Raw genomic sequence first — 144,179 nt, forward strand, 5'->3', positions numbered from 1 at the left:
AAATTTAATAAACAAGAATAAGGTCATGATATATATATATATATATATATATATATATATATATATATAGAGAGAGAGAGAGAGAGAGAGAGAGAAGTTAAATAGGATATAAAGATGAGTTAGAAGAAACACTTTTATGCTTTTACAGAATTTTATAATTCAAAATTGATATGTTAAAACAATAGAAAGAAATAAAAAAGTGAAACATGCATGTAGCAATGAAGTTGGGAATAAAAATTATATAATAAATGCTGATATGGAAATTGATTTTGAATGAAAATACCTGTATTTATTAAAACAGAAAACACTGAGGTGCACAATGGTATAACATGATATTATGATAAAAGTCAATTTAAGTTTAAATACAATAAACTATTGACATTTCATTTTTAACAATAGAAAAGTTGTTTGATATAAATTCACTTTGAATCCATCACAAATCTGCAAATGTAATTAGAAAACTAGCAATAATGTTTTCTGGAACCATCCATTTTGCTATTTTGTTATTAAACATGATTACCCAGCAATAACTGAATAACATGAATTACTAAAAGATAAAGAAAACTTTAAAGCTTATAATAAAAAAGTGAAACCTCATAATGCATTTTATTATAATGCCAAAAACTAAAAATCAAATGCAAAAATTATTTGACGTTAATTAATGGTTTTTATACTTAACTAATTAATATTCATGTAAACATTTTAAAACCTTATTCAAAATTATCAGAAATTTCATCAAATGTGAATAAAGTGAATTAGAAATGCTCTTACGATTTTGTTTGATTGTTTTTGTTGGCAAATCATTTACCAATTTCTTTTTTTCGAAGAATTTTTCTGAAAAATTACTGAAACATTTTGCGATTACTGGAATTCCATTTACGATTTAATAAATGAACACACATTGAATGAATTTTTCAAAATGATCGAAGCATATCACCGACTTCGAAGGCTTGAAAAAATCTATACCAAAGGTACCAACCCTAGGCAGGATTGTTGAAAGGAAAATAAGAAAACATTTTATCATGACAGTCACTCTTGTGTTTGGCTTTAAAGCATCCATCACCACACCAATATTTCCTCTTTTAACACATAATAAGAGGAAAGAAAATGACTAAAAAATTATAACTTCAAATGTAAACAAAAAAATCCGCTTTTTACTCGGCGGAGAACGTTAATGGCAGACTAATCGATGAAAGCGGTGCGGATGAAACTTAAATGCCCTGCGCGGATAGCTTATGACATGTGACTTTTACGTCACATGAATTGACCCCATTAAAACTAGAGAACAAGAATTTGTTAAGGGAAAGTCCTTTACACACTGACGCAGAGCATAGACCCCCCGGTCTGGTCCTTTTCAGGACCATAGCGGAAAGGGGGATCAGAGCTCTTCCCCTGATGACGAAAATATGTAAGTTTGCCAAGCCAACAGAAAAATTCAAGATCAAGGTGCAAGCAAAGATCAGAGGCCGACATCTCCATCGTCGGTCCAGATTATTGAAGAATACATTGCCGAGCACAGCCTAGAGATTATGCTAGCTATTTCTCTCAAGGAAAACCTGGGGAACTGGGCACAGGCCCTAGCAACAGCCAAGACTGAGTAGAATCACACTCAAGTCAAAAAGGAGATTGCGCAGGTGAGCGGCTGTCTCAATAATCTATTGTTAAAATTACGGATCCTCCTTTAAATTTAGGGATTTAAGTTACCTGAGAATGTCAGGAAATTAAATCAAATTTGTGAAAGGGTTAGGCTTAAAAATGCCCCTAGCGCAACCTCAAATGTAGGCAAAAATAACGAAAAAACAAACGTTAAAACCACTCCTAAAAGGAAAATCGATCTTAGTGGAAATGTCAACAAAAATGTAAATTCGCCGAAAGGCAGTGAACACACACGCACTAAATTTATGTCGATTGCTATCACATTATTAAAAAATCACCATACAAGAATAATTTTGGACTCTTTTTCCTTTTATTCTGGCCATCATTGCTTAGCAGCACGCTGCCTTGCTGCCGCACACATTACTCGCTCACGATACACTGAAGTGTTTTCCTTTTGCCGCAAGAGGGCAGCACAAGTGACAGGTCGGAACATACCGCCCGCCTTGACATAATGTTGTCAACACACACACACAAGGAAAAACTATGAAATATCACAAGTCAATGCACAATGGTGAATAAAAACACACAAATTCAGATTTTAAACACTACACATTACAAGGTAATAACATTAATCACACAATAAAGAACACTAATAAGATTACACATCAATAGGAAAAACACAAATTGCATTAATTCACTATACAATATTACACTGATTAAATTCTATTATCCATAGATAATTTACACAATTTGGAAATAGCTCTTTTGAAAACACCCTTCTGTGTTTTCACATCACAAACTCTTACGTTACCATCCTTACCGAGGTAAATATTCAAAATACGACTAATGGCCCATTTGGTACTTGGTAAATTTTCCTCTTTCAACAGTACCAAATCACCTATCTTGACATTGGTTTTAATTAATTGTCATTTCGTGCGATTTTGTAAATGGCTTAAATATGTAATATGCCAACGTTTCCAAATAAGTTGGACAATTTTCATTACTCTTTACCACAATTTTAACCTATTAATGTCTATACTCGTAATATCTGGTTCAATCATTGCATTGATAGGCCTGCCTATTAAAAAATGTGCCGGGGTCAAGACCTTTAAGTCATCTATATCTGAGGACAATGGTGATAATGGTCTGGAATTTAGAATTTCTTCAATTTGATTTGTAACTGTCAAAAATTCCTCATAAGTTAACCTAGCGTTACCTACTACACGTTTCAGATGGTACTAAAGGACTTCACTCCAGCCTCCCAAAGGCCTCCAAAATTGGGTGAACGGGGTGGAATAAATTTCCATTCAACTCCCTCTGAGAGTAAATACTCAGCAAAAATTTTATCTTGATCAATTACAATCTCAAGTAATCTCTTAACTTTCCTATTCGCTCCAATAAAAGTTTGAGCATTATCCGAATAAATTTTTGATGATTTGCCTCTCCTTGCAAAAAATCTTTTTAGTGTAGCAATAAAAGCTTCACCCGTTAAGTCACTCACAATCTCTAGATGAATTGCTTTGGTTGCAAAGCATATAAAAATACACACATAGACTTTGTTTAAAATACCTTTCCTCTGATTGCGATATTTTATGAAGAATGGTCCACAAAAATCAACTCTACTCACATTGAATGGATAGTTAGGTGTTACTCGATCTCTCGGCAAATCTCCCATTATCTGGTCTAAAGTAACAGGTTTAGCCTTAAAACACACAATACATGAATGAACTATTTTTTTACACAAATCACGACAACTTATAATCCAATATTTTTGACGTATGAGATATAATAATAATTGTGGTGAAGCATGCAAATTTTTTAGATGAAAATGTTCTACAATTAAATAAGACAATCTATGATTTTTAGATAAAAGAATTGGAAATTTACTATCAAAATCTAAATCACTGTGGGTAAGTCTTTCACCAATTCTCAAAATGCCATTTTCATCCAAAAAGGGAAATAAATTTTTTACCTGACTGTCAGTATTGACAAAACCTGATACCTTGAGAGACTTGATTTCTTTGTGAAAGTCTTCCTCTTGAACAATTTTAAGGAGCTTCATTTCAGATTCCTTTAATTCAATAGCTTTTAAGATTCCAAAATTCTTAGGAAAATTAGCTCTACAATTATTCAAGAACATGTAAATATAACTTAATACATGCACTACAATAACTATTACTACAATTAAGAATATCAGTAACAAATGAATTGTTCAATGTAGTAACTAAAAACCTTTCACAGTCAACTTTTTTGAGTTCACAGTCTACATCGTCCTTTATCACAGAGTCAGATATTTCTCTGCACGGATACTCACTGTTTTTTAGAAAGGCAGAGCCTTCCCACCACAAGTGACTCTCCAGCATTTTGGACGGATTTATAGAAAATGGAAGTTTCTGATGAAATAGAAACAATGAATTTGGAATCCATGCGATAATCAAGAATAATTACAGACACATTCCTAGAAAATCCCTAATAATCAACTTAAAATAAACAAACCATTGCAGTTAACTCTTCAGTAAATTCCCTGAAGTAGAAACAGAATGCAAAGAAACATTATAATCATCCAGCCCACTACTGAAAAACAAAGATTAGAAATTAGTCAATTCTCGGACGACAAGAACGAAGAATACATCTTTTCAGACAGCACAGCTGACAGACCATTAAAAACAGTAACCAAGATATTCCCAGGAACTATTGAAAAAGAAGAAATCATTCACGAAATTGCAGTAATCAGAATTTCTCAGTTAATAAACCATAGAGGAAAAAAACCCTTCAACCATATTCTTCCTAGAATTGAAGAAAATGACAAATGTTTTCAACCCCTACAGTGAAAAAGAATTACTGCATTTCAGGAAAAAATGGAAACATTTAGAAAGAAATTAACTAAGATCTTTTTTCACAGGCTTCGAGAAACTGCAAGATCCAGGGAAATGTATTATGTGTAGAGATGCATAATCCACGATTTTTTCAATAACAAATAATATTGCTATTGTTATTTTTAAATATGCGTTCCAAATATCTGTTATTTCAATCATATTATTAATTAAAAATTATTACTTAATATTAAATATAAAATTTATTAATTGTAATTAATACTTAATTTACTAATTTAATTAACGTGTGATTGAATTAATTTATCTGTTTCAGCTTACTTCTTGAATTTTATTTTTTTCTCAAAACTATTTATTTAATTTATTTATTAGAGTGAACCATTTTCTGGAAAAGATGAGTTAAAAATACATGTCATTTCTTTAAAATGTTTACTTTAGTCCTATATTCTACCAATAGATGGCGCCAGCAGTAAACAAAGTACATGTAATCAAAGTCAATCATGTCACGAGCAATAAAAAATGATCTGTATGGAATAGTGCATCATCAAATACGAATATCGGTCACTCCCGTAAAGTGGAGCGGTGACTTCGCACTTTCCAGTGAAGCCTCGCACTTTCCGGTGAAATCACCGCTGCGATAAATTTCAGTGATATGCAATTCAATGATACGATACGATAATTCCAATAACCGGTCCGTTCACTTTTCAATCCAATCACAGATTTCTTTCGAGAGCTTCCATTGGACAAATCGTATCGTCACCGCTCCGGCAAATTTCAGTGATATCATACCGATTGTTAGTTTCCATCGTGATCCAAAACTTGTAATCGAAATATCATCAGTAAGATCGTATGAAGGATTTGAATCACACCTCTCTTTGAAAAGTATTGATCACTTGTATTTGTGACTTTTTGATATTGGTTACGTAATAACCGCTCTGAAAATATTCGTCATCCCTAATGGGGTCAATTCACGGTCACGTGTCAGGTACCAAACAAACCGCTTCTGTTCAATTTTCAACCGTCCTGCGCATGTCGTGATGTCTGCCGATAACGTTGACACTGTTGTTGACATTGTTAAGTAAATATTAAGCTAGCCGATCAATTATTAAAATTTCTTATTTTTTTTAAAGATATTATTTTGAATTATTTTTTCCAAGTTTTTTTAGTTATATAATTTTATTTCTTATATTAAAATTTTAATTAGTATTTTCAATGGAATTATTGTTTTTGCATAATTAATTAACATCGCTTTTTAATTCGTTTGGTGCCGATTTATTCTTTCCTTTCCCGTATCCTTTCCCCCCCTTTTTTTTATCCGAAGGATACATTTTGACAAATTACTATGGCAGTGTTTTTGAAAAATTACATATGTTCTTTTTTACATATTATTTAAATAGTATTGAATGTTGAATTTTATGAATATAGTTCCCCCAGTTAGTTCTTTTTAAAAATAATTATTACTCTTAAGTTAATATTTTAATGCTTGCTAATAAAATTATTATAGTTTTTTTCTTATGTAATTATTTTTATAAATATTGAGACTTTGATGTTTTCAGTTTGCTTAGAGGAAAGAACATGAAACTGAAATTAGTATATATTGAATAAATTATGTTTACAATTTCAAATTATGAAATATAAAAGGTATGGATACTTTTTAAAATCTATGCAACTTATGAATAAATAATTTCATTTTAAGTTGTAGAAATCATTAAAAGGAAACAACCAAAATCACGCTTTCATAATTGTTATTTACACATTACAAATATAAATATATATATATATATATATATATATATATATATATATATATATATATATATATATATATATATATATATATATATATAGAGAGAGAGAGAGAGAGAGAGAGAGATAAAATATATGTGATAATTATTTGAAAAAATATGATCAAATATATGTTTCAATGTACTCACTAATACAAAAAACTAAAAAAAAATATTTACTATTTATCAACATTTATTTTTCTAGACACTTAGAAATAATATAAACACAGTATGACAAGAATGTCAATGTAAATGATGTAATCAATTTTATTCAACAGAAAATTCCTAGATACTAAAGAACAGTTTTTTTTTTATCACTAATAAAAACATAATGTTGAACAATATACTTTTAAAACAGAACATTTATGAAATTTTTTAAATGCTAAAGTTACATTGATAAAAATTATATTGAATGAATAAACAAGAATAAGGTCATGATATATATATATATATATATATATATATATATATATATATATACTAGCCGCCTTTGGCGACCAGCCGGTTCGCCAATCTTAGTGTTCGTTAAAATTTTAATAATTAAATATTTTATGCAATTCCAACTTCTTCAGCAAAATATTTTATTCTTCAGCAAAATATTTTAAAACTTCAAATTTTGATAGTCATATAATTCACTCATAATATTATAAAGGCTTTCAGTCATAACGTGATATGTATCTCTCTAATTTTCTGTTACCCCTCGTAGAATTTATGCTTTAAATTAAAGTGTAAAGGATTAATCTGCAATTAATATAACAATATTTTTTACTGAAACAAAGCATTTTTTTAATAATATGATTACTGATAATAGAGTCACTGAGCGTTTAAACTTTATGGGCACTAAAGAATATCTTTCATAATTTATGTAATATCTCAAGCATTTGTCAACAAAATTTTCTCAGATTCATCATGAATGGATCGATTCATTAACAATGTTTCATTTTAAATGCATCAAACACTCAGAAAATAAAATGAATCGTTTAAAATAATCTGTCGAAAACAGGTTTAAAAAAACTACTTAAAAAACGATGTACTTAAAACTATAAGCATATATAAAAAATATATATAACTAACATAAATACAATTTAATTACAAAAGCATGCAACTAACCTAAAAATAATTTAAATCATTGAAAACAGGTTAAAAAAAAACTACTTAAAAAACGACGTACTTAAAACTATAAGCATATATAAAAAATATATATATAACTAACATAAATACAATTTAATTACAAAAGCATGCAACTAACCTAAAAATAATTTAAATCATTGTAAACAGGTTAAAAAAAACTACTTAAAAAACGATGTACTTAAAACTATAAGCATATACAAAAAATATATAACATAAATACAATTTACTTACAAAAGCATACAACTAACCTAAAAGTAATTTAAATCGTCCGTTGATAATGGTTGCCATGCCAACGATCAGAACACAGTGCGCATGCGTGAATTTTCTTCGCCTTTTACGTAACGCAAATGCGTGAATTTTTCTACGCCAGTTGGGGTAACGCTATGAAGATTAGACATTTTTAATTTCCTTTATTCTGTGCTATTTTAATTCAAAAGTACTTCAGAATGAATCTGAAACATGGATTAATTAACAATGTTTAATTTTAAATGCATAAAACATTAAGAAAATAAACAGAATCGTTTGAAATAATCCGCCGAAAAATCTTAACCCTAGCCTCATTACTGTTGGGAGAAAAAAAGAACTAAAGCCTAAATCATTTGGCGTTGGGGAAAATGGAAGATTTTTTTGGCGGAAAAGTTGGCGGTGGGGAAAATGGAAGATTTTTTTGGCGGGAAAGTTAGTTTTTAATTAATAATTGACTACCCCTAACATTTAGGGGGATGAAAAATAGATGTTGGCCGATTCTCATAGATACCGGATAAGCACAAAAAATTTCATCAAAATCGGTCAAGCCGTTTCGGAGGAGTATGGCAACGAAAACTGTGACACGAGAATTTTATATATTAGATATATATATATATATATATATATATATATATATATATATATATATATATATATATATATATATATATATATATATATATATATATATATATATATATATATACAGAGAGAGAGAGAGTTAAGTTAAATAGGATATAAAGAGGAGTTGAAAGAAACACTTTTATGCTTTCACAGAATTTTATAATTCAAAATTGATATGTTACAGAAATAGGAAAAAAAAAAAAAAAAAAGTGAAACATGTATGTAGCAATGAAGTTGGGAATAAAAATTATATAATAAATGCTGATATGGAAATTGATTTTCAATGAAAAGTACTTTATTTATTATCACTGAGGTGCACAGTGTTATAACAGGATATGATAACAGTCAATTTCAGTTTAAATACAATAAAGTATTGACATTTCCTTTTTAACAATAGAAAAGTTGTTTGATATAAATTCACTTTGAATCCATCACAAATCTGCAAATGTAATTAGAAAACTAGTAATATTCACTTCCACCTAAGTTTAGCATTATAGCAGATGTTATTTTTGCAACAGGAGTTTGTTTATTTACATTAATTAAATTTAGATAAGATTTTGTAAAAAAATACAATGTAATACTCATGTAAACATTTTAAAACCTTCTAAGCATATTCAAAATTATCAGAAATTTCATCAAATGAGAATAAAGTAAATTAGAAATGCACTCACGATTTTGTTTGATTGTTTTTGGTGGCAAATCGCTTAAAGATTTCTTTTTCTTCGAAGAGTTTTTTAACAAATTACTGGAACAGCTATATTTAATAAATGGACACACACTGAATGAATTCTTCAAAATGATCGGAGCATATCACCGACTTCGAAAGCTTGAAAAAAATCTATACCAAAGCTATCAACCCAAGTCAGGATTGTTGAAAGGAAAATAAGAAAACGTTTTATCATGACAGTCACTCTTGTGTTTTGCATTAAAGCATGCATCCATCAGCACGCCAGTATTTCTTCTGTTAACACATAATAAGACGAAAGAAAATGATTCAAAAATTGTATCTTCAAATGTAAACAAAAAATCTGCTTCATACTTGGCGGAGAACGTTAATGGCAGACTGATCGACGAAAGCAGTGCGGATGAAACTTAAATGCCATGCGCAAGAAGTACATGACATGTGACTTTTACGTCACATGAATTGACCCCATTATGTGTGGTGGTGCGCGCAACACTGGGAATTGTGAAATTTAAGGAAAAGTAATAAAACCAATCTGTATTAACTGCAGTGAAAAGGAGCTAGCTCATTAGCTACTTATTGTACTTGCATTAAAATTTAAAAGATATCTACAAAATAAAAATTAAAACTATGTGCAGTATTTTTCACATCTACCTATCCTCGTTTTGCAATTACAGTGTTATCTTATATTCGAATAGCCGGAGCAACAGAATTCCTTGGGATACATTTTGCTCGAATCTACAAATTAATTGTAAGACTGTATTCCGAATTTTAATAATCTTTAATTTAATATCTTTAATTTATCTTGTTTACAGATAGACAAAATGCCAAAAAAGTGTGTTTTTCGAATTCACAATGATCTAAAACTTAAAATCTTCAAAATCTTGAATTGGTATTTTTGACGATTACAATACATTTTCGTATACAAGAATCTAAAACATTCCAATTTATAATGCCTTTCATTACAAAAATACAGCCATATTTATTCCTTTGGTACAGCCATGTTTTTCATATCGTTTGTTACATAAAAAAGTCAAATAAAAAAAAAATGAAAATTTCTTGGTTCAAAAACATAATCTTGTATACATAGAAATTTCAGAATAATTTGTTATATAATAGTTTATTAAAATAATTAAATTTCATTTATACGGTTACGTAATTTGGACGCTAAATTTGTTTTTCTTCCTTGCAAATTAACAAAATTCCTTCATGATATAAAATAGAACATGACTATTCAAGACAGGTTTTTCAAATCACCTTAATATTAAAAAGTCGGGAATACTATACCACTTCAAGCCACTATCTCCTCACACTTGAAATTGTAAAAAAGTAAAATTGTATAGACAATTAATTTTTTTCAAAAATAAAAAATCTAGTCAATATGAATATATTTATTCACAATTTAAACTAATATCTTCCATTTGGAGATATTTATTTAAAATTTAAAATACATATTTTTCAGTTTATATACAAAATTATCGAAGATTCTTCAGCTGTCTTCATGTACGGGCAAACAGTCAGAAGGATCGTTCATGGAAGTAACGCGTCGTGAGTGAAGGACACCACATTGAGTTCAGTTAAACATACCAATTGTCACTGTAGACACTTTGGCACTTTTCAATCGATGAAAGCCAAACAAAAAAGTATATAACTTCATATAAATTCGGGATGAAATAAAGTTCATACTATATATCTCATCTAAAGATGCATAACTTCGTTTCCAGATAATACGGTTGTTCCCGTTCAGAAGTGACATTTTGGTAGAGTAATTATGTGTAGAAATTCATAATAAACGTGTAAGTATTTCTTGATATTTATCACTTTCCTGAAAACTTCCTCGAGAGAGAAGTCACGATGTAACGCATTTATAGTTAAGTTTAATCTATGGAAACCGAAGCCGTTAATAGTTTTCAAGTGGATCGCTTCATAAATCGCAAATATTCAATAGTAACATACCAAAATTAAAACAAATCGAACAATTTGTATATTCATGACTGAAAAAATTGATTCAGTATTTCTGCTATTTTTGAAGAATTCTTGAAATAATGTTTCATTTATTTTAAGTGAACATAGTGCTACCTTCCAGTTTAATGTAAGCCGTACATGATGACCCCGGACGGCATCATAAGTAAGGAATCTATCCTCATAGTATTATCTGTACATGAGCAGATTTAATCTATGATCTTAAGAAATGGAGAGCAGATATCCTCGCTTTATTAGAACTCGTTTAACTTCTTAAACGAATCCTGGACTTGGTTGTAAATGACTGATGAAGGTAGACAGTTTCAATATGAAATTGACGTTCATTTGTTACTTTTTTTACTAACAATATTTTTTTCAGCTCAAAGAATTAATTCTGCAAACGAATCAAGAATCAGAATTTATTTCAATTTCATCGTCTTTGCATGATATGATATTGACATTTTGATCGTTTTATTCAATCACCTCCAGTTAGCATACTTCAGTTACGTTTAATTATCTTCCCTTAATCAATATCTTCATCAACGAAGCTAGAAAGCATCAGATGACGTTCTTCGATTTGATGGAAAGCAGACTTCTTTATTCTTTTGCCACAAACCTGAAATATATTCGTTTTGAGGCTTGCTCGCTGAATAGGTGCGTCTCAAAAATTGGTATCTGTATTACAACCAACAGATCAAGGCAATAACATTTGATTAGTGCTGGTTTCTTTCCTCTCGATCCAATGAAGTTCTTCGACTTGATGGAAAGCGTATTATTCTATTTCATTGTCGAAGAGATGAAACACATTTATCTTCAGGCTTGCTCGCTGAATAGGTGAGTCTCAGAAATTGGTATCCGGATTACAACCAACAGAACAGGGCAATAACATTTGATTAGTAATGTATTTCTTTCCTCTCGATCCAATGAAGTTCTTCGACTTGATGGAAAGCGTATTACTCTATTTCAATGTCGAAGAGATGAAACACATTCATCTTCAGGCTTGCTTGCTGAATAGGTGCGTCACAGAAATTGGTATATGGATTACAACCAACAGAGCAGTGCAAAAGAATTTGATTTTCACTGGCTTTCTATTCTCTCTATCCGATTTATGGCCTTTGCGATAGAAAGAAGATAACTCCATTCTATTGTCACTACGTTGAAACAGGTTTGTCTTGAGGCTTGCTCGCTGAAAATTTCCGTTTCAAAAGAGGATGTTTGCGTTACAACCAACAGATCAATGCTTTAAGCCCTGCGTTTCTAATTCTAGCATATAAATGTCCAGAGAAGGTCGGCAGGAAAAGTAATATTGCATAAAAATTGTCACTTGTAGTAGAAGTATTACATTATCTTCCAGCAATCAACATGATTTTCAATAGAGTTGACAAGAAACCGGTGATGTTCTTTGGTCTTTTTGGAAATATAGCGATTTTCTTGTAAATGCTCAGTCAGACTCGCTTGTTGTAACATTTTAAACAGCCATTTCTGCTCTAACATTTATGTTGGAGAAGATTTGCGGTATGGGCTATTTCAAGTGCTATTGTTTTCAAATGTGAGAGATATATTTGTTTTAAGATGAAGTTGAACTATTATCTTCGGGGCATGTAAAATATTCAGATGATGAGGTGGAATCTATTTCAAATGGTGTTGGTTGAAGTTCTAAGTTTGAGGGAGCTTTATACAAAGTTATTAATTCATACCATGGTTGAATGGGTGGCTGAGGAACTGGGAAATAATAAAGATCTTCCCCTACGTAAATGTTAGAGCAGAAATCGTCAGCCCTGGTGCAGCAGATATACCTGCGGAAAAACCTTCGCAGCCTTTTAAAAAACAATCTGCGAGTCATTTCAAAAAATATCAAAAGCTTTTTTCAGCAAAGGAGCACAAGAGATTAATCACTTAGATACGCCTTTAAAATAATGACATCTAATGTTTTTTGTTACCTATAACAGTGTTAATGCTGTGTTGTGTGAAATAGTGTTCACCTTAGACATTTTTTGAGGAAACAATGACCAACACAACATTTTTTTCTATTTAAATCAAAACAAAAATAACATTGTTATGAAAAGTGATAATTGTCATTCTCATTGTTTTATTTCTACCACAATCGCAATTAAGCATGCTGCTAGTATTTCCCAGTGAAAAAAAATTTCTTTATAAATTTTTTTGAGAATTCTACTAATTAGTTAAATGTCTTTATTTAGAATTTACTTTTGAAACTATAGACGTTTCTAATGATTTTAAAGCGTTTGGAAAATTTATTAAAATTATCAACATTTTTTGTAATTTTTCTTCCATCTATTTCCACCATTTTGTGTTCACATTCAATAAAATTGTCATCTTCAAAATATTGAAAGGCAGCTAGAAGAAACAAAAGATTCTTTTAAGATATTATACAGAAGTATTTTATTCCTCATAAATTTCGTAACGTTTATAATGTTTAAAGTCTTCTGAAAAAATACATAGATAAATTAATTTTCTAACTTTTGACCATTCTGAAAAAAAAAAGAAAAAAAAACACTATTTATTTATCTGCTAGTTTATCAAACAATGTAATTGACAAAAGTTTCAGTTGGGGTTTACATCCTTTTTTAAAACTGTCTATGCAAAAGCAATTGATGAGTTAAATATGTAAAATCAAACTTGTAAAGCATGTGCTGCATAAATAAATTGCAATATTCAGTTTTCTCTCTTACTAATGATCATTAGGAGTGGAAATAACAATCACTAATATCTTTTTTTTCTTCTAATAATTCATGACGATAAATTCAATAAATGAATAAGATCTTGCTTTGGTAGGAACCACGACAATTCCAAAATGATCAGTTAGTTTGATGTTTTCTTAGCGCAAGAGCCAGATTTGGCCATGCTGTGCCAATAGTATAGTAGAAGTTACTGGTCAATTGGTACGGTGAAATATATCAGTAAAAATCAAATGCAAATTTTAAAATACGAAAATTTCACTACAGTAAACAAGGTTAAAATTGTAAAAAGATTTAATATTTAAATAAGACGATAAAGACCTATTGTTTTCAGAAATGTAAAATTGTTACGATGGGGATTTTCCCCCACTAAGTTACTGATTCTCTGATATGATACATTAAAAAAGCGTATTCGGTGGTCATTAAAAACAGGGCATTCTGATTATATATGAATGGCAATGATCAGTTATTAATTGCGCTAAGCACAATTTTAATATAAGGAATATTTTAGGGAATGATAAAATAAGCTACAGTTTATGCAGCAACGAATATTTTAGGAGTGGATTAAATCAAGAAAATGAATTAAGATATTTTCTTCTTAGGACTGAGTTTGAAAAAAAGTTCGAAAATTTTAATTGCAAGAAAAGTTTTCTTTACTTTTGTCGATTATCTCCGTAGACATAGTAAAAATACCAAACTGTATAAGCAAATGGATTTAATGAAAAGATATCCAGATTTCAGTGAAGTTGGGATGAATACATTTTGCAGATATTTGCCAGTATAGTTTGAAAACTCTTGAAAACCAGCGTAAGAGGTAACCTGTACCTTATTTAGAAGTAATCACCGTTGTAAGCAATTATGAAAGAAATATGCCCTGTTGTATCCAGAATTAGTGACATTACCCTTGAATCGGTTTTAAAATACTCAAAAATAAAGGTGCTTCTTTTTAATTCGTAAAAAAATGCTTCGCAGGGGACATAAACACTTTTTTATTTTGATAGAATCATAATAAATTGTATTCTAAAACATTAACATTTAGTAATTAACATACTTGGAAGATTATAAATAACATTCACATCTATCGTTACTTCTTTTAAATAAATCGATATTATGACATTTGTATTGAAATCCGTTTTATGATGATTTATGTCATGAGTGCTATGATAATTTATGATATGATTGTTCAGAATAATCAAATAAATCTAAAGCTCACATTTAGTAAACAAATGCACTCAATATTAGAAGAAATAGCTTATTCATATACTCTAGTTCAGTAAGTATGAAGTAATCTTTTATTATAATTAAATTACCTCTTTGTGTGTTTTTCTTTCGTTGTGTGTATTCATTACCTCTAAAATTCATTAAATTTGATACTTACATAATATGCCCAATCTTAGAGCATCATGTCATAGTTTTATCAAAAGTTCATTTTAGTTTTTAATCACACAACGAGTTTATGATTAAATGCTAATCATAAACTGCTGCAGTTAAATAATTTACAATGTTTAACAAATGTTAATAATAAACTGGTGCAGTTAAATAATTCACAATGTTTAACAATATCAAAAATTCATAACAGAAAAAAAATCACAAACATTAACATTATGTAATAACATAAAATTTCATATTTAATAAATTAAAATTTCACGATACGTAAATAATTACAAATATTCACACTAAATAATCATTATAAAAATTTACACTAAATAATCATGATAAAAAAATCTCGGTATAAAATGAAGTCCTCATTGCGGTTGCGTTACCGTTATATTACACTAATTGTCCCAGAAGCAACACACATTATACTGATAAGAATGTGTCTTATTCTTGCATATATCTATTAATGAATATTGTAGACGTTAAACATTTTACTGTAGAACATTTAAGCTTAATTCAGCTTCTGTATCATGCAATTTTATCAAAGTATAGATATGTATTAATTTTTAATATAATCTATCAAAGGATTGATTATCCATGAGTCTGCCTGTTCGTGAGTATTTGAATAATAATTTGAAATCACAAAAAATAGATAAATGAAATTTGGTACATTGGTTTGACATCATTATTACAAATATGTATCGAATTTTTGCTCCAATCTAAAAGAACAGGAAGATATAAAAAATTCTTACCTGATTCTATTCAAATGTGCTAAGAAATAACGGGAGCGCTACATCGCGTAAGCATGCGCACAGGAGAAAGTAGAGAGGTTAATATCCCATTTATCTTTATCTTGATTTAAATTGTTATATTGCTTTTAATAATAATAAAAAAATGTTGATAAAAATTGTTTTCCAATTTGGGTCTCACAACTTTTTTGAATCCACTCCAGAAATCTACCGATTATTATCGGATGGATCCTAACACAGAAATTCGAATCACATGGAGCTTCTCAAAATTCAGGAAAAACTTTCCCGCCCTCCGAATTCTAATTCAAAGTTTTTTTTCTGTTCTTCCCTCCTCTGAGAATCCCATCCCCCAAAAATACAGTATTTTATTTCCATCAGATATCTGTCTCCAGTTTTCCCATTTGGAGAACTTGAGTTCCCAATCACCCAAAAGCTGCTTAGCAACACTTCCTCAATGGTCTCCACTCGATCGTGGAAGTGTCTGTTAAGGATCATTCTTTGTGACTGACCGCAACTAACACCGGCTGAAGTGCACTTGAGTTTGGCATTTAATGACAATGGTTTTTGGTGATAGATCGTTTCTTGGTGACTTGAGGAGTCCCTTCATAAGGGAAAAAAGTTTAGCATCCGGATGCTTTGACATTCCTTTTCCTTGAAAACATGATGGATCTATTTGGAACGACAGTGTACACATCTGTGTTCCCACACCTGGATAAAAACGATTGACCAGACACAATGACTCTCCCAGTGAAGGACCCACATTTGGAAGTTCGTATGTGTAATTCACTTAACTATGTGGGGAAACAAGTGTTGTTGCATCTGGTTTGAATGCTGATGGCCCTGTGAGGGAAATGTTACAACATAAACTTTCAAAATGTATGTATCAGAGCTTTTTTATTATTTATTTTTTTCAGGATGAGAAATAAAGCTCTTATAATAACACTATTCTCCAGATGAGAAGGATTACAAGCTAAACGATAATGATACTTTTCACATAAACTTTCAAACAACTGCAGAACTTTTTTCTTGGGGTGGGAATCTGATCTTCAAAGCAATGAGAATCATATGGATGAAAAAGGAATTTAATTTTAACGTTAAATATCCGGAAGGCCGTTAATTTAGAGCGCTGTGCTTCCACCTTAGTTTAGCAATTCCAGATTCGAATCTCGCATAATGTGTGTGTGTAATAATGTGTACAGACACGCTTGCGTGCGGCGTATCTGTGTGTGTTAAGAAAATTACTTTTCTGAATATCATTCTTCTTTTTATGTAATTCATGCATCAAATAAAGTGAGCGTTCTTAGACATATTTTTTAAGCTGAAAAAAACTCGTGTAATAAGATTAAACTATTTGATGAAATTAGTTTAATTTAACAACAATAAAAATTATTGACTCAGATATCAAAATAAATTTTAAAAAATCTTTTCATGATTTTAGAAAATTGCATGAGGATTTAATTGGTATATGTCAGTTTTTTTAAATTTTAAAATAGTGATAAAATAATTTTTGTGAAATACTTCTCTGAACACTTTTGGCAGAGAATGCAGAATTTTCCTTTTTTGAGAAGCAATTGCTAGAATGCCCAACAACGACTGAGGAGCCATAATCGATGATTTAGGGTCAGTTCACATTTTTTTTTCTTCCTCGTTGAGAAAACATTTCTCATCAGATGTTTCTCTAATCATTTGACTCGCCAGTGTATGGGAGTATAAATATTTACGGCTGTCAGTCATCACGAGGGCAGAAACATCTGAGGGTTTAGTTTAGTTTAGTTATATTAACGTCCAGTTTTAAAGCAACACTAGGGATAATTTGGGACGAACCACGTAATTTTGAAATGCGGTCAGATCACGAGGACGATACCTGAGCTGGAACCTCCATTCCAAACTTCCACACCATACCAGCGAGAAGGCGTTTGGTCGCGACGGATTTAGCGTGTACCAAACTCGTTTACACGGCGTTTCTTTGGTGGAATAGGGTCTCAAAGCTGAAACTCTCCGGTTCCGAAGCCTGAGAACTTACCACCAAGCCACCGCGGCGAGAAACATCTGAGGGATTTCTGCTGACCCAGAGCTGAGTCATTCGGCGTTTCTGTTGTCCGCGCTTGTCCGGTAGTAATGCTGGGAGACACAGACGCAGCTTATCTATCAATGGAAATACCTCGGTTTTTTCTTGTGCATTGATTACATGTTGTTGTTCATAATTTCTCCTTACTTGTGTCGGAGTTTCCTCTTATGATATCAGCGATGTTGGAAACCTCGTGATGCGATATCTGAATTTTCTCACTTCCTTCTCATTAAAGAGTTGGTTCCGGAAGCCGAGATCTTCCGCTTTCGAAACTGATTCTTCTAGTTGAATGGCGCTCAACTGAGAGTAAACTCGTAAAAATGATCATTCCGGCACAGGTGTTGCTGGTTATCGGATCGGTGATATTAATTTCACCTTCTAAACTTTCAGCTGCCAGAGCCAGGCAGAAGCGTAAGCATGTTGTTTTATACCTGGAGTTCTTTACTTTTCTTTTTATCATGTGTCTTTTGTTGTGTGCTGACTAAATTTGCTTAAATCAGTAATGAAGTAACGAGGCGTCTATTTAACAACTCTATCTTTTTGAAAAAAAAAAAAAAAATAAGCAGATATTTTTCACTGATAAGTTTATTTAAGAAACTCTTTAAAAGAAATGTTAAAATTTTAAAAATTACTTTATAAATGATTCACCCTTCAATTTTGTTTATTTTGTAAAAAATATTGTAAATTTGTGCTTTCGCAAATGACGATAATTTAATATCATTCATTTTCCTACTGTTGATTTTCGTTCTGTGTAGACTCGTGTTGACTTCAGTGTCGTTAATAAAATACCCAGGAGTCACAGATTGGCCGGTAAATCCCCGATATTTTATTGTTTGTTCCATTTGAAAAATATTTTGTTTAAAAAAAATTTAAAGCAACAAAAGTTAAAAATAAAAAACATAAACCTCTTGAACAATTTTACTTTACATAAAATGCTGACACCTTATTTTTGTGATTGAAATAATTTCTTGCTGCTTTCTTTCTTTCCCTGACAAAAATAATAAACATCTAATCGAGAATGCATTTTTCACTAAAACATGTAATATGTGTGGCGACATCAGCTACTGCAACTCTAATAAACGAAAATCTGGAGCGTGTCTTCTTTATCCGATGGAGAATTCGGACAGTTTGGATAAAAACATGGGCGGGTGAGTTTAGAATCAGTAAATAACCGGTAATACTAATTTTAAATGGCTTTATTACTAATATGTATTTAATTTTATATGCGGAATATGTGTCGTCCGGTGCTCGTAAAATGTTTGTGGTGGAGTAAATAAAAGGCAAAAGGACCGATTATTTAGAACATGCAACAACCGAAATGTGTATTTGACCCATTGTTCGTTGATTTTAAGAATGTTTAATTAAAAAATATGATAAAAACCATATCTTTATTATTGCATTGTAAAGGAGATTTTATTTTTTATTCTTCAATCTTTGATAAGTAATTAGTTATTACGAAATTTATGAAATCTTGAAATCATTTTCTTAAATTCACAATGGGACGCGGCAGTGGGATGGAATCAAAGTTGCATCAAAAGGAATCGATTAGCAAATAATTACTAAATTTATTAGCATATCATTAGAAAACACTGAAATAGTGTCTATTGCCCTTGAAAACACATAAGTGGACAAAGGTCAAAACTCTAATACGTCTGGAAGTGAATTCAAAACGGATAGTAAAAAAAAAGTGCATAACAATAAACGCTCTATGATAAATTTCAGATTACAGTGCATTATTTATTTGTTAAAATACCTGCTTGGAGAAAATTTGTTAAAAAAATAAAAGCACTAGTAAAATATATTGTTTATGTTTAATCTTTTCTTTTTGCAAACTCTTAATGGTTTATATCTGAATATGAAGTTTTATGCTCCTATCGCATTGCCTCAATTCCGAATTTAAGATTCCAAAAATTAGTTTTGGAATAATGTTAAACGTCAAAATAATGTTTAAACGTTTTTGTTTAAAATTAAATGTAATGCTGATAGATCCCCCCCCAGAAGGAAGAATGTAGATAGTTTTTTCCCCCAAAAGAAGTAATTTGATAAGGCATAAAAAAAATTCTTCATTATCTACAACAAGTTTGAAAATTCCGCCCAAACATTGAATGAAGTTCGTTAATTTCCTGTAATGACATAATGAAGTGCCGATTTTATATTACTTGACGAATTAAGAAAAGGCCATTTTCCCTCAATTTTAAATAAAACATTCCAAGCAGTCTCAATTTTCCCACTGATACAAAATTTATATTAAAAATGAGAAAATGATCACATTTATTGAATATTAAAACTTCGATTCAGAAAAATCCTTCCTCTTAACACTTGTCATTCTAAAAATGTTAATATATCTAGTGTAAAAGCCCCTATTATTGACATTTGTAATTTAAATTTGTTGGAACCAGTGTTAAGAATCCCCCAGAATTTCAAACGTGGAGCCATTGAATCTAGGAGTTAATTAGAACAGATTCACATCAATGCCAGGTTTCCATTAAATGATAATGTATGGTAAAGGTATATTTTTTAACATTTCACTTTTAGCGTCATTGCCTTATGAAATTCGCTAAGCGGATGAATCAAAGTTTGCTTATTTTATCTTTTCCTATTGTGTTTATGAGCTTCAAATTCTTTTTCATATATTTTGATACTAGCCTCTGATGAGCGTATGCCATTTTCAAACAGAATTTTTTAAAAAAAGCAACTATTAAGAGGTATCAATCCATACTGTGATCTTCAAAATGATGAGTTTTCCCATTTACTGATATATGTGCCAATAACTGGATATTTCATAAGGCTTTAGTTTATATGTTTATTACAGTCATTTTTATATTTATATCAGAATGATGCTTTTATTAAAAAAAATAACAGAACTAATAAATTGCTGACAGGATTGTCAATAACAGGTTCGTGTAAATGTCATAATTGGATTGGAGCACACCATGTATTGAGTTATCGACAACCCTCATAACGCCTATTACTTCATAGTCTGAACAGCACCAGGAACTGATAACAGTAGAAACCATGGTATACGTTCAACGCAAAATCACCAAGTCTTTTCAGAAGATTTCTTAAGTAGACTAAAAAGACTTTCAAGAAACACAGCAGAGAAATTTTGTCGAGCGTAGTCGTTTCAACTAAGTGTAAAAATTACCTGAGAAGAAAGACGAAAAATAAAGCAACTGAAGTAGAAAAGAGAAAGAGCGAGTAAAGAAGAAGCAGAAAAAGAGAAGACTGAATTACAAAATGTAGTAGAGAGGGAGAAGAAAAAGGCACCGATGTTGTCATAGGAAATATATATATGGTGCCAATAATTGATTTCTATTCCTGTCCTAATATATTGTCAGCAATTGGTTTTTTTTTGCCGATAATTTGTTCTTGTTTGTCAACAGTTGGTGATAAAGCTTACCATTGATTTTCGGCTCAAAAAATAAAAAAAAATTAATATTTTGATAAAATTTATAAGTGAGCTTAATAACACAAACATGTACGAATGTGAAAAATCTAAGGACAGTTTAATTAATAAAAATATTATAGGAAAAAATACTTCAAAAACTTCGTTAAAGTTTCAAAAATTGGTGCTTTTACCCTATTGCAATGAATCATTCCAAAGAAAAAGTCCTAATATTATTGTAAAGCATAATTTTTCTTCATTTGTTCTCTTTCAATATGCGATTCTTACAAAAGCTTATTAAATTATTTTTCATTTTTTTAAAAAAATATCTATTTCTTATTTCCCATTAACTATCATTCTTAATTAAAATTTTTGAAATATGGTATAAGCATAAAGTAACTCTCCTTTGTTTTTAAGTTCTGTGAAATACAAATGCATTTCATTGAATGTGAAATTTTCATAATCTGTCTTTGAGGCACAAGTTTTCAAAGCCACAGTGAAAGAATCCACGATCTTTATAATCTCTGAATTGATGTGCAGAATGCATCTTATAAAACATAAACACTCTCGTAAAGATTTTTTTTAAAATGCAGATGCTGTTTGTCCTCCTTTCCCATATATCACTCTGGATCACGGGAAAATAACCCCCATTGGAACTCAGAAGTACCTCTTCAAATGTGATCCTGGCTATTTTTTGGCGTCTCCTCCACAAGTTCGCTGCTGGAAAGGTAAATGGTCGTCGACCAAGGAACCCAAATGCTTCAAAGCCGGTGAGTTTCATTCATGAATTATCATCAGTACACGCTTTCATGTATTTCATTCGAATAACTTTCATGTTGATTCTTTAAGGATCATAGGCATTTATGTTAAATTATATCTGCGTCTAGTAAAAATGTAAAGAGGAATTTTACAAAATCGCAATTGCAATTTTTTTTTATTTTCTTGCTATTTTATTTACTTTCTTTCTTTCTTGTACATTTTTTTCTAAATATATTATAGTTCTCAGCATTTATTAAATGAGACAGTTAAATTCAACTTAGGTATATTCCCATTTGGAAATAATACGAGTGCTATTTCGAGATGGGTCTCATAGTTTTGAGATCCCCGCCAAATTAGGAGTCAGGATGACACCTGAACCGACCATTGGCCTTCTCAATTCCAAGCTTCAATCTCAAACCAGTGGAAGAAAATTTGACCTATGGCATCAGGTTTCGTGCGCAATATGCTCACATACATAATGAATTACTGATGTAATCGGATTCGAACTTACAAGTCTTCCATCCTCGAAGCCGAGATCTTATGATAGCCGACGGATCTTCTTGCCCTGTTACTATTGGGTGAAGCCACTTTTCTTGCAACTACGTTATGCAATGAAGGCTATAATCAACTGCACAGGCTGTTCTCACAAATATTTTATCGATTTAAAGCTTCCACAATTGCCTCTTTTACTATCAGTTTTTAAAAGTTATCTCGTATTTTGAATTTTTCCTATAAAAATTCGGAAGTACTAACCTGAAGAGAAACAAACAGAATTTTTATATCATCTTAAATAAAACAAAGCAAAACCCGATATTAGTGGGATTGATGTTTACACCCTTCATTTTTCCAATTTTTTTTTAATTGAACATACGACCGCTTGTGCACAAACAAATAATCTCATATTTTCTTTGAACATGCATTTAAATATAAACAATCATTAAAATATATATAATATTCTTCTGAACAGGCATAAGAATACGAAAGTAAATAAGTGCAATAATTATAGATGTATATAGTTTCAGTGAAGGCCAATGACAATTCCAGTGGTAAAATGTATCTTCGTAAATATGACAGTGTGTGCATGTGTGTAATGAACTTCATTATATGAAGCAAGAAATTGAACATGCATATGAGAAAATTATGACTTTCTGTATACATATGCATAGAGAACATGCCATATATCATTAACTTAAGTTGTTGAGAGTTTTGAATTATAGCGATCACATACATTTAGGAAGATCTAAGTGCAATGGAGGAGCCTCGTTTGGAATTCACAGGAACATTCAAAAGTAGTTTGACGAACTCAGATCTTTCTTAAATTTCTTGTACGAAGAGGTAAAAAAAATTACAAAATATCTTCATCTAAAATTTAGTTGCATTAAATTGCCATTTGTTTTACTTATAGAGGGCCATTGTGATGATCCCGATCCACTACCCGGGGGAGAGATCCTGGGGGACGAGCGGCACGAGGGATCGGCCATCCAATACATGTGCAAACCCGGATTTATCCTAATGGGGGTAGGAACGCGCACCTGCTTGAGGAGTGGACATTGGAGCGGCATTACACCCATTTGTATGGGTAAGCATATTCATTTCTTTATCTCTTCGTTGCTCTTTACCATTAGGAGAATGTAATCTAAAAGGAATCCTACTTCGATGCGTAAATTTATCATCGAATCATAATCGAACAAGTAAACCGTACCCAACTGAAACGAGACTTAAGATGTTAATTGAAAAAATTAAATTCAAAGGATCAGCAGACAATGGGGCATATAAGGCATTTCTAAGACTTTATTAACTGTTACACTGTCTTTTTAAAAGCAACAGCCGTCGCAGTGTTAAGCATCTTAAGCCGGGATTTCCTGGTTGAGAAGTGTAGGATTTCACTCTCTTGGGTTACAAGTTCGAATCTCGTCGGCCGAAGACTCTCCATGCACATGAAACTGGTGTACGTATAAATCTGTCATATCCACAAAGCCCTCCAAGTCGAAACAATATCACTGGGGATACTGGATCAAAGGTGATCGTTCTTTCATTTAGTTCTCAATTACGATCTGTGAATGAAATGTATAAATGAAGTCCACCCCGTAAAAAGGGCTGTGAAGTATGAGTAGCTAAGATGAATTCTCGGCCCTATATGGCGCTAAAACTAGGCTTAAAATCGCTGACTTCGGCAGCGAAGCTTATCTATGACTTGTGCTATAAGCCACAACAGTATCATTAAGCATAGTTTCGCATTACATTAATCCTTTCGGCACGGAACTTGTATCACTAAACTTTTAAATCCCATTTAAAAATGCTTTTCTGCGATAACCCATGTTGCAGGATTTATTTACCAAATAAGGAATGAAGTCTGATCGCTGGGACGTATATACCCATTAAGGCCTAGAGAGCTGAAGATTCTTTTGAAGATAACTGAGAACTTTTCAGGGAGACAGCTGGCGGCCATTCAGATACCTTCTCTCTGATCTTCTGCTCCACAACATGTTGGAAATTCCATCTGTTACAGATTTAAGATTGTTTATTCACGATCATTTCAAGTCAGCTCAGAAAATTGGTTTTTCAGGATCACTTGAAAATAAATCAGAATAAGCCAAGATAAAGAGTTAATTGAGCTTACGGAATCTGATAAAGAATAGAAAGAAAAAAAATTAACACTGCGCGTGATCATCTTCAAGAATTACCCCTTATTTTTTTTTTAAATTGACACGAACCTATAAAATGATAGATTAATAAAAGCTGACAGCAGAAACTTTTTGCTCATTTGAACATGCCACAAAACTATCAGAACCAAACCTTAGGGCCAAAGGTTATACAAGATTAAGATATCAGATATTGAGATATATATATTGACTTAAAGAAAATAAATTATTATTTATATCATTTTAGACCTTTTGAAAATAAAACTGAAGACTGAATTTTATGATGAATCAGAGAAATTTTTATTGAATAATCCTGTGAGATGTTACATAATTTATAAAAAAAATATTCTAAAGTAAACGTAAAAGCTGAATGATACTATTTTCTGCACTCAACTTTTAAAAATACATGTTTGGTTGCAGTAAAAACATTTTTGTATTAGTTGAAGTTCAATTACTTCAATTTCAAATTAAAGTGAGCTTATTCGAATTTTAAGAGAGCTACACTAGTGAACCAGTTGATTATCAAAGGTGACTACTAATTAATATTATTGTTCAATGATTTATACTAATTAATATTATTGTTCAATGATTTATACTAATTTTAATTTCTACTAATTAATATTATTGTTCAATGATTTATACTAATTTTAATTTCTACTAATTAATATTATTGTTCAATGATTTATACTAATTTTAAGTTTTATTAATGTGTATTTTACCTTTTATTAATAATGAAATTTTCAATTTTATATGGTAAGTGTGTTGAATAAATTTTAGAAAATAAGATTTTGAATTTTTTTTAAATGTGACTGAATACTTTTAATATCATATTTTTTTTATACAACCTTTAAAATATTGAAATCTTTATTTACTTAATGTGGAGTAGAAACTTTTTTTTTACAGATCTAATTCATTGATTCTTTAATACATTTAATAAATAATCAACAATTTTGAATTATATATTCTACTTGAAAATCGAGCGGTTTGCTGAAAAAAAAAAAAAAAAAAAAGGTAAGCTTGCAGAACCCCCCCCCCCCAAAAAAAAACACTTTTGAAAATTCCAAATTCTAAATTGTGTGAAGAGTTCCCTTTTGATCAATCTTTTCAATTGTTCTTACATTTTATGATAGTATTTTTACTCAAAAATATATTTTCCAGATGACGTGGCACATGTTGGAATGACCTCTTTCTTGCAACCAAATAGATAGTGTGTCTACCTCTATGAAAAACATTTCACAATAGAATTGCAATTTACTATAACATTATTTTATTTAAAATAAACTGACAAAATATAAACAAAATGTACATATAACTTGGCTTTAAAAATAAAAAATATATATTCCTATTAATCATCATATTCCCCCTCTGTAACATAGGGCTGTAGTCCATCATAGAACCACATAACATTTTGTGGGACATATTTGCGAGCTGGTTCCATTATATCTTTATATTTTACACTCTTAAGTGGAAGAATCTGCAGGAGAAAGTGGCGGTAGCTCTAGAAGTTACCTCTGTATTGCAACAAACTAATGAGACAGACAGCTCCACCTCTTGAATAACGCAAGAACTAGCGATTGGAGCTACATCTTTCTGACACCAAATAAACAATTTTTTTTTACCACATGATAGTGCATGTAACTCCAAATTCCCCTAATTTGGAGCTACATCCTTTTTACAGCAAATCCTACAACTTTTAAAATTGAAATTATATACGTTTAATTTTCATCAAAACTATTGAATATTAATTTAAGATTTAATATATTTTTCAAATTTTTTCAGATGAATCGGAACCTCTTCAGAATGTTGCCGAAAGATTTAAAGAAAAGTTTGTAACAGATGTAGGATCACACTCCTCTGACAGTAAGTATTCCGTTTTCTTGTTATTCATTATTAGAATATTTATGTTCGAAACTTTTCTAATATAAACACAAAAATGTCATTTCGCATATTTATTATGTATATGTACGTCATGCAATTTAACATAAAATTCAACTCAACACAATTTTTAAAAATAATTCGGAAAAAATTTAGTGAATTTCGAAATTTCATGTAATATTTGATAAGAATCAGAAGGTATGATAAGCAAGCGAGATTTCGAGGATCAATCAGGTACCGAATGATCGACAACCATTTGACAAATATTATTTAGATCTTTACAACGCTTAGTAACAAACAAAATTAAAAAAAAATCTTAAGTCTTTTATGACCAATATTAGGTTTATCTTACTCATTCCGCACCAGTTGCTGGCTAACACATTTTTCTGCCACTTTTACAGCAGAAATAAATAACAGTCTTTGCAAGCACAACGTACTATGTCAAATATGTTCGAGTTCGATGATAATAATGTCAGAGTACCCGCCCTTAGAGCAAAGGACTATATCCTTCATGAAGTGACTGTTAATGATATGTTTAACGGAGCGCCTAGCCCCTAAGGTTGGGGCTTAATCTCCGGTAAATGAAAAGACTTATCGTAAACTTTGCTTTCAATATTTGCCGTGATCATCTTCGAAAAAAGTCCAAGGAAGTCGCTTAAGTGAGTATTAGCAGGAGATGAAGTGGGAGGTGCTTGATGAAGCTCAAGTTTTTATTGGCTGTCAGAATGCGATAGGAGGTGCAACAAGGATTGGGAAAACGCGGCCAGGACAATTTTTGAAAGATATGAAAAAATTAAAGTTGAATAAATAAAACAGAAAAACAAAAAAGGGTGTTAAAGCAGAATATTACGGGGCCTTCTAATACGTAAATTAGGAGTGTATTTAGGAATAGCAAGAACTGCTTCATTATCGTGAGAATCAAGATTCTTAAAAAAATTTTGTGGCAAGTTTTTTAATAAATTTCTTAAGTGGTGGGTAATCAAGAGCTTTATACATGTTTGTGTTAAGCATATACCAGTGATAATTGCAGAATCTTCAAATAAGATTGTTTTGTTGAATTTCAATAATTCTTAAGTTTGACTTGGCAGCGTATCCCCAAAACTTACATGCGTACGTAAGAACTGGACGCAAATAAGCGGTGTAAATAAGTATTTTGTTGTCCCTATTCATTCTAGAGTTTCGAGAAATTGGGGGATAAAATTTACGAGTTAGGTCTCGAAACTTGTTTTTAACATAAATAAAGTGGGGTTTCCAAGTAAGTTTATGGCCTAAAATAACTCCTAAATATTTACATTCCTTAGACCACGGGATAATTTGATTTTTAATTTTAACTGGGTGGAAATCTTTGTTAACCTGATTGTTGGTGAACATAATTGCTTCAGTTTTACTCGGATTGATTTCAATTTTCCATTTAGTGATCCAGTCTTCAAGGGTTTTAAGATGTCTTGTAAGAGCTATTGAGATGAAATTCGGATTTTTATTTCTGGCTAGTATTGCAGTGCCGTCGGCATACATGCAAAACATAGTATTAAATTGCTTTGGAATATCGTTAATGTAGATTGAAAAAAGGATAGGAAAAATTTTGGAGCCTTGGGCAACACCTGCTTGTCATATGTTTGATGTCTGAAAGATTATTGTTAATGCGAACACAAAAGAACCTGTTGCTTAAATAGATAATAATTTTGATAATATAATGAGGGATATTATAAGTAATAAGCTTGTAAATAAGGCCTTCTTGCCAAACTCTGTCAAAGGCTTTCTGAAGATCAAGGAAAACAGCGGCAGACTTTTGATTATTAGCAAAACCCTCTTCGACATATTCGACTACCCTGACAAGCTGATGAGTCGTCGAGAGGTTATTCCTAAACCCAAATTGCTCCGGACAAAGGATGTTTTTGTCTTCGAGAAATTTGTTGAGCCTATTTAAAATGATATGTTCAGCAATTTTACTAATTGAAGGAAGTAGCGAAATGGGTCTATAACTGACCGGTTCTGTGGGATCTTTGTCCGATTTGAGAATGGGAGCAACAACAGCTGTTTTCCATTTTGTAGGGAAGTGACCAAAGGCCATGATTTCAAAAATGATAAGTTGAAGCAAAGAAATTAAATTTGGCGGGAGGTTACGTATAACTTTGTTACTAATTCCATCTAAGCCAGGGGTTTTGTTGATTTTAAGATTCTTAATATAGTCAGTAATTTCTGTGATAGATGGTGGAGTAACATCATGAAAGTAATTAGGAAGAGTATTCTGAAAGTCTTTGACTGTGTTATTTACAAGCGTCTCTATATCAACATGTTTAAGATTATTTAATTGAAACTGGGTCTCAAGGCTGTCAGTCAAGCAGTTTGCTTTATCAATGTCAGTATTAACAATACTAGCCTGGCCTTTAAGGGCGGAAATTTTTTGCGTTTTCTTTTTAAAGGATGAGACAAAATTCCAGAAGGTGCCATCATATGTGTTAGCATTAACAAGTTTATAAATAAATTCATTTTGCTCAGTTTTTTCGTTAAGTATTTGGATAGTTTTGTTGAGTTTATTCATGATTCTCTTGAAGACTGGGTTTCTAGTGTTTTGAAAGACCTTTCTGGTATAATTTCGTTCTTTTTGGAGATAACAATTTTTGGGTCTGTATAATTTTGATTAAATTTCAGTGGTTTCGAGGCAGCAAATTTGGCATCAATAATTATTTTTTCAAAATAGTCAACCATTTCATCAAGTTGCTCAGGAGTTTGTGGATTCAAATTCTGATCGAAATTAGCAGTGGACAGTATTTGTTTAAAATTGGTCCAATTAGTGGCAACTTTTCTATTGCTGTCTGGCAGTGAGTATTTAAGAAAAAAGCTAAGGAGAACTGGATTATGATCTGAACTGAGTTCAGGGATAGAAACTATTTTATATGGGAAAAGAAAGTCTTAACTATCGCAAGATCTATTGTACTGGCAGAATAAACACCATATCTAGTGGGGGAGCAAGGAGCTAAAATTTTTAAACCTGCATGCAGTGCAAAAGAATATAATAAGTTACCACGTGCATTATTATTTTGACAACCCCAAATGATATGATGGGCGTTAAAATCGCCACAAATAACTTGATTCGAACTGATTTGTAGTAAGTTTTCAAAGTCACAAGTAAAGAGAGCATTATCAGAACTAGGGGGGATGTAAATAGAAGTAAGAGTAATTGGATCATTTTTAATGTCCAGGGCAACCACCGTGGCTTCAACATAGTACAGCGTAGGAGGAGTGATCTCATGATGGGGTATACCATTTTTAATCAGAACTGCAGTACCACCACCAGTATTCTCAATCCTGTAAGTATAGTACGAGTGGTAGTTAGCCAGAAAAATCTTTCTTTGCGGTCTAAGATGAGGTTCTTGAATAAAAATTACACCGGGTTTATGTTTATTTACAAAGGAGCGAAAATCATTAATTTTGTTTGAAATGCCATTTGCATTCCAGAAAACGCAGGCTGTTACACTTGAATGTTATTTTTCATAGGGGTTGACCAGACTAGCAAAAATTTCAGAAAGAATTAAAACTTTGTCGACTGATGTTTTAGCATTTTTAAGTTTACGAATTTGAATTAAGAGGTTAGGAAATTCATTTAAAAGCTTTTTAATTTCCTGCATGCCCTCAACGAGTTCCTTAAAATCATTAGAATTCATGAAATTGAGGGTAAAAGTTTCATCCTTGGCAACATTTGACTTGTCTCGTGGCGCCATCTGCCGTGCTTTAGCAGATTTAAAAAGGCCAGTGAAAGATGTATTTTCACGAATAGTAGTTTGGTTATTATTAAAGATAGCTCTGCTCTGGTTAGTTACGTTGTTGCGATTTTGTTGGGGAGTATTCGTCTTGGGGAAAGCCTCGCAGCCTCTGTAAGAAGCAACATGCCCGCTTTTGCCAAAATTGATACATTTCTTGATTTCAATGCGCTCCTTAATATCGCAAGCATTGGTATCATGAGTATCACCGCATTTAAGACAACGTGGCTTGATGTTGCAGCAATCTGCACTGTGGTGAAAATAATTACATTTAAAACACTGCCTTGTCATATTGCGAGCACGATATAGCTCAATGGAAACGCGAAGATATTTGATGCTATTGACGTTGTAAATACTATTGGTTTCATCATTACGTTCCAGTTCGACTGAAAATAAAAACGGCAGCGCCCTCTTTGACCTTGTTTGTGTAAGTTGAACTATTTTGGTGACTGGAAACCCGAGTTCATTTTTAATGTATGCAAGAATATCTTCTGATTCATGATCAATAGGGAGACCTTTGATGACTACCTTGACTCGGTGTTTGCTCTTTGGTTTAATGATATAGTAATTATGACCCTGAGATGTATAAGATTGAATTTTTTGGTGTTGTTCAATAGAATTCGGGAAAATTTTAATGAATCCGTTATTAAATTTATTTTCTGTTGGGCCACAGACTTTTTGAATATCAGCTAACATAATTTGATATTTGTTAGCGTACCCAAGCATTATGGGTGGGACTTTAGTGCCAGTATTTTCGGTTTCGCGCTTTTTTATATTTTCGATCGGTGAAAATCTAATTTTAGTGGTAATTTCTTGGTTGGAATTTTAAGAAGGGTTATTCCTTGCCGTTTTACGTTTAATAGGGGATTGAGATTGTTCGTTGACTTGAGCTTTAAGGAAAGTTGGGAGATTTAGAGCTTTGTTACGTTTTGCATCCTGACAGTTATAAAGAGAAAGATTACCTTGAGCTTCCTCCAGTCCTGAGATGGCTTTAGCTCGTTTGGCGTCTATGTCCAGTAAGGTAGGATGATCTTGGGGCAGGTTCGGATTCTTTATCCAATTTTTCATCGCCTTGTTTAATCCATCAACTTCCATTTGAATGCCAAAAATGGCCATTTCTGTGAAACTTCTCTGTGCACATGTCTGGCAGGCAGGTGCATCCTGAGTAATTAAATCATTTTCCTGACTGTCTATTTGCATTCCAACTTGGGTATCGGCATCAAAGCGCTTGCTCCCAGCATCCTCCAAATCGCCACCGTTGATGACGGTAGCTAGCGAGAAAAATGGCTATATCCTTCATGTAGTGACTATTAAGGACTGTGGCTTTTAATAGAATGACATATTAGGTAGATAATGACGACGTGATGAGTGTTTCGGCGGAGCACCTGGACTCATAGGTCCTTAATCTCCGAACCTTATGACTTTTAAAAATTTTACCTGGTATTTATGATTTGAGCCTAAATATTTAAATGCCTGGTTAACTATTGATCTGTAAGGGAATTGGTTATTAAAAAAAAGTGGATAACATACATAAAAATATTAAATACAATATAAACTGATTAATTTTATTAGGCAATGGTAAGATTAGATTAGTTTCACTTGTTTAGATATGTGGGTGATATCTTTTACCTGCTGTTGGCACGCCTTCATCGTATCTGTCCGGTCCAGTAAGGTAGCTACAGGGTTAATGATCAAGACTTTCCTTATTAGCCCTAATAAGGGCATGTACGGTCAATGATCATTAAGTACTACTCATCAAGAAGTAGTGTCCTTGGTCTTCTCTTCTTCCTAGGGTTTCTTGGGTTGTATGTAGGTATATTTGCTATTGCTGGGTTGTTATGATTATCTATTGTATGGAAAAAGCTTGATGCTAGTTTTTAAAAGTATTTGGTTATTAATAGGTAGATGTTTGATGAAAAGTGAGTATAAACTTTGGTTTGGATTTGTGTGAAGCTAGGATTTTGGTTGGTTGAGAATAAGTGGGTAATTAAAAGGAGTGATACTATTGGTTGCTACTGGTGGTGTGGGTGAAGGGGTATACTGCCGAAAGCTAACTGGGACTTTGGGATTTTCTTGTGATGTGGGAAAGTTTACGATGATTTTTATAATACTAGATGGCGCCGTGAGTATTGTTTATTGACTTTTAATTGAACAGGTTAAGTAGAGGATTGCAGTGGTAGAACGGGTATGCCAAAAATGATGTGCCTGGAAGAATTAAATTAAAAAAAAAAATCAATATACCAAGTGGTCAAAATTAAAAAGAAACCCTACTACAGATACCAAAACATGCTCGAAAATCTTGTTGTATCCCAAATGCAACAGCGCCAATGTCTTGATTCAATAACTTTTATGCAAGATGAACCGCCCCCACACATTGGACTCACTCTCTGTACAACAGTTTCTTCGGCAACATTTTACTAATTATAGAGTAATTAGTATTGCGTTTCTGGCAACCCAATCACATCTTAATCCCTGAGATTTTTGGCTTTGGGCATACTTAAAAAAAAACAACTTGTTTATCGAGGATATGCATCTCACTCGACCAATTATGATCCACAGTAGAACAAGCTGTACACAGAATGCTGATATTACATTTGGAAAAAGGGAACACAAAAAGCACAAATTTTAGTTTTCTTTATATTTTACCTTATTACTTAAATATATTATATAATCTCGTAAATTATATGAGAATGAAGATGTTATGTCTTATTTGGCATAGAGTTAATCATAAAAAAATATGTCATCTCGTTGATTAACGACGAAAAACTTATATAAAAAAGAAATAGATCTATTAATACGTTAAAAAAAGATAAGCTGAATTTAATTATTATATCAATTACTATACTTGTAGAGCAATTTTGAAATATTTTTTTCCAGCCATTTCATTCAATTTTTAAAGAAACATTATCATTGAAAATGTCCACTAATTGATTATTATATACGACATTTCAACAAATATTTAAATTTCTTTCAATCCGATAAAAAATTGGATTTTGCTTACATAATGAATTGAATGTTCAGAATAAGTTTATATGCTAAACATATCGACTTTTCAAAGGTAAAAATATATAATTCTGGAATAAATAAAAAAGGCTTCTGGTAAGCTACACATTATTATTTTGTAGATGTGCAGTAAAGGTAGAAAAATTATGAATATTTACTTCTGAAAATTTATTAATGATTCTACATCTTTTTAAAATTCATACAATAAAATAAATTCTGCTCCTTTTTTTTTAAAAAAAAAATTACTCAATAAAAACAAATTTTGACATTTTTTCAATAGGAGCAATTTTAAAAATTCTTTTCCTTAATATGATAAGATTTACAGCTTGGCGCACTATTTGCTGATTGTTTCAGGCCACTTCTTCCTTGTACAAAATTGATGAAAAAAATAATTAAAAAGGCTCTTCGGGATAAACCGTTGGATCTAAACTTACAATATTTGGCATGCAGTTATATTTTGGGTAGTAGGTACTAAGAAAAAGTTTTATATAACTATAATTAGATATTTGTTCAATTAAAATTTAATAGATATGTCAATGTTTTCCCTCCATAAATTCGAATCTTTGATGGCACAAACCCATTTTTTTTTACCACTTTAAAATTTAAATTAGCTTTTCAGTTACACCAATTTTATTTCCGTGCGATTATTTCTCTTATTTTAATTAATTTTTCAGAAATGATCTTGAACAAATTTTCTAAAAAGTGGTCTTTGTCGTTATTATAAAATTCAAACCAATTTTGTTGTTTCATCAGATCTTTCAATCATATCATCGGTTTTTTCTTTTTGTGAGTACCAGTGCTATGATAAAAAAAAAAAAAAACTTTTTTAAATATTAACATTAAAATAGAGTTTTCACTATAGCTTTAACATTAATACCTTTTTAGTTGATTATCTTTCTTCATATCTCGTTATGTAAAAAATGTTTCGCACAGAATGCAACAGCTGAGACAGACAAGCCAGAAAAAGACAATACAAACAAACCAAGCCAAAAACTTTTCATAATCATCAACTGGATTAGAAGTTCAAATTTTAAAATCCTCCCACCCGGTCGGCAAATTAGAATGATTAGAATTAGTTACCTTAGAATGATATATATTTTTGCAGCAGTAAATGATCTTATCCTAAGTAGCTCGACTAAATAAAAGATAGTTAGATCTTTATCAATCACAAATAAAAACTTTAGATAAAAAAATTAGCATATTACATTAAATCAGAAGTAGGATCTTTTAACCTTTTAATAAATAATAGGTTAAATTATAAGCATTTGATCGATCGAACCGATTCAATACTGATCGCAAAAACCTTAATAGCTAAAAGGTTTCCCTACTTATTCCTCAATATTTCTAATGAAATTTTTTGAAGAAATCATTTTACGAGTCGTATTTCATTATCTTATTCTCCTCTCATGAGGCTCATTATAACAATCAGTAATGTAGTGGCAGTAATTGGAACTTTTCCATTGTGAATTACCATCAATGGTTTAACAAGTATCAATTCATCTGATGTTCGGTTTTTTTTCCTATTTTGCTCTTTTAAAAAGTGTCATAAAAGCATTTCTCCCTGACATTCTCTAAGATTGTCAGCCATGGCAACTTTAAATTCTCAATGCCTCATCGCTACGCCGTTGGCACAAGGTTCATTTTAGAAACAATAAGCTCCATCGGAGCAAATTGCTTTAATTCATTCAAATATTTTCTCTATTCATTTTGTCAATTTCATTTCTTATCACTAAAAATCTATCAATCCAATATTCCACCTCTTTGCCTGTTCGTTATAACTTCATGTGACTAAAAGCTATAAATGTTGTGATTTAAATGCCATAAACATTATGCATTTATTTTTGATAATGCTGCTCAAAATGCTCTCTGAAAACGTGTTGTTTAAAGGATATGGACTCGTTTTTATGTATAAAATATGTAAAACTTTTACTACTGTAAATGAATAAAAACAAAACAATTTCCAAAAACTTTGGATAGAAACAATGCAAAATCTTGTCATCAAAACAATATTAAGTGAAATTTACTGTTTCTTGATTATTTTAGGTTGGGAAAAAAAGAAATTCATTATTTTCGTGTGAACTTCAAGACTTTATTTCACATGTTTCGGATTACCAATTTTAATCAAATAAGCACCATTTTGTTCTATAATTTGTTGCTATTTTAAAGATAGCTTCATAATACCTCTTTCATAGAAATCTTAGTCCCTATTGGCAAAAACCTCTAGTAATCGAGTTTCACAATCTTCTCTTTATGCCAAATTCTTATCACTAAGGGAATTCTGCAATGCAAGAAAAACATGGTAATAGCTTGATGCCAGGTCCGGACTATATGATGGATGCATCAAAACTTTCCAAACAAGCTCCTTAAGTTTCTGGCGAGTCACTATAGACGTATGTGTCTTGATGGCGTTGCCCCGATGGAACACAACACCTCTCCTGTTTGCCAATTCTGGTCTTTTCTGATCAATTTCCAGCTTCAAAAGGTCCTTTGGATAGTAGAGATCCGAATTTTAATGTTTGGCCATATGAAATCAACTCATAATAAATTATTTCTTTCTAGTGCCACCAAATGCACAGCAGAACATTCCTGGCCATTAGTCCTGGTTTGGCGACCGTTTGAGCTGCTTCACTGCTCTTTGACCGTAATCATTTTCGTTCAGTGTTTTCATATATGACCCATTTCTCATCCCCAGTCACCATCCGTTTCAGAAATGGGCCGATTCAATTCCGTTGGGCTAAGCAGATGGAAATTCGATCCATCATGTTCATCATCGTCTTTAGCATCAAAAATACCTGAACGGAATCGATGAAACCAAAATTGCTGTTATAGTATCGGGACCATAAACACCATTCATAATTTCAGCCCCCTAGCTTGCATTTTCACCTTTATCTGAGATAAATTGTAAAATGTACCGAATTTTCTCTTTGTTGACTTCCATTTTTAACACCCTGCAACTCACAACTAAATGGAACAAAAAAAAAAAATTTTTTTTTAGTGTGAAATGTTATCTTTCCAACGAGCATAAATCTGAAATTGTTTGATCGATACTTTATGAGATATCGACACTACAGCCATCTATCTAAAAAATAATGGATTTATTTTTCCCTAACCTAATATCTTTCTGAAAAAAATTACCTCTTACTTGTTACATTCGCAACTTCATTTAAACTTTCAAAAATATTTTTTCTCAGTAACCTGGGATAGTAACGAAGTGACGAAAGCACCATGTTCATCTGCAATTGAAGAATCGGGATTCCCTTGCCAAACATCGTTGATTGCCAGTTCCTCTACTAACTATGACGATTCTTCAAAAGATGAAACAGAAACAGGAAACGATTATGATCTGTCACCAATCATTATAGATTTCCCTCCAAATGATCCACATTTCATTAGAAAACATAAAAGAAGATATAAAAACAAACGAGGAAAACTCACGTTCAAATCAAGTTTAGGCTCTATAACTGAAGACATAGAAGGGGAGGAAGCTGAAGAAATATTCCCTAGTGACGTGGGATCAGGGGATGAAAAGGTAAGGCTGATTGACAACTCGCCTTGTTACAAAACGCCATCTCTAAAACAAGTGAAAAATGACGAAGAATTGAAAAATTCTTCCAGAAATGGAGAAAAAATAATCAAGGAAATCAATCCTGCGAGTAATGTTCGAGGAAGAAAACATAACAGAAAATTGAATAATTATTATACGACGCGCCGAACATCTAGATATGGAGGCAGCACGCGTGGTAAAGAAGCAAGCAGAAGACGTAAAAATAATAAAAGACGCCGAATAATGGTGGCTGTAGAAAGAGAAGAAAATAAGGTCTAATATGCGTTGAATAGATGTTGCTGATAATTTTGCTAAATGGATTTGCTTCAATATTTTCTGATGCAAACATGTTGAAACTCTTGTCTTGTATTGCTTTTTTAACTTGCGGCTGCTGTATTGGAGTTAAATAGCTGAGATACCTTTCGGCAAAACTTTTGTCTTTTTTTTTGAATAATTAGTTAATCATTAGTTAGTAAAACATAAGAAGTTTTTTTACTTGATGTACATGAGTTTTTTTCAAAGAAACTGCAAATAAGAAATTACTAGTTATTAATTAACTTAAATTAAAAATCTAATTTCAAAATACGCATTTTTAATTATTTCCTTACATTTCTAAATCTTTTTTATTAAAATTTTCCTTACTGGTTATTGTATAGTAAAAGTATGATGAAGCTGTTAGATTAAAATAAATGCATTTATAAGTATAATGCTTTTCTGTCTCCTTACCTCCATAAAATTTTCTTGTATAATATTAGCAAATTATTTTTTTAATTTATCAATAATTAATAGATTTTTTAAAAACAATTTATATTAAAATTTTAAGCTCGCGAAAAAAATTTTCTGTCTCAGAAAATATTTTAAAATCTTGCGAATTTAAGGAAGGAGGCGTTGTAAAAGTAACAATGCCATTTCCCCATTGATACGTTTTCTGTTTCCTCTCTCCTGACAGAAGTACACTATTTTAGCTGATTTTTCCTGAATATTGGAAGATCTAAAAGGCATGCTATTAGATATCGCTTGCAAATTGAATTAAAATAGTGATTGTGTTCGTACACTGATAAAACTGACGATGCTGCAATTCCGCAATGCCAATGCACGAGTCTTTCCTTTCTTTGTTAAATAAAAAACTGATGACCTATTGCAATATGATCGTTACTAGCCAGAAACCACAGGTTTAGCTCAATGTCACCTATATTAATAATAAAGATGAATGTGTGTGAGTGTGTTGGTGCACTATAAGCATTTGACCTACGACTAAACCCTGACCCTGCCAAATTTGGCACATGTATACCTTGAAGGGTGGAAATGTACACCTCAAAGCATTTTTTGAAAAGTTAATTAGAATTTTAATTAATTAAAAATTAAGCTCAATTTTGATGTTTTTCCTCTGCAACTTCCGAAAATGTTATTGTACAAAAGTAAATTTGACACCTTTCAAAAGTTAAAAAATTTTTGCTTCTAATGTCATCAATCAAACAATCGTATGAATATTTGCTAAATTCTGGCAATTAAAAAAAAACAATTTTTGCCTGATTTCTAAGTATAGATTACATTGTTATTCTAAAACTCAAATATTTTCATTTTTTTTATCAAATGCACCTTATATTTTCTCTTAACAGAAGACATGTCATTTTTGTCATTATTGTTTGACAAAGTCTTCGATGCTCATATAAAGAATTCAGACACACTAAATAAAGGCTCATTTAGAGGACTGTAATTCACTTTTAAATCAATATGTAGAGCTACGGGCAGCCGGGAAGAGATGTGTGTACCATCGGCTCTCGTCAAATTAATGAGTGTGAATTAATAACAAATTCTTCTTTCTTACAGATGGTGCGACGGTAGTATGCGCAGATACATACCGCCGGGCGTTGCAATGTTGTAACATTCAACAAAATTGTACTCTTTCACAAATAAATATTAATATAAAATTCGCAACAATAAATGCAATAAAGTTTCTCAAATGGCACAATATAATGAATAAATGACACAATAATTTGATAAGTTTAACAAAATAAAATATGATAAAATTGTTTCACTCCGTACGAGCGGACCACATGTCGTCGACGCTCATAAAAAGAATACAAACTCATTAAATAAAGATTCGTTTAGCAGACTTAATTCATTTTTAATTCACACTCACTAATTTGACGAGAGCCGATGCTACACACATCTCTTCCCGGCTGCTCGCCACTCTACATAATGTTTTTCACCAAAACTCTTCTTTCTGACAGATGGCGCTACGGTAGTATGAGCAGATACAGACAAACTAACCGCATTTTCGATGCAGGTTCTCATTCGATAAAGACTAAAATACTGCTTCATTCAACCCTTGCACGATTAAAAAAAAGGATAAATATAATGTCGAATTCCCATTCTTATTGTTTCTTGATTTTTTCATATTTTGATTAAGTTAAAAAAAAGTATTCGTTAAATTTTAAATTCGCATTTTAATGTATCAGAATTGAAGGGTGTCTACTAAACCTCTTGTATCATATGTTGTTCAAATTATTGATAGCATACATTTTTGGCTATTTTTATGTATTTGATGGAGTTTTAAAGACTGAAGAAAATATTAACTACACAATGATTGGATAGTCATCATGTTATAGTTATTGTTGTTTTTATTTGACTTAGATATCTTCTGTGTTTTATTCAAGTTATTGTAATTCGTTGAATAAATTTCTGTATTGCAAAACAAGATTTATGTCTTCTTTATTTTTTAAACAGTGTTTATTATAAATGATTAAATGCCAAAACTTAATGCAATTCAATATTAATATAATGCTAATCATTTTCGAATAATTTTCTTACAAATATTATTTTTAATAATAATTTTTGTTCTCTTACAACCATTACTAAAGAAAGCAGTCAATCAAGCTTGTAATGAAGTTATAGATGATTGGATGAATTTTACTTAACAGTGAAAAAATCCGTTTTGTTGTTTTTTAAAGTGTTTGGAAATCTTTGTTAAAGGAATATCTTTCTTTCTTTCTTCTTTTTTTATCATCTCTCAATGACAAGTGATATTTTTTAAATAAAATTTTGAATATAACTCATTAAAAATTCAAAAAAAGAGAAGAAACTATGTTTGATGCTAAAGAATTATTTATATTGGAATGATGGAAAAGTTAATTTGGTTTTCATAACATACAAATACATGGACTGAATCATAAATGACAAAACTTACTAGAAAACTGATAAACGGCAAGCAAACTTTGCGATAAAATTGTATACGAAATTTATAATTTTAGAAATGACTTCATCTATGAAATCAAATGAATGTGGCCCATATGTTGATACTATATGGGCCACATTTTTTTCCTTCTACATAAAAAGCATGCAATGAAAAATCCTATACATAGAGATCAGCAAAAAATAGTTATAGCAATTTTATTATAATAATTCATTTCTTAGTTTCACAGTACCTTCAGAGTAAAATGCCATAAAACAATTTGTACTTGGCATTGAACATAGATTACCATTGCATTAAGAAAATTTAATTTTTGAACTCCTTTACATCCCCTCTTTTTTGCTGCTTCCCCTCTTACCCGAAAAATATTGACAGGTACTATTTCATCTTCTCGTACATTTTTTTTTACTAAGAAATATTGTATTTGATATCCTTTTCTTTTTTTCTTCTAATTATTTATCTACAGTAGTTAAAACAACGCGTTCTCTCTTTTTTTTTTCTTTTTGATTCTTTTGTGCTTTTGACATAAGCAATATGCAGTGACAGTTTTAAATTGACGCTTGGGATTTAAAATAATAAATAAACAATTTATTTTATATTACAGCCAATCATTCACTATTGCTCACTTATAAATCTGAAAACAGAAGAAAGTGCAAACATTTCGCTAAATCTACCAACATCTACCATAATAATTCACCATGAAAATTACGAAACTATATATTATGCAAATAGTAATGAAATAATTGTTGAAGTGCACACAAATAAGTCATACCAGAGCTAATGTGCACGCTAATGATGACCTATTATGCTTTATTTTGTTTAGTAAACATTGATAGAAGCACAAATAATGTCAATTTCCGAGGAAAAATTCGTTGGTTTCTATCTGTAAATATTCTGTAGACTGATTTTGATATTTCAGGTTTGTGATATTAATAATAGTCATCAATATTTTTGTTATTAGTTATCTCTGATACATTATATAATATTAACTCAGAGAGACTACCGAGAGTTTTTTTTTCCACTTCCACTTTGATCTGAAATCCATTGCAAACAAGCAAACTCCCCACGAAGACCATCTTAGACAACTGACTCTAGAAATTATTATTTGCATTCCTAAGGATGCAGTGTAGGTCTATATTCATGGTAATCTTACAGAAGATCGTACTGGCAGAGGTATTTATGTTAGGACCTCATACCTTGAGACTACAATAAATCTATGCAGCCCTGATACTATTGATACCTGATACTCTGTCTTCATGAGTGAGTTAATTGCGATTAAAGTAGGGCTTGATGCTATCATATGATTGTGAATTTGGAGAACTATGGATTTTATCGGACAGTCGCAGTGCACTACAACATCTTAGTGGCTGGTACTCTGCAAACGATGGAACTAGCTTATCTATTCTGCTCAAATTGAGGAAGATCTCTTAGAACCACGACGTTCACCTCCAATGGATCCCATCTCATTAGTGGTAATGAAGTCGCTGATAGATTGGCAAAGGGGGTAGGGAGATTGAAATGGCCACTGGCTCTTCGCTTACTTATCAAGAACTATACTCAAATGAAAGATCTAAACTCAATTTAATATGACGTATTCCCATGCGCACCAATGGTACACGGACACATCACCTGGCACTCAGCTGGAAATCAAATGTGACCGTGGCTCCTCGAGTACTTTGGCTAGATAAAAAATTGGCCACCTTAAGTGCCTTTCCTTTGAAAGTGGTAGAAAAATTCCACCCACTTGTAAAAAATGCTGTGACCCTCCAGCTTCACCTAATCACATTCTGGGTTGCATCGGACATTACATTTCTAAGGGAGACTTAACATTCGATCCGTTTATTATTATAGATTTTTTGGCGGTCAACAACCTGCTGGAACTGATCTGACATATGTCAGATCTTTTGAAGCAACGACAACAACAGTAACATTATATAATAAGACGTATATCCCATATTAAGAAAAAATTAAAATTATTTGATAAAATACATATATATAAGAATATGACCTTAAAGTTACACGGACCCAAAGAGGATTAAAGTAGCTTACAATGAGGCGATACTATCAACTTTCCTATAATATTTCATTTCCTTGAAACAATGCAAAGACGATGATGTTCCTACAATGCAATCGTTGATATCGTGTGGAAATTAGAAGGAAAGCCTAATAGTTATCCTCCTTGCCATATAGTTATATTTCAAAATTATTGATTCCAAAATAGCCTTCTTTTAGCTTCAAAACGTAATATCTCAAATGGACATGAATCTAACTTACAAAGCTGCACTCTAATTGTAAAATTTTCACACAGCAAGATTATAAACCTTTTGTTATATAGTATGAATAATTTCTATTGTTTTAACTATATTGAACGGAGTTGTGTGGAGAGCCTTTTGATATAATGTATAACGAGTTAACATAAGAAGGTTGAACTTATAAAATGACATTATTCATCGCACGTTCTTAATTCTGCTTTTGCCTGTAAATGTGGCAATTAAATAAGTGTTTTAAATTAGGTTAATTTCTATATACAGGCAAAAAGTTATGTAAATCATCAAAATATGACACACAGAAATCTTATTACATACATTGTATATTTTTGTACCTTTGCATGTATATTTTTCATTTAAATTAATATAAATTAGAATGCATTTTACACAGATGCCTGCAGAGGCATTGTGGATCGTGAATATTTTAAACATACAGTAAAATCAAATATATTACGTACAGATGGTAAATAAAGAGGCATAGAATATTACAGTATTACAACAAGGATGGGACGATTTTTTTTCTGAACAGTTATTATCGGTGTCGAAATGATGCCAGGATTTTGAAATTAAATCGGAACGGCGAAGTCTTTAATGGAAGCAAAACGAATTTGTCCTTCCTAGAGAAGTTCTACTTTAGTCCAAGAAGGCATCTTTTTTAGTTCCTTGTGGATTGCAAGAGAGCGAAATCCTAAATTACAAAGCCACAGTCTGGGCTCATATTTATCATGAAGCATTCACGAAGATTAAAAAAGTAATCAAATCGGAACACTCCTGCAAACTTTTTTCTTAATGTCAACCTGCTTCCTGATAATGCCATTCCACACTGAGGAATTTTTTAAAAATTTAGAAAGAGAGAGGGAGAGAGAGAGAGAGAGAGAAAGAAAAACATGCCATCGTGAACTTTTCAACATAGTCCAAATCTGTTTTCATGTAACTTGCAAATCTTCAGTGAGCTCAAAAACTTGCAAAGTCACCGGTTTCAATCAGATGATGAAATCGTGGACTGTTTACGTTGTTAGTTCTAACAGATGCCAAAGGAATTTTTCAAACATGGTGATCTACATCTAATGTCAACATGAGATAAATACCTAAACAAAAATCAATAATAATTTTGTTTCGTGGAATAATTACTGCGAAATATTCTCTGCCTCGTTTTTATTGACTGCACCTTATACTTTCTCACTATATTTATGAATTCATACTCTATTTAAAGTGAACAGTTTTCGAAGTAGAGGCAAAAACTTAGCCGAAATGTCTTATAAAATCTGTCATGCTTAGTCTATTATATCTTTGAGTACATTGCATAATTTTTATTTAAAAAAATTCTTTGAAATGATTACTATTACTTTTGGAATTGTTGAAAGATTAGTGGGGCCAAGTAATATGTATGCAAAAAAATATACAATAATTATAATTCCCATATAATGGAAATCGATTATGCTCTGAATTTGAATTCGAATTCATTTAAATTATATTATTAAAAAATTAAGTTTAATAACCACAACCACAGAAAAGCTACCCCCGCCTTGCCAAAACATTGGTGGTAAATTGAATCATCTAATATCATTGCGCTAGCACTTCAGCGGGATCTGTGATTTAAGTCTTGGTGGTCATCACCAATTACGGTACAACCCTTACCATGTGAAATAGATCCATCTATCGGTACGGAAGTAGCCAAGCCCTCACCATTATTTTACCGACCTGGAAATTATGCTTCGTAAAAAAATTATGATTATATAAAAGTATTGAATAATGGAATACTTTTTGTAGATTAAAATATGATTTGAGAACAGATCGGCAAAACATTCAGTTGTGCATATGGGGGTTTCAATTAATTTTCGGATCTCACCATTTTATGAATTTTTTTCCCTCTCAAAATAATATCTGCTTTTTTCAGGTAGCGTGCCTCAAGGTCGGCTTCTGGATGGGGCCTCTATAAGGAAGGGTTTAGAATTGGTGATCTTGATAGATCGATCGAGCAGCATAGACCCGGAAGACTTCAAAATGGGAATTGCATTCATAAAATTCCTTCTGCAAGAATTTGGTGTGAGGAATGGGAATAATACATGTAAGTACTCTCTGCTGCTGAAGCAATTCCTTTATTTCATTCCAGTTTTAGTCCTAAAAGGAATTTGTTGCGAGAATTCTTTCCAGTCATCAGAACTGTAATGTTTCGCCAAATAGGATAACCGAACTCTGACTATGGCGACATGGCGAAAATTGACTGGCAACCCCTCACAACGGAAAACGAACTTTTCAAGGTTTCATCAGTTGGTGTGCGATTCCCTTGAGTGCATGTGGTAACCCAACGTTTACTTTTTGTTGTAATTGTTTTATAGTACTGGTTAATTAAAATTTATTTCAAATATTACTTCGCTAATTCCTATAAGATCCCTTTTCTGAATCGTTAAAAGATACGCTCTCTTTTAGTTTTCGTATCCATAGTGGAGTAGCTGTGGCATGTTTAACTCCAATAGTGGTAACTCAGAATTGTTGGCAATTACATTGAAAACTGATTTAGGATTCAAATTTAACCTTCAAGTCCCAAATAAACTTAGTTATGGCTTCTTTTTTTATTAACGATTGCATTTTCTATAAGCTATACTGCTCAACACCGTTCACTTTTCACACACACACACGCACGCACGCACGCACGCACACACACACACTTCGTAAAATCGAGATTTGATACTTTTACGTTAGTGTTCCACTTTAAATGAAGCTCTAAAAGAGTTGATCAAGTACTAGATCACCGAATTTTGTATAACTGATGTAATAAATTTTTTTGTATGCTGTATGTCCATTTATGTTAGGATCTGGCATATTTTGATATCAGATGGATTTCTTGATTTGCGGTTGTTTTCTTAAGACTTTGATTTTAATTTCAAAGTAAATAATCTGTTAATATATTACGGAAGAATTATCTAGAGTTTAATATGGAAATTAACATAGGAGCTTTAATTAGCTAACTAAAAACAGCATGTTTCTTTATATATATACGAAAATGCTGTACAGTTCGTAGCTAAGCAGGATATAAATAATATGAAAATATACGAAAAGTATATAAAAGAAAAAGTGGATTTCTAACATAATAGAGGCATGGTGACCTGGATGTATTTTCTTGGCTACAGGCCATATGACTCCAGGATTAAACTTAATTCCATTCAAGATTCTCTGTGCATATTGGCTCGATGCACTTTCACTCTGAGACTGAGGATCTAATGCTTTCCAGTTATATGGTGCGGAAGTTTGATGAAAGGGATGTAATTCTGTCCTTTGACTACTACTTTCAATGATGAAGTCCTTATGTAGATAGCCGTCATCTGGCTTCAACATGAGCTCGAATATAAATAAACTGTCATTCGATAGTTAACCTTTAGGGAAGAGTTATTCATCATTATGTGCAGAAAATTTAAATTTGATTAATATCAGTTATTTTAACACGAACTGGAAAAAGAAAACAAAGGAGGAGATTTGTACTTTTCAATTATTATTTTACTAGTCCACTTTTCTAGATAAATTCTTTTTAATAAGCCTAGCTATTTTAGTGGTTCTCAAAATATGACAGTATTAAATTATGGAATAGAATAATTCGCTTAGTTAATTTTGGTAGATTTTGCAAATAGATTATACAGCTAAAGGGGGGGGGGGTATGGGATGCCGAAAGTTTCATTTCTTTGTAATTCCTTAACCTTTGAGGATATAAAAAAAATTATTCATATTCAGTGAATAAATGATTCATCGTGATGAATAATGTTTATATTGAAAGATTTTGAGGGAGATCACTCTCAGAATATGGAAATCGATAACTTTATTTATAGATACTGGCATCCCGATATATACGTAGATTTTTTTAATTCGTAGAAAGTATGGCGATTTCGTGGTGATTTTAGAACATATAAAATCTGTTGAAGGCCTAATGTATTCTCAATGGTGTGGCATGGAAGTTCAGAAAAGGAATTATCGGTCGGAAGTTGTTGTACTCCTTATCTGACCACAACTCAAAATTGTTTCGTCCCAAGGTAACTGTCATGCTGTTTCAAAACTGATAATATTAATCAAATTAAGAAAAGCTACCTTATGGATGATACTGCAATACTCAATTGTTTTTGTTACAACTTGTCTTTGTTTTTCTAGACAAAAAGAAACTATCCTCCAGTAGACTTATAAGATTTTTTTCGATTTTTAAAGGCACTAATAAAGAAAAACTTTTTAAATTTTCACGTTGAGGCATTCAAAAGTTTGGTTCGATTTTAACTAATTTTAAAATGCTTCGCTTTTTCTAGCAGGGACTCGGGCAGCTGTAATGGCTTTCGGAACTAAAGTCGACATACTTTTCAATCTGGACAATGAAACCATCACGGGCCCTCAAGCAGCGAGTAGGGCTTTGGATACATTAAAGGTAAGATGTGCAAGAAATTTCTAAAAAAGAAGATTTAAATCGCATGATATGTTTAACTTAAAATTATAAAAGAAATAATATGATTTTATACAGTAAATAGTAAATTTGGCAAATGTAACTTGTAATCTTCGAAACACGTACTTATATATTGCCCACATTTGATTCGATTCCGAAGAAACTTTGATGAAGTGCGAGAATATCAACTTGTAATTAACAACTATTCTGGAATTTTCTTCTGTTTTTTCTTTGGGGAATATGATTTATTTTAGTTTAGTTATATTAACGTCCCGTTTTAAAGCAACACTGGTGCTATTTTGGTACGAACCTCGTAATTTTGAACCACGGTCAGATGACGAAGACGATATCTGAGCTGGCACCCACTCTCCAAATTTCCACACCACTCCAGCTGGAGGACGTTTGGCCCCGATGGTTTTAACGTGTACCAGATCCGCTTACAAGACGGATCTTCGGTCGAATCGGGTCACGAACATAAAGTCCTCCGTTTCGAAGTCGAGATGTTATCACAGGCCATCGCGGCCTTGGGGAATAGGGAGGGAGAAGGTAAGATAAGTAAAAAAGATGTACATATGTGCTATCATTGATTAAACATCCATAGCCTTGCCTTTGGTGACTTGCAAAAGAAAATTTTAAGGAATAGATGTAGATGTTTCTGAAATCTGAAACAACAAATTTTACTTTCTTTTTTTTTTCGTTGTTTTTCTGACTATGGGCAATAATTTAGCAATAAAGCGGTAAGATTTCTAAATGTCATGACTCCTTAATATTAAATAAGCCCTGCAGAAAATGCTGTTTGCCCATGATTTTTAAAAAAAATTACCCATAATGACTGATTTCTGAATAGGAGAACAGCTGGAATGAGAAGGTTTTTTTAAAAAAATATTATTAGTCTGGTAATAACATTTTTAATAAAATATTATTATTCAAATAAATAGTACTAAATATTAGATAAAAATTTTATTAGATAAATAAATTTGTAAAAAATACAAATTTTTTTAATAATAATAAAAGTACAATGCGTCTTCTCAATGAGTTATTAAAATCAATAATTAAAATATGATTAATTACACATACAAGTACATAGGAATATTAATCATTAATCGACTCTTCTCAGATTATGTAGTATAATTTTTAGCATTATATTTGCTTCAATTTTAATATTTCCTTTATTATGTATGGCAGTAATTAAATACATTTATTTGCAAATAAAGAAATTATTAACTTATGATTAAGATTAATTATTGAACTATTTAATTATTTGAGACATTTTTACCATGATATACATAATAGAAAATGTTTTTAGTTTAGTTATATTAACGTCCCGTTTTAAAGCAACACTAGGACTATTTTGGGACGGACCTCGTAATTCTGAGCGTTGATCAGATGACGAGGACGACACCCGAGCTGGCGCCCCTCTCCAAGCTTTTACACCATACCAGCGGGAGGACGTTTGGCCCCGACGGATTTAGCTTGCACTATACCCGCTTAGAGGGTGGAATCGGGTCTCGAACCGAAACCCTCCGGTTCCGAAGCCGAGACCTTATTCCCAGGCCACCGCGGCTCTTGATAAAAGATAAACAAACATGTATTTAAAAATAATTACTAATATAAAAAAAATTTAAACTAAAATCATCAACATGTTGATTAAGTTAAAAATGTGTTGAAAAGTAATACTAAAGTTATTAGTAATAAGGGTCGTATAATATGAGCTATCAGGGCAACACAGTGCCTAAATTCATCACTATGAAGATATATTGTGGTGAATAGCATATAGGCCCATTAGATAACAGCGGACAATTGCTTTTGCATAATGGATTAGTTACTAGACTGCGAACCACAAGGTCCCAGGTTCTATCCTTCACGCATCTCAATCCGCTAAATTGGTGACCCCGGACGATGAACCTTCGTAACAGCTGTTGTGGCTAAGTCGTCAGATTCATTTAATGCAGCAACCCAAATACTCTTGCCATAACGTTTGGCGCTACTCAAATGGGTACAGGCGCATTAGAATCAACAGCTCAATACATCACCACTCAACAGCCATATCGTTCGACTCACTGGAGGGAGAGTCTGTGGTGAATAGCATATAAACCAGTTAACAACTACGCTGCACAGGCAATTGCTTTTGCATAATGGCTTAGTTACTGGATTGCTAACCACAAGGTCTCAGGTTCTATCCTCGCGCATCCAATCCCCTAAAATGTATTTCAATTCATTCACTAACATTAGATAGTGCTATAAAGTAATTTAGGCAAAACAGAGAGGTTTTAAAATGTGCTGATGTTTTACCATTCATTTTTGTTATATAAATTAAATGATTTCAGATCGTATATATTTTTTATAGGCTGGGGGTGGAGGGACAGCTATGCAAGAGGCGTTGATGAACGTCTTTACCCGCCTCCCACCTCTGAGGGTACAGGCCAAGAGAGCCATTTTTATGCTCACCGATGGAGAGCCCAATATAGGAGATGTCGAGGAAGCTCTGTACTTTGCCAAACAGCTCAGAGAAAAAAGAGGTAATCCTTGCTTCGTTTTCAAGAATGGGAAATACTAACTGAAACAAGATTCCTGACAAGTGGCATCGCTATTCCTACGGAACAATACGAACAATATTGTGACGGATAATCCGCCAGGCGGAGGGGGGGGGGAGGAGGGGATGCAAAGGGAAAGTCCAATACTTCAATAGCGGATAACGACCCTCCTTTTTGAATAAACATACAAATAACAGAATACAGTCGAAATGTATGTAAGAACTACACTTGCAGAAATAGAATTAGCAATGAACAAATGCAACAACCCTATAATTACCAAATCAGGCTATTTTGATTCTCGAAAAACTACATATATGTTAGTACAAATTAGAATATTTATGCAACATTATATTTATAACATTATGTAGGAATATAAAATACTAATAGAAGGTAATTTTTTTCGCAATGAAATTTTATACCTCTATTTTTAATAGGAATGTAAACTTGGAGCTGGTCGATTTGGTGAGTTGTAAAAAAAAAAAAAAGAATAAATATGGTTTTCTTTATTTTAATTATAAAATATTAAATGTTTAGCTGAAGTTGGAAATTACGGATTTTGTATTGTTTTTGCAATCAATGCGTGTGGTTGTACAGCCAGTCCAAGAAAAAAATAATTTTAGTGTTTTTTTAAGCTGAATGCTCATCTAATGAGCATTTACAGTGTTCTCCCATTTAATCTGATTCTAAAACGAATTGTTTTTCATAAATTTTTATTTTGTATTTTCGTACTTAATGAAAATAATTTTTCTTTCAGATTTTGAAATTTTCACGGTTGGAATTGGGAGAGGAATCAACCGTCAATTACTCGCCAAATTAGCGTCTGAGCCAATCATCAGTCACGTTTTCATTATGGACAAATACACTGATCTGAGGCATGTGATGGAGACTATAAGCGACAGCTCTTCAAGGCGTAAGAATGTCCTCCTTTGTTTTTTCTTCCATTTTTTTTGCATTAGAAATCGTGTTTGAGCATAAACTGACTCCTTTTTTGAAATTTTAACTGATGCATGAGACAAAAATCGTTTAAAACATATCACAGAGTCAATAGATCTGGATTTACTGAGTTTTACGAGCAGCTACGCATTGGATAGTTGGTTCTTAATATTTTTTAATTTTAATTATAGGCTTAAATAATTGAAGATGAATTGAAATTTCTATGTTTTCTTATTAACATCGGAACATAATATTGTACGAAAGCTATTTTTACAACTCTTTAAAATTCAGAAAAATGGCTTTTCATCCATACAAATTTTATCTTTGTAAATTTTTTCAATTTTAATAAATTTTTCAAAATTATTATTTAAAAAGTAATGTAATAGATTTTTGCTTTTTATGTGTTATGCGATAAATACTTTTTACTTATGCTTTCAAAGTAAAATATTTAATTCAAAATTATTAACTTTACAATTCCAAAATATTTAAATTTTAGAATTGCTTACATATTTATATTTTAAATTCAATGGAAATATATCACATTTTGCATTGTTTTAATAAATTTTATAAACTTGATTTTAAAAAGACTGTAGAATAGTATTATAAAAATGCAGACAGTAAAATAAGTATTGCTTTTCAACAGATTAATATTATTGTGGTATATAGTATAATATAATCTTCTCTCTATAAACGATATAAATCTCTATAAATAATATAAACTTTGTTTCGACAACTTTGCAACTTTATAATAAAAATATAATACTTCAAAAAGAATTATGTTTTTAGAAAAGTTATTTTTAAACAGAAGAAACATGATGTTTTATGATGTTGCAACAACTACATTCTTTCGGTGAACTTGGATGTAATCACGGTGCATATTATGTAAAATATAAAGCACTCAGAAAATCAGTTAGATGATGCTAATAATTCGGAAACTATGAAGATCAGCGTAAAAATTCCACTTTTTTGAATGGATATGCCTGATTTTTTTTTCGGACAGAAGCATAATTGAAAACTATTTGGGACATAATAACTGATAAAGTTGAAAATGAGATATTAATTGGCGAAAGAGACCTTATTAAATGTGTTTTTAAAAAGTGAAAATAAACGAATCAAATACTTTTTCACGTATTAAAATTAGTAATAGGATACCAAGCCATCTACTACTACAAAAAAAAAAAAATGAAATCCTTGGCAACCAATAATATTTCTTAAATGAAAAACATTATGAATTGAAAAAATACTGCACCATATTAAACATATACACTCTCGAATATCTCGAGTGGCGGAAAGGCAAAGCCGGACAACAAAAAAGCCGTATAGGCCAGAGCTCTATGAACTCATTTCTTTGCCCACCAAGACCAGAAGACAAAGTTTTTTTTACCAAAATTTACTGTTTTAATACTTTTTTCCCACTTCTTATTGAGTTCTAAGCCCTCAATTTATCTCAACCGCTTCCCAGTGAATCATAGAAACAGTTGCCGGTAACGTGTCTGGTTAAAATAGAAGGCTTTATACTGAAAGTTTATATATGCTTACATATCAAACTGCATGTTTCAAGGTTTTATTAGAGAAAAAAAAGAAGAAGGATGGAAGAAGTTAGAAGTTAAAGGATATAAACTGTTCACATTTTAACATAAATTCTGTAATGCCTAACTTAAATGCAATCTAACAACTGTTTTTTCGTTTATCACCCATTTTGAAATCTCCACTGAGGTTCACTTAAAAAAAACATTAATCATACCCAAGAACAATTTACGAATACTGTATGTACTCTGCAGTTATACTCGGAAACAGTGGCAACAATTGAGTTCCGTCACAGACTAACGAAACAATGAACAATGAGCAGAACGTTGCTCTTTTTCTATCACAAGTTGTATTTTGCACACGACACGTAGGAGGATTATAGTAGACGTTCGCATTCAATGCCTTGGAAATGCTGCCAACGCAACACTTTGTCTTCCGCATTTAATTACGATAAAAGAAAACTAGGCTGGATAATACAGAAGCCGGATAGTCGCGAACCGGATACTCGGTAGTGTACTATATGAGTGTTTAGTGATGATAAATTGGTGATTATGGCTGATAAGACTTTTGACAAGCATTCAAAGACTGAATTATATGAAGCTCATTCAACTGAAGTTAAATATTCGAGCCCGTCACCAAATGCCATTTCCCAATTGTTGAAAAAGATATCTTCATTGCGACAGCGGATTGAAAAAAATCCACTTCTGTCCCCAACCAGATGGAAGAAGTCTTATACCGAGAGAAGCAATAGATCATTATTTAGAAGCAGAAGCAGAAGTCGGAGGCATTACAACCGGAATAATCAACTGTATTATTATCACTTTACTTCTGGATCAAGATGATTTCCGAAAGAATGCAAATGTAAATTTTGCCTTCATAGCAGAATCAGAATTAGCGACCAATTCTGCCACTGAAGGTTTAAAGAAATGCAGTGAATTTCATTATAGACTTTTTGTAAATGACAAAATAGAAACTGCGATAAAATTTTTATTTTTCAATGGAGCGGTGTTAAGATTAATACCAGTCATGTTTAATAAAAATTAGTGCTGCCTTTAAATTTTATATTACAAATAGTGCAAAAATCCGTTGTTTCAGTCACAAAATTTTAACTCTTGATTTGGAACTTCGCCGTAATTTTCAATGGCCATTTATCACAACCAAAGTTATTGAAGCATTTTGAATGCATATTTTCTTCACCGCTTAATTTATTGATTGATATTAAAAACAGAATAATTGATTGACGGTGTAACTAAAATGCGCATTATTGGAGAAATTACATCGTTGGCCAGTAAATTCAACGTAAGCACCTTAAACAAAAATATTCTATTTCCTGACATAACAAAATCTGATTTACTGACCACCAAAATAAAATACAATGATGAGAACTATATAACTACTAATGGCAAATCAGTTCATTCAAAAGTAAAACAATTAGATCCTAAAAGATTAGAAATAGTCACACAAGAATTCAATTTTTTTATGAGACCATCAAATTACCATAGGCAAGCCTATTTCATTTTGTTCTGACGCCAACGCTATCTTGTGAGTTTTTGTAGCTATCAGCAGAGAGTGTTTAATAAAGCAGTGAGAAAACATGGTCACTCCGAGCCGGAGAGAAAAAAGCGCATGTGTACCAAGTGCGTAAGAACGATGGTTCTTTCCCATTGTAAAAAGTGCGAGAGTAATCTAAACCGGAGGTTTATTTATTTGGTGAAGAATTGTGTTTTTGAGTGATTACGAATGCCAATCAAGAGTGCAGTGTCCAATTTTAGGTGAGAGCAGTTCCCTTAGTCCGTAGTTTCGTTTTCAAATTAATATACTTGTAAAATGTCATTGCTTAAAAATCTTTAAAAAGACGAGCTTGTGCTTGTCGCTGAAAAGCTAGGATTAGAGATGCCAGTGAATCTAAAAATTTTAGATTTAAGAACAATAATTGAGAGTAGTGACATTTTCAAAACAGATAAAGAATTTATTCAAAGTGTAATTAATTATATTTTAGAAGAAAAGAAATCTAAAAAAAATAACGAAAAATCTCAAATTGAACAAGAAAAATTAAAACTAGAACAAGAAAAACTTAAATTAGAATTTGTGAAAGTTAAGCTAGAGCAGCTTAATAAAGAGCTTGAGCTAACAAATGCAAGAGTAAAATGGCCCCAAAACAAGTAAAAAAGATAGATATCCAGTCTTTTAGTATCGAAAACGCAATTCCTGTTAAATTAATTAAAAGTGTAAAAACTGTAACGATTCCTGTCCCTTCTAAAACAGAAGCATTCAATTTGTTCTTTCAATCAATAGAAAAGGCTTTCAAAACTAAAAATGTAGCAGAAGAATTTAAAGCCGAAATTTTATTAAATATTTTGGGAGAAAGAGTAAGTATTCCACCCACCTTAGCCCCCGTTCTCAACTTTACAGACGCCAGACAGTTCGGGATATGCTCATAAATCGGTATTAGGCATAAACAAAAATGAAAAGAGTAAGTCTTTCTGAGCACTGTTACATTTTTCATTCAAGATGCGTTTGGTTTTTGGCAGGAGGTCAGATGTTTATTAGACGTCGGGTCGATGATGAGCAGGCAATGTGCAGACAAATTGGGATTTATAAAAGAAAAAGTAAATATTCTAGTAACGTGTTTAAATGATTCTTTCATGTGTGTTAAAAATTGTGTAAGTGCGGTCATTTTAAATTCCGATATCAGTTTCAAAAGAGAAATAAATATGTTAGTAGTAGAGAAACTTACCGATTTGACTCCAGTTAAATTTTTAAATGTGGAAGGACAAATTCCTGAAAACATTAATTTAGCAGATGATGCTTTTTATGTTCCAGGTTCCATTGATTGTTTATTGGGTGCGGAAATTTTCTATGAGTTATTACGTAGAGGGCAAATTTATTCTCAAAATTCTAATCTTATTTTCTAAAATACAGAGTTTCGGTTCGTGGCTTCAGGTAGTAGTAGTTGTGTAAATATTGATTTAAAATGATACCTTAAGAAAATTTTAGGCATTAGAAAATGTTGATTTAGAGCGAACCAAAAATAAAGAGGCAGTTTTGTGTGAGGAACATTTCGTGAAAACGCATTCAAGGGGTGTTGAGGGCTGGTACATAGTTAAAATGCCCCTTAAAGATGATCCAAAATGTTTAGGTGAATCAAGGTACATAGCTCTCAAATGATTGGATGCACTGTGGATTAGGTTAGAGAGAGATAATCAATACCTAAAGTCATATAGAGATGTCATACACGAATATGAACATTTAGGGCACATGAAGGAGATAATCACTGAGGAGGACAATTCAGAGATAAGTTATTATATGTCACACCATGGCCACAAAAAAGTACCACTAAGTTGAGTGGTCTTTAATGCGTCGAATCCGACAAGTAATGGATTGTCGCTCAATTCGTTGCAGTATAACGGTGGACTTGTGCAAGATGACTTATTTGCAATCATGCTAAAATTCAGAGAACATCCTTATGCCTTTACGGCCGATGTGAAAATGATGTATCGTCTGATACTCATGCACGGGAGCCAGCAACCATTGCTCAGAATCTTGTGGAAAGAAAATCTTGGTGACCGAGTAAAAACTTTTGAACTTAAAATAGTGATTTATGGGACAGTGAATGCTCCCTTTTTAGCAACAAGAGTACTGTTGCAACTGTTTAAAGATGAAGAGAAGAACTTTCTATAATAGAATTTAATCTGTGTAATATTGTATAGTCATTATCTTAATTTGTATTATATTATAATTATTTTTTTGGTGTGATATATTTTGTATTGTTGTTCTGTATTATTATTTTGAAATGTAATATTTCAAGGCGGGCGGTATGTTCTGACGCCAGCGCCATCTTGTGAGTTTTTGTAGCTATCGGCAGAAAGAGTGTTTAATAAAGCAGTGAGCGTTGAGCAGTGAGAAAACACATTTACTCACAAAAATTGATAGTCTATGGGGAAATTATCCCCGCTTAAATGATATCAAAGTACCAGATATCATTTAAGCGGGTTCTTTATTCAGAATTGAAACACATTTTAAAAAGCAAAATATTTTTTAAACTAGTTCTATTTGAAGTCTCTTATCAAATTTCTATAATAGAAGAATATAAAAAGCGATAATAACATCGAATGAACTTTTTTAATTAAAGTGTTGTAAATAACTGTTCTCTCAGCTTTTCAAATATTCATCAAGAAAGTTGTCTTTGTACTATATTTATTTTTCCGTAATGAATGGATGAAATCCTAATAATGTGGGAAACTGAAGAACAACATAACAATTCAGCAGTATGGTTAAAGTACCAACCTATCAAAATCAGTAATGGGAGGGGAAAATAAGAATTTTTGGAATATTTCATAACACCAAAGGCTCAAAAACCTCTTCCAGAAAAGTAGAATCCATAGCAAGCTGTATAACTATTAATTTCCTGAAAATATTCGCGTTTTCATAATTTTTTAGAATTATTAACTTTTATAAACGATATTTGAAAGATACAGCTTATACTCAAGCTCCCTTAAATGGATATTTAAAAGGTGAAAGTAACGAAGATCGAAGAAAAATTCCGCGGACAGAAGAAGCAAAAAAAAAAAAAAAAAAAAAAAAAAAAGGCTTCCTAATTTAGATCAACATTAGCTTTATGTACAGATGTCTCTAATTTCTCAATCGGATATATTCTACAGCAATATGAAGTCAGAGATTAGAAACCAATAGAGTTTTATTCTAAAAATTAAATGATACCTAAAAAGCTTAGAGTACATATGATCTGGAACTCTTAATTATCTATCTTTCCACCAAATAATTTTAACATACACTTGAAGGACGCTAATTTATGATATTCACAGATATCGCAAGCTAATTATATTTGCATTTAAACCACAACAACAAAAAAGATAAAGCATCACCCAGATAACTAAGATATTTCAAGTATATTTCTCAATTTTTTCCGAATTTAAAATATATAACTGGAACTCGAAACATGAATTTAATCAATTTCGAGCATCGATATGATAGCCACAAACTGGCTACTCCGACCCACCGGAAGGCACACGGAAAAACTTGAATGATCGGACCATCGCAACAGCAACAATGGCGGGAACTGTGGTAGAGTCCTAAGAGCCATCACCGGCAATGGTACAACCCTTCCGTAAGGAAGAACGTTCAGTCACCGTTGGGAGGAACCAGACCCCCACCTTTTCGTGTACCTCAAGTGTGGCGAGAACCAACCATCACGCAGGAAGCTTCTCATCCTGAATGACGAGGTGCCCTTCGTGGCACCTCGGGAAACAGAAGTAGACGAAAGAATAACTAATGAAGTACTAAAAAAATTATTAATTAGTAGCTCAAATTTAAATTTTAAACACTATCCTCTGGAAAAATATCCTGGCATGGTGTTTCGACTGTTCATACCGTAACCATTTAGAATAAATGTTTTCCTCAAAATATATAACGAACCATTCTGGCATCAATTCATCAGCGAAATAAGTAACATCAAGATTCATTTCTAAAAATATTAAAAAAAGATACTGGAGAAGAAGACTAAAACTTGCATTAATTTGCCAGAAAAATAAATATACTTTTCTGATAAAAATAAAAATATGCTCCATTGGAGAAGCAATTCATTGTAAATCACTGAAGCTACCAGGAGAAATCTTTCAAGAACTAAAAACCAAATTACAACCAGATACATTCACTAATGAACTGCGAAAATAGATGGAAAAATTGAAACCAAAAAAAAAAAAAAAAGCCAATGTAAGAGAAACTGAAATTATTTTTTTAATAAAGATATGGATTCGTATTCATATATATCTGTCAGAATGGCCCGTATCAAGAAAAGATTTCAATGCTCTAATGAAAGACCTTTTCCAGTGATGGCCAAAAATAGCAAGTATTATACAGTGAGAATTGAAGGAAATGACATCAAAGTTTCCATCGATACGATTGAAACAAATTTATGGAGTCAGGTGACGATGATTCTCGAAACCTAACAAATAAAGGATGGCGAAACATCACATTAAACAAAAATAGAAATAGAAGAACAGACGATTCAAAATTTAAAATGGAACGTAGAAGGAGAAGAATTATTTTTTCAGCATGCTATCATATGAAACATTTAATGTTGTTCATTAATTTTTTTTGGAAGGGTTTTAAATATTTTATATTGTAAAAATATATGTATTTCATTGTAATGTAAGTAATCACGTGATATTAAAGATTATTGTTCTTTATATCTTAACTATGCTGCTGGATGTGAAACAGTGCAATCTCTACAAATCATATGATCTTTGTTTCGACATCGTTATATAGCGAATGGCAATATGATAATGAAAATGTTCTGAGAACAATAATGCTTAAAAAGAATGATGCTTTTTTGAGAATTTTTTTTTTAATCATAAGAAATATAATGTTTTATGATATTGAAACCGCCAATTCAGGTTGAAAGTTCTAATTTCATTTGTTGTGCGACAAAGAACTGATCTTAGATCTGCATCTATTCAAAACCCCCAGCAATAAGATAATTTATTTACTCCCATTAGAAAAGAATTTTCACAATTTTTTTCATCGTGATTTAAAAATACATGTTTATTAATTGTTGGCATTGTGTTGTGACCTAAAAATGTTCAGACCACAACATAGTATAAATATTGTTAAGTAAAATATATAGATATTCAAGAAAACTTAAAAGAATATGACGAATATAAAAAAATAAGAATTAAAGAATTTAGAATTTGGTGTGACTCAGATAATCTCTGATAACTATTTTTATTTCTTTGCATTCTTCGTTTCTTTAAGTACAAATGAAATCCATTTTTTTAAATGTAATTATTTTCATCAAGTTTTTGTGGTCTTCAGTTTTTATAGCATTTCTTTTTCTTATACACTGATTTTGAGCAGTTGGAGATCTGCACAGATTGATCCGTTCAGAAAATTTGGTTTAAGCCTTGATGCCAAATGTTCGAATTTTTAAGATTTTTAATTTTTTAAGCTTTTGTATGTAAATAATTTTGATTGTTAAAATAAAACGTTTCAATTTAAAAGAAATTAAATGAAATAATTTAAGTAAACTTAAAAAGCTTCTGTTTGTTTTAACATGAAAAGTCTTTGCATCTATATAATGAGAGTAAATGCTTTCTTTCAATAATTACACCTATAATAGATTAGTGTATAAATAAAACAATTACATTCCTTATTAATTAATAAGTTTGAATTAATTCCTAAATATAGCGGTTAATCAGAGCAAATTTTAAATGGGTACTTTCAAAGTAATAATAATAATTATTATTTTGCAGCCAAGCCAATTAATCCTGCAAGATGCGGATACATAAAACACGAACACGATTATCTGAAACGCTGGCCTTGGTTAGCTGCTGTTTATATAAATCTACCTAATGAATCCAATTCTACAAGATTCAGTCTTTGTGGCGGTACTCTCATTTGCAGTGAATGGATCCTCACGGCAGCTTCTTGTTTTTATAATGTCTATGAAAACAACGCAACAGAAAAGGTTTTTGAAAAAGTCTCTGAAGTAAGTTGTTCTAATTTTAAAGTTAGTTAGTTACATTCCCAATTCAAAAATACTGGTTTGATTTAAAAACATGCCATTGACATCAACTATGAATTATTTTTCAAGCGATAACTGACCAAATTCGGTATTAGATATAAGGTGGTTGAGATTAGTGATTGACAGAAACACCCCAACCTTGGCGAAGTATCAGACGTGTTCCCAATTTTAAAATGCGACACAATTTCAAATTATTCTAAATACAATGATATGCACCTATATTCGCATGCTTTCAAACAATTTAATTAAAGAAGCAAATAACTTATCTGCTAATAATCTACGTTTTATTCACAAAATTACTTACCTCTTAAACATTACTTACCTCTTACATTTAAAAATATTAGCGCAAAGATTAGTTTCTGGCAGGAGATAGTGACTGATATTCCAGCTATAGCCTTGTTTGTATTTTTCTGTCCTGCTAACCGAATGTGCTATATGGTCAGCTAGAATTTTAAGAAGACGTTTTCCTTAACCTTATAAGTATCAGACTAGAATCTGAAATCTATTTTCAATAGGTATGAAAGATGAGAACAGCAATTGAAAGGAGGAGGATTAGTGAGATGTGAAGAATTGTAATTAGTTGTCTAGAAGCTATCTTTAAAATTCTTATCCAGAATCTTTACTTTTGGGGATCCAAAGATTTTCAATGTTGCCTAGATTTAGGTAACAATAGTTGTTTTGGCAGAATAAGAAGGATTCAGAATTTCATTGCAAGAAAAACTTCAACCATTCAGATATGAATAGACGTTTTCATAAAAACATTTGTTAATCTTCATCTAAGGTTTTATCACCTGAGAAATTCTTTCTTACATTTAATTAAATCTTTCTCTTCTTTACTGTGTAAACATGTAAATGAGCATATCCAATTATTCATTAATTATGTAATATTAACCCTAATGAGGCGTAGTATATTTGCTGCTTCCAAGTTGGAATCTGCAGTCTAAAAAATCTTGTATCGTTCTCCTGAAAGTTAAATCAGTCAAAGAATTCGACAGTTCAACGTTACCTCATTTAGTCAACGGATATTACAAGAAACAAAAGAAGAATTTTATGCAATTTTTGCGTAGATCAAATCTTATCAATGTCTGAAGTAAATATCCCTATTGAAACACGGCACTACAGTAAAATGAAAAATAATGATTTCGAAACTACGTTACGTTTAAATCACCATATTTCCCATATTAATACAAATCCCGATTGTCGACTATTTGCTCTAAACTGAAAAGATAATGCCCCGAATATCATATTCTTTATTTATGAGTAAATAGCTGACATTAAAAGAAAGATATAAAATAAATTGCTGATGAATTTCCCTTGGAGTATGAGAAAAGTCCTAATTTCATTGCTGCAAAGGAATCTACCGAAAAGGAAAATATGAAATCAGTAGTCGACCCTATTGCTAATGTTTTTACTCTTTCTGATTTTCCTTTTCAAAAAAATTAATTAATCATTGCTCTCAAATTCATTCATTTTGTGTTTCTCCAATGCTTTCTGCTTTTTTCTCTTGTCCAGTTTGCTTGTAAGTGTTCTGTATCCTGTACCTGAACCCTGCAGTGCAGGGCCCCATTCTGTTCAAAAAAGTTCTGGGAACTTCAAGACCTGAGAATAGGTTAATAATTCTAGAAAAGAAGCTCCTACTATCTAAAACACGGTTTCGATTGCCGAGGTGAAAGATTCAAATTGCCCTCAAAGTAACTAACTACCACACAGTTAGATTGCAACATTGCTATTTCTATCTTATTTGTTCACAGTAACGATTGCAAGTCCGTTCTAGATAGATTCGTCCGTGTACTAAGACCTTTATTCCTATCGAATAATGATCAAAAATGAAATAATGAATAAGTAAAATAGCAATAAGCGTTGCGCGATTTTATTTATTTATTAAAAATTTTCTTTCTTTGAAGCATTTTTCCACGTTTCTGAAACGGGAATAAAGTTTAAGCATTTCATTTTTTTAGGAAGTGTTCGTCGTGATGGGAGAGAAAGATCTCATTCAGGAAGATAGAAATCAAATGAATTTCTACGCCGAAGACATCATCATCCATCCTGACTTCCAGCCACTTGATGAGCTCGAACATAATTTGGCTCTGTTGAAATTAAACAACCCAACACCACTGAGGCGATTTCGTCCTGCTTGCTTACCCATGACAGGTAATACTTTTCGAAAAAAATAAAATACTTTTTGGTGACTAAAATATGAGAAATACATATTAAGTTACTCAATAATCAAATCCTACCTACATAGTTTGTTTCCTTCGATACGATAGCAGTTCTAGACATACACATTTATTGTAACTCAAAATTTAATTAATTATTCCGTCACAAAATTAAAAGGGTGCTGTAATTTGTAGTAAGCTCTCAGCTTCAGAACCGAAAAATTCCAGATTCAAAACCCGATTCCACCGAAGAACGTGAACGCGGATCTGATGCCCATTAAATTCGTTAGGCCCAAATATCCACCCGCTAACATGTTGCAGAAGCTTGAAGTGTGGGATGCCAGCTCAAATGTCGTCCTTATAATCGAAAAGCGGTTCAAAATTAAGAGATCCGTTGCAAAATTGTTACTTTAAATCACTGATATGACAGAATTAAACTCAACAAATTAATTCCTTGATTTTAAGTTAGTGAACTAAGTTCCATTGTTTAAATGATGAATATCATAGTTATGTTGAGACTATTAGTGACAACATTTTATTTCACATTATTCTCCATATGGAGAAAGTGAGTTGCGTCAAAGTATTTAAATTATAGTTAGTTGAAATAGCACTGTTTAAACTAATTGGGTCACTGTTTATCAGGTATGGGATTTGTGATGGGAATAGCTTCATTATACATAAGGTGCTAAGATGGTTGCTTCTCAGGTTTAAATGATGCCAAAATTTCCAATTACCAAGCTGACAGCGGTTTACATTTTTGGCGATTTATCGCGGGGACGAGGGAAACGATGAATATCCACTTGTATATCCCTGTATAAAAAGCTGAAGGAAATCTTGGACAAATCCGAGTGATCAGAAAATATTCCCTTATGTTATTTTGTCATTTCACAGAGAGGCCCGTTCCTCTTCATCTCGATTTGAACACCAACGCTTCCATCGCCGGCTGGGGATTGCTGCCAGACAACAGGCAGAAAGAGATAACAGGTGGCACAGTGAGCATGCGCAGTTCCAATATCAGCGTCGCCCTAGAGGAGGAAAGCACATGCGACCAAACGAATGGCAAAGAGACTGGAGGAAATATTTTTTGCGCCGGAGGACTCGGGTAAGAAATATTTCCCCTAATTTTTTAAAAATAAATTTCAATAGTATATGTTTATTAGTGTTAAAAGTAGAATAATTTAGTTAAACTAATGTCTGCTTCCTAATCTTTGCTTTATAATTCATCAAAATGAATAACAGATTCGTTTAAGATTTCATAAAGTTAAATCAGTGTTTCATATTATATTCTTGAATAAATATAAATCTGAAGACAATATATTTTTATTCTTGCATGCATTTTTTTCTTTGTATTAACCATCCCATGTCACGACAATGTGGTGATCGTGTATGTTATATAAACTTAATTAAGTAAACTATTAAACTGATAATTAAATTATTATTAAAATATTATATTGTTGTAAGCATAGATGAATACAAAATTTCTGTCCTCCAGACAAGAAGCAAGTAAATAAAAGTCGAGAGCAAAATTCCATTTTTTATGAAGTTATTCTTCTGGTTATCCAAAAGTAAATAATTATTTCTTATTATATTTATTTATAAGCAATAATAAACATGCTCAATAGTGTCCCAGTACCTCTCTTTTGTGAGGACTTTTTTTTATTTTAAGAACATAAAGATATTTCAAGGGATTTAATTCGATAAATAACGAGAATCATCGAATGTTGTGATACATCATAATCTTGTAGACAGTAAATAGGGAATGTGCAAGACTTTTAGATGATCGATTTATACATTTTTCTCAGCCTGAAATATTTTACCAGAATCGTGTCCAAGATTCTCATTCAATTCAACTATAATCAGCCAGCAATAGGGAAAATACAAGACATTTCGTAAGTTTTGAGGTTTTTTGATCTCTTTAAGTCGACGATTCTCTCGGACTTGCGATATTCTAGCAATCTTCTTCTTAGTACACAGCAAAATTCTTTATTCACTTAAAAGCAGCTCTTAATATTTCGTAAATTCTTTACGAGAATCTTCCTAAGTTCCATCGAAAAGCTGCTGTCTAATATCTATTCCATTTGTTCATCAATATCCAAGAATAAAAAAAAAGGGAGTACAGCAACAAAGTCCAGTCTTTAATTGTATGTTTGCTCTTACTGCAACAAATGTTCCAGTGAATATCTTGCCAACTGAACATTAAATACATATCGCCAATATACACGATAATGCGTACTTTAGCATCCTAGCGGGCCGCAAGCGAAGTCCTTTTCTAATTCATAATTTCATGAACATCGTACAAATAACCACCGAATGATCTAATAATAATTGCTCATCCACTCAGAAGAAAGTCACATAAAATTATTCTTTTGCGATCCCATGGAATAATTTTATACGACTTTTTATGACTATTTCTTCTGCCAGACAACCGGACTTCTTATGGATCACGATGCATACCATTGCCACGGAAGCAGGAAAATTATTGAAAACAATTATTCATAGTAGACCCCCTTTTAATTGCAGGGGATCATTTAATCGCGAAGTTAATCATTTCCTGCTTTTTCCAACAATCATTAGCAAATATGAGCTCGCTTGCTCATTAACGAGTCTATCAAACGATGGCGGACCCTTTTATCGAGAATGTTCTGAAATCTTCTGCGAGGTGATAGGAAAATTCCTCGGTCGAAATCAATGGCTGCTCCTTGAGTCATCAAACCATTTCGTCATCATTTATTGCACTTGGTCTTCTAGCTATTAATTGGTCTTGGCACGATTCCTCTCTACGGTTGAGCTTTTGAACCAATATTCGACCATTCTGGCATTTAGAGTAGACTCTACTAATATATGGTGGTTGCACTGCTGGAAGCATTAAATCGGAATTTCAAGCTGAAAGAAGTGATACGTCAAATTATATATTTTTTAAGACATTTTATGTATTCAATATAATACTTAAAACTTAACTAAAGAAATTTTGTGTACAACTGGAACACACTTAAACATTTTTAAAATATGGCCCATTACTTCTTGAAAGAGTTTATATTTGCATATTTTACTTTCTTCTGTCCGTTTTGCGGAGTGACAAAATGAAATCTGAACTTTGGATATTAATTAACACCATGTTTCTAGAATCAATAGTCCACAATACAGGATATATTTGAGATTTGTTGTGCAAGAGGCTATGATTTACAATTTTAACAAATGGTTATATTCGCACTTGCACAAAAAATGTCGGTTTACTTATCGAGTTACACTGTACAAATGGAATACGGTGGAAACAAATATAATTTTTCAAAACATTTCCTTTTTACATAGAGGAAACGGTTTCACATCTGGATTTACAAGATCTAAATGGTAGATAGCATTAAGTTTCTGCTTAATAAGTATTATTTGAGATAGTTCAGCTGCTTGCTGTAAGATGGCAGTCTATATCGAGGCAAGAGTTAGTGATTGAAGGCAAAAGTTTCTCCTAGAATCTTTGCAGTTTATAAAAACGATTGGTGAAAAATTTAGGAAATATTTTAGATATAGTGTAATTTAATCTGCATTTTATATATGTTTTCATCTGTTATTTATTTTTAAAAGAAAGTTTAATTGGCTTTTTTAAAGTAACAAAAGCTCCCACTCTCAATCGACAGCATTAGCAATCATTTAATGTCTTGGTTGGATATCCCCTGATGAACATCAAGTCTATATTCGAAAATTTGTATTCTTGTTCACAATAATGAAAGCCTCGAATTGTTTCTGATGCTCAAGACCTATTTAGTTGAATAATGAAAGCAAATTAATATTGAGTGAGATTTTTGTTTCTCATACAATTGCATATGTGCTATTTTTAATAATGTCCCTTGAATGTAGTTTATTTTACTTTTTATAAAATGTAGCATGGAATGAGTATCAAATAATACACTTTTATGCCATAAATAGGTCTCTGTTTCTGAGTTATATTGTAGATTTTAAAATATTTTTCTGTTTTGCTGTTTAATTATTTCAATACACTTTAATTTAAATTGACATGTTTCATATTTGTAAAGCTGGAGTTTCCATTCTCATTTTTATCTGTTATTATAAAGAATTATAAATCAATTAAAAAGTGGAATACAAAGTAAAAAAGGAATTTTTACTCTTTAGTGCGTTTGAATACAATTTTTATTGTTTATTATTGAACCCTTTTCTTTAATTTAATTTGTTTGTAAAGATGAGCTTTTGTAATCTATTTTTCTTCTATTTGTGTTTATTTTTTATTTTTCTGCATTTTCGATGGTAATCTCATCATTTTATTTTTTAAAAGAGTTCAATTATTTTAATTGAATTTTTATTCTATATCTATGGCTTCATCAGGTAGATAATTTGTGGAAAAAAAAAGATTTCGAGATTTCTTAAAATTTATATTAATGAATTGTTTTTTATAAATATAATCTTGACTTTAAGATTAAAAATTAGAAACTATTTAAAACAAAATATTTCACCTTTTTATTACACTGATGAAAATGTATTCTTAAGAACTGCTTTCTTGAAATTTATTATTGAATTATTTAGGACTCTGACCTGCACTGGCGATTTGGGATCTCCACTGATCGCCGTGGACCCACTGACAAATCTTCATCATCTGATTGGAGTCCTGAGTAGCAGACTCAACTGTCAGAGGGGGACCAATCAGTACACACAACTCGCTAAATATATCAAATGGATTTCGGAGGAAACAAATGATTGTCATTCAAAACATTATAACGTTTGAAGTGCGCTCAATAAAATTTCAACTGTGCAATTATGTTTGAATTAGATGCTGGTTGTTCTTTTAATGTAACTTTTTAGGTGTATTTTTGCAATTAAAAATATTGTAACTAGGAATATGATTTTTTAAAATTCCATTTGTTTGCTTCCATTTCAAATTTTCACTCTAAAGATGTTATATTTCTAAATAATGGACATTAAATTCACTGAAATGAATTCTTATGACGTCAAGCTCTCAAAATAAAAATAATTATAAATATCATCTAAGTGCATGGTGCTTTATGCTGCACCGTGAATCTAGGCCTTTGTTCTTCCTGAATTTTGAAATTAAATTGTTGTTGTGTATTTTGGAATATCACATAAACATGAATAGTTTCTAATACAAAAGAATGCAATCAAAAGGGAAAATGAAGAAAAAAGCTTTTAATTGCTGCAGTAATTAAAATTCGATGCACACCACGTGTACCCTAACAGTATTCACCGAAGTCCGTAATTGATAGGAATTATTAAAATGAATCCAGCAAATGTTTCCACCAAAGATCCGTACAAAGTAAGTCACAGTTATGGTTGCACTTATGAGCATGGCTTATAAGGATATTTATTGTCTTTCCTACAGACAATTTTTAGAGTAAAAATATATTTTAAGTTCCTGTTCCAAGGGCAATCTCTTTTCAGAAGTAAAGAAAGTTTTCCCAGGAATTTCAAGGTTTGACAAACAGCTTTATATTCTTGCACATAAAAAGGAATGATAACATCTTGGGATGCATTGGAATGATCTTACGTTTTCCATTACAATGCTTAATGCCATAACTCACTACAGCACAATAGGATATCTTAAAATGCAAAATGTTGTCATATTTAGCATGCTCAACTAATGGATATTTCGCTCGGTTTCGGATGCTTTTTGGTTATTTTCTGTATGGCTGTTCATCTCATAATTGCATTAAGGTATCTGTGTGCGTTTAAAAGGCAGTTTTTGGTCAAAATTCAAACATTTTTTATTGTTTTACTTTAAAACCCATTTATTTGGATTTCCAAATCTGTGTTTGTTTTAATTCTACGATAACTAGAAACCGAGATACGTGACTTTTTTTTTATATAAAACATTGTAATTGAAAACGATACCGGAAGTTGAATGTTTTTCAACATTTTATCAACTACACGCCCTTCTGAATTATAATTTATTTTATAATATGCTCTATCAGCAAATCACGCGTATTAAAATACTTTTTGAGTAGTTTTATACAGAAAGAATAGGCAATTACATCTGTTTTTGAACACTGTTAATGTTGGAAAGAATTTTTATTACAAGAAAAATAAAAATTTTAAATGATTTTTTTTAAAACTTGGATTTCGTAAAAAAATTCATACGCAAATCATGATATCTTAAAAATTTATTAATATAGTATCTTGAAATTTTACATATGTGTTACATGAAGGCCACCTTGCATATTACCACCAATCTCTTTATAATTCAAGGAACATTAATTGACGTAAAATTCCAAAATGACCATTCCATTTACCTTTTTTTTCCAAAAATGTAGGGTTTTTCTCTGCAATATATTTTTGTTAATTTATTTTGCTTAATAGCAGTTCCAGAATATTTCAAAACTAATTTGAGTATAGCTGTTGAAAGATAAAGAAAAGGATATTTTGGCTCTTATACGACGCAGTTAGACTGAGAAATACTTAAAAATTTTTTCATATGAAGCCTAACTTAAAAACAATCTAATTATATTGAGATATTTCAATTTAAGGAAAAGTGCCCAGTATTTCAAAGATACATATAAAAAAACTGCAAACAAAATTTGCTAATAAATTCTTTTGAAAGTCGGTGGATTTAATTTTTTTCCGATTTCCTCATTAAATATAGAATTATGATCTGACAAATTGAAAGGGAAAAAACACAATATTCAATTCTATCTGAGGTTTAAGATTTCCATCACATTTGAAACTTGGTTGATTGGCATTATGAATTTTCGAATGCCGCGTCTTTTGAGTTAAGCGTGGCCTAGTGGCCAGAATGACCCGCCTGTTTCCACTTATTTTTTTGGTCTTAAGTTCGAGTCTGAAAGCCGATAAATAGTATAATTTTTTAATTTTTCATTTAATTTTTATTTTTATACATGCATATTCTGTAGTTACAACGATTTCGACCGATTTTCAAGCCTCCTTAAATGAAATTTTTCGTCTAAATCTGAATAAATTTAAATGAAACTTTTAGTGTCGATGTCTTGCACATGCGCAGACATCATCCATATACTTAGCATTGTGCATTTAGAACAAGATTTCCATAACATTTGAAACTTGGTTGATTGGCATTATGAATCTTCGAATGCTGCGTCTTTCGAGTTATGAGTGGGCTAGTGGCCAGAATGACCCGCCTGTTTCCACTTTTTTTTTTGGTCTTAATTTCGAGTCTGAAAGCCGATAAATAGTATAATTTTTTAATTTTTCATTTAATTTTTATTTTTATACATGCATATTCTGTAGTTACAACGATTTCGACCGATTTTTGAGCCTCCTAAAATGAAATTTTTCGTCTAAATCTGAATAAATTTAAATTGAAACTTTTAGTGTCGATGTCTCTCACATGCGCAGACATCATCCATATACTTAGCATTGTGCATTTAGATCCAGATTTACATCAGATTTGAAACTTGGCTGATTGGCATTATGAATCTTCGAATGCTGCGTTTTACGAGTTATGCGTTGGCTAGTGGTCAGAATGACCCGTCGTTTTCCGCTCTTATTTTGGTCTTAAGTTCGAGTCTGAAAGACGATGAATAGTATAATTTTTTTATTTTTTCATTTTTCTTTATTTTTATCCATGCATATTCTGTAGTTACAACGATTTCGGCGGATTTTCAAGCCTCCTTAAATGAAAATTTTCGTCTGAATCTGAATAAATTTAAATTGAAACTTTTAGTGTTGATGTCTTGCACATGCGCAGACATCATCTATATACTTAGCATTGTGCATTTAGAACCAGACTTCCATCACATTCGAAAGTTGGTTGAATGGCATTATGAATCTTCGAATGCTGCGTCTATCGAGTTATTGTGGTCTAGTGGCCAGAATCACCCGCCTATTTACGTTTTTTTTGCTCTTAAGTTCGAGTGTCCAAGCCGATTATTGAAATAATTTTTTTATTTTTTTCTTTTTCTTTTTATCCAGGCATATTCTGTAGTTACAACGATTTTGACCGATTTTCAAGCCTCCTTAAATGAAATTTTTCGTCTAAATCTAATTAAATTTAAATGAAACTTTTAGTGTCCATGTCTTGCATATGCGCAGAAATCATCCATATACTGAGCATTGTGCATTTAGAACCAGATTTCCATAACATTTCAAACTTTGTTGATTGGCATTATGAATCTTCGAATGCTGCGTCTTTCGAGTTATGCGTGGTCTAGTGGCCAGAATCACCCGCCTATTGACGTTTTTTTTGCTCTTAAGTTCGAGTGTCCAAGCCGATTATTGAAATAATTTTTTTATTTTTTTATTTTTCTTTTTATCCAGGCATATTCTGTAGTTACAACGATTTTGACCGATTTTCAAGCCTCCTTAAATGAAATTTTTCGTCTAAATCTAATTAAATTTAAATGAAACTTTTAGTGTCCATGTCTTGCATATGCGCAGAAATCATCCATATACTGAGCATTGTGCATTTAGAACCAGATTTCCATAACATTTGAAACTTTGTTGATTGGCATTATGAATCTTCGAATGCTGCGTCTTCCGAGTTATGCGTGGCCTAGTGGCCAGAATGACTCGTCTAATTCATCTCTTTTTTTGGTGTTAAGTTCGAGTCTCAAAGTCGATGAATAGTATAATTTTTTTTTTCATTTTCATTTATTTTTATCCATGCATATTCTGTAGTTACAACGATTTTGACCGATTTTCCAGAATATTTGAATGAAATTTTTCGTCTAAATCTGATTAAATTTAAATGAAACTTTTAGTGTCCATGTCTTGCATATGCGCAGAAATCATCCATATACTGAGCATTGTGCATTTAGAACCAGATTTCCATCCCATTTCAAACTTGGTTGATTGGCATTATGAATCTTCGAATGCTGCGTCTTTCGAGTCATGCGTGGCCTAGTGGCCAGAATGACCCGTCTTTTTTTGGTCTTAAGTTCGAGTCTGAAAGCCGATTATTGGAAGAATGTTTTGATTTTTGAGTTTTATTTTATTATATTTTTATCCATGCATATTCTGTAGTTACAACGATTTCGACCGATTTTCAAGCCTCCTTAAATGAAATTTTTCGTCTAAATTTGAATAACTTTAAATGAAACTTTTAGTGTCGATGTCTTGCACATGCGCAGACATCATCCATGTACTTAGCATTGAGCATTTAGAACCAGATTTCCATCACAGTTGAAACTTGGTTGATTGGCATTATGAATCTTCGAATACTGCGCCTTTCGAGGCATGCGTGGCCTAGTGGCCAGAATGACCCGTCTTTTTTTGGTCTTTAGTTCGAGTCTGAAAGCCGATTAATGGAATAATGTTTTGATTTTTGAGTTTTATTTTATTTTATTTTTATCCATGCATATTCTGTAGTTACAACGATTTCGACCGATTTTCAAGCCTTCTTAAATGAAATTTTTCGTATAAATCTGATTAAATTTAGATGAAACTTTTAGTGTTGTTGTCTTGCACATGCGCAGACATCATCTATATACTTAGCATTGTGCATTTAGAACAAGATTTCCATCCCATTTCAAACTTGGTTGATTGTCATTATAAATCTTCGAATGCTGCTTCGTTCAAGTAATGTGTGGCCTAGGGGTCAGAACGTCCCGTCTGTTTCCACTCCTTTTTTTGGTCTTAAGTTCGAGTATGAAAGCCGATGAATAGTATAATTTTTTTATTTTTTCATTTTTCATTTTTCTTTATTTTTATTCTTGCATATTCTGTAGTTACAACGATTTCGACCGATTTTCAAGCCTCCTTAAATGAAATTTTTCGTCTAAATCTGAATAAATTTAAATTGAAACTTTTAGTGTCGATGTCTTGCACATGCGCAGACATCATCTATATACTTAACATTGTGCATTTAGAACCAGATTTGCATCACATTTGAAACTCGATTGATTGGCATTACGAATCTGCGAATGCTTCGTTTTTCGAGTTATGCGTGGACTAGTGGCCAGAATGACCACTCTGTTTCCGCTGTTTTTTCGGTCTTAAGTTCGAGTGTGAAAGCTGATTATTGGAATAATTTTTTTATTTTTTCGTTTTTCATTTTTTTTTATCCATGCATATTCTGTAGTTGCAACGATTTGGACCGATTTTCAAGGATCCTTAAATGAAATTTTTCGTCTAAATCTAATTAAATTTAAATGAAACTTTTAGTGTCGATGTCTTGCACATGCGCAGAAATCATCCATATACTTAGCATTGCGCATTTAGAACCAGATTTCCATCCCATTTCAAACTTGGTTGATTGTCATTATGAATCTTCGAATGCTGCGTCGTTCAAGTAATGCGTGGCCTAGGGGTCAGAACGACCCGTCTGTTTCCACTCTTTTTTTTTTCTTAAGTTCGAGTCTGAAAGCCGATGAATAGTATAATTTTTTTATTTTTTCATTTTTCATTTTTCTTTATTTTTATTCATGCATATTCTGTAGTTACAACGATTTCGACCGATTTTCAAGCCTCCTTAAATGAAATTTTTCGTCTAAATCTAATTAAATTTAAATGAAACTTTTAGTGTCGATGTCTCTCACATGCGCAGAAATCATCTATATACTTAGCATTGTGCATTTAGAACCAGATTTCCATACGATTTCAAACTTGGTTGATTGTCATTATGAAACTTCGAATGCTGCGTCGTTCAAGTAATGCGTGGCCTAGTGGTCAGACTGACCCGTCTTTTTCCGCTCTTTTTTTGGTCTTAAGTTCGAGTCTGAAAGCCGATGAATAGTATAATTTTTTTATTTTTTCATTTCTCATTTTTCTTTATTTTTATCCATGCAAATTTTGTAGTTAAAACGATTTCGACCGATTTTCAAGCCTCCTTAAATGAAATTTTTCGTCTAAATCAGAATAAATTTAAATTGAAACTTCTAGTGTCGATGTCTTGCACATGCGCAGACATCATCCATATACTTAACATTGTGCATTTAGAACCAGATTTCCATAACATTTGAAACTTGTTGAATGGCATTATGAATCTTCGAATGCTGCGTCTTTCGAGCTATGCGTGGCTAGTGGCCAGAATGACTTGTCTAATTCCTCTCTTTTTTCGGTCTTAAGTTCGAGTCTGAAAGTCGATGAATAGTATAATTTTTTTATTTTTTCATTTTCATTTATCTTTATTCATGCATATTCTGTAGTTACAACGATGTCGGCTGATTTTCAAGCCTCCTTAAATGAAATTTTTCGTCTAAATCTGAATAAATTTAAATTGAAACTTTTAGTGTCGATGTCTCTCACATGCGCAGACATCATCCATATACTAAGCATTATGCATTTAGATCCAGATTTACATCAGATTTGAAACTTGGTTGATTGGCATTATGAATCTTCGAATGCTGCGTTTTACGAGTTATGCGTTGGCTAGTGGTCAGAATGACCCGTCTGCACCCGCTCTTTTTTTGGTCTTAAGTTCGAGTCTGAAAGCCGATGAATAGTATAATTTTTTTATTTTTTATTTTTTCTTTATATTTGTCCATGCATATTCTGTAGTTACAACGATATCGGCTGATTTTCAAGCCTCCTTAAATAAAATTTTTCGTCTAAATCTGAATAAATTTAAATTGAAACTTTTAGTGTCGATGTCTTGCACATGCGCAGACATCATCCATATACTTAGCATTGTGCATTTATAACCAGATTTCCATCACATTTGAAACTCGATTGATTGGCATTATGAATCTCCGAATGCTTCGTTTTTCAAGTTATGCGTGGACTAGTGGCCAGAATGACCCGTCTGTTTCCGCCGTTTTTTCGGTCTTAAGTTCGAGTGTGAAAGCTGATAATTGGAACAATTTTTTTATTTTTTCATTTTTCATTTTTTTTTCCATGCATATTCTGTAGTTTTAACGATTTTGACCGATTTTCAAGATTCCTTAAATGAAATTTTTCGTCTAAATCTGAATAAATTTAAATTGAAACTTTTAGTGTCGATGTCTTGCATATGCGCAGACATCATCTATATACTTAGCAATGTGCATTTAGAACCAGATTTGCATCACATTTGAAACTCGATTGATTGGCATTACGAATCTTCGAATGCTGCGTTTTACGAGTTATGCGTTGGCTAGTGGTCAGAATGACCCGTCTGCATCCGCTCTTTTTTTTGGTCTTAAGTTCGAGTCTGAAAGCCGATGAATAGTATAATTTTTTTATTTTTTATTTTTTCTTTATATTTGTCCATGCATATTCTGTAGTTACAACGATATCGGCTGATTTTCAAGCCTCCTTAAATAAAATTTTTCGTCTAAATCTGAATGAATTTAAATTGAAACTTTTAGTGTCGATGTCTTGCACATGCGCAGACATCATCCATATACTTAGCATTGTGCATTTATAACCAGATTTCCATCACATTTGAAACTCGATTGATTGGCATTATGAATCTCCGAATGCTTCGTTTTTCGAGTTATGCGTGGACTAGTGGCCAGAATGACCCGTCTGTTTCCGCCGTTTTTTCGGTCTTAAGTTCGAGTGTGAAAGCTGATAATTGGAACAATTTTTTTATTTTTTCATTTTTCATTTTTTTTTCCATGCATATTCTGTAGTTTTAACGATTTTGACCGATTTTCAAGATTCCTTAAATGAAATTTTTCGTCTAAATCTGAATAAATTTAAATTGAAACTTTTAGTGTCGATGTCTTGCATATGCGCAGACATCATCCATATACTTAACATTGTGCATTTACAACCAGATTTCCATAACATTTGAAACTTGTTGAATGGCATTATGAATCTTCGAATGCATCGTCTTTCGAGCTATCCGTGGCCTAGTGGCCAGAATGACTTGTCTAATTCCTCTCTTTTTTTCGGTCTTAAGTTCGAGTCTGAAAGTCGATGAATAGTATAATTTTTTTATTTTTTCATTTTCATTTATCTTTATTCATGCATATTCTGTAGTTACAACGATGTCGGCTGATTTTCAAGCCTCCTTAAATGAAATTTTTCGTCTAAATCTGAATAAATTTAAATTGAATCTTTTAGTGTCAATGTCTTGCACATGCGCAGACATCATCCATATACTTAGCATTGTGCATTTAGAACCAGACTTCCATCACTTTTGAAACTCGATCGATTGGCATTATGAATCTCCGAATGCTTCGTTTTTCGAGTTATGCGTGGCCTAGTGGTCAGAATGACCCGTCTGTTTCCGCTCTTTTTTTGGTCTTAAGTTCGAGTCTGAAAGCCGATGAATAGTATAATTTTTTTATTTTTCATTTTTCTTTATTTTTATTCATGCATATTCTGTAGTTACAAAGATTTCAACCGATTTTCAAGCCTCCTTAAATGAAATTTTTCGTCTAAATCTGAATAAATTTAAATTGAAACTTTTAATGTCGATGTCTCTCACATGCGCAAACATCATCCATATACTTAGCATTATGCATTTAGATCCAGATTTACATCAGATTTGAAACTTGGTTGATTGGCATTATGAATCTTCGAATTCTGCGTCGTTCAAGTAATGCGTGGCCTAGGGGTCAGAACGACCCGTCAGTTTTCACTCTTTTTTTTTGGTCTTAAGTTCGAGTCTGAAAGCCGATGAATCGTATAATTTTTTTATTTTTTCATTTTTCATTTTTCGTTATTTTTATTCATGCATATTCTGTAGTTACAACGCTGTCGGCTGATTTTCAAGCCTCCTTAGATGAAATTTTTCGTCTAAATCTGAATAAATTTAAATTGAAACTTTAAGTGTCAATGTCTTGCACATGCGCAGACATCCTCCATATACTTAGCATTGTGCATTTAGATCCAGATATACATCAGATTTGAAACTTGGTTGATTGGCATTATGAATCTTCGAATGCTGCGTTTTACGAGTTATGCGTTGGCTAGTGGTCAGAATGACCCGTCGTTTTCCGCTATTATTTTGGTCTTAAGTTCGAGTCTGAAAGACGATGAATAGTATAATTTTTTTATTTTTTCATTTTTCTTTATTTTTATCCATGCATATTCTGTAGTTACAACGATTTCGGCGGATTTTCAAGCCTCCTTAAATGAAAATTTTCGTCTGAATCAGAATAAATTTAAATGAAACTTTTAGTGTCGATGTCTTCCACATGCGCAGACATCATTCGTATGCTTAGCATTGTGCATTTAGAAGCAGAGTTTCATCACATTTGAAACTTGGTTGATTGGCATTATGAATATTCGAATGCTGCGTCTTTCCAGTAATGCGTGGCCTAGTGGCCAGAATGACCCGTCTGCATCCGCTCTTTTTTTGGCCTTAAGTTCGAGTCTGAAAGCCGATGAATAGTATAATTTTTTGATTTTTTATTTTTTCTTTATATTTGTCCATGCATATTCTGTAGTTACAACGATATCGGCTGATTTTCAAGCCTCCTTAAATAAAATTTTTCGTCTAAATCTGAATAAATTTAAATTGAAACTTTTAGTGTCGATGTCTTGCACATGCGCAGACATCATCTATATACTTAACATTGTGCATTTAGAACCAGATTTGCATCACATTTGAAACTCGATTGATTGGCATTACGAATCTGCGAATTCTTCGTTTTTCGAGTTATGCGTGGACTAGTGGCCAGAATGACCCGTCGTTTTCCGCTACTATTTTGGTCTTAAGTTCGAGTCTGAAAGACGATGAATAGTATAATTTTTTTATTTTTTCATTTTTCTTTATTTTTATTCATGCATATTCTGTAGTTACAACGATGTCGGCTGATTTTCAAGCCTCCTTAAATGAAATTATTCGTCTAAATCTGAATAAATTTAAATTGAAACTTTTAGTGTCGATGTCTCTCACATGCGCAGACATCATCCATATACTAAGCATTATGCTTTTAGATCCAGATTTACATCAGATTTGAAACTTGGTTGATTGGAATTATGAATCTTCGAATGCTGCGTTTTACGAGTTATGCGTTGGCTAGTGGTCAGAATGACCCGTCTGCATCCGCTCTTTTTTTGGTCTTAAGTTCGAGTCTGAAAGCCGATGAATAGTATAATTTTTTTATTTTTTATTTTTTCTTTATATTTGTCCATGCATATTCTGTAGTTACAACGATATCGGCTGATTTTCAAGCCTCCTTAAATGAAATTTTTCGTCTAAATCTGAATAAATTTAAATTGAAACTTTTAGTGTCGATGTCTTGCACATGCGCAGACATCATCCATATACTTAGCATTGTGCATTTATAACCAGATTTCCATCACATTTGAAACTCGATTGATTGGCATTATGAATCTCCGAATGCTTCGTTTTTCGAGTTATGCGTGGACTAGTGGCCAGAATGACCCGTCTGTTTCCGCCGTTTTTTCGGTCTTAAGTTCGAGTGTGAAAGCTGATAATTGGAACAATTTTTTTATTTTTTCATTTTTCATTTTTTTCCCATGCATATTCTGTAGTTTTAACGATTTTGACCGATTTTCAAGATTCCTTAAATGAAATTTTTCGTCTAAATCTGAATAAATTTAAATTGAAACTTTTAGTGTCGATGTCTTGCATATGCGCAGACATCATCTATATACTTAGCAATGTGCATTTAGAACCAGATTTGCATCACATTTGAAACTCGATTGATTGGCATTACGAATCTGCGAATGCTTCGTTTTTCGAGTTATGCGTGGACTAGTGGCCAGAATGACCCGTCTGTTTCTGCTGTTTTTTCGGTCTTAAGTTCGAGTGTGAAAGTCGATGAATAGTATAATTTTTTTATTTTTTCATTTTTCTTTATTTTTATCCACGCAAATTTTGTAGTTAAAACGATTTCGACCGATTTTCAAGCCTCCTTAAATGAAATTTTTCGTCTAAATCAGAATAAATTTAAATTTAAACTTTTAGTGTCGATGTCTTGCACATGCGCAGACATCATCCATATACTTAACATTGTGCATTTACAACCAGATTTCCATAACATTTGAAACTTGTTGAATGGCATTATGAATCTTCGAATGCTGCGTCTTTCGAGCTATCCGTGGCCTAGTGGCCAGAATGACTTGTCTAATTCCTCTCTTTTTTCGGTCTTAAGTTCGAGTCTGAAAGTCGATGAATAGTATAATTTTTTTATTTTTTCATTTTCTTTTATCTTTATTCATGCATATTCTGTAGTTACAACGATTTCGACCGATTTTCAAGCCTCTTTGAATGAAATTTTTCGTCTAAATCTGAATAAATTTAAATTGAAACTTTTAGTGTCGATGTCTTGCTTATGCGCTGACATCATCCATATACTTAGCATTGTGCATTTAGAACCAGACTTCCATCACATTCGAAACTTGGTTGAATGGCATTATGAGTCTTCGAATGCTGCGTCTTTCGAGTTATGCGTGGTCTAGTGGCCAGAATCACCCGCCTATTTCCGTTTTTTTTTTTTTTTTGCTGTTAAGTTCTAGTGTCAAAGCGGATTATAGGAATAATTTTTTTATTTTTTCTTTTTAACTTTATTTATATCCATGCATATTCTGTGGTTACAACGATTTCGAACGATTTTCAAGCCTCCTTAAATGAAATTTTTTGTCTAAATCTTTATAAATTTAAATGAAAATTTTAGTGTCGATGTCTTGCACATGAGCAGACATCATCCATATACTTAGCATTGTCCATTTAGAACCAGATTTCCTTCACATTTGAAACTTGGTTGATTGGCATTATTAATCTTCGAATGCGGCGTCTTTCGAGTTATGCGTGGCCAAGTGGCCAAAATGACCCGTCTGTTTCCGATCTTTTTTTGGTCTTAAGTTCGAGTCTGAAAGCAGATGAATAGTATAATTTTTTTTTTATTTTTTCATTTTTCAAATTAACTTTATTTATATCCATGCATATTCTGTAGTTACAACGATTTCGACCGATTTTCAAGCCTCCTTAAATGAAATTATTCGTCTAAATCTGAATAAATTTAAATTGAAACTTTTAGTGTCGATGTCTTGCACATGCGCAGAAATCATCCATATTCTTAGCATTGTGCATTTAGAACCTGATTTCCATAACATTTGAAACTTGGTTGATTGGCATTATGAATCTTCGAATGCTACGTCTTTCGAGTCATGCGTGGCCTAATGGCTAGAATGACCCGTCTGTATCCGATATTTTTTTGGTCTTAAGTTCGAGTCTCAAAACCGATGAATAGTATAATTTTTTTTCTTTTTTCATTTTTCTTTTTTTTTTTTTTATCCATGCATATTCTGTAGTTACAACGATTTCGACCGATTTTCAAGCCTCCTTAAATGAAATTTTTCGTCTAAATCTTTATAAATTTAAATGAAACTTTTAGTGTCGATGTCTTGCACATGCGCAGACATCATCCATATACTTAGCATTGTGCATTTAGAACCAGATTTCCATTACATTTGGATCTTGGTTGATTTGCATTATTAATCTTCGAATGCGGCGTCTTTCGAGTTATGCGTGGCCTAGTGGCCAAAATAACCCGTCTATTTCAGCTCTTTTTTTGGTCTTAAGTTCGAGTCTGAAAGCAGATGAATAGTATAATTTTTTTTTTTTTTTCATTTCTCATTTTTTTTTTAATTATTATCCATGCATATTCTGTAGTTACAACGATTTCGACAGATTTTCAAGCCTCCTTAAATGAAATTTTCTGTTCAAATCTAATTAAATTTAAATGAAACATTTAGTGCCGATGTCTTGCACATGCGCAGAAATCATCCATATACTTAGCATTGTGCATTTAGAACCAGATTTCCATACCATTTGAAACTTGGTTGACTGGTATTATGGAATCTTTGAATGCGGCGTCTTTCGAGGTATGCGTGGCCTAGTGGTCAGAATGACCCGTATGCGTCTGCTCTTGTTTTGGTCTTAAGTTCGTGTCTGATAGCCGATAAATAGTATAATTTTTTTATTTTTAACTTTATTTATATCCATGCATATTCTGTAGTTACAACGATTTCGACCGATTTTCAAGTCTCCTTAAATGAATTTTTTCGTCTAAATCTGAATAAATGTAAATGAAACTTTTAGTGTCGATGTCTTGCACATGCGCAGACATCATCCATATGCTTAGCAGTGTGCATTTAGAACCAGATTTCCATAACATTTGATACTTTTTTTATTGGCATTATGAATCTTCGAATGCTGCGTATTACGAGTCATGCGTGGCCTAGTGTTCAATAATGACCCGTCTGTTTACGCTCTTTTTTTGGTCTTAAGTTCGAGTCTGAAAGCCGATTATTGGAATAATTTTTTTATTTTTTCATTTTTCATTTTTTTTACATTTTTATCCATGCATATTCTGTAGTTAGAACGATTTCGACTGATTTTCAAGCATCCTTAAATGAAATTTTTCGTCTGAATTTAAATAAATTGAAATGGAACTTTTAGTGTCGATGTCTTGCACATGCGCAGACATCATCCATATACTTAGCATTGTGCATTTAGAACCAGATTTCCATCACATTTGAAACTTGGTTGATTGGCATTATGAATCTTCGAATGCTGCGTCTTTCGAGTTATGCGTGGCCTAATGGCTAGAATGGCCCGTTTGTTTCCGCTCTTTTTTTGGTCTTAAGTTCGAGTCTGAAAGCCGATTATTGGAATAATGTTTTGATTTTTGAGTTTTATTTTATTTTATTTTTATCCATGCATATTCTGTAGTTACAACGATTTCGACCGATTTTCAAGCCTTCTTAAATGAAATTTTTCGTCTAAATCTTTATAAATTTAAATGAACCTTTTTGTGTCGATGTCTTGCATATGCGCAGATATCATCCATATACTTAGCATTGTGCATTTATTACCAGATTTCCATCACATTTGAAACTTGGTTGATTGGCATTATGAATCTTCGAATGCTGCGTCTTTCGAGTCATGCGAGGCCTTGTGGCCAGAATGACCCGTCTTTTTTTGGTCTTAAGTTCGAGTCTGAAAGCCGATTATTGGAATAACGTTTTGATTTTTGAGTTTTATTTTATTTTATTTTTATCCATGCATATTCTGTAGTTACAACGATTTCGACCGATTTTCAAGCCTCCTTAAATGAAATATTTCGTCTAAATCTGATTAAATTTAAATGAAACTTCTAGTGTCGATGTCTTGCACATGCGTAGAAATCAGCCATATATTTAGAACCAGTTTTCCATCACATTTGAAACTTGGTTGATTGGCATTGATTGGCATTATGGATCTTCGAATGCTGAGTCATTCGAGTTATGCGTGGCCTAGTGGCCAGGATGACCCGTCAGTTTCCGCTGTTTTTGTGGTCTTAAGTTCGAGTCCGAAAGCCGATGAATAGTATAATTTTTTAATTTTTATCCATGCATATTCCATAGTTACTACGATTTCAACCGATTTTCAACTCTCCTGAACTGAAATTTGACGTCTAAATCTGATTAAATTTAAATGAAACTTTTAGTATCGATGTCTTGCGCATGCGCAGAGGTCATCCATATACTTAGCATTGTGCATTTAGAACCAGGTTTCCATCACATTTGAAACTTGGTTGATTGGCATTATGAGTCTTCGAATGCTGCATTTATAGCGTTATGCGTGGCCTAGTGGCCAGAATGACCCGTCGCCTTCCGCTCTTTTTTTGGTCTTAAGTTCGAGTCTGAAAGCCGATGAATAGTATAATTTTTTTATTTCTCATTTTTCATTTTTTTTTATCCATGCATATTCTGTAGTTACAACGATTTCGACTGCTTTTCAAGCCTCCTTAAATAAAATTTTTCGTCTAAATCTGATTAAATTTAAATGAAACTTTTAGTGTCTATGACTTGCACATGCGCAGATATCATCCATATGCTTAGCATTGTGCATTTAGAACCAGATTTCCATTACATTTGAAACTTGGTTGATTGGCATTATGAATCTTCGAATGCTGCGTTTTTAGCGTTATGCGTGGCGTAGTGGCCAGAATGACCCGTCGGGTTACGCTCTTTTTTTGGTCTTAAGTTCGAGTCTTAAAGCCGATGAATAGTATAATTTTTTTATTTTTCTCATTTTTCATATATTTTAAATTTTTATCCATGCATATTCTGTAGTTACAACGATTTCGACGGCTTTTCAAGCCTCCTTAAATGAAATTTTTCGTCTAAATTTGAATAAATTTAAATGAAACTTTTAGTGTCGATGTCTTGCACATGCGCAGATATCATCCATATACTTAGCATTGTGCATTTAGAACCAGATTTCCATCACATTTGAAACTTGGTTGATTGGCATTATGAATCTTCGAATGCTGCGCCTTTCGAGTTATGCGTGGCCTGATGGCTAGAATGACCCTTTTGTTTCCGCTCTTTTTTTGGTCTTAAGTTCGAGTCTGAAAGCCGATTATTGGAATAATGTTTTGATTTTTGAGTTTTATTTTATTTTATTTTTATCCATGCATATTCTGTAGTTACAACGATTTCGACCGATTTTCAAGCCTTCTTAAATGAAATTTTTCGTCTAAATCTTTATAAATTTAAATGAAACTTTTTGTGTCGATGTCTTGCACATGCGCAGACATCATCCATATACTTAGCATTGTGCATTTAGAAGCAGATTTCCATCACAGTTGAAACTTGGTTGATTGGCATTATGAATCTTCGAATGTTGCGTCTTTCGAGTCATGCGTGGCTTAGTGGCCAGAATGACCCGTCTGTTTCCGATCTTTTTTTGGTCTTAAGTTCGAGTCTCAAAAACGATGAATAGTATAATTTTTTTTATTTTTTCTTTTTTTTCATTTTTTTTTTTTTTTTATCCATGCATATTCTGTAGTTACAACGATTTCGACATATTTTCAAGCCTCCTTAAATGAAATTTTTCGTGTAAATCTGATTAAATTTAAATGAAACTTTTAGTGTTTATGACTTGCACATGCGCAGATATCATCCATATACTTAGCATTGTGCATTTAGAACCAGATTTCCATCATATTTGAAACTTGGTTGATTGGCATTATGAATCTTCGAATGCTGCGGCTTTCGAGTCATGCGTGGCCTAGTGGCCAAAATGACCCGTCTGTTTCCGATCTTTTTTTGGTCTTGAGTTCGAGTCTCAAAACCGATGAATAGTATAATTTTTTTCATTTTTCATTTTTTTTATATTTTTATCCATGCATATTCTGTGGTTACAACGATTTCGACATATTTTCAAACCTCCTTAAATGAAATTTTTCGTGTAAATCTGATTAAATTTTAATGAAACGTTTAGTGTCGATGTCTTGCATATGCGCAGATATCATCCATATACTTAGCATTGTGCATTTAGAACCAGATTTCCATCACATTTGAAACTTGGTTGATTGGCATTATGAATCTTCGAATGCTGCGTCTTTCGAGTCCTGCGTGGCCTAGTGGACAGAATGACCCGTCTTTTTTTGGTCTTAAGTTCGAGTCTGAACGCCGATTATTGGAATAATGTTTTGATTTTTGAGTTTTATTTTATTTTATTTTTATCCATGCATATTCTGTAGTTACAACGATTTCAACCGATTTTCAAACCTCCTTAAATGAAATTTTTCGTCTAAATTTGAATAAATTTAAATGAAACTTATAGTGTCGATGTCTTGCACATGCGCAGACATCATCCATGTACTTAGCATTGTGCATTTAAAACCAGATTTCCATCACAGTTGAAACTTGGTTGATTGGCATTATGAATCTTCGAATGCTGCGCCTTTCGAGATATGCGTGGCCTAGTGGCCAGAATGACTCGTCTGTTTCCGATCTTTTTTTGGTCTTGAGTTCGAGTCTCAAAACCAATGAATAGTATAATTTTTTTTATTTTTTTCATTTTTCATTATTTTTTTATTTTTATCCATGCATATTCTGTGGTTACAACGATTTCGACATATTTTCAAGCCTCCTTAAATGAAATTTTTCGTCTAAATCTGATTTAATTTAAATGAAACTTTTAGTGTCTATGACTTGCACATGCGCAGATATCATCCATATACTTAGCATTGTGCATTTAGAACCAGATTTCCATCACATTTGTAACTTGGTTGATTGGCATTAGGAATCTTCGAATGCTGCGTCTATCGAGTCATGCGTGGCTTCGTGGCCAGAATGACCCGTCTGTTTCCGATCTTTTTTTGGTCTTAAGTTCGAGTCTCAAAAACGATGAATAGTATAATTTTTTTATTTTTTATTTTTTTTCATTTTTTTTTATCCATGCATATTCTGTAGTTACAACGATTTCGACATATTTTCAAGCCTCCTTAAATGAAATTTTTCGTGTAAATCTGATTAAATTTAAATGAAACTTTTAGTGTCGATGTCTTGCATATGCGCAGATATCATCCATATACTTAGCATTGTGCATTTAGAACCAGATTTCCATCACATTTGAAACTTGATTGATTGGCATTATGAATCTTCGAATGCTGCGTCTTTCGAGTCATGCGTGGCCTAGTGGCCAGAATGACCCGTCTTTTTTTGGTCTTAAGTTCGAGTCTGAAAGCCGATTATTGGAATAATGTTTTGATTTTTGAGTTTTATTTTATTTTATTTTTATCCATGCATATTCTGTAGTTACAACGATTTCGACCGATTTTCAAGCCTCCTTAAATGAAATTTTTCGTCTAAATTTGAATAAATTTAAATGAAACTTTTAGTGTCGATGTCTTGCTTAGCATCCATCTTATCGATCCATGTACTTAGCATTGTGCATTTAGAACCAGATTTAGATCACAGTTGAAACTTGGTTGATTGGCATTATGAATCTTCGAATGCAGCGCCTTTCGAGTTATGCGTGGCCTAGTGGCCAGAATGACTCGTCTGTTTCCGATCTTTTTTTGGTCTTGAGTTCGAATCTCAAAACCGATGAATAGTATAATTTTTTTTATTTTTTTCATTTTTCATTATTTTTTATTTTTATCCATGCATATTCTGTGGTTACAACGATTTCGACATATTTTCAAGCCTCCTTAAATGAAATTTTTCGTCTAAATATGATTTAATTTAAATGAAACTTTTAGTGTCTATGACTTGCACATGCGCAGACATCATCCATGTACTTAGCATTGTGCATTTAGAACCAGATTTAGATCACAGTTGAAACTTGGTTGATTGGCATTATGAATCTTCGAATGCTGCGTCTATCGAGTCATGCGTGGCTTAGTGGCCAGAATGACCCGTCTGTTTCCGATCTTTTTTTGGTCTTAAGTTCGAGTCTCAAAAACGATGAATAGTATAATTTTTTTTATTTTTTCTTTTTTTTCATTTTTTTTTTTTTTTTTATCCATGCATATTCTGTAGTTACAACGATTTCGACATATTTTCAAGCCTCCTTAAATGAAATTTTTCGTGTAAATCTGATTAAATTTAAATGAAACTTTTAGTGTTTATGACTTGCACATGCGCAGATATCATCCATATACTTAGCATTGTGCATTTAGAACCAGATTTCCATCATATTTGAAACTTGGTTGATTGGCATTATGAATCTTCGAATGCTGCGGCTTTCGAGTCATGCATAGCCTAGTGGCCAAAATGACCCGTCTGTTTCCGATCTTTTTTTGGTCTTGAGTTCGAGTCTCAAAACCGATGAATAGTATAATTTTTTTCATTTTTCATTTTTTTTTTATTTTTATCCATGCATATTCTGTGGTTACAACGATTTCGACATATTTTCAAACCTCCTTAAATGAAATTTTTCGTGTAAATCTGATTAAATTTTAATGAAACGTTTAGTGTCTATGACTTGCACATGCGCAGATATCATCCATATACTTAGCATTGTGCATTTAGAACCAGATTTCCATCACATTTGAAACTTGGTTGATTGGCATTATGAATCTTCGAATGCTGCGTCTATCGAGTCATGCGTGGCTTAGTGGCCAGAATGACCCGTCTGTTTCCGATATTTTTTTGGTCTTAAGTTCGAGTCTCAAAAACGATGAATAGTATAATTTTTTTTATTTTTTCATTTTTTTTTTATTTTTATCCATGCATATTCTGTGGTTACAACGATTTCGACATATTTTCAAGCCTCCTTAAATGAAATTTTTCGTCTAAATCTGATTAAATTTAAATGAAACTTTTAGTGTCGATGTCTTGCATATGCGCAGATATCATCCATATACTTAGCATTGTGCATTTAGAACCAGATTTCCATCACATTTGAAACTTGGTTGATTGGCATTATGAATCTTCAAATGCTGCGCCTTTCGAGTTATGCGTGGCCTGATGGCTAGAATGACCCTTTTGTTTCCGCTCTTTTTTTGGTCTTAAGTTCGAGTCTGAAAGCCGATTATTGGAATAATGTTTTGATTTTTGAGTTTTATTTTATTTTATTTTTATCCATGCATATTCTGTAGTTACAACGATTTCGACCGATTTTCAAGCCTTCTTAAATGAAATTTTTCGTCTAAATCTTTATAAATTTAAATGAAACTTTTTGTGTCGATGTCTTGCACATGCGCAGACATCATCCATATACTTAGCATTGTGCATTTAGAAGCAGATTTCCATCACAGTTGAAACTTGGTTGATTGGCATTATGAATCTTCGAATGCTGCGTCTATCGAGTCATGCGTGGCTTAGTGGCCAGAATGACCCGTCTGTTTCCGATCTTTTTTTGGTCTTAAGTTCGAGTCTCAAAAACGATGAATAGTATAATTTTTTTTTTCTTTTTTTTCATTTTTTTTTTTTATCCATGCATATTCTGTAGTTACAACGATTTCGACATATTTTCAAGCCTCCTTAAATGAAATTTTTCGTGTAAATCTGATTAAATTTAAATGAAACTTTTAGTGTTTATGACTTGCACATGCGCAGATATCATCCATATACTTAGCATTGTGCATTTAGAACCAGATTTCCATCATATTTGAAACTTGGTTGATTGGCATTATGAATCTTCGAATGCTGCGGCTTTCGAGTCATGCGTGGCCTAGTGGCCAAAATGACCCGTCTGTTTCCGATCTTTTTTTGGTCTTGAGTTCGAGTCTCAAAACCGATGAATAGTATAATTTTTTTCATTTTTCATTTTTTTTATATTTTTATCCATGCATATTCTGTGGTTACAACGATTTCGACATATTTTCAAACCTCCTTAAATGAAATTTTTCGTGTAAATCTGATTAAATTTTAATGAAACGTTTAGTGTCTATGACTTGCACATGCGCAGATATCATCCATATACTTAGCATTGTGCATTTAGAACCAGATTTCCATCACATTTGAAACTTGGTTGATTGGCATTATGAATCTTCGAATGCTGCGTCTATCGAGTCATGCGTGGCTTAGTGGCCAGAATGACCCGTCTGTTTCCGAGATTTTTTTGGTCTTAAGTTCGAGTCTCAAAAACGATGAATAGTATAATTTTTTTTATTTTTTCATTTTTTTTTATTTTTATCCATGCATATTCTGTGGTTACAACGATTTCGACATATTTTCAAGCCTCCTTAAATGAAATTTTTCGTCTAAATCTGATTAAATTTAAATGAAACCTTTAGTGTCGATGTCTTGCATATGCGCAGATATCATCCATATACTTAGCATTGTGCATTTAGAACCAGATTTCCATCACATTTGAAACTTGGTTGATTGGCATTATGAATCTTCGAATGCTGTGTCTTTCGAGTCCTGCGTGACCTAGTGGACAGAATGACCCGTCTTTTTTTGGTCTTAAGTTCGAGTCTGAACGCCGATTATTGGAATAATGTTTTGATTTCTGAGTTTTATTTTATTTTATTTTTATCCATGCATATTCTGTAGTTACAACGATTTCAACCGATTTTCAAACCTCCTTAAATGAAATTTTTCGTCTAAATTTGAATAAATTTAAATGAAACTTATAGTGTCGATGTCTTGCACATGCGCAGACATCATCCATGTACTTAGCATTGTGCATTTAAAACCAGATTTCCATCACAGTTGAAACTTGGTTGATTGGCATTATGAATCTTCGAATGCTGCGCCTTTCGAGATATGCGTGGCCTAGTGGCCAGAATGACTCGTCTGTTTCCGATCTTTTTTTGGTCTTGAGTTCGAGTCTCAAAACCAATGAATAGTATAATTTTTTTTATTTTTTTCATTTTTCATTATTTTTTTATTTTTATCCATGCATATTCTGTGGTTACAACGATTTCGACATATTTTCAAGCCTCCTTAAATGAAATTTTTCGTCTAAATCTGATTTAATTTAAATGAAACTTTTAGTGTCTATGACTTGCACATGCGCAGATATCATCCATATACTTAGCATTGTGCATTTAGAACCAGATTTCCATCACATTTGTAACTTGGTTGATTGGCATTAGGAATCTTCGAATGCTGCGTCTATCGAGTCATGCGTGGCTTCGTGGCCAGAATGACCCGTCTGTTTCCGATCTTTTTTTGGTCTTAAGTTCGAGTCTCAAAAACGATGAATAGTATAATTTTTTTATTTTTTCTTTTTTTTCATTTTTTTTTATCCATGCATATTCTGTAGTTACAACGATTTCGACATATTTTCAAGCCTCCTTAAATGAAATTTTTCGTGTAAATCTGATTAAATTTAAATGAAACTTTTAGTGTCAATGTCTTGCATATGCGCAGATATCATCCATATACTTAGCATTGTGCATTTAGAACCAGATTTCCATCACATTTGAAACTTGGTTGATTGGCATTATGAATCTTCGAATGCTGCGTCTTTCGAGTCATGCGTGGCCTAGTGGCCAGAATGACCCGTCTTTTTTTGGTCTTAAGTTCGAGTCTGAAAGCCGATTATTGGAATAATGTTTTGATTTTTGAGTTTTATTTTATTTTATTTTTATCCATGCATATTCTGTAGTTACAACGATTTCGACCGATTTTCAAGCCTCCTTAAATGAAATTTTTCGTCTAAATTTGAATAAATTTAAATGAAACTTTTAGTGTCGATGTCTTGCTTAGCATCCATCTTATCGATCCATGTACTTAGCATTGTGCATTTAGAACCAGATTTAGATCACAGTTGAAACTTGGTTGATTGGCATTATGAATCTTCGAATGCTGCGCCTTTCGAGTTATGCGTGGCCTAGTGGCCAGAATGACTCGTCTGTTTCCGATCTTTTTTTGGTCTTGAGTTCGAATCTCAAAACCGATGAATAGTATAATTTTTTTTATTTTTTTCATTTTTCATTATTTTTTATTTTTATCCATGCATATTCTGTGGTTACAACGATTTCGACATATTTTCAAGCCTCCTTAAATGAAATTTTTCGTCTAAATATGATTTAAATTAAATGAAACTTTTAGTGTCTATGACTTGCACATGCGCAGATATCATCCATATACTTAGCATTGTGCATTTAGAACCAGATTTCCATCACATTTGAAACTTGGTTGATTGGCATTAGGAATCTTCGAATGCTGCGTCTATCGAGTCATGCGTGGCTTAGTGGCCAGAATGACCCGTCTGTTTCCGATATTTTTTTGGTCTTAAGTTCGAGTCTCAAAATAGTATAATTTTTTTATTTTTTCTTTTTTTTCATTTTTTTTTATCCATGCATATTCTGTAGTTACAACGATTTCGACATATTTTCAAGCCTCCTTAAATGAAATTTTTCGTGTAAATCTGATTAAATTTAAATGAAACTTTTAGTGTCGATGTCTTGCATATGCGCAGATATCATCCATATACTTAGCATTGTGCATTTAGAACCAGATTTCCATCACATTTGAAACTTGGTTGATTGGCATTATGAATCTTCGAATGCTGCGTCTTTCGAGTCATGCGTGGCCTAGTGGCCAGAATGACCCGTCTTTTTTTGGTCTTAAGTTCGAGTCTGAAAGCCGATTATTGGAATAATGTTTTGATTTTTGAGTTTTATTTTATTTTATTTTTATCCATGCATATTCTGTAGTTACAACGATTTCGACCGATTTTCAAGCCTCCTTAAATGAAATTTTTCGTCTAAATTTGAATAAATTTAAATGAAACTTTTAGTGTCGATGTCTTGAACATGCGCAGACATCATCCATGTACTTAGCATTGTGCATTTAGAACCAGATTTAGATCACAGTTGAAACTTGGTTGATTGGCATTATGAATCTTCGAATGCTGCGTCTATCGAGTCATGCGTGGCTTAGTGGCCAGAATGACCCGTCTGTTTCCGATCTTTTTTTGGTCTTAAGTTCGAGTCTCAAAAACGATGAATAGTATAATTTTTTTTATTTTTTCTTTTTTTTCATTTTTTTTTTTTTTTATCCATGCATATTCTGTAGTTACAACGATTTCGACATATTTTCAAGCCTCCTTAAATGAAATTTTTCGTGTAAATCTGATTAAATTTAAATGAAACTTTTAGTGTTTATGACTTGCACATGCGCAGATATCATCCATATACTTAGCATTGTGCATTTAGAACCAGATTTCCATCACATTTGAAACTTGGTTGATTGGCATTATGAATCTTCGAATGCTGCGTCTATCGAGTCATGCGTGGCTTAGTGGCCAGAATGACCCGTCTGTTTCCGATATTTTTTTGGTCTTAAGTTCGAGTCTCAAAAACGATGAATAGTATAATTTTTTTTATTTTTTCATTTTTTTTTATTTTTATCCATGCATATTCTGTGGTTACAACGATTTCGACATATTTTCAAGCCTCCTTAAATGAAATTTTTCGTCTAAATCTGATTAAATTTAAATGAAACTTTTAGTGTCGATGTCTTGCATATGCGCAGATATCATCCATATACTTAGCATTGTGCATTTAGAACCAGATTTCCATCACATTTGAAACTTGGTTGATTGGCATTATGAATCTGCGAATGCTCCGTCTTTCGAGTCATGCGTGGCCTAGTGGCCAGAATGACCCGTCTTTTTTTGGTCTTAAGTTCGAGTCTGAAAGCCGATTATTGGAATAACGTTTTGATTTTTGTGTTTTATTTTATTTTATTTTTATCCATGCATATTCTGTAGTTACAACGATTTCGACCGATTTTCAAGCCTCCTTAAATGAAATTTTTCGTCTAAATTTGAATAAATTTAAATGAAACTTTTAGTGTCGATGTCTTGCACATGCGCAGACATCATCCATGTACATAGCATTGTGCATTTAGAACCAGATTTCCATCGCATTTGAAACTTGGTTGATTGGCATTATGAATCTACGAATGCTGCGGCTTTCGAGTCATGCGTGGCCTAGTGGCCTAAATGACCCGTCTGTTTCCGATCTTTTTTTGGTCTTGAGTTCGAGTCTCAAAACCGATGAATAGTATAATTTTTTTTCATTTTTTTCATTTTTCATTTTTTTTTATTTTTATCCATGCATATTCTGTGGTTACAACGATTTCGACATATTTTCAAGCCTCCTTAAATGAAATTTTTCGTCTAAATCTCATTAAATTTAAATGAAACTTTTAGTGTCTATGACTTGCATATGCGCAGATATCATCCATATACTTAGCATTGTGCATTTAGAACCAGATTTCCATCACATTTGAAACTTGGTTGATTGGCATTATGAATCTTTGAATGCTGCGTCTTTCGAGTCCTGCGTGGCCTAGTGGACAGAATGACCCGTCTTTTTTTGGTCTTAAGTTCGAGTCTGAACGCCGATTATTGGAATAATGTTTTGATTTTTGAGTTTTATTTTATTTTATTTTTATCCATGCATATTCTGTAGTTACAACGATTTCAACCGATTTTCAAACCTCCTTAAATGAAATTTTTCGTCTAAATTTGAATAAATTTAAATGAAACTTATAGTGTCGATGTCTTGCACATGCGCAGACATCATCCATGTACTTAGCATTGTGCATTTAAAACCAGATTTCCATCACAGTTGAAACTTGGTTGATTGGCATTATGAATCTTCGAATGCTGCGCCTTTCGAGATATGCGTGGCCTAGTGGCCAGAATGACTCGTCTGTTTCCGATCTTTTTTTGGTCTTGAGTTCGAGTCTCAAAACCAATGAATAGTATAATTTTTTTTATTTTTTCATTTTTCATTATTTTTTTATTTTTATCCATGCATATTCTGTGGTTACAACGATTTCGACATATTTTCAAGCCTCCTTAAATGAAATTTTTCGTCTAAATCTGATTTAATTTAAATGAAACTTTTAGTGTCTATGACTTGCACATGCGCAGATATCATCCATATACTTAGCATTGTGCATTTAGAACCAGATTTCCATCACATTTGAAACTTGGTTGATTGGCATTATGAATCTTCGAATGCTGCGTCTTTCGAGTCATGCGTGGCCTAGTGGCCAGAATGACCCGTCTTTTTTTGGTCTTAAGTTCGAGTCTGAAAGCCGATTATTGGAATAATGTTTTGATTTTTGAGTTTTATTTTATTTTATTTTTATCCATGCATATTCTGTAGTTACAACGATTTCGACCGATTTTCAAGCCTCCTTAAATGAAATTTTTCGTCTAAATTTGAATAAATTTAAATGAAACTTTTAGTGTCGATGTCTTGCACATGCGCAGACATCATCCATGTACTTAGCATTGTGCATTTAGAACCAGATTTAGATCACAGTTGAAACTTGGTTGATTGGCATTATGAATCTTCGAATGCAGCGCCTTTCGAGTTATGCGTGGCCTAGTGGCCAGAATGACTCGTCTGTTTCCGATCTTTTTTTGGTCTTGAGTTCGAATCTCAAAACCGATGAATAGTATAATTTTTTTTATTTTTTTCATTTTTCATTATTTTTTTTATTTTTATCCATGCATATTCTGTGGTTACAACGATTTCGACATATTTTCAAGCCTCCTTAAATGAAATTTTTCGTCTAAATATGATTTAATTTAAATGAAACTTTTAGTGTCTATGACTTGCACATGCGCAGATATCATCCATAAACTTAGCATTGTGCATTTAGAACCAGATGTCCATCACATTTGAAACTTGGTTGATTGGCATTATGAATCTTCGAATGCTGCGTCTATCGAGTCATGCGTGGCTTAGTGGCCAGAATGACCCGTCTGTTTCCGATCTTTTTTTGGTCTTAAGTTCGAGTCTCAAAAACGATGAATAGTATAATTTTTTTTATTTTTTCATTTTTTTTTTATTTTTATCCATGCATATTCTGTGGTTACAACGATTTCGACATATTTTCAAGCCTCCTTAAATGATATTTTTCGTCTAAACCTGATTAAATTTAAATGAAACTTTTAATGTCGATGTCTTGCATATGCGCAGATATCATCCATATACTTAGCATTGTGCATTTAGAACCAGATTTCCATCACAGTTGAAACTTGGTTGATTGGCATTATGAATCTTCGAATGCTGCGTCTTTCGAGTCATGCGTGGCCTAGTGGCCAGAATGACCCGTCTGTTTCCGATCTCTTTTTGGTCTTGAGTTCGAGTCTCAAAACCGATGAATAGTATAATTTTTTTTATTTTTTTCATTTTTCATTATTTTTTTATTTTTATCCATGCATATTCTGTGGTTACAACGATTTCGACATATTTTCAAGCCTCCTTAAATGAAATTTTTCGTCTAAATCTGATTTAAATTAAATGAAACTTTTAGTGTCTATGACTTGCACATGCGCAGATATCATCCATATACTTAGCATTGTGCATTTAGAACCAGATTTCCATCACATTTGTAACTTGGTTGATTGGCATTAGGAATCTTCGAATGCTGCGTCTATCGAGTCATGCGTGGCTTCGTGGCCAGAATGACCCGTCTGTTTCCGATCTTTTTTTGGTCTTGAGTTCGAGTCTCAAAACCGATGAATAGTATAATTTTTTTTATTTTTTTCATTTTTCATTATTTTTTTATTTTTATCCATGCATATTCTGTGGTTACAACGATTTCGACATATTTTCAAGCCTCCTTAAATGAAATTTTTCGTCTAAATATGATTTAATTTAAATGAAACTTTTAGTGTCTATGACTTGCACATGCGCAGATATCATCCATATACTTAGCATTGTGCATTTAGAACCAGATTTCCATCACATTTGAAACTTGGTTGATTGGCATTATGAATCTTCGAATGCTGCGTCTATCGAGTCATGCGTGGCTTAGTGGCCAGAATGACCCGTCTGTTTCCGATCTTTTTTTGGTCTTAAGTTCGAGTCTCAAAAACGATGAATAGTATAATTTTTTTTATTTTTTCATTTTTTTTTATTTTTATCCATGCATATTCTGTGGTTACAACGATTTCGACATATTTTCAAGCCTCCTTAAATGATATTTTTCGTCTAAACCTGATTAAATTTAAATGAAACTTTTAGTGTCTATGACTTGCACATGCGCAGATATCATCCATATACTTAGCATTGTGCATTTAGAACCAGATTTCCATCACATTTGAAACTTGGTTGATTGGCATTATGAATCTTCGAATGCTGCGTCTTTCGAGTCATGCGTGGCCTAGTGGCCAGAATGACCCGTCTTTTTTTGGTCTTAAGTTCGAGTCTGAAAGCCGATTATTGGAATAATGTTTTGATTTTTGAGTTTTATTTTATTTTATTTTTATCCATGCATATTCTGTAGTTACAATGATTTCGACCGATTTTCAAGCCTCCTTAAATGAAATTTTTCGTCTAAATTTGAATAAATTTAAATGAAACTTTTAGTGTCGATGTCTTGCACATGCGCAGACATCATCCATGTACTTAGCATTGTGCATTTAAAACCAGATTTCCATCACAGTTGAAACTTGGTTGATTGGCATTATGAATCTTCGAATGCTGCGCCTTTCGAGTTATGCGTGGCCTAGTGGCCAGAATGACTCGTCTGTTTCCGATCTTTTTTTGGTCTTGAGTTCGAGTCTCAAAACCGATAAATAGTATAATTTTTTTTTTTTATTTTTTTCATTTTTCATTATTTTTTTATTTTTATCCATGCATATTCTGTGGTTACAACGATTTCGACATATTTTCAAGCCTCCTTAAATGAAATTTTTCGTCTAAATATGATTTAAATTAAATGAAACTTTTAGTGTCTATGACTTGCACATGCGCAGATATCATCCATATACTTAGCATTGTGCATTTAGAACCAGATTTCCATCACATTTGTAACTTGGTTGATTGGCATTAGGAATCTTCGAATGCTGCGTCTATCGAGTCATGCGTGGCTTCGTGGCCAGAATGACCCGTCTGTTTCCGATCTTTTTTTGGTCTTGAGTTCGAGTCTCAAAACCGATGAATAGTATAATTTTTTTTATTTTTTTCATTTTTCATTATTTTTTTATTTTTATCCATGCATATTCTGTGGTTACAACGATTTCGACATATTTTCAAGCCTCCTTAAATGAAATTTTTCGTCTAAATATGATTTAAATTAAATGAAACTTTTAGTGTCTATGACTTGCACATGCGCAGATATCATCCATATACTTAGCATTGTGCATTTAGAACCAGATTTCCATCACATTTGAAACTTGGTTGATTGGCATTATGAATCTTCGAATGCTGCGTCTTTCGAGTCATGCGTGGCCTAGTGGCCAGAATGACCCGTCTTTTTTTGGTCTTAAGTTCGAGTCTGAAAGCCGATTATTGGAATAATGTTTTGATTTTTGAGTTTTATTTTATTTTATTTTTATCCATGCATATTCTGTAGTTACAATGATTTCGACCGATTTTCAAGCCTCCTTAAATGAAATTTTTCGTCTAAATTTGAATAAATTTAAATGAAACTTTTAGTGTCGATGTCTTGCACATGCGCAGACATCATCCATGTACTTAGCATTGTGCATTTAAAACCAGATTTCCATCACAGTTGAAACTTGGTTGATTGGCATTATGAATCTTCGAATGCTGCGCCTTTCGAGTTATGCGTGGCCTAGTGGCCAGAATGACTCGTCTGTTTCCGATCTTTTTTTGGTCTTGAGTTCGAGTCTCAAAACCGATGAATAGTATAATTTTTTTTTTATTTTTTTCATTTTTCATTATTTTTTTATTTTTATCCATGCATATTCTGTGGTTACAACGATTTCGACATATTTTCAAGCCTCCTTAAATGAAATTTTTCGTCTAAATCTGATTTAATTTAAATGAAACTTTTAGTGTCTATGACTTGCACATGCGCAGATATCATCCATATACTTAGCATTGTGCATTTAGAACCAGATTTCCATCACATTTGAAACTTGGTTGATTGGCATTATGAATCTTCGAATGCTGCGTCTTTCGAGTCATGCGTGGCCTAGTGGCCAGAATGACCCGTCTTTTTTTGGTCTTAAGTTCGAGTCTGAAAGCCGATTATTGGAATAATGTTTTGATTTTTGAGTTTTATTTTATTTTATTTTTATCCATGCATATTCTGTAGTTACAACGATTTCGACCGATTTTCAAGCCTCCTTAAATGAAATTTTTCGTCTAAATTTGAATAAATTTAAATGAAACTTTTAGTGTCGATGTCTTGCACATGCGCAGACATCATCCATGTACTTAGCATTGTGCATTTAGAACCAGATTTCCATCACATTTGAAACTTGGTTGATTGGCATTATGAATCTTCGAATGCTGCGTCTTTCGAGTCATGCGTGGCCTAGTGGCCAGAATGACCCGTCTTTTTTTGGTCTTAAGTTCGAGTCTGAAAGCCGATTATTGGAATAATGTTTTGATTTTTGAGTTTTATTTTATTTTATTTTTATCCATGCATATTCTGTAGTTACAACGATTTCGACCGATTTTCAAGCCTCCTTAAATGAAATTTTTCGTCTAAATTTGAATAAATTTAAATGAAACTTTTAGTGTCGATGTCTTGCACATGCGCAGACATCATCCATGTACTTAGCATTGTGCATTTAGAACCAGATTTCCATCACATTTGAAACTTGGTTGATTGGCATTATGAATCTTCGAATGCTGCGGCTTTCGAGTTATGCGTGGCCTAGTGGCCAGAATGACTCGTCTGTTTCCGATCTTTTTTTGGTCTTGAGTTCGAGTCTCAAAACCGATGAATAGTATAATTTTTTTTATTTTTTTCATTTTTCATTATTTTTTTATTTTTATCCATGCATATTCTGTGGTTACAACGATTTCGACATATTTTCAAGCCTCCTTAAATGAAATTTTTCGTCTAAATCTGATTTAAATTAAATGAAACTTTTAGTGTCTATGACTTGCACATGCGCAGATATCATCCATATACTTAGCATTGTGCATTTAGAACCAGATTTCCATCACATTTGTAACTTGGTTGATTGGCATTAGGAATCTTCGAATGCTGCGTCTATCGAGTCATGCGTGGCTTCGTGGCCAGAATGACCCGTCTGTTTCCGATCATTTTTTGGTCTTGAGTTCGAGTCTCAAAACCGATGAATAGTATAATTTTTTTTATTTTTTTCATTTTTCATTATTTTTTTATTTTTATCCATGCATATTCTGTGGTTACAACGATTTCGACATATTTTCAAGCCTCCTTAAATGAAATTTTTCGTCTAAATATGATTTAATTTAAATGAAACTTTTAGTGTCTATGACTTGCACATGCGCAGATATCATCCATATACTTAGCATTGTGCATTTAGAACCAGATTTCCATCACATTTGAAACTTGGTTGATTGGCATTATGAATCTTCGAATGCTGCGTCTATCGAGTCATGCGTGGCTTAGTGGCCAGAATGACCCGTCTGTTTCCGATCTTTTTTTGGTCTTAAGTTCGAGTCTCAAAAACGATGAATAGTATAATTTTTTTTATTTTTTCATTTTTTTTTTTTATCCATGCATATTCTGTGGTTACAACGATTTCGACATATTTTCAAGCCTCCTTAAATGAAATTTTTCGTGTAAATCTGATTAAATTTTAATGAAACTTTTAGTGTCTATGACTTGCACATGCGCAGATATCATCCACATACTTAGCATTGTGCATTTAGAACCAGATTTCCATCACATTTGAAACTTGGTTGATTGGCATTATGAATCTTCGAATGCTGCGTCTATCGAGTCATGCGTGGCTTAGTGGCCAGAATGACCCGTCTGTTTCCGATCTTTTTTTGGTCTTAAGTTCGAGTCTCAAAAACGATGAATAGTATAATTTTTTTTATTTTTTCATTTTTTTTTTATTTTTATCCATGCATATTCTGTGGTTACAACGATTTCGACATATTTTCAAGCCTCCTTAAAGGAAATTTTTCGTCTAAATCTGATTAAATTTAAATGAAACTTTTAGTTTCGATGTCTTGCATATGCGCAGATATCATCCATATACTTAGCATTGTGCATTTAGAACCAGATTTCCATCACATTTGAAACTTGGTTGATTGGCATTATGAATCTTCGAATGCTGCGTCTTTCGAGTCATGCGTGGCCTAGTGGCCAGAATGACCCGTCTTTTTTTGGTCTTAAGTTCGAGTCTGAAAGCCGATTATTGGAATAAGGTTTTGATTTTTGAGTTTTATTTTATTTTATTTTTATCCATGCATATTCTGTAGTTACAACGATTTCGACCGATTTTCAAGCCTCCTTAAATGAAATTTTTCGTCTAAATTTGAATAAATTTAAATGAAACTTTTAGTGTCGATGTCTTGCACATGCGCAGATATCATCCATATACTTAGCATTGTGCATTTAGAACCAGATTTTCATCACATTTGTAACTTGGTTGATTGGCATTAGGAATCTTCGAATGCTGCATCTATCGAGTCATGCGTGGCTTCGTGGCCAGAATGAGCCGTCTGTTTCCGATCTTTTTTTGGTCTTAAGTTCGAGTCTCAAAAACAATGAATAGTATATTTTTTTTTATTTTTTCTTTTTTTCATTTTTTTTATCCATGCATATTCTGTAGTTACAACGATTTAGACATATTTTCAAGCCTCCTTAAATGAAATTTTTCGTGTAAATCTGATTAAATTTAAATGAAACTTTTAGTGTCTATGACTTGCACATGCGCAGATATCATCCATATACTTAGCATTGTGCATTTAGAACCAGATTTCCATCACATTTGAAACTTGGTTGATTGGCATTATGAATCTTCGAATGCTGCGTCTATCGAGTCATGCGTGGCTTAGTGGCCAGAATGACCCGTCTGTTTCCGATCTTTTTTTGGTCTTAATTTCGAGTCTCAAAAACGATGAATAGTATAATTTTTTTTATTTTTTCTTTTTTTTCATTTTTTTTTATCCATGCATATTCTGTAGTTACAACGATTTCGACATATTTTCAAGCCTCCTTAAATGAAATTTTTCGTGTAAATCTGATTAAATTTAAATGAAACTTTTAGTGTCGATGTCTTGCATATGCGCAGATATCATCCATATACTTAGCATTGTGCATTTAGAACCAGATTTCCATCACATTTGAAACTTGGTTGATTGGCATTATGAATCTTCGAATGCTGCGTCTTTCTAGTCATGCGTGGCCTAGTGGCCAGAATGACCCGTCTTTTTTTGGTCTTAAGTTCGAGTCTGAAAGCCGATTATTGGAATAATGTTTTGATTTTTGAGTTTTATTTTATTTTATTTTTATCCATGCATATTCTGTAGTTACAACGATTTCGACCGATTTTCAAGCCTCCTTAAATGAAATTTTTCGTCTAAATTTGAATAAATTTAAATGAAACTTTTAGTGTCGATGTCTTGCACATGCGCAGACATCATCCATGTACTTAGCATTGTGCATTTAAAACCAGATTTCCATCACAGTTGAAACTTGGTTGATTGGCATTATTAATCTTCGAATGCTGCGCCTTTCGAGTTATGCGTGGCCTAGTGGCCAGAATGACTCGTCTGTTTCCGATCTTTTTTTGGTCTTGAGTTCGAGTCTCAAAACCGATGAAAAGTATAATTTTTTTTATTTTTTTCATTTTTCATTATTTTTTTATTTTTATCCATGCATATTCTGTGGTTACAACGATTTCGACATATTTTCAAGCCTCCTTAAATGAAATTTTTCGTCTAAATCTGATTTAATTTAAATGAAACTTTTAGTGTCTATGACTTGCACATGCGCAGATATCATCCATATACTTAGCATTGTGCATTTAGAACCAGATTTCCATCACATTTGTAACTTGGTTGATTGGCATTAGGAATCTTCGAATGCTGCGTCTATCGAGTCATGCGTGGCTTCGTGGCCAGAATGACCCGTCTGTTTCCGATCTTTTTTTGGTCTTAAGTTCGAGTCTCAAAAACAATGAATAGTATAATTTTTTTTATTTTTTCTTTTTTTCATTTTTTTTTTATCCATGCATATTCTGTAGTTACAACGATTTAGACATATTTTCAAGCCTCCTTAAATGAAATTTTTCGTGTAAATCTGATTAAATTTAAATGAAACTTTTAGTGTCGATGTCTTGCATATGCGCAGATATCATCCATATACTTAGCATTGTGCATTTAGAACCAGATTTCCATCACATTTGAAACTTGGTTGATTGGCATTATGAATCTTCGAATGCTGCGTCTTTCGAGTCATGCGTGGCCTAGTGGCCAGAATGACCCGTCTTTTTTTGGTCTTAAGTTCGAGTCTGAAAGCCGATTATTGGAATAATGTTTTGATTTTTGAGTTTTATTTTATTTTATTTTTATCCATGCATATTCTTTAGTTACAACGATTTCGACCGATTTTCAAGCCTCCTTAAATGAAATTTTTCGTCTAAATTTGAATAAATTTAAATGAAACTTTTAGTGTCGATGTCTTGCACATGCGCAGACATCATCCATGTACTTAGCATTGTGCATTTAGAACCAGATTTCCATCACAGTTGAAACTTGGTTGATTGGCATTATGAATCTTCGAATGCATCGCCTTTCGAGTTATGCGTGGCCTTGTGGCCAGAATGACTCGTCTGTTTCCGATCTTTTTTTGGTCTTGAGTTCGAGTCTCAAAACCGATGAATAGTATAATTTTTTTTTTTTTTTTTCATTTTTCATTATTTTTTTATTTTTATCCATGCATATTCTGTGGTTACAACGATTTCGACATATTTTCAAGCCTCCTTAAATGAAATTTTTCGTCTAAATATGATTTAATTTAAATGAAACATTTAGTGTCTATGACTTGCACATGCGCAGATATCATCCATATACTTAGCATTGTGCATTTAGAACCAGATTTCCATCACATTTGAAACTTGGTTGATTGGCATTATGAATCTTCGAATGCTGCGTCTATCGAGTCATGCGTGGCTTAGTGGCCAGAATGACCCGTCTGTTTCCGATCTTTTTTTGGTCTTAAGTTCGAGTCTCAAAAACGATGAATAGTATAATTTTTTTTATTTTTTCATTTTTTTTTTATTTTTATCCATGCATATTCTGTGGTTACAACGATTTCGACATATTTTCAAGCCTCCTTAAATGAAATTTTTCGTCTAAATCTGATTAAATTTAAATGAAACTTTTAGTGGCGATGTCTTGCATATGCGCAGATATCATCCATATACTTAGCATTGTGCATTTAGAACCAGATTTCCATCACATTTGAAACTTGGTTGATTGGCATTATGAATCTTCGAATGCTGCGTCTTTCGAGTCATGCGTGGCCTAGTGGCCAGAATGACCCGTCTTTTTTTGGTCTTAAGTTCGAGTCTGAAAGCCGATTATTGGAATAATGTTTTGATTTTTGAGTTTTATTTTATTTTATTTTTATCCATGCATATTCTGTAATTACAACGATTTCGACCGATTTTCAAGCCTCCTTAAATGAAATTTTTCGTCTAAATTTGAATAAATTTAAATGAAACTTTTAGTGTCGATGTCTTGCACATGCGCAGACATCATCCATGTACTTAGCATTGTGCATTTAAAACCAGATTTCCATCACAGTTGAAACTTGGTTGATTGGCATTATGAATCTTCGAATGCTGCGCCTTTCGAGTTATGCGTGGCCTAGTGGCCAGAATGACTCGTCTGTTTCCGATCTTTTTTTGGTCTTGAGTTCGAGTCTCAAAACCGATGAAAAGTATAATTTTTTTTTATTTTTTTCATTTTTCATTATTTTTTTATTTTTATCCATGCATATTCTGAGGTTACAACGATTTCGACATATTTTCAAGCCTCCTTAAATGAAATTTTTCGTCTAAATCTGATTTAATTTAAATGAAACTTTTAGTGTCTATGACTTGCACATGCGCAGATATCATCCATATACTTAGCATTGTGCATTTAGAACCAGATTTCCACCACATTTGTAACTTGGTTGATTGGCATTAGGAATTTTCGAATGCTGCGTGTTTCGAGTCATGCGTGGCCTAGTGGCCAGAATGACCCGTCTTTTTTTGGTCTTAAGTTCGAGTCTGAAAGCCGATTATTGGAATAATGTTTTGATTTTTGAGTTTTATTTTATTTTATTTTTATCCATGCATATTCTGTAGTTACAACGATTTCGACCGATTTTCAAGCCTCCTTAAATGAAATTTTTCGTCTAAATTTGAATAAATTTAAATGAAACTTTTAGTGTCGATGTCTTGCACATGCGCAGACATCATCCATGTACTTAGCATTGTGCATTTAGAACCAGATTTCCATCACAGTTGAAACTTGGTTGATTGGCATTATGAATCTTCGAATGCAGCGCCTTTCGAGTTATGCGTGGCCTAGTGGCCAGAATGACTCGTCTGTTTCCGATCTTTTTTTGGTCTTGAGTTCGAGTCTCAAAACCGATGAATAGTATAATTTTTTTTATTTTTTTCATTTTTCATTATTTTTTTATTTTTATCCATGCATATTCTGTGGTTACAACGATTTCGACATATTTTCAAGCCTCCTTAAATGAAATTTTTCGTCTAAATATGATTTATTTTAAATGAAACTTTTAGTGTCTATGACTTGCACATGCGCAGATATCATCCATATACTTAGCATTGTGCATTTAGAACCAGATTTCCATCACAATTGAAACTTGGTTGATTGGCATTATGAATCTTCGAATGCTGCGTCTATCGAGTCATGCGTGGCTTAGTGGCCAGAATGACCCGTCTGTTTCCGATCTTTTTTTAGTCTTAAGTTCGAGTCTCAAAAACGATGAATAGTATATTTTTTTTTATTTTTTCATTTTTTTTTTATTTTTTTCCATGCATATTCTGTGGTTACAACGATTTCGACGTATTTTCAAGCCTCATTAAATGAAATTTTTCGTCTAAATATGATTTAATTTAAATGAAACTTTTAGTGTCTATGACTTGCACATGCGCAGATATCATTCATATACTTAGCATTGTGCATTTAGAACCAGATTTCCATCACATTTGAAACTTGGTTGATTGGCATTATGAATCTTCGAATGCTGCGCCTTTCGAGTCATGCGTGGCCTAGTGGCCAGAATGACCCGTCTTTTTTTGGTCTTAAGTTCGAGTCTGAAAGCCGATTATTGGAATAATGTTTTGATTTTTGAGTTTTATTTTATTTTATTTTTATCCATGCATATTCTGTGGTTACAACGATTCCGACATATTTTCAAGCCTCCTGAAATGAAATTTTTCGTCTAAATCTGATTTAATTTAAATGAAACTTTTAGTGTCTATGACTTGCACATGCGCAGATATCATCCATATACTTAGCAGTGTGCATTTAGAACCAGATTTTCATCACATTTGAAACTTGGTTGATTGGCATTAGGAATCTTCGAATGCTGCGTCTATCGAGTCATGCGTGGCTTAGTGGCCAGAATGACCCGTCTGTTTCCGATATTTTTTTGGTCTTAAGTTCGAGTCTCAAAAACGATGAATAGTATAATTTTTTTTATTTTTTCATTTTTTTTTTATTTTTTTCCATGCATATTCTGTGGTTACAACGATATCGACGTATTTTCAAGCCTCATTAAATGAAATTTTTCGTCTAAATATGATTTAATTTAAATGAAACTTTTAGTGTCTATGACTTGCACATGCGCAGATATCATCCATATACTTAGCATTGTGCATTTAGAACCAGATTTCCATCACATTTGAAACTTGGTTGATTGGCATTATGAATCTTCGAATGCTGCGCCTTTCGAGTCATGCGTGGCCTAGTGGCCAGAATGACCCGTCTTTTTTTGGTCTTAAGTTCGAGTCTGAAAGCCGATTATTGGAATAATGTTTTGATTTTTGAGTTTTATTTTATTTTATTTTTATCCATGCATATTCTGTGGTTACAACGATTCCGACATATTTTCAAGCCTCCTGAAATGAAATATTTCGTCTAAATCTGATTTAATTTAAATGAAACTTTTAGTGTCTATGACTTGCACATGCGCAGATATCATCCATATACTTAGCAGTGTGCATTTAGAACCAGATTTTCATCTCATTTGAAACTTGGTTGATTGGCATTAGGAATCTTCGAATGCTGCGTCTATCGAGTCATGCGTGGCTTAGTGGCCAGAATGACCCGTCTGTTTCCGATATTTTTTTGGTCTTAAGTTCGAGTCTCAAAAACGATGAATAGTATAATTTTTTTTATTTTTTCATTTTTTTTTATTTTTATCCATGCATATTCTGTGGTTACAACGATTTCGACATATTTTCAAGCCTCCTTAAATGAAATTTTTCGTCTAAATCTGATTAAATTTAAATGAAACTTTTAGTGTCGATGTCTTGCATATGCGCAGATATCATCCATATACTTAGCATTGTGCATTTAGAACCAGATTTCCAACACATTTGAAACTTGGTTGATTGGCATTATGAATCTGCGAATGCTACGTCTTTCGAGTCATTCGTGGCATAGTGGCCAGAATGACCCGTGTTTTTTTGGTCTTAAGTTCGAGTCTGAAAGCCGATTATTGGAATAACGTTTTGATTTTTGAGTTTTATTTTATTTTATTTTTATCCATGCATATTCTGTAGTTACAACGATTTCGACATATTTTCAAGCCTCCTTAAATGAAATTTTTCGTGTAAATCTGATTAAATTTTAATGAAACTTTTAGTGTCTATGACTTGCACATGCGCAGATATCATCCATATACTTAGCATTGTGCATTTAGAACCAGATTTCCATCACATTTGAAACTTGGTTGATTGGCATTATGAATCTTCGAATGCTGCGTCTATCGAGTCATGCGTGGCTTAGTGGCCAGAATGACCCGTCTGTTTCCGATCTTTTTTTGGTCTTAAGTTCGAGTCTCAAAAACGATGATTAGTATAATTTTTTTTATTTTTTTATTTTTTTTTTATTTTTATCCATGCATATTCTGTGGTTACAACGATTTCGACATATTTTCAAGCCTCCTTAAATGAAATTTTTCGTCTAAATCTGATTAAATTTAAATGAAACTTTTAGTGTCGATGTCTTGCATATGCGCAGATATCATCCATATACTTAGCATTGTGCATTTAGAACCAGATTTCCATCACATTTGAAACTTGGTTGATTGGCATTATGAATCTTCGAATGCTGCGTCTTTCGAGTCATTCGTGGCCTAGTGGCCAGAATGACCCGTCTTTTTTTGGTCTTAAGTTCGAGTCTGAAAGCCGATTATTGGAATAATGTTTTGATTTTTGAGTTTTATTTTATTTTATTTTTATACATGCATATTCTGTAGTTACAACGATTTCGACCGATTTTCAAGCCTCCTTAAATGAAATTTTTCGTCTAAATTTGAATAAATTTAAATGAAACTTTTAGTGTCGATGTCTTGCACATGCGCAGACATCATCCATGTGCTTAGCATTGAGCATTTAGAACCAGATTTCCATCACAGTTGAAACTTGGTTGATTGGCATTATGAATCTTCGAATGCTGCGCCTTTCGAGTCATGCGTGGCCTAGTGGCAAAAATGACCCGTCTTTTTTTGGTCTTAAGTTCGAGTCTGAAAGCCGATTATTGGAATAATGTTTTGATTTTTGAGTTTTATTTTATTTTATTTTTATCCATGCATATTCTGTAGTTACAACGATTTCGACCGATTTTCAAGCCTCCTTAAATGAAATTTTTCGTCTAAATTTGAATAAATTTAAATGAAACTTTTAGTGTCGATGTCTTGCACATGCGCAGACATCATCCATGTACTTAGCATTGTGCATTTAGAACCAGATTTTCATCACATTTGAAACTTGATTGATTGGCATTATGAATCTTCGAATGCTGCGTTTATCGAGTCATGCGTGGCTTAGTGGCCAGAATGACCCGTCTGTTTCCGATCTTTTTTTGGTCTTAAGTTCGAGTCTCAAAAACGATGAATAGTATAATTTTTTTTATTTTTTCTTTTTTTCATTTTTTTTTATCCATGCGTATTCTGTAGTTACAACGATTTCGACATATTTTCAAGCCTATTTAAATGAAATTTTTTGTGTAAATCTGATTAAATTTAAATGAAACTTTTAGTGTCGATGTCTTGCATATGCGCAGATATCATCCATGTACTTAGCATTGTGCATTTAGAACCAGATTTCCATCACAGTTGAAACTTGGTTGATTGGCATTATGAATCTTCGAATGCTGCGCTTTTCGAGTTATGCGTGGCCTAGTGGCCAGAATGACTCGTCTGTTTCCGATCTTTTTTTGGTCTTGAGTTCGAGTCTCAAAACCGATGAATAGTATAATTTTTTTTATTTTTTTCATTTTTCATTATTTTTTTATTTTTATCCATGCATATTCTGTGGTTACAACGATTTCGACATATTTTCAAGCCTCCTTAAATGAAATTTTTCGTCGAAATCTGATTTAATATAAATGAAACTTTTAGTGTCTATGACTTGCACATGCGCAGATATCATCCATATACTTAGCATTGTGCATTTAGAACCAGATTTCCATCACATTTGAAACTTGGTTGATTGGCATTAGGAATCTTCGAATGCTGCGTCTATCGAGTCATGCGTGGCTTCGTGGCCAGAATGACCCGTCTGTTTCCGATCTTTTTTTGGTCTTAAGTTCGAGTGTCAAAAACGATGAATAGTATAATTTTTTTTTTTTTCTTTTTTTCTTTTTTTTTTTTTTTTATCTATGCATATTCTGTAGTTACAACTATTTCGACATATTTTCAAGCCTCCTTAAATGAATTTTTTCGTGTAAATCTGATTAAATTTAAATGAAACTTTTAGTGTCTATGACTTGCACATGCGCAGATATCATCCATATACTTAGCATTGTGCATTTAGAACCAGATTTCCATAACATTTGAAACTTGGTTGATTGGCATTATGAATCTTCGAATGCTGCGTCTTTCGAGTCATGCGTGGCCTAGTGGCCAGAATGACCCGTCTTTTTTTAGTCTTAAGTTCGAGTCTGAAAGCCGATTATTGGAATAATGTTTTCATTTTTGAGTTTTATTTTATTTTATTTTTATCCATGCATATTCTGTAGTTACAACGATTTCGACCGATTTTCAAGCCTCCTTAAATGAAATTTTTCGTCTAAATTTGAATAAATTTAAATGAAACTTTTAGTGTCGATGTCTTGCACATGCGCAGACATCATCCATGTACTTAGCATTGTGCATTTGAAACCAGATTTCCATCACAGTTGAAACTTGGTTGATTGGCATTAGGAATCTTCGAATGCTGCGCCTATCGAGTCATGCGTGGCTTCGTGGCCAGAATGACCCGTCTGTTTCCGATCTTTTTTTGGTCTTAAGTTCGAGTCTCAAAAAAAATGAATAGTATAATTTTTTTTCTTTTTTCTTTTTTTCATTTTTTTTTTATCCATGCATATTCTGTAGTTACAACGATTTCGACATATTTTCAAGCCTCCTTAAATGAAATTTTTCGTGTAAATCTGATTAAATTTAAATGAAACTTTTAGTGTCTATGACTTGCATATGCGCAGATATCATCCATATACTTAGCATTGTGCATTTAGAACCAGATTTCCATCACATTTGAAACTTGGTTGATTGGCATTATGAATCTTCGAATGCTGCGTCTTTCGAGTCATGCGTGGCCTAGTGGCCAGAATGACCCGTCTTTTTTTGGTCTTAAGTTCGAGTCTGAAAGCCGATTATTGGAATAATGTTTTGATATTTGAGTTTTATTTTATTTTATTTTTATCCGTGCGTATTCTGCAGTTTCAACGATTTCGACCGATTTTCAAGCCTCCTTAAATGAAATTTTTCGTCTAAATTTGAATAAATTTAAATGAAACTTTTAGTGTCGATGTCTTGCACATGCGCAGACATCATCCATGTACTTAGCATTGTGCATTTGAAACCAGATTTCCATCACAGTTGAAACTTGGTTGATTGGCATTATGAATCTTCGAATGCTGCGCCTTTCGAGTTATGCGTGGCCTAGTGGCCAGAATGACTTGTCTGTTTCCGATCTTTTTTTGGTCTTGAGTTCGAGTCTCAAAACCGATGAATAGTATAATTTTTTTTAATTTTTTTACTTTTTCATTATTTTTTTATTTTTATCCATGCATATTCTGTGGTTACAACGATTTCGACATATTTTCAAGCCTCCTTAAATGAAATTTTTCGTCTAAATTTGAATAAATTTAAATGAAACTTTTAGGGTCGATGTCTTGCACATGCGCAGACATCATCCATGTACTTAGCATTGTGCATTTAGAACCAGATTTTCATCACATTTGAAACTTGATTGATTGGCATTATGAATCTTCGAATGCTGCGTTTATCGAGTCATGCGTGGCTTAGTGGCCAGAATGACCCGTCTGTTTCCGATCTTTTTTTGGTCTTAAGTTCGAGTCTCAAAAACGATGAATAGTATAATTTTTTTTATTTTTTCTTTTTTTCATTTTTTTTTTATCCATGCATATTCTGTAGTTACAACGATTTCGACATATTTTCAAGCCTCCTTAAATGAAATTTTTCGTCGAAATCTGATTTAATATAAATGAAACTTTTAGTGTCTATGACTTGCACATGCGCAGATATCATCCATATACTTAGCATTGTGCATTTAGAACCAGATTTCCATCACATTTGAAACTTGGTTGATTGGCATTATGAATCTTCGAATGCTGCGCCTTTCGAGTCATGCGTGGCCTAGTGGCCAGAATGAGCCGTCTTTTTTTGGTCTTAAGTTCGAGTCTGAAAGCCGATTATTGGAATAATGTTTTCATTTTTGAGTTTTATTTTATTTTATTTTTATCCATGCATATTCTGTAGTTACAACGATTTCGACCGATTTTCAAGCCTCCTTAAATGAAATTTTTCGATTTTCATCATATTTGAAACTTGATTGATTGGCATTATGAATCTTCGAATGCTGCGCCTTTCGAGTTATGCGTGGCCTAGTGGCCAGAATGACTCGTCTCTTTCCGATCTTTTTTTGGTCTTAAGTTCGAGTCTCAAAAACAATGAATAGTATAATTTTTTTTATTTTTTCTTTTTTTCATTTTTTTTTTTATCCATGCATATTCTGTAGTTACAACGATTTCGACATATTTTCAAGCCTCCTTAAATGAAATTTTTCGTGTAAATCTGATTAAATTTAAATGAAACTTTTAGTGTCTATGACTTGCACATGCGCAGATATCATCCATATACTTAGCATTGTGCATTTAGAACCAGATTTCCATCACATTTGAAACTTCGTTGATTGGCATTAGGAATCTTCGAATGCTGCGCCTATCGAGTCATGCGTGGCTTCGTGGCTAGAATGACCCGTCTGTTTCCGATCTTTTTTTGGTCTTAAGTTCGAGTCTCAAAAACAATGAATAGTATAATTTTTTTTTATTTTTTCTTTTTTTCATTTTTTTTTATCCATGCATATTCTGTAGTTACAACGATTTCGACATATTTTCAAGCCTCCTTAAATGAAATTTTTCGTGTAAATCTGATTAAATTTAAATGAAACTTTTAGTGTCGATGCCTTGCATATGCGCAGATATCATCCATATACTTAGCATTGTGCATTTAGAACCAGATTTCCATCACATTTGAAACTTGGTTGATTGGCATTATGAATCTTCGAATGCTGCGTCTTTCGAGTCATGCGTGGCCTAGTGGCCAGAATGACCCTTCTTTTTTTGGTCTTAAGTTCGAGTCTGAAAGCCGATTATTGGAATAATGTTTTGATTTTTGAGTTTTATTTTATTTTATTTTTATCCATGCATATTCTGTAGTTTGAACGATTTCGACCGATTTTCAAGCCTCCTTAAATGAAATTTTTCGTCTAAATTTGAATAAATTTAAATGAAACTTTTAGTGTCGATGTCTTGCACATGCGCAGACATCATCCATGTACTTAGCATTGTGCATTTAAAACCAGATTTCCATCACAGTTGAAACTTGGTTGATTGGCATTATGAATCTTCGAATGCTGCGTCTTTCGAGTTATGCGTGGCCTAGTGGCCAGAATGACTCGTCTGTTTCCGATCTTTTTTTGGTCTTGAGTTCGAGTCTCAAAACAGATGAATAGTATAATTTTTTTTTATTTTTTTCATTTTTCATTATTTTTTTATTTTTATCCATGCATATTCTGTGGTTACAACGATTTCGACATATTTTCAAGCCTCCTTAAATGAAATTTTTCGTCTAAATTTCAATAAATTTAAATGAAACTTTTAGTGTCGATGTCTTGCACATGCGCAGACATCATCCATGTACTTAGCATTGTGCATTTAGAACCAGATTTTCATCACATTTGAAACTTGATTGATTGGCATTATGAATCTTCGAATGCTGCGTTTATCGAGTCAAGCGTGGCTTAGTGGCCAGAATGACCCGTCTGTTTCCGATCTTTTTTTGGTCTTAAGTTCGAGTCTCAAAAACGATGAATAGTATAATTTTTTTTATTTTTTCTTTTTTTTCATTATCCAAGCATATTCTGTAGTTACAACGATTACGACATATTTTCAAGCCTCCTTAAATGAAATTTTTCGTCTAAATTTGAATAAATTTAAATGAAACTTTTAGTGTCGATGTCTTGCACATGCGCAGACTTCATCCATGTACTTAGCATTGGGCATTTAGAACCAGATTTCCATCACAGTTGAAACTTGGTTGATTGGCATTATGAATCTTCGAATGCTGCGCCTTTCGAGTCATGCGTGGCCTAGTGGCCAAAATTACCCGTCTATTTTTGGTCTTAAGTTCGAGTCTGAAAGCCGATTATTGGAATAATGTTTTGATTTTTGAGTTTTATTTTATTTTATTTTTATCCATGCATATTCTGTAGTTACAACGATTTCGACCGATTTTCAAGCCTCCTTAAATGAAATTTTTCGTCTAAATTTGAATAAATTTAAATGAAACTTTTAGTGTCGATGTCTTGCACATGCGCAGACATCATCCATGTACTTAGCATTGTGCATTTGAAACCAGATTTCCATCACAGTTGAAACTTGGTTGATTGGCATTATGAATCTTCGAATGCTGCGCCTTTCGAGTTATGCGTGGCCTAGTGGCCAGAATGACTCGTCTGTTTCCGATCTTTTTTTGGTCTTGAGTTCGAGTCTCAAGACCGATGAATAGTATAATTATTTTTATTTTTTTCATTTTTCATTATTTTTTTATTTTTATCCATGCATATTCTGTGGTTACAACGATTTCGACATATTTTCAAGCCTCCTTAAATGAAATTTTTCGTCGAAATCTGATTTAATATAAATGAAACTTTTAGTGTCTATGACTTGCACATGCGCAGATATCATCCATATACTTAGCATTGTGCATTTAGAACCAGATTTCCATCACATTTGAAACTTGGTTGATTGGCATTAGGAATCTTCGAATGCTGCGTCTATCGAGTCATGCGTGGCTTCGTGGCCAGAATGACCCGTCTGTTTCCGATCTTTTTTTGGTCTTAAGTTCGAGTCTCAAAAACGATGAATAGTATAATTTTTTTTTTCTTTTTTTCTTTTTTTTTTTTTTTTATCCATGCATATTCTGTAGTTAAAACGATTTCGACATATTTTCAAGCCTCCTTAAATGAAATTTTTCGTGTAAATCTGATTAAATTTAAATGAAACTTTTAGTGTCGATGTCTTGCACATGCGCAGACTTCATCCATGTACTTAGCATTGGGCATTTAGAACCAGATTTCCATCACAGTTGAAACTTGGTTGATTGGCATTATGAATCTTCGAATGCTGCGCCTTTCGAGTCATGCGTGGCCTAGTGGCCAAAATTACCCGTCTTTTTTTGGTCTTAAGTTCGAGTCTGAAAGCCGATTATTGGAATAATGTTTTGATTTTTGAGTTTTATTTTATTTTATTTTTATCCATGCATATTCTGTAGTTACAACGATTTCGACCGATTTTCAAGCCTCCTTAAATGAAATTTTTCGTCTAAATTTGAATAAATTTAAATGAAACTTTTAGTGTCGATGTCTTGCACATGCGCAGACATCATCCATGTACTTAGCATTGTGCATTTGAAACCAGATTTCCATCACATTTGAAACTTGGTTGATTGGCATTATGAATCTTCGAATGCTGCGTCTTTCTAGTCATGCGTGGCCTAGTGGCCAGAATGACCCGTCTTTTTTTGGTCTTAAGTTCGAGTCTGAAAGCCGATTATTGGAATAATGTTTTGATTTTTGAGTTTTATTTTATTTTATTTTTATCCATGCATATTCTGTAGTTACAACGATTTCGACCGATTTTCAAGCCTCCTTAAATGAAATTTTTCGTCTAAATTTGAATAAATTTAAATGAAACTTTTAGTGTCGATGTCTTGCACATGCGCAGACATCATCCATGTACTTAGCATTGTGCATTTGAAACCAGATTTCCATCACAGTTGAAACTTGGTTGATTGGCATTATGAATCTTCGAATGCTGCGCCTTTCGAGTTATGCGTGGCCTAGTGGCCAGAATGACTCGTCTGTTTCCGATCTTTTTTTGGTCTTGAGTTCGAGTCTCAAAACCGATGAATAGTATAATTTTTTTTTATTTTTTTACTTTTTCATTATTTTTTTATTTTTATCCATGCATATTCTGTGGTTACAACGATTTCGACATATTTTCAAGCCTCCTTAAATGAAATTTTTCGTCTAAATTTGAATAAATTTAAATGAAACTTTTAGGGTCGATGTCTTGCACATGCGCAGACATCATCCATGTACTTAGCATTGTGCATTTAGAACCAGATTTTCATCACATTTGAAACTTGATTGATTGGCATTATGAATCTTCGAATGCTGCGCCTTTCGAGTTATGCGTGGCCTAGTGGCCAGAATGACTCGTCTGTTTCCGATCTTTTTTTGGTCTTGAGTTCGAGTCTCAAGACCGATGAATAGTATAATTTTTTTTATTTTTTTCATTTTTCATTATTTTTTTATTTTTATCCATGCATATTCTGTGGTTACAACGATTTCGACATATTTTCAAGCCTCCTTAAATGAAATTTTTCGTCGAAATCTGATTTAATATAAATGAAACTTTTAGTGTCTATGACTTGCACATGCGCAGATATCATCCATATACTTAGCATTGTGCATTTAGAACCAGATTTCCATCACATTTGAAACTTGGTTGATTGGCATTAGGAATCTTCGAATGCTGCGTCTATCGAGTAATGCGTGGCTTCGTGGCCAGAATGACCCGTCTGTTTCCGATCTTTTTTTGGTCTTAAGTTCGAGTCTCAAAAACGATGAATAGTATAATTTTTTTTATTTTTTCTTTTTTTCTTTTTTTTTTTTTTTATCCATGCATATTCTGTAGTTAAAACGATTTCGACATATTTTCAAGCCTCCTTAAATGAAATTTTTCGTGTAAATCTGATTAAATTTAAATGAAACTTTTAGTGTCTATGACTTGCACATGCGCAGATATCATCCATATACTTAGCATTGTGCATTTAGAACCAGATTTCTATCACATTTGAAACTTGGTTGATTGGCATTATGAATCTTCGAATGCTGCGTCTTTCGAGTCATGCGTGGCCTAGTGGCCAGAATGACCCGTCTTTTTTTGGTCTTAAGTTCGAGTCTGAAAGCCGATTATTGGAATAATGTTTTGATTTTTGAGTTTTATTTTATTTTTATCCGTGCATATTCTGTAGTTTCAACGATTTCGACCGATTTTCAAGCCTCCTTAAATGAAATTTTTCGTCTAAATTTGAATAAATTTAAATGAAACTTTTAGTGTCGATGTCTTGCACATGCGCAGACATCATCCATGTACTTAGCATTGTGCATTTGAAACCAGATTTCCATCACAGTTGAAACTTGGTTGATTGGCATTATGAATCTTCGAATGCTGCGCCTTTCGAGTTATGCGTGGCCTAGTGGCCAGAATGACTCGTCTGTTTCCGATCTTTTTTTGGTCTTGAGTTCGAGTCTCAAAACCGATGAATAGTATAATTTTTTTTTTTATTTTTTTACTTTTTCATTATTTTTTTATTTTTATCCATGCATATTCTGTGGTTACAACGATTTCGACATATTTTCAAGCCTCCTTAAATGAAATTTTTCGTCGAAATCTGATTTAATATAAATGAAACTTTTAGTGTCTATGACTTGCACATGCGCAGATATCATCCATATACTTAGCATTGTGCATTTAGAACCAGATTTCCATCACATTTGAAACTTGGTTGATTGGCATTAGGAATCTTCGAATGCGGCGTCTATCGAGTCATGCGTGGCTTAGTGGCCAGAATGACCCGTCTGTTTCTGATCTTTTTTTGGTCTTAAGTTCGAGTCTCAAAAACGATAAATAGTATAATTTTTTTTATTTTTTCATTTTTTTTAATTTTTATCCATGCATATTCTGTGGTTACAACGATTTCGACATATTTTCAAGCCTCCTTAAATGAAATTTTTCGTCTAAATCTGATTAAATTTAAATGAAACTTTTAGTGTCGATGTCTTGCATATGCGCAGATATCATCCATATACTTAGCATTGTGCATTTAGAACCAGATTTCCATCACATTTGAAACTTGGTTGATTGGCATTATGAATAAGCGAATGCTGCGTCTTTCGAGTCATGCGTGGCCTAGTGGCCAGAATGACCCGTGTTTTTTTGGTCTTAAGTTCGAGTCTGAAAGCCGATTATTGGAATAATGTTTTGATTTTTGAGTTTTATTTTTATCCATGCATATTCTGTAGTTACAACGATTTCGAATGATTTTCAAGCCTCCTTAAATGAAATTTTTCGTCTAAATTTGAATAAATTTAAATGAAACTTTTAGTGTCGATGTCTTGCACATGCGCAGACATCATCCATGTACTTAGCATTGAGCATTTAGAACCAGATTTCCATCACAGTTGAAACTTGGTTGATTGGCATTATGAATCTTCGAATGCTGCGCCTTTCGAGTTATGCGTGGCCTAGTGGCCAGAATGACTCGTCTGTTTCCGATCTTTTTTTGGTCTTGAGTTCGAGTCTCAAAACCGATGAATAGTATAATTTTTTTTTATTTTTTTCATTTTTCATTATTTTTTTTATTTTTATCCATGCATATTCTGTGGTTACAACGATTTTGACATATTTTCAAGCCTCCTTAAATGAAATTTTTCGTCTAAATCTGATTAAATTTAAATGAAACTTTTAGTGTCTATGACTTGCACATGCGCAGATATCATCCATATACTTAGCATTGTGCATTTAGAACCAGATTTCCATCACATTTGAAACTTGGTTGATTGGCATTATGAATCTTCGAATGCTGCGTCTTTCGAGTCATGCGTGGCCTAGTGGCCAGAATGACCCGTCTTTTTTTGGTCTTAAGTTCGAGTCTGAAAACCGATTATTGGAATAATGTTTTGATTTTTGAGTTTTATTTTATTTTATTTTTATCCATGCATATTCTGTAGTTACAACGATTTCGACCGATTTTCAAGCCTCCTTAAATGAAATTTTTCGTGTAAATCTGATTAAATTTAAATGAAACTTTTAGTGTCTATGACTTGCACATGCGCAGATATCATCCATATACTTAGCATTGTGCATTTAGAACCAGATTTCCATCACATTTGAAACTTGGTTGATTGGCATTATGAATCTACGAATGCTGCGCATTTCGAGTTATGCGTGGCCTAGTGGTCAGAATAACTCGTCTGTTTCCGATCTTTTTTTGGTCTTGAGTTCGAGTCTCAAAACCGATGAATAGTATAATTTTTTTTTATTTTTTTCATTTTTCATTATTTTTTTATTTTTATCCATGCATATTCTGTGGTTACAACGATTTCGACATATTTTCAAGCCTCCTTAAATGAAATTTTTCGTCTAAATCTGATTAAATTTAAATGAATCTTTTAGTGTCGATGTCTTGCACATGCGCAGATATCATCCATATACTTAGCATTGTGCATTTAGAACCAGATTTCTATCACATTTGAAACTTGGTTGATTGGCATTATGAATCTTCGAATGCTGCGTCTTTCGAGTCATGCGTGGCCTAGTGGCCAGAATGACCCGTCTTTTTTTGGTCTTAAGTTCGAGTCTGAAAGCCGATTATTGGAATAATGTTTTGATTTTTGAGTTTTATTTTATTTTTATCCGTGCATATTCTGTAGTTTCAACGATTTCGACCGATTTTCAAGCCTCCTTAAATGAAATTTTTCGTCTAAATTTGAATAAATTTAAATGAAACTTTTAGTGTCGATGTCTTGCACATGCGCAGACATCATCCATGTACTTAGCATTGTGCATTTGAAACCAGATTTCCATCACAGTTGAAACTTGGTTGATTGGCATTATGAATCTTCGAATGCTGCGCCTTTCGAGTTATGCGTGGCCTAGTGGCCAGAATGACTCGTCTGTTTCCGATCTTTTTTTGGTCTTGAGTTCGAGTCTCAAAACCGATGAATAGTATAATTTTTTTTTTTATTTTTTTACTTTTTCATTATTTTTTTATTTTTATCCATGCATATTCTGTGGTTACAACGATTTCGACATATTTTCAAGCCTCCTTAAATGAAATTTTTCGTCGAAATCTGATTTAATATAAATGAAACTTTTAGTGTCTATGACTTGCACATGCGCAGATATCATCCATATACTTAGCATTGTGCATTTAGAACCAGATTTCCATCACATTTGAAACTTGGTTGATTGGCATTAGGAATCTTCGAATGCGGCGTCTATCGAGTCATGCGTGGCTTAGTGGCCAGAATGACCCGTCTGTTTCTGATCTTTTTTTGGTCTTAAGTTCGAGTCTCAAAAACGATAAATAGTATAATTTTTTTTATTTTTTCATTTTTTTTTAATTTTTATCCATGCATATTCTGTGGTTACAACGATTTCGACATATTTTCAAGCCTCCTTAAATGAAATTTTTCGTCTAAATCTGATTAAATTTAAATGAAACTTTTAGTGTCGATGTCTTGCATATGCGCAGATATCATCCATATACTTAGCATTGTGCATTTAGAACCAGATTTCCATCACATTTGAAACTTGGTTGATTGGCATTATGAATAAGCGAATGCTGCGTCTTTCGAGTCATGCGTGGCCTAGTGGCCAGAATGACCCGTGTTTTTTTGGTCTTAAGTTCGATTCTGAAAGCCGATTATTGGAATAACGTTTTGATATTTGAGTTTTATTTTATTTTATTTTTCTCCATGCATATTCTGTAGTTACAACGATTTCGACCGATTTTCAAGCCTCCTTAAATGAAATTTTTCGTCTAAATTTGAATAAATTTAAATGAAACTTTAAGTGTCAATGTCTTGCACATGCGCAGACATCATCCATGTACTTAGCATTGTGCATTTAGAACCAGATTTCCATCACAGTTGAAACTTGGTTGATTGGCATTAGGAATCTTCGAATGCTGCGCATATCGAGTTATGCGTGGCCTAGTGGCCAGAATGACTCGTCTGTTTCTGATCTTTTTTTGGTCTTGAGTTCGAGTCTCAAAACCGATGAATAGTATAATTTTTTTTATTTTTTTCATTTTTCATTATTTTTTTATTTTTATCCATGCATATTCTGTGGTTACAACGATTTCGACATATTTTCAAGCCTCCTTAAATGAAATTTTTCGTCTAAATCTGATTTAATTTAAATGAAACTTTTAGTGTCTATGACTTGCACATGCGCAGATATCATCCATATACTTAGCATTGTGCATTTAGAACCAGATTTCCATCACATTTGAAACTTGGTTGATTGGCATTAGGAATCTTCGAATGCTGCGTCTATCGAGTCATGCGTGGCTTCGTGGCCAGAATGGCCCGTCTGTTTCCGATCTTTTTTTGGTCTTAAGTTCGAGTCTCAAAAACGATGAATAGTATAATTTTTTTTATTTTTTCTTTTTTTTCATTTTTTTTTTATCCATGCATATTCTGTAGTTGCAACGATTTCGACATATTTTCAAGCCTCCTTAAATGAAATTTTTCGTGTAAATCTGATTAAATTTAAATGAAACTTTTAGTGTCTATGACTTGCACATGCGCAGATATCATCCATATACTTAGCATTGTGCATTTAGAACCAGATTTCCATCACATTTGAAACTTGGTTGATTGGCATTATGAATCTTCGAATGCTGCGTCTTTCGAGTCATGCGTGGCCTAGTGGCCAGAATGACCCGTCTTTTTTTGGTCTTAAGTTCGAGTCTGAAAGCCGATTATTGGAATAATGTTTTGATTTTTGAGTTTTATTTTTATCCATGCATATTCTGTAGTTACAACGATTTCGAATGATTTTCAAGCCTCCTTAAATGAAATTTTTCGTCTAAATTTGAATAAATTTAAATGAAACTTTTAGTGTCGATGTCTTGCACATGCGCAGACATCATCCATGTACTTAGCATTGAGCATTTAGAACCAGATTTCCATCACAGTTGAAACTTGGTTGATTGGCATTATGAATCTTCGAATGCTGCGCCTTTCGAGTTATGCGTGGCCTAGTGGCCAGAATGACTCGTCTGTTTCCGATCTTTTTTTGGTCTTGAGTTCGAGTCTCAAAACCGATGAATAGTATAATTTTTTTTTATTTTTTTCATTTTTCATTATTTTTTTTATTTTTATCCATGCATATTCTGTGGTTACAACGATTTTGACATATTTTCAAGCCTCCTTAAATGAAATTTTTCGTCTAAATTTGAATAAATTTAAATGAAACTTTTAGTGTCGATGTCTTGCACATGCGCAGACATCATCCATGTACTTAGCATTGTGCATTTAGAACCAGATTTTCATCACATTTGAAACTTGATTGATTGGCATTATGAATCTTCGAATGCTGCGTTTATCGAGTCATGCGTGGCTTAGTGGCCAGAATGACCCGTCTGTTTCCGATCTTTTTTTGGTCTTAATTTCGAGTCTCAAAAACGATGAATAGTATAATTTTTTTTATTTTTTCTTTTTTTTTCATTTTTTTTTTTTTTATCCATGCATATTCTGTAGTTACAACGATTTCGACATATTTTCAAGCCTCCTTAAATGAAATTTTTCGTGTAAATCTGATTAAATTTAAATGAAACTTTTAGTGTCTATGACTTGCACATGCGCAGATATCATCCATATACTTAGCATTGTGCATTTAGAACCAGATTTCCATCACATTTGAAACTTGGTTGATTGGCATTATGAATCTTCGAATGCTGCGTCTTTCGAGTCATGCGTGGCCTAGTGGCCAGAATGACCCGTCTTTTTTTGGTCTTAAGTTCGAGTCTGAAAACCGATTATTGGAATAATGTTTTGATTTTTGAGTTTTATTTTATTTTATTTTTATCCATGCATATTCTGTAGTTACAACGATTTCGACCGATTTTCAAGCCTCCTTAAATGAAATTTTTCGTGTAAATCTGATTAAATTTAAATGACACTTTTAGTGTCTATGACTTGCACATGCGCAGATATCATCCATATACTTAGCATTGTGCATTTAGAACCAGATTTCCATCACATTTGAAACTTGGTTGATTGGCATTATGAATCTACGAATGCTGCGCCTTTCGAGTTATGCGTGGCCTAGTGGTCAGAATAACTCGTCTGTTTCCGATCTTTTTTTGGTCTTGAGTTCGAGTCTCAAAACCGATGAATAGTATAATTTTTTTTTATTTTTTTCATTTTTCATTATTTTTTTATTTTTATCCATGCATATTCTGTGGTTACAACGATTTCGACATATTTTCAAGCCTCCTTAAATGAAATTTTTCGTCTAAATCTGATTAAATTTAAATGAATCTTTTAGTGTCGATGTCTTGCATATGCGCATATATCATCCATATACTTAGCATTGTGCATTTAGAACCAGATTTCCATCACATTTGAATTTTGGTTGATTGGCATTATGAATCTGCGAATGCTACGTCTTTCGAGTCATGCGTGGCCTAGTGCCAGAATGACCCGTCTTTTTTTGGTCTTAAGTTCGAGTCTGAAAGCCGATTATTGGAATAACGTTTTGATTTTTGAGTTTTATTTTATTTTATTTTTATCCATGCATATTCTGTAGTTACAACGATTTCGACCGATTTTCAAGCCTCCTTAAATGAAATTTTTCGTCTAAATTTGAATAAATTTAAATGAAACTTTTAGTGTCGATGTCTTGCACATGCGCAGACATCATCCATGTACTTAGCATTGTGCATTTAGAACCAGATTTCCATCACATTTGAAACTTGGTTGATTGGCATTATGAATCTTCGAATGCTGCGCCTTTCGAGTCATGCGTGGCCTAGTGGCCAGATGACCCGTCTGTTTCCGATCTTTTTTTGGTCTTGAGTTCGAGTCTCAAAACCGATAAATAGTATAATTTTTTTAATATTTTTCATTTTTCATTTTTTTTTTATTTTTATCCATGCATATTCTGTGGTTACAACGATTTCGACATATTTTCAAGCCTCCTTAAATGAAATTTTTCGTGTAAATCTGATTAAATTTTAATGAAACTTTTAGTGTCTATGACTTGCACATGCGCAGATATCATCCATATACTTAGCATTGTGCATTTAGAACCAGATTTCCATCACATTTGAAACTTGGTTGATTGGCATTATGAATCTTCGAATGCTGCGTCTATCGAGTCATGCGTGGCTTAGTGGCCAGAATGACCCGTCTGTTTCCGATCTTTTTTTGGTCTTAAGTTCGAGTCTCAAAAACGATGAATAGTATAATTTTTTTTATTTTTTTATTTTTTTTTTATTTTTATCCATGCATATTCTGTGGTTACAACGATTTCGACATATTTTCAAGCCTCCTTAAATGAAATTTTTCGTCTAAATTTGAATAAATTTAAATGAAACTTTTAGTGTCTATGACTTGCACATGTGCAGATATCATCCATATACTTAGCATTGTGCATTTAGAACCAGATTTCCATCACATTTGAAACTTGGTTGATTGGCATTATGAATCTTCGAATGCTGCGCCTTTCGAGTCATGCGTGGCCTAGTGGCCGGAATGACCCGTCTTTTTTTGGTCTTAAGTTCGAGTCTGAAAGCCGATTATTGGAATAATGTTTTGATTTTTGAGTTTTATTTTATTTTATTTTTATCCATGCATATTCTGTAGTTACAACGATTTCGACCGATTTTCAAGCCTCCTTAAATGAAATTTTTCGTCTAAATTTGAATAAATTTAAATGAAACTTTTAGTGTCGATGTCTTGCACATGCGCAGACATCATCCATGTACTTAGCATTGTGCATTTAAAACCAGATTTCCATCACAGTTGAAACTTGGTTGATTGGCATTATAAATCTTCGAATGCTGCGCCTTTCGAGTTATGCGTGGCCTAGTGGCCAGAATGACTCGTCTGTTTCCAATCTTTTTTTGGTCTAGAGTTCGAGTCTCAAAACCGATGAATAGTATAATTTTTTTTATTTTTTTCCTTTTTTTCATTTTTGTTTATCCATGCATATTCTGTAGTTACAACGATTTCGACATATTTTCAAGCCTCCTTAAATGAAATTTTTCGTGTAAATCTGATTAAATTTAAATGAAAGTTTTAGTGTCTATGACTTGCACATGCGCAGATATCATCCATATACTTAGCATTGTGCATTTAGAACCAAATTTCCATCACATATGAAACTTGGTTGATTGGCATTATGAATCTTCGAATGATGCGTCTGTCGAGTCATGCGTGGCTTAGTGGCCGGAATGACCCGTCTGTTTCTGATCTTTTTTTGGTCTTAAGTTCGAGTCTCAAAAACGATGAATAGTATAATTTTTTTTATTTTTTCTTTTTTTCATTTTTTTTTTTTTTATCCATGCATATTCTGTAGTTACAACGATTTCGACATATTTTCAAGCCTCCTTAAATGAAATTTTTCGTGTAAATCTGATTAAATTTAAATGAAACTTTTAGTGTCGATGTCTTGCATATGCGCAGATATCATCCATATACTTAGCATTGTGCATTTAGAACCAGATTTCCATCACATTTGAATTTTGGTTGATTGGCATTATGAATCTGCGAATGCTACGTCTTTCGAGTCATGCGTGGCCTAGTGGCCAGAATGACCCGTCTTTTTTTGGTCTTAAGTTCGAGTCTGAAAGCCGATTATTGGAATAACGTTTTGATTTTTGAGTTTTATTTTATTTTATTTTTATCCGTGCATATTCTGTAGTTACAACGATTTCGACCGATTTTCAAGCCTCCTTAAATGAAATTTTTCGTCTAAATTTGAATAAATGTAAATGAAACTTTTAGTGTCGATGTCTTGCACATGCGCAGACATCATCCATGTACTTAGCATTGTGCATTTAGAACCAGATTTCCATCACATTTGAAACTTGGTTGATTGGCATTATGAATCTTCGAATGCTGCGCCTTTCGAGTCATGCGTGGCCTAGTGGCCAGATGACCCGTCTGTTTCCGATCTTTTTTTGGTCTTGAGTTCGAGTCTCAAAACCAATAAATAGTATAATTTTTTTAATTTTTTTCATTTTTCATTTTTTTTTTATTTTTATCCATGCATATTCTGTGGTTACAACGATTTCGACATATTTTCAAGCCTCCTTAAATGAAATTTTTCGTGTAAATCTGATTAAATTTTAATGAAACTTTTAGTGTCTATGACTTGCACATGCGCAGATATCATCCATATACTTAGCATTGTGCATTTAGAACCAGATTTCCATCACATTTGAAACTTGGTTGATTGGCATTATGAATCTTCGAATGCTGCGTCTATCGAGTCATGCGTGGCTTAGTGGCCAGAATGACCCGTCTGTTTCCGATCTTTTTTTGGTCTTAAGTTCGAGTCTCAAAAACGATGAATAGTATAATTTTTTTTATTTTTTCATTTTTTTTTTATTTTTATCCATGCATATTCTGTGGTTACAACGATTTCGACATATTTTCAAGCCTCCTTAAATGAAATTTTTCGTCTAAATTTGAATAAATTTAAATGAAACTTTTAGTGTCTATGACTTGCACATGCGCAGATATCATCCATATACTTAGCATTGTGCATTTAGAACCAGATTTCCATCACATTTGAAACTTGGTTGATTGGCATTATGAATCTTCGAATGCTGCGCCTTTCGAGTCATTCGTGGCCTAGTGGCCAGAATGACCCGTCTTTTTTTGGTCTTAAGTTCGAGTCTGAAAGCCGATTATTGGAATAACGTTTTGATTTTTGAGTTTTATTTTATTTTATTTTTATCCATGCATATTCTGTAGTTACAACGATTTCGACCGATTTTCAAGCCTCCTTAAATGAAATTTTTCGTCTAAATTTGAATAAATGTAAATGAAACTTTTAGTGTCGATGTCTTGCACATGCGCAGACATCATCCATGTACTTAGCATTGTGCATTTAGAACCAGATTTCCATCACATTTGAAACTTGGTTGATTGGCATTATGAATCTTCGAATGCTGCGCCTTTCGAGTCATGCGTGGCCTAGTGGCCAGATGACCCGTCTGTTTCCGATCTTTTTTTGGTCTTGAGTTCGAGTCTCAAAACCGATAAATAGTATAATTTTTTTAATTTTTTTCATTTTTCATTTTTTTTTTATTTTTATCCATGCATATTCTGTGGTTACAACGATTTCGACATATTTTCAAGCCTCCTTAAATGAAATTTTTCGTGTAAATCTGATTAAATTTTAATGAAACTTTTAGTGTCTATGACTTGCACATGCGCAGATATCATCCATATACTTAGCATTGTGCATTTAGAACCAGATTTCCATCACATTTGAAACTTGGTTGATTGGCATTATGAATCTTCGAATGCTGCGTCTATCGAGTCATGCGTGGCTTAGTGGCCAGAATGACCCGTCTGTTTCCGATCTTTTTTTGGTCTTAAGTTCGAGTCTCAAAAACGATGAATAGTATAATTTTTTTTATTTTTTCATTTTTTTTTTTTATTTTTATCCATGCATATTCTGTGGTTACAACGATTTCGACATATTTTCAAGCCTCCTTAAATGAAATTTTTCGTCTAAATTTGAATAAATTTAAATGAAACTTTTAGTGTCTATGACTTGCACATGCGCAGATATCATCCATATACTTAGCATTGTGCATTTAGAACCAGATTTCCATCACATTTGAAACTTGGTTGATTGGCATTATGAATCTTCGAATGCTGCGCCTTTCGAGTCATTCGTGGCCTAGTGGCCAGAATCTTTTGTCTTTTCACAGTCTTTTTTTGGTCTTAAGTTCGAGTCTGAAAGCCGATTATTGGAATAATGTTTTGATTTTTGAGTTTTATTTTATTTTATTTTATGCACATGCGCAGATATCATCCATATACTTAGCATTGTGCATTTAGAACCAGATTTCCATCACATTTGAAACTTGGTTGATTGGCATTATGAATCTTCGAATGCTGCGCCTTTCGAGTCATTCGTGGCCTAGTGGCCAGAATCTTTTGTCTTTTCACAGTCTTTTTTTGGTCTTAAGTTCGAGTCTGAAAGCCGATTATTGGAATAATATTTTGATTTTTGAGTTTTATTTTATTTTATTTTTATCCATGCATATTCTGTAGTTACAACGATTTCGACCGATTTTCAAGCCTCCTTAAATGAAATTTTTCGTCTAAATTTGAATAAATTTAAATGAAACTTTTAGTGTCGATGTCTTGCACATGCGCAGACATCATCCATGTACTTAGCATTGTGCATTTAAAACCAGATTTCCATCACAGTTGAAACTTGGTTGATTGGCATTATAAATCTTCGAATGCTGCGCCTATCGAGTTATGCGTGGCCTAGTGGCCAGAGTGACTCGTCTGTTTCCGATCTTTTTTTGGTCTAGAGTTCGAGTCTCAAAACCGATGAATAGTATAATTTTTTTTATTTTTTTCTTTTTTTCATTTTTGTTTATCCATGCATATTCTGTAGTTACAACGATTTCGACATATTTTCAAGCCTCCTTAAATGAAATTTTTCGTGTAAATCTGATTAAATTTAAATGAAAGTTTTAGTGTCTATGACTTGCACATGCGCAGATATCATCCATATACTTAGCATTGTGCATTTAGAACCAGATTTCCATCACATTTGAAACTTGGTTGATTGGCATTATGAATCTTCGAATGATGCGTCTGTCGAGTCATGCGTGGCTTAGTGGCCGGAATGACCCGTCTGTTTCTGATCTTTTTTTGGTCTTAAGTTCGAGTCTCAAAAACGATGAATAGTATAATTTTTTTTATTTTTTCTTTTTTTCATTTTTTTTTTTTTTATCCATGCATATTCTGTAGTTACAACGATTTCGACATATTTTCAAGCCTATTTAAATGAAATTTTTTGTGTAAATCTGATTAAATTTAAATGAAACTTTTAGTGTCGATGTCTTGCATATGCGCAGATATCATCCATGTACTTAGCATTGTGCATTTAGAACCAGATTTCCATCACAGTTGAAACTTGGTTGATTGGCATTATGAATCTTCGAATGCTGCGCCTTTCGAGTTATGCGTGGCCTAGTGGCCAGAATGACTCGTCTGTTTCCGATCTTTTTTTGGTCTTGAGTTCGAGTCTCAAAACCGATGAATAGTATAATTTTTTTTATTTTTTTCATTTTTCATTATTTTTTTATTTTTATCCATGCATATTCTGTGGTTACAACGATTTCGACATATTTTCAAGCCTCCTTAAATGAAATTTTTCGTCGAAATCTGATTTAATATAAATGAAACTTTTAGTGTCTATGACTTGTACATGCGCAGATATCATCCATATACTTAGCATTGTGCATTTAGAAACAGATTTCCATCACATTTGAAACTTGGTTGATTGGCATTAGGAATCTTCGAATGCTGCGTCTATCGAGTCATGCGTGGCTTCGTGGCCAGAATGACCCGTCTGTTTCCGATCTTTTTTTGGTCTTAAGTTCGAGTCTCAAAAACGATGAATAGTATAATTTTTTTTTTTTTTTTTTTTTTTTTTTTTTTTTTTTTTTATCCATGCATATTCTGTAGTTACAACGATTTCGACATATTTTCAAGCCTCCTTAAATGAAAGTTTTCGTGTAAATCTGATTAAATTTAAATGAAACTTTTAGTGTCTATGACTTGCACATGCGCAGATATCATCCATATACTTAGCATTGTGCATTTAGAACCAGATTTCCATCACATTTGAAACTTGGTTGATTGCATTATGAATCTTCGAATGCTGCGTCTATCGAGTTAAGCGTGGCTTAGTGGCCAGAATGACCCGTCTGTTTCCGATCTTTTTTTGGTCTTAAGTTCGAGTCTCAAAAACGATGAATAGTATAATTTTTTTTTTTTTTCATTTTTTTTTATCCATGCATATTCTGTGGTTACAACGATTTCGACATATTTTCAAGCCTCCTTAAATGAAATTTTTCGTCGAAATCTGATTTAATATAAATGAAACTTTTAGTGTCTATGTCTTGCATATGCGCAGATATCATCCATGTACTTAGCATTGTGCATTTAGAACCAGATTTCCATCACAGTTGAAACTTGGTTGATTGGCATTATGAATCTTCGAATGCTGCGCCTTTCGAGTTATGCGTGGCCTAGTGGTCAGAATAACTCGTCTGTTTCCGATCTTTTTTTGGTCTTGAGTTCGAGTCTCAAAACCGATGAATAGTATAATTTTTTTTTATTTTTTTCATTTTTCATTATTTTTTTATTTTTATCCATGCATATTCTGTGGTTACAACGATTTCGACATATTTTCAAGCCTCCTGAAATGAAATTTTTCGTCTACATCTGATTTAATTTAAATGAAACTTTTAGTGTCTATGACTTGCAAAGCGCAGATATCATCCATATACTTAGCATTGTGCATTTAGAACCAGATTTCCATCACATTTGAAACTTGGTTGATTGGCATTATGAATCTTCGAATGATGCGTCTGTCGAGTCATGCGTGGCTTAGTGGCCGGAATGACCCGTCTGTTTCTGATCTTTTTTTGGTCTTAAGTTCGAGTCTCAAAAACAATGAATAGTATAATTTTTTTTTATTTTTTCTTTTTTTCATTTTTTTTTTTTTATCCATGCATATTCTGTAGTTTCAACGATTTCGACATATTTTCAAGCCTCCTTAAATGAAATTTTTCGAGTAAATCTGATTAAATTTAAATGAAACTTTTAGTGTCGATGTCTTGCATATGCGCAGATATCATCCATATACTTAGCATTGTGCATTTAGAACCAGATTTCCATCACATTTGAAACTTGGTTGATTGGCATTATGAATCTTCGAATGCTGCGTCTTTCGAGTAATGCGTGGCCTAGTGGCCAGAATGACCCGTCTTTTTTTGGTCTTAAGTTCGAGTCTGAAAGCCGATTATTGGAATAATGTTTTGATTTTTGAGTTTTATTTTATTTTATTTTTATCCATGCATATTCTGTAGTTACAACGATTTCGACCGATTTTCAAGCCTCCTTAAATGAAATTTTTCGTGTAAATCTGATTAAATTTAAATGAAACTTTTAGTGTCTATGACTTGCACATGCGCAGATATCATCCATATACTTAGCATTGTGCATTTAGAACCAGATTTCCATCACATTTGAAACTTGGTTGATTGGCATTATGAATCTACGAATGCTGCGCCTTTCGAGTTATGCGTGGCCTAGTGGTCAGAATAACTCGTCTGTTTCCGATCTTTTTTTGGTCTTGAGTTCGAGTCTCAAAACCGATGAATAGTATAATTTTTTTTTATTTTTTTCATTTTTCATTATTTTTTTATTTTTATCCATGCATATTCTGTGGTTACAACGATTTCGACATATTTTCAAGCCTCCTGAAATGAAATTTTTCGTCTAAATCTGATTTAATTTAAATGAAACTTTTAGTGTCTATGACTTGCAAAGCGCAGATATCATCCATATACTTAGCATTGTGCATTTATAACCAGATTTTCATCACATTTGAAACTTGGTTGATTGGCATTAGGAATCTTCGAATGCTGCGTCTATCGAGTCATGCGTGGCTTCGTGGCCAGAATGACCCGTCTGTTTCCGATCTTTTTTTGGTCTTAAGTTCGAGTCTCAAAAACGATGAATAGTATAATTTTTTTTATTTTTTCATTTTTTTTATTTTTATCCATGCATATTCTGTGGTTACAACGATTTCGACATATTTTCAAGCCTCCTTAAATGAAATTTTTCGTCTAAATCTGATTAAATTTAAATGAATCTTTTAGTGTCGATGTCTTGCATATGCGCAGATATCATCCATATACTTAGCATTGTGCATTTAGAACCAGATTTCCATCACATTTGAATTTTGGTTGATTGGCATTATGAATCTGCGAATGCTACGTCTTTCGAGTCATGCGTGGCCTAGTGGCCAGAATGACCCGTCTTTTTTTGGTCTTAAGTTCGAGTCTGAAAGCCGATTATTGGAATAACGTTTTGATTTTTGAGTTTTATTTTATTTTATTTTTATCCATGCATATTCTGTAGTTACAACGATTTCGACCGATTTTCAAGCCTCCTTAAATGAAATTTTTCGTCTAAATTTGAATAAATGTAAATGAAACTTTTAGTGTCGATGTCTTGCACATGCGCAGACATCATCCATGTACTTAGCATTGTGCATTTAGAACCAGATTTCCATCACATTTGAAACTTGGTTGATTGGCATTATGAATCTTCGAATGCTGCGCCTTTCGAGTCATGCGTGGCCTAGTGGCCAGATGACCCGTCTGTTTCCGATCTTTTTTTGGTCTTGAGTTCGAGTCTCAAAACCGATAAATAGTATAATTTTTTTAATTTTTTTCATTTTTCATTTTTTTTTTATTTTTATCCATGCATATTCTGTGGTTACAACGATTTCGACATATTTTCAAGCCTCCTTAAATGAAATTTTTCGTGTAAATCTGATTAAATTTTAATGAAACTTTTAGTGTCTATGACTTGCACATGCGCAGATATCATCCATATACTTAGCATTGTGCATTTAGAACCAGATTTCCATCACATTGGAAACTTGGTTGATTGGCATTATGAATCTTCGAATGCTGCGTCTATCGAGTCATGCGTGGCTTAGTGGCCAGAATGACCCGTCTGTTTCCGATCTTTTTTTGGTCTTAAGTTCGAGTCTCAAAAACGATGAATAGTATAATTTTTTTTATTTTTTCATTTTTTTTTTATTTTTATCCATGCATATTCTGTGGTTACAACGATTTCGACATATTTTCAAGCCTCCTTAAATGAAATTTTTCGTCTAAATTTGAATAAATTTAAATGAAACTTTTAGTGTCTATGACTTGCACATGCGCAGATATCATCCATATACTTAGCATTGTGCATTTAGAACCAGATTTCCATCACATTTGAAACTTGGTTGATTGGCATTATGAATCTTCGAATGCTGCGCCTTTCGAGTCATTCGTGGCCTAGTGGCCAGAATGACCCGTCTTTTTTTGGTCTTAAGTTCGAGTCTGAAAGCCGATTATTGGAATAATGTTTTGATTTTTGAGTTTTATTTTATTTTATTTTTATCCATGCATATTCTGTAGTTACAACGATTTCGACCGATTTTCAAGCCTCCTTAAATGAAATTTTTCGTGTAAATCTGATTAAATTTAAATGAAAGTTTTAGTGTCTATGACTTGCACATGCGCAGATATCATCCATATACTTAGCATTGTGCATTTAGAACCAGATTTCCATCACATTTGAAACTTGGTTGATTGGCATTATGAATCTTCGAATGCTGCGTCTATCGATTCATGCGTGGCTTAGTGGCCAGAATGACCCGTCTGTTTCCGATCTTTTTTTGGTCTTAAGTTCGAGTCTCAAAAACGATGAATAGTATAATTTTTTTTATTTTTTTCTTTTTTTCATTTTTGTTTATCCATGCATATTCTGTAGTTACAACGATTTCGACATATTTTCAAGCCTCCTTAAATGAAATTTTTCGTGTAAATCTGATTAAATTTAAATGAAAGTTTTAGTGTCTATGACTTGCACATGCGCAGATATCATCCATATACTTAGCATTGTGCATTTAGAACCAGATTTCCATCACATTTGAAACTTGGTTGATTGGCATTATGAATCTTCGAATGATGCGTCTGTCGAGTCATGCGTGGCTTAGTGGCCGGAATGACCCGTCTGTTTCTGATCTTTTTTTGGTCTTAAGTTCGAGTCTCAAAAACGATGAATAGTATAATTTTTTTTATTTTTTCTTTTTTTCATTTTTTTTTTTTTATCCATGCATATTCTGTAGTTACAACGATTTCGACATATTTTCAAGCCTCCTTAAATGAAATTTTTCGTGTAAATCTGATTAAATTTAAATGAAACTTTTAGTGTCGATGTCTTGCATATGCGCAGATATCATCCATATACTTAGCATTGTGCATTTAGAACCAGATTTCCATCACATTTGAAACTTGGTTGATTGGCATTATGAATCTTCGAATGCTGCGCCTTTCGAGTCATTCGTGGCCTAGTGGCCAGAATGACCCGTCTTTTTTTGGTCTTAAGTTCGAGTCTGAAAGCCGATTATTGGAATAATGTTTTGATTTTTGAGTTTTATTTTATTTTATTTTTATCCATGCATATTCTGTAGTTACAACGATTTCGACCGATTTTCAAGCCTCCTTAAATGAAATTTTTCGTCTAAATTTGAATAAATTTAAATGAAACTTTTAGTGTCGATGTCTTGCACATGCGCAGACATCATCCATGTACTTAGCATTGTGCATTTAAAACCAGATTTCCATCCCAGTTGAAACTAGGTTGATTGGCATTATAAATCTTCGAATGCTGCGCCTATCGAGTTATGCGTGGCCTAGTGGCCAGAGTGACTCGTCTGTTTCCGATCTTTTTTTGGTCTTGAGTTCGAGTCTCAAAACCGATAAATAGTATAATTTTTTTAATTTTTTTCATTTTTCAATTTTTTTTTATTTTTATCCATGCATATTCTGTGGTTACATCGATTTCGACATATTTTCAAGCCTCCTTAAATGAAATTTTTCGTGTAAATCTGATTAAATTTTAATGAAACTTTTAGTGTCTATGACTTGCACATGCGCAGATATCATCCATATACTTAGCATTGTGCATTTAGAACCAGATTTCCATCAAATTTGAAACTTGGTTGATTGGCATTATGAATCTTCGAATGCTGCGTCTATTGAGTCATGCGTGGCTTAGTGGCCAGAATGACCCGTCTGTTTCCGATCTTTTTTTGGTCTTAAGTTCGAGTCTCAAAAACGATGAATAGTATAATTTTTTTTATTTTTTCATTTTTTTTTTATTTTTATCCATGCATATTCTGTGGTTACAACGATTTCGACATATTTTCAAGCCTCCTTAAATGAAATTTTTCGTCTAAATTTGAATAAATTTAAATGAAACTTTTAGTGTCTATGACTTGCACATGCGCAGATATCATCCATATACTTAGCATTGTGCATTTAGAACCAGATTTCCATCACATTTGAAACTTGGTTGATTGGCATTATGAATCTTCGAATGCTGCGCCTTTCGAGTCATTCGTGGCCTAGTGGCCAGAATGACCCGTCTTTTTTTGGTCTTAAGTTCGAGTCTGAAAGCCGATTATTGGAATAATGTTTTGATTTTTGAGTTTTATTTTATTTTATTTTTATCCATGCATATTCTGTAGTTACAACGATTTCGACCGATTTTCAAGCCTCCTTAAATGAAATTTTTCGTCTAAATTTGAATAAATTTAAATGAAACTTTTAGTGTCGATGTCTTGCACATGCGCAGACATCATCCATGTACTTAGCATTGTGCATTTAAAACCAGATTTCCATCACAGTTGAAACTTGGTTGATTGGCATTATAAATCTTCGAATGCTGCGCCTATCGAGTTATGCGTGGCCTAGTGGCCAGAGTGACTCGTCTGTTTCCGATCTTTTTTTGGTCTAGAGTTCGAGTCTCAAAACCGATGAATAGTATAATTTTTTTTATTTTTTTCTTTTTTTCATTTTTGTTTATCCATGCATATTCTCTAGTTACAACGATTTCGACATATTTTCAAGCCTCCTTAAATGAAATTTTTCGTGTAAATCTGATTAAATTTAAATGAAAGTTTTAGTGTCTATGACTTGCACATGCGCAGATATCATCCATATACTTAGCATTGTGCATTTAGAACCAGATTTCCATCACATTTGAAACTTGGTTGATTGGCATTATGAATCTTCGAATGATGCGTCTGTCGAGTCATGCGTGGCTTAGTGGCCGGAATGACCCGTCTGTTTCTGATCTTTTTTTGGTCTTAAGTTCGAGTCTCAAAAACGATGAATAGTATAATTTTTTTTATTTTTTCTTTTTTTCATTTTTTTTTTTTTTTTATCCATGCATATTCTGTAGTTACAACGATTTCGACATATTTTCAAGCCTCCTTAAATGAAATTTTTCGTGTAAATCTGATTAAATTTAAATGAAACTTTTAGTGTCGATGTCTTGCATATGCGCAGATATCATCCATATACTTAGCATTGTGCATTTAGAACCAGATTTCCATCACATTTGAAACTTGGTTGATTGGCATTATGAATCTTCGAATGCTGCGTCTTTCGAGTCATGCGTGGCCTAGTGGCCAGAATGACCCGTCTTTTTTTGGTCTTAAGTTCGAGTCTGAAAGCCGATTATTGGAATAATGTTTTGATTTTTGAGTTTTATTTTATTTTATTTTTATCCGTGCATATTCTGTAGTTTCAACGATTTCGACCGATTTTCAAGCCTCCTTAAATGAAATTTTTCGTCTAAATTTGAATAAATTTAAATGAAACTTTTAGTGTCGATGTCTTGCACATGCGCAGAAATCATCCATGTACTTAGCATTGTGCATTTGAAACCAGATTTCCATCACAGTTGAAACTTGGTTGATTGGCATTATGAATCTTCGAATGCTACGCCTTTCGAGTTATGCGTGGCCTAGTGGCCAGAATGACTCGTCTGTTTCCGATCTGTTTTTGGTCTTGAGTTCGAGTCTCAAAACCGATGAATAGTATAATTTTTTTTTATTTTTTTACTTTTTCATTATTTTTTTATTTTTATCCATGCATATTCTGTGGTTACAACGATTTCGACATATTTTCAAGCCTCCTAAAAGGAAATTTTTCGTCTAAATTTGATAAATTTAAATGAAACTTTTAGGGTCGATGTCTTGCACATGCGCAGACATCATCCATGTACTTAGCATTGTGCATTTAGAACCAGATTTTCATCACATTTGAAACTTGATTGATTGGCATTATGAATCTTCGAATGCTGCGTCTATCGAGTTAAGCGTGGCTTAGTGGCCAGAATGACCCGTCTGTTTCCGATCTTTTTTTGGTCTTAAGTTCGAGTCTCAAAAACGATGAATAGTATAATTTTTTTATTTTTTTCATTTTTTTTTATCCATGCATATTCTGTAGTTACAACGATTTCGACATATTTTCAAGCCTATTTAAATGAAATTTTTTGTGTAAATCTGATTAAATTTAAATGAAACTTTTAGTGTCGATGTCTTGCATATGCGCAGATATCATCCATGTACTTAGCATTGTGCATTTAGAACCAGATTTCCATCACAGTTGAAACTTGGTTGATTGGCATTATGAATCTTCGAATGCTGCGCCTTTCGAGTTATGCGTGGCCTAGTGGCCAGAATGACTCGTCTGTTTCCGATCTTTTTTTGGTCTTGAGTTCGAGTCTCAAAACCGATGAATAGTATAATTTTTTTTATTTTTTTCATTTTTCATTATTTTTTTATTTTTATCCATGCATATTCTGTGGTTACAACGATTTCGACATATTTTCAAGCCTCCTTAAATGAAATTTTTCGTCGAAATCTGATTTAATATAAATGAAACTTTTAGTGTCTATGACTTGTACATGCGCAGATATCATCCATATACTTAGCATTGTGCATTTAGAAACAGATTTCCATCACATTTGAAACTTGGTTGATTGGCATTAGGAATCTTCGAATGCTGCGTCTATCGAGTCATGCGTGGCTTCGTGGCCAGAATGACCCGTCTGTTTCCGATCTTTTTTTGGTCTTAAGTTCGAGTCTCAAAAACGATGAATAGTATAATTTTTTTTCTTTTTTTTTTTTTTTTTTTTTTTTTTATCCATGCATATTCTGTAGTTACAACGATTTCGACATATTTTCAAGCCTCCTTAAATGAAAGTTTTCGTGTAAATCTGATTAAATTTAAATGAAACTTTTAGTGTCTATGACTTGCACATGCGCAGATATCATCCATATACTTAGCATTGTGCATTTAGAACCAGATTTCCATCACATTTGAAACTTGGTTGATTGGCATTATGAATCTTCGAATGCTGCGTCTATCGAGTTAAGCGTGGCTTAGTGGCCAGAATGACCCGTCTGTTTCCGATCTTTTTTTGGTCTTAAGTTCGAGTCTCAAAAACGATGAATAGTATAATTTTTTTTTTTTTTCATTTTTTTTTATCCATGCATATTCTGTAGTTACAACGATTTCGACATATTTTCAAGCCTATTTAAATGAAATTTTTTGTGTAAATCTGATTAAATTTAAATGAAACTTTTAGTGTCGATGTCTTGCATATGCGCAGATATCATCCATGTACTTAGCATTGTGCATTTAGAACCAGATTTCCATCACAGTTGAAACTTGGTTGATTGGCATTATGAATCTTCGAATGCTGCGCCTTTCGAGTTATGCGTGGCCTAGTGGCCAGAATGACTCGTCTGTTTCCGATCTTTTTTTGGTCTTGAGTTCGAGTCTCAAAACCGATGAATAGTATAATTTTTTTTATTTTTTTCATTTTTCATTATTTTTTTATTTTTATCCATGCATATTCTGTGGTTACAACGATTTCGACATATTTTCAAGCCTCCTTAAATGAAATTTTTCGTCGAAATCTGATTTAATATAAATGAAACTTTAGTGTCTATGACTTGAAAATGCGCAGATATCATCCATATACTTAGCATTGTGCATTTAGAAACAGATTTCCATCACATTTGAAACTTGGTTGATTGGCATTAGGAATCTTCGAATGCTGCGTCTATCGAGTCATGCGTGGCTTCGTGGCCAGAATGACCCGTCTGTTTCCGATCTTTTTTTGGTCTTAAGTTCGAGTCTCAAAAACGATGAATAGTATAATTTTTTTTCTTTTTTTTCTTTTTTCTTTTTTTTTTTTTTTTTATCCATGCATATTCTGTAGTTACAACGATTTCGACATATTTTCAAGCCTCCTTAAATGAAAGTTTTCGTGTAAATCTGATTAAATTTAAATGAAACTTTTAGTGTCTATGACTTGCACATGCGCAGATATCATCCATATACTTAGCATTGTGCATTTAGAACCAGATTTCCATCACATTTGAAACTTGGTTGATTGGCATTATGAATCTTCGAATGCTGCGTCTATCGAGTTAAGCGTGGCTTAGTGGCCAGAATGACCCGTCTGTTTCCGATCTTTTTTTGGTCTTAAGTTCGAGTCTCAAAAACGATGAATAGTATAATTTTTTTTTTTTTCATTTTTTTTATCCATGCATATTCTGTAGTTACAACGATTTCGACATATTTTCAAGCCTATTTAAATGAAATTTTTTGTGTAAATCTGATTAAATTTAAATGAAACTTTTAGTGTCGATGTCTTGCATATGCGCAGATATCATCCATGTACTTAGCATTGTGCATTTAGAACCAGATTTCCATCACAGTTGAAACTTGGTTGATTGGCATTATGAATCTTCGAATGCTGCGCCTTTCGAGTTATGCGTGGCCTAGTGGCCAGAATGACTCGTCTGTTTCCGATCTTTTTTTGGTCTTGAGTTCGAGTCTCAAAACCGATGAATAGTATAATTTTTTTTATTTTTTTCATTTTTCATTATTTTTTTATTTTTATCCATGCATATTCTGTGGTTACAACGATTTCGACATATTTTCAAGCCTCCTTAAATGAAATTTTTCGTCGAAATCTGATTTAATATAAATGAAACTTTTAGTGTCTATGACTTGTACATGCGCAGATATCATCCATATACTTAGCATTGTGCATTTAGAAACAGATTTCCATCACATTTGAAACTTGGTTGATTGGCATTAGGAATCTTCGAATGCTGCGTCTATCGAGTCATGCGTGGCTTCGTGGCCAGAATGACCCGTCTGTTTCCGATCTTTTTTTGGTCTTAAGTTCGAGTCTCAAAAACGATGAATAGTATAATTTTTTTTCTTTTTTTTCTTTTTTTTTCTTTTTTTTTTTTTTATCCATGCATATTCTGTAGTTACAACGATTTCGACATATTTTCAAGCCTCCTTAAATGAAAGTTTTCGTGTAAATCTGATTAAATTTAAATGAAACTTTTAGTGTCTATGACTTGCACATGCGCAGATATGATCCATATACTTAGCATTGTGCATTTAGAACCAGATTTCCATCACATTTGAAACTTGGTTGATTGGCATTATGAATCTTCGAATGCTGCGTCTATCGAGTTAAGCGTGGCTTAGTGGCCAGAATGACCCGTCTGTTTCCGATCTTTTTTTGGTCTTAAGTTCGAGTCTCAAAAACGATGAATAGTATAATTTTTTTTTTTTTTCATTTTTTTTTATCCATGCATATTCTGTAGTTACAACGATTTCGACATATTTTCAAGCCTATTTAAATGAAATTTTTTGTGTAAATCTGATTAAATTTAAATGAAACTTTTAGTGTCGATGTCTTGCATATGCGCAGATATCATCCATGTACTTAGCATTGTGCATTTAGAACCAGATTTCCATCACAGTTGAAACTTGGTTGATTGGCATTATGAATCTTCGAATGCTGCGCCTTTCGAGTTATGCGTGGCCTAGTGGCCAGAATGACTCGTCTGTTTCCGATCTTTTTTTGGTCTTGAGTTCGAGTCTCAAAACCGATGAATAGTATAATTTTTTTTATTTTTTTCATTTTTCATTATTTTTTTATTTTTATCCATGCATATTCTGTGGTTACAACGATTTCGACATATTTTCAAGCCTCCTTAAATGAAATTTTTCGTCGAAATCTGATTTAATATAAATGAAACTTTTAGTGTCTATGACTTGTACATGCGCAGATATCATCCATATACTTAGCATTGTGCATTTAGAAACAGATTTCCATCACATTTGAAACTTGGTTGATTGGCATTAGGAATCTTCGAATGCTGCGTCTATCGAGTCATGCGTGGCTTCGTGGCCAGAATGACCCGTCTGTTTCCGATCTTTTTTTGGTCTTAAGTTCGAGTCTCAAAAACGATGAATAGTATAATTTTTTTTCTTTTTTTTTCTTTTTTTTTTTTTTATCCATGCATATTCTGTAGTTACAACGATTTCGACATATTTTCAAGCCTCCTTAAATGAAAGTTTTCGTGTAAATCTGATTAAATTTAAATGAAACTTTTAGTGTCTATGACTTGCACATGCGCAGATATGATCCATATACTTAGCATTGTGCATTTAGAACCAGATTTCCATCACATTTGAAACTTGGTTGATTGGCATTATGAATCTTCGAATGCTGCGTCTATCGAGTTAAGCGTGGCTTAGTGGCCAGAATGACCCGTCTGTTTCCGATCTTTTTTTGGTCTTAAGTTCGAGTCTCAAAAACGATGAATAGTATAATTTTTTTTTTTTTTTCATTTTTTTTTATCCATGCATATTCTGTAGTTACAACGATTTCGACATATTTTCAAGCCTATTTAAATGAAATTTTTTGTGTAAATCTGATTAAATTTAAATGAAACTTTTAGTGTCGATGTCTTGCATATGCGCAGATATCATCCATGTACTTAGCATTGTGCATTTAGAACCAGATTTCCATCACAGTTGAAACTTGGTTGATTGGCATTATGAATCTTCGAATGCTGCGCCTTTCGAGTTATGCGTGGCCTAGTGGCCAGAATGACTCGTCTGTTTCCGATCTTTTTTTGGTCTTGAGTTCGAGTCTCAAAACCGATGAATAGTATAATTTTTTTTATTTTTTTCATTTTTCATTATTTTTTTATTTTTATCCATGCATATTCTGTGGTTACAACGATTTCGACATATTTTCAAGCCTCCTTAAATGAAATTTTTCGTCGAAATCTGATTTAATATAAATGAAACTTTTAGTGTCTATGACTTGTACATGCGCAGATATCATCCATATACTTAGCATTGTGCATTTAGAAACAGATTTCCATCACATTTGAAACTTGGTTGATTGGCATTAGGAATCTTCGAATGCTGCGTCTATCGAGTCATGCGTGGCTTCGGCGCCAGAATGACCCGTCTGTTTCCGATCTTTTTTTGGTCTTAAGTTCGAGTCTCAAAAACGATGAATAGTATAATTTTTTTTCTTTTTTTTCTTTTTTTTTTCTTTTTTTTTTTTTTATCCATGCATATTCTGTAGTTACAACGATTTCGACATATTTTCAAGCCTCCTTAAATAAAAGTTTTCGTGTAAATCTGATTAAATTTAAATGAAACTTTTAGTGTCTATGACTTGCACATGCGCAGATATGATCCATATACTTAGCATTGTGCATTTAGAACCAGATTTCCATCACATTTGAAACTTGGTTGATTGGCATTATGAATCTTCGAATGCTGCGTCTATCGAGTTATGCGTGGCTTAGTGGCCAGAATGACCCGTCTGTTTCAGATCTTTTTTTGGTCTTAAGTTCGAGTCTCAAAAACGATAAATAGTATAATTTTTTTTATTTTTTCATTTTTTTTTATTTTTATCCATGCATATTCTGTGGTTACAACGATTTCGACATATTTTCAAGCCTCCATAAATGAAATTTTTCGTCTAAATCTGATTTAATTTAAATGAAACGTTTAGTGTCTATGACTTGCACATGCGCAGATATCATCCATATACTTAGCATTGTGCATTTAGAACCAGATTTCCATCACATTTGAAACTTGGTTGATTGGCATTAGGAATCTCCGAATGCTGCGTCTATCGAGTCATGCGTGGCTTCGTGGCCAGAATGGCCCGTCTGATTCCGATCTTTTTTTGGTCTTAAGTTCGAGTCTCAAAAACGATGAATAGTATAATTTTTTTTTCTTTTTTTTCTTTTATTTTTTTTATCCATGCATATTCTGTAGTTACAACGATTTCGACATATTTTCAAGCCTCCTTAAATGAAATTTTTCGTGTAAATCTGATTAAATTTAAATGAAACTTTTAGTGTCTATGACTTGCACATGCGCAGATATCATCCATATACTTAGCATTGTGCATTTAGAACCAGATTTCCATCACATTTGAAACTTGGTTGATTGGCATTATGAATCTTCGAATGCTGCGTCTTTCGAGTCATGCGTGGCCTAGTGGCCAGAATGACCCGTCTTTTTTTGGTCTTAAGTTCGAGTCTGAAAGCCGATTATTGGAATAATGTTTTGATTTTTGAGTTTTATTTTATTTTATTTTTATCCATGCATATTCTGTAGTTACAACGATTTCGACCGATTTTCAAGCCTCCTTAAATGAAATTTTTCCTCTAAATTTGAATAAATTTAAATGAAACTTTTAGTGTCGATGTCTTGCACATGCGCAGACATCATCCATGTACTTAGCATTGTGCATTTAAAACCAGATTTCCATCACAGTTGAAACTTGGTTGATTGGCATTATGAATCTTCGAATGCTGCGCCTTTCGAGTTATGCGTGGCCTAGTGGCCAGAATGACTCGTCTGTTTCCGATCTTTTTTTGGTCTTGAGTTCGAGTCTCAAAACCGATGAATAGTATAATTTTTTTTTTTATTTTTTTCATTTTTCATTATTTTTTTATTTTTATCCATGCATATTCTGTAGTTACAACGATTTCGACATATTTTCAAGCCTCCTTAAATGAAATTTTTCGTGTAAATCTGATTAAATTTAAATGAAACTTTTAGTGTCTATGACTTGCACATGCGCAGATATCATCCATATACTTAGCATTGTGCATTTAGAACCAGATTTCCATCACATTTGAAACTTGGTTGATTGGCATTATGAATCTTCGAATGCTGCGTCTTTCGAGTCATGCGTGGCCTAGTGGCCAGAATGACCCGTCTTTTTTTGGTCTTAAGTTCGAGTCTGAAAGCCGATTATTGGAATAATGTTTTGATTTTTGAGTTTTATTTTATTTTATTTTTATCCATGCATATTCTGTAGTTACAACGATTTCGACCGATTTTCAAGCCTCCTTAAATGAAATTTTTCGTCTAAATTTGAATAAATTTAAATGAAACTTTTAGTGTCGATGTCTTGCACATGCGCAGACATCATCCATGTACTTAGCATTGAGCATTTAGAACCAGAATTCCATCACAGTTGAAACTTGGTTGATTGGCATTATGAATCTTCGAATGCTGCGCCTTTCGAGTCATGCGTGGCCTAGTGGCCAGAATGACCCGTCTTTTTTTGGTCTTAAGTTCGAGTCTGAAAGCCGATTATTGGAATAATGTTTTGATTTTTGAGTTTTATTTTATTTTATTTTTATCCATGCATATTCTGTAGTTACAACGATTTCGACCGATTTTCAAGCCTCCTTAAATGAAATTTTTCGTCTAAATTTGAATAAATTTAAATGAAACTTTTAGTGTCGATGTCTTGCACATGCGCAGACATCATCCATGTACTTAGCATTGTGCATTTAAAACCAGATTTCCATCCCAGTTGAAACTTGGTTGATTGGCATTATGAATCTTCGAATGCTGCGCCTTTCGAGTTATGCGTGGCCTAGTGGCCAGAATGACTCGTCTGTTTCCGATCTTTGTTTGGTCTTGAGTTCGAGTCTCAAAAACGATGAATAGTATAATTTTTTTATTTTTTCATTTTTTTTTTTTTTTTTTTTTTTTATCCATGCATATTCTGTGGTTACAACGATTTCGACATATTTTCAAGCCTCCTTAAATGAAATTTTTCGTCTAAATCTGATTAAATTTAAATGAAACTTTTAGTGTCGATGTCTTGCATATGCGCAGATATCATCCATATACTTAGCATTGTGCATTTAGAACCAGATTTCCATCACAGTTGAAACTTGGTTGATTGGCATTATGAATCCTCGAATGCTGCGCCTTTCGAGTCATGCGTGGCCTAGTGGCCAGAATGACCCGCCTTTTTTTGGTCTTAAGTTCGAGTCTGAAAGCCGATTATTGGAATAATGTTTTGATTTTTGAGTTTTATTTTATTTTATTTTTATCCATGCATATTCTGTAGTTACAACGATTTCGACCGATTTTCAAGCCTGCTTAAATGAAATTTTTCGTCTAAATTTGAATAAATTTAAATGAAACTTTTAGTGTCGATGTCTTGCACATGCGCAGACATCATCCATGTACTTAGCATTGTGCATTTAGAACCAGATTTCCATCACATTTGAAACTTGGTTGATTGGCATTATGAATCTTCGAATGCTGCGGCTTTCGAGTCATGCGTGGCCTTGTGGCCAGATGACCCGTCTGTTTCCGATCTTTTTTTGGTCTTGAGTTCGAGTCTCAAAACCGATGAATAGTATAATTTTTTTAATTTTTTTCATTTTTCATTTTTTTTTTATTTTTATCCATGCATATTCTGTGGTTACAACGATTTCGACATATTTTCATGCCCCCTTAAATGAAATTTTTCGTGTAAATCTGATTAAATTTTAATGAAACTTTTAGTGTCTATATCTTGCACATGCGCAGATATCATCCATATACTTAGCATTGTGCATTTAGAACCAGATTTCCATCACATTTGAAACTTGGTTGATTGGCATTATGAATCTTCGAATGCTGCGTCTTTCGAGTCATGCGTGGCCTAGTGGCCAGAATGACCCGTCTTTTTTTGGTCTTAAGTTCGAGTCTGAAAGCCGATTATTGGAATAATGTTTTGATTTTTGAGTTTTATTTTATTTTATTTTTATCCATGCATATTATGTAGTTACAACGATTTCGACCGATTTTCAAGCCTCCTTAAATGAAATTTTTCGTCTAAATTTGAATAAATTTAAATGAAACTTTTAGTGTCGATGTCTTGCACATGCGCAGACATCATCCATGTACTTAGCATTGTGCATTTAAAACCAGATTTCCATCACAGTTGAAACTTGGTTGATTGGCATTATGAATCTTCGAATGCTGTGTCTATCGAGTCATGCGTGGCTTCGTGGCCAGAATGACCCGTCTGTTTCCGATCTTTTTTTGGTCTTAAGTTCGAGTCTCAAAAACAATGAATTGTATAATTTTTTTTATTTTTTCTTTTATTCATTTTTTTTATCCATGCATATTCTGTAGTTACAATGATTTCGACATATTTTCAAGCCTCCTTAAATGAAATTTTTCGTGTAAATCTGATTAAATTTAAATGAAAGTTTTAGTGTCTATGACTTGCACATGCGCAGATATCATCCATATATTTAGCATTGTGCATTTAGAACCAGATTTCCATCACATTTGAAACTTGGTTGATTGGCATTATGAATCTTCGAATGCTGCGTCTATCGAGTCATGCGTGGCTTAGTGGCCAGAATGACCCGTCTGTTTCTGATCTTTTTTTGGTCTTAAGTTCGAGTCTAAAAACGATAAATAATATAATTTTTTTTATTTTTTCTTTTTTTCATTTTTTTTTAATACATGTATATTCTGTAGTTACAACGATTTCGACATATTTTCAAGCCTCCTTAAATGAAATTTTTCGTGTAAATCTGATTAAATTTAAATGAAACTTTTAGTGTCGATGTCTTGCATATGCGCAGATATCATCCATATACTTAGCATTGTGCATTTAGAACCAGATTTCCATCACATTTGAAACTTGGTTGATTGGCATTATGAATCTTCGAATGCTGCGTCTTTCGAGTCATGCGTGGCCTAGTGGCCAGAATGACCCGTCTTTTTTTGGTCTTAAGTTCGAGTCTGAAAGCCGATTATTGGAATAATGTTTTGATTTTTGAGTTTTATTTTATTTTATTTTTATCCATGCATATTCTGTAGTTTCAACGATTTCGACCGATTTTCAAGCCTCCTTAAATGAAATTTTTCGTCTAAATTTGAATAAATTTAAATGAAACTTTTAGTGTCGATGTCTTGCACATGCGCAGACATCATCCATGTACTTAGCATTGTGCATTTAAAACCAGATTTCCATCACAGTTGAAACTTGGTTGATTGGCATTATGAATCTTCGAATGCTGCGACTTTCGAGTTATGCGTGGCCTAGTGGCCAGAATGACTCGTCTGTTTCCGATCTTTTTTTGGTCTTGAGTTCGAGTCTCAAAACCGATGAATAGTATAATTTTTTTTTATTTTTTTCATTTTTCATTATTTTTTTATTTTTATCCATGCATATTCTGTGGTTACAACGATTTCGACATATTTTCAAGCCTCCTTAAATGAAATTTTTCGTCTAAATTTGAATAAATTTAAATGAAACTTTTAGTGTCGATGTCTTGCACATGCGCAGACATCATCCATGTACTTAGCATTGTGCATTTAGAACCAGATTTTCATCACATTTGAAACTTGATTGATTGGCATTATGAATCTTCGAATGCTGCGTTTATCTAGTCATGCGTGGCTTAGTGGCCAGAATGACCCGTCTGTTTCCGATATTTTTTTGGTCTTAAGTTCGAGTCTCAAAAACGATGAATAGTATAATTTTTTTTATTTTTTCTTTTTTTTCATTTTTTTTTTATCCATGCATATTCTGTAGTTACAACGATTTCGGCATATTTTCAAGCCTCCTTAAATGAAATTTTTCGTGTAAATCTGATTAAATTTAAATGAAACTTTTAGTGTCTATGACTTGCACATGCGCAGATATCATCCATATACTTAGCATTGTGCATTTAGAACCAGATTTCCATCACATTTGAAACTTGGTTGATTGGCATTATGAATCTTCGAATGCTGCGTCTTTCGAGTCATGCGTGGCCTAGTGGCCAGAATGACCCGTCTTTTTTTGGTCTTAAGTTCGAGTCTGAAAGCCGATTATTGGAATAATGTTTTGATTTTTGAGTTTTATTTTATTTTATTTTTATCCATGCATATTCTGTAGTTACAACGATTTCGACCGATTTTCAAGCCTCCTTAAATGAAATTTTTCGTCTAAATTTGAATAAATTTAAATGAAACTTTTAGTGTCTATGACTTGCACATGCGCAGATATCATCCATATACTTAGCATTGTGCATTTAGAACCAGATTTCCATCACATTTGAAACTTGGTTGATTGGCATTATGAATCTTCGAATGCTGCGTCTTTCGAGTCATGCGTGGCCTAGTGGCCAGAATGACCCGTCTTTTTTTGGTCTTAAGTTCGAGTCTGAAAGCCGATTATTGGAATAATGTTTTGATTTTTGAGTTTTATTTTATTTTATTTTTATCCATGCATATTCTGTAGTTACAACGATTTCGACCGATTTTCAAGCCTCCTTAAATGAAATTTTTCGTCTAAATTTGAATAAATTTAAATGAAACTTTTAGTGTCGATGTCTTGCACATGCGCAGACATCATCCATGTACTTAGCATTGAGCATTTAGAACCAGATTTCCATCACAGTTGAAACTTGGTTGATTGGCATTATGAATCTTCGAATGCTGCGCCTTTCGAGTCATGCGTGGCCTAGTGGCCAGAATGACCCGTCTTTTTTTGGTCTTAAGTTCGAGTCTGAAAGCCGATTATTGGAATAATGTTTTGATTTTTGAGTTTTATTTTATTTTATTTTTATCCATGCATATTCTATAGTTACAACGATTTCGACCGATTTTCAAGCCTCCTTAAATGAAATTTTTCGTCTAAATTTGAATAAATTTAAATGAAACTTTTAGTGTCGATGTCTTGCACATGCGCAGACATCATCCATGTACTTAGCATTGTGCATTTAGAACCAGATTTCCATCACAGTTGAAACTTGGTTGATTGGCATTATGAATCTTCGAATGCTGCGCCTTTCGAGTTATGCGTGGCCTAGTGGCCAGAATGACTCGTCTGTTTCCGATCTTTTTTTGGTCTTGAGTTCGAGTCTCAAAAACGATGAATAGTATAATTTTTTTATTTTTTCATTTTTTTTTTATTTTTATTTTTATCCAT

General features: G+C 32.8%; 1 protein-coding gene across 2 annotated transcripts; it reads left to right on the plus strand.

Annotated features, from left to right (window-relative positions):
- Positions 1–17,979: 17,979 nt before the first annotated feature.
- LOC129968838 (complement C2-like) lies at positions 17,980–66,130 on the plus strand. 2 transcript variants are annotated; one of them, XM_056083118.1, is made up of 12 exons: positions 17,980–18,160; positions 21,728–21,904; positions 23,299–23,472; positions 26,315–26,395; positions 44,076–44,246; positions 46,468–46,580; positions 48,943–49,114; positions 49,884–50,039; positions 58,858–59,093; positions 61,088–61,280; positions 62,177–62,387; positions 65,819–66,130. In XM_056083118.1, exons 1-12 carry the CDS (start codon positions 18,070–18,072, stop codon positions 66,015–66,017), a joined length of 1,974 nt encoding a protein of 657 aa, XP_055939093.1. In that variant the 5' UTR covers positions 17,980–18,069; the 3' UTR covers positions 66,018–66,130. The 2 variants fall into 2 exon arrangements, with proteins under 2 accessions (XP_055939093.1, XP_055939092.1); XM_056083117.1 differs by having other exon boundaries at positions 17,981–18,160; positions 46,465–46,580.
- The last annotated feature ends 78,049 nt before the right edge of the window (positions 66,131–144,179 follow it).

This window comes from Argiope bruennichi, chromosome 5 (genome assembly GCF_947563725.1).
Source record: "Argiope bruennichi chromosome 5, qqArgBrue1.1, whole genome shotgun sequence".
In the NCBI taxonomy this organism is placed as follows: Eukaryota; Metazoa; Arthropoda; class Arachnida; order Araneae; family Araneidae; genus Argiope; species Argiope bruennichi.

Excerpts from the sequence above, each read along its gene's own strand:
- LOC129968838 (XM_056083117.1), top strand. The coding sequence starts at position 18,070 with ATGATCATTCCGGCACAGGTGTTGCTGGTTATCGGATCGGTGATATTA. Across the intron at positions 49,115-49,883 it reads ACAGCTCAGAGAAAAAAGAG|ATTTTGAAATTTTCACGGTT; the intron begins GTAATCCTTGCT and ends TTTTTCTTTCAG. Across the intron at positions 59,094-61,087 it reads TTTTTGAAAAAGTCTCTGAA|GAAGTGTTCGTCGTGATGGG; the intron begins GTAAGTTGTTCT and ends TCATTTTTTTAG.